Source organism: Oncorhynchus kisutch, linkage group LG27, assembly GCF_002021735.2.
Source record: "Oncorhynchus kisutch isolate 150728-3 linkage group LG27, Okis_V2, whole genome shotgun sequence".
NCBI classification, from domain to species: domain Eukaryota; kingdom Metazoa; phylum Chordata; class Actinopteri; order Salmoniformes; family Salmonidae; genus Oncorhynchus; species Oncorhynchus kisutch.
Genome location: NC_034200.2, coordinates 11371375 through 11493270, shown reverse-complemented (window position 1 = coordinate 11493270; position 121896 = coordinate 11371375). Strand labels below are relative to the sequence as shown.

Below are 121896 nucleotides of genomic sequence, written 5' to 3'. Positions count from 1 at the left end.
AGGGGGGGGGGGGGCTGTTCCTCCTCTCTTATGCCACCTACTTTTAACCTGCCGCACAAACACGCAGATGCAGGCACACGCACGCACGCACACACACACTCATGCACGCATTGCAGGATCGGTCCCTTACTCTCGTCAGCCCTGTCACCTCAGCAGCCGCTCTAATCCCCTCCCACCTTATTTCCCACACACACACACACAGACACACACACACACACAAACACACACACCTACATCCAGAATTAAGCCCACCCCCTCTCGCTCACTCTGCCCTGTCTCCAGCTCCCTGTGTCAGGGGGTTTAATAAGGGGGGCTCAGGAGTTGGTCTTGCTCTGTTCTGGGTGGTGGGGATTGGACGTCCTTCCTCATTTTTATCAATTTATTTATTTATTTATTCTTTTTTTTAACTCATTGAAACTATATTAATTCCCAAATAAGTAAGGAAACATGAATTGGAGCTGGGTGGTTGTGGCAGTCCTTCTGTCTTGTGGGGGACCGTCATGGGGTGAGGAGGGTTTGGACTTCCCTGAGTACGATGGCACGGACCGGGTCATCGAGCTGACTACCAAGAACTACAAGTCTGAGATGAAGAAGTATGATGTGATGGTTCTGTACTACCATGAGCATCCCGGAACAGACACCGTTTCCCAGAAACAGTTTGAGATCGAGGAACTGGCCCTAGAGGTGGGTCAGGGGACTGGGAGAACCTGATCAGGGGGCTGGGAGGGCTTGGTCAGAGGGCTGAGAGGATTTGGTCAGGGGGCTGGGAGGACTTGGTCAGAGGGCTGGGATAACAGGGTCAGGGGACTGGGAGGACTGGATCAGGGGCTGGGAGGACTTGGTCAGAGGGCTGGGAAGACTGGGTCAGAGGGCTGGGAAGACTGGGTCAGGAGACTGGGAAAACACGGTAGGGGAACTGGGAAAACAGGACCAGGGGACTGGGAAAACAGGGTAGGGGAACTGGGAAAACAGGGTCAGGAGGCTGGGAGGATTGGATCAGGGGCTGGGAAGACTGGGTTAGAGGGCTGGGAAGACTGGGTCAGGTGTTTGGGAGGACTCGGGCAACTGGGTGGGGGATGGTGAGGAGAGGGAAGGGAAGGGGTAACTGGGAGTTAGAAGTGGGACACAGTGCCTGGGTAGGGATGCACCATTTCTGCTATAATTGATCAATGCGTTGAGGCATTATGGACTGTGAAAGAAGTGTGTAATAAGGGCTAGGTGGATACAGACAGCATTGACAGGTAACTAAGTGTTGTTGTTAAGGGCATAACAACTCAAATGTGACCTTTGCGACAATTTTCACAACAAAGATGATGATTGAAATTAAGATGTTCAAGGCAAGAGATCAGAAGCAACAGTTGCAAGGGTCAGACTATTAAATTGATTTGGACAAAGTTAATTACATTTTAAAGGCTGTTTAGATGCTGAATTAGTCATCAAGGTAGATGGGTAGAGGCAGACGAGATATAGTCCATGGGCCTGCAGAAACATTCATCCACTTTGGGGTGGCAAAGGTTTGATGGTATTAAATTGTTCTCCACAAGCCCATGATCAAATTTATATATGATAGCCACTCCAAAATAGTATATTTTTTAGTTTTTCATACTTGTATATTGTTGCTGATAAAGGAATGTTCACATGCTTATTGAAAACGACTTTGTCAAACACCAATGACATTCTATCGCGTGGATCTCATCTTAAATAGAATTTGGTTCATTTTTGCTAACAGATCTAATGATTTACCAAGACTGGCACATCATTGAAACAATGTTACAAAGTACGACAGATCAAAATCTAGTAGTGTATTGGTTTTATAGTTGCCACCTGTAATAGTACTCAGCATTACTCAGCTAAAATAAAAGGCGTGCACTGTCATTTGCTGAGTTGTCCCAGCAAGTTAACACAAATATTTAGGTAAACACAATCATCTCTAAAAAAGGAGCATTGGTGATTATAATCTGTTCTGTCCCTGACCATCAAGATTTTAAAATGATGCTCTTTGACCTTCAACTTTACAAGTTATTTAATGAAATACAGTGAGCTCCTTTTTTTGTCTCTGTACTCCAGCACTTTAGATTTGAAATGACACAATGACTATGAGGTTAAAGTGCAGACTGTCAGCTTTATTTTGAGGGTATTTTAATCCATGTCAGGGGAATCGTTTAGAAATTACAGAACTTTCTGTACATTGTCTCTACATTTTAGAGGACCAAAAGTATTGGGACAAATTCCCTTATATATTTTTTTAAAGTAGTAAAAAGTTAAGTATTTGGCCCCATATTCATAACACACAATCATTAAATCAAGCTTACACATTTGTAGGGTGCTTTTGCTGTTTGTTTTAGTTGTGTTTCAGATTATTTTGTGCCCAATAGAAATGAATGGTAAATAATGTATGATATTTGTGCATCTGTAACTTTCTCTCTCATCATTATTCACAATTCATTTACAATTATCCGTAATCAGATTAGCATCCACATGAATGTAGAAGTGTTTACGAACACATTCTATTCTTATTTACAATTAAAGTGATTCCAAAATGGCACAATACCTTATTTACCATTCATTTTTATTGGGCAATTGGTCCATTGCTGATACCCTCGACAACCCTTAGCAGCCACTAATAATGCATATTTCAGTAGACCCTATACTACAATATACATGTTTTGCATAAATAGTGTAACAAGACACCATCTATAAACGGCTGTAAACCGAAGGGTTTAATACTTCACCAGCTATGTAACTTGATGCCCTTATCCGGCAGTTTGTTAGAATGTTATGTTGGAATACAGTGTATATGACAGGATTCAAGACATAGATTTTATATTTAACTATATACAGTACCAGTCAAAAGTTTGGACACACCTACTCATTCAAGGGTTCTTTATTTAGACTATTTTCTACATTGTAGAATAATAGGGAAGACAACTATGAAATAACGTATCATGTAGTATCCAAAAAGTGTTAAACAAATCAAAATATATTTAACATTTTAGATTATTCAAAGTAGCCACCCTTTGCCTTGATGACAGGTATGCACACTCTTGGCATTCTCTCAACCAGCTTCACCTGGAATGCTTTTCCAACAGTCTTGAAGGAGTTCCCACAAATAAGCAAAGAAAAATGACAGTCCATCGTTACTTTAAGACATGAAGGTCAGACAATGTGGAACATTTCTTGAACTTTGAAAGTTTCTTCAATTGCAGTTGCAAAAACCATCAAGCGCTATGATGAAACTGGCTCTCATGAGGACTGCCACAGGACAGGAAGACCCAGAGTTACCTCTGCTGCAGATGATAAGTTCATTAGAGTTACCAGCCTTAGAAATTGCAACCCAAATAAATGCATCACGGAATTCAAGTAACAGACACATCTCAACATCAACTGACATCATCAACAGACTGCATGAATTACTGCAAAGAAACCACTACTAAAAGACACCAATAAGAAGAAGACGAGACTTGCTTGGGCCAAGAAACACGAGCAATGGACATTAGACAGGTGAAAATCTGTCCTTTGGTCTGATGAGTCCAAATTTGAGATTTTTGGTTCAACCCGCCATGTCTTTGTGAGAACCAGAGTAGGTGAACGGATGATCTCCGCATGTGTGGTTTCCACCGTGAAGCATGGAGGAGGTGTGATGGTGTGGAGGTGCTTTGCTGGTGACACTTTCTGTGATTTATTTATCATTTAAAGCACCCTTAACCAGTATGGCTACCACAGCATTTGCGCTTAGTGGGACTATCATTTGTTTTTCAACAAGGCAATGACCCAACACACCTCCAGGCTGTGTAAGGGTTATTTGACCAAGAAGGAGAGTGATGGAGTTGACCTGGCCTCCAAAATCACCTGACCTCAACCCAATTGAGATGGTTTGGGATGAGTTGGACCACAGAGTGAAGGAAAAGCAGCCAACAAGGGCTCAGCATATGTGGGAACTCCTTCAAGACTGTTGGAAAAGCATTCCAGGTGAAGCTGGTTGAGAGAATGCCTAGCGTGTACAAAGCTGTCATCAAGGCAAAGGGGTGGCTACTTTGAAGATTCTCAAATATAAATATATTTTATATTTGGTTACTACATGATTCCATATGTGTTATTTCATAGTTTCAGTGTCTTCACTATTATTCTACAATGTAAAAATAAAGAAAAGGCCTTGAAAGAGTAGGTGTGTCCAAACTTTTGACTGGTACTGTATATGTGTGTGTGTATATATATATATATATATATATATATATTATTTCATACCCTATATATATAATCATTACTACAAACCAGTGAACGATCCTGTTATGAGTAATATAGACAATTTTAAAAAAATATATAAAATATTGATAAATTAGGAAACCAAATACTGACCAAAACGGTCTCGTGAATAGTGTTTTTGGCAAATTTTGAGAAAACGTTTGCTAATATTTTACAAATATCATATATTTTGCAAACCTGGCTAAATTGGTTGTGTTATCTGCATATCTATAATATACTTTTTATTATCATTAACCATATTCCACCTATTATTGAAAGAATTGTGGCAATGACAGACCAATCTAATTTAAACCAATGGAGCTAGTTGGCGGCCATATTGGAAAATGTGTACCCTGTGGTTAAATTAGCAAAAGCTAGGCATCATTGTTTAGACTTTTCCTAGCTTTATGTATTGTTTGGTGCACATTTTGTGAAAATGGGTTAGCTGTATGTCTTTGCTGGACGTGATGCATATCAATGGGATTTAATATAGGGTGCAATGTACGGGGTAGGTTTCACTTCATATTTCTTGATGTTCGCACAATCATATTGCGTATTGTTTTAATTATTAGACATCAGTGAATGCTTCTAGAACATTTTCAAAGTGTTTTAATCTAATGTACTTTAAGAGGATACAAAACTCGGCAATTCTGTTTTTTGGCATGTTTTTACCACTATTCTGGTAATAACTTGCTAAATACATTTAACTGACATACTTGGGACCTCCTCATTGTAACACACATTTTAAGCCATTATCTTATTACATCAATCATTAAGTTATGGCCATGCAAAATGTTACCTTTTATTAACTAGGCAAGTCAGTTCAGAACAAACTCTTATTTTACGATGATGGCCTACCGGGGAACAGTGGGTTAACTGCCTTGTTCAGGGGCAGAACAACATATTTTTACCTTGTCAGCTCGGGGATAAGATTCAGCAACCACTAGGCTACCTGCCACCCCAAAATGCAGTTCCTTTCCATTGAAATGAATGGCGGCCATCTTGAAAATAGGCTCCTGGGACTGATCATTGACAAAATCTATGACGGCTCTATAAACCTAAAAAAAAAAAAAAATGTCTCCTTGTTCTGTGTGGAATTTGGTGTAGTTATCATCTAGGGTACCATGTGATAATAGAGCAAATCCCAATACTGTCCATTCTGGCTCGAAATTCCCCAAAATGAATACATGTATGACATTTGACCCCACCCCCGCACCAGATGGGCCCATAGATATGTCATTACCATTCCAATTGTTTCATACCTTATGAAGGTAATAACATGTCAATTGCCTTGGATTGAGAAGATTGTTCCCTGATAATACAAAATGGCATCAATCCTGTTGGCCCAACTAACCGCATAAGGGTCATAACATATAATGCAGTGATAGCCACATTTAGCTACCTCCAACACATGGCTGTCATACCAAAATATAACCAACAGACATGGACCTTAATAATGAAAATCATCATTAAACTTTGCCCCCGCCAATGTGGACAAATTTGTTACATGTGGCCCTCTAGCCCATGGACTAATAGTAACAGAAATGAATAATCAGCTGATACTATACATTTCCAATTGAGCGCTACTGCCTGATGGGAAATGTTGGGGGTAGCATATTGACCCACCTGCTGATTCAGGAATCTCTTGGGTTGCTGGAAATGTCCCTGAGATGTATTGTTTTAAGACTGACTCATGGTTTTGTGGTCTTAGATGAAATGGGATAATGGTAGGGATGGGCATGTCTTTGAGGAATGGTCAAACTGTCTATGTCTCAAACATGACACGGACAGAAGTAGCAGGACCTCAAGTCATCAGCTGATCTGACATCTATCAGAAATGTGCATTACTGAATATTCTGTACATATTGGTATGTTGAGTTGACCCAGATGTGTGTACATGGGCATATTTCTATGTTGATATGTGTGTGTATGACCGTGTGTGTGCATGTGTGTGTGTGTGTGTGTGTGTGCGTGTGTGTGCGTGTGTGCGTGTGTGTGTGTGTGTGTGTGTGTGTGTGTGTGTGTGTGTGTGTGTGTGTGTGTGTGTGTGTGTGTGTGTGTGTGTGTGTGTGTGTGTGTGTGTGTGTGTGTGTGTGTGTGAGAGTGTCAGTGTGTGTCTCCTTATGTGACCATGTTCTTTGAAGTCCGCCCCTCACTACATATACATATATCATATATCATATACCCTGGAGCGGCAGGGTAGCCTAGTGGTTAGAGCATGGATAAGTAACCAAAAGGTTGCAAGATCGAGTCCCTGAGCTGACAATGTAAAAATCTGTTGTTCTGCCCCTGAACAAGGCAGTTAACCCACTGTTCCTAGGCCGTCATTGAAAATAAGAATTGGTTCTTAACTGACTTGCCTAGTAAAATAAATAAACAATTCCCTCACGTCTGTGGGTGGCAGGTAGTCTAGCGGTTAGAAGTGAACCAGCAACTGAAGGGTTGCCATTACAGATCCCTGGTCCGATGGGAAAAATCTGTCACGAAGTGAGTTGGCAACCTTAGGGTTGCTGGTATCAAAACCTTGATGCCATTGCCTGCTGCAGTGCCCTTAAGCAAGGCACTTAACCACCCACAACAACAGCTCCCTGGAAGCCCAGTGTGGCACCCGCTCCACACCTCTCCAAAACCTGTTTATGTACAGTGTCAATCTAACTATGTATGTATGTATATGTGTGTACAAAACATTAGGAACACTGGCATTTTCCATGACATAGACTGACCAGGTGAACGCAGTCAAGTGTAGTTAAAGGGGACCAGTTAAAGTAGGAATTTTAGGCCTTGAGACATTGATGGTATAAGCTTGCCATTTGCAGGGTGAATGGCAAGACAAAATATTTAAGTGCCTTTGAACGGGGTATGATAGTAGGTGCCAGGCGCACCGGTTTGAGTGTGTCAAGAACTGCAACGCTACTGGGTTTTCTGTGTGTATCAAGAATGGTCCACCACCCAAAGGACATCCAGCCAACTTGACACAACTGTGGGAAGCATTGGAGTCAATATGGGCCCGCATCCCTGTGGAACGCTTTCGGCACCTTGTTGAGTCCATGCCATGACAAGTTGAGGCTGTTCTGAGAGCAAAAGAGGGTGGAACTCAATATTAGGAAGGTGTTCCTAATGTTCTGTCCACTTTCAGAGGGGTTGGGTTAAAAACAAAGTCAAATTTAGGTTGGAGTAATCTTAATCTGAGCAATACGGATGTCAAGAATGTAAGGCATGAAACATTACCTCATTCAGCAGTGAGACCCATAGGCCCCCTGGATGGTGTGAAACTGAGAGGTGTGAAACTGAGAAGAAAAGGCTGTTATGGCGCTCCCGTGTGGCGCAATGGTCTAAGTTACTGCATCGCAATGATAGAGAATTCACTACACCCTGGTTCGATTCCAGGCTGTATCACACCCGGCTGTGATTGAGAGTCCCATAGGGCGGTGTACAATTGGCCCAGCGTCGTCCGGGTTAGGATTTGGCTGGGGTAGGCCGCCATTGTAAATAAGAATTTGTTCTTAACTGACTTGCCTAGTTAAATAAAGACATATAAATAAAATATTGACTGGTGGCAATCAGTACATTTCTTAAAGAAGTGTATCTCTTAGGACTTCTGACATACAGGGCCTACCGTAGAGGCTGCCGTTTTCTTTTGTCATGGACCAGCTTCATAGGACTGCAATTGGACTACTTTGGACTACAACTCCCATCATTCTTGAAAGAGAAACACAACACAGCTCTGATGGTGGAGAATCTATTTTGAGACTGTTGCCTCTTAAGGAGTTGTATGGTTTTGTTTTCCTTGGACTCATTTAATCAACAGGAGATTGAATAGTCAACAAATAGAGCAAAGTCTGATGGAGATATAAAACACCTTTTGGAAATGGTGCCATGACAAGGTGCCACAGTTGGAAACAAACACTTCAGGGAATGAACACGTGCATGTGTGGGTGTGTGTATTTGCATGTAAGCAGGTGCATGTGCGTGTGAGACATATGCCTACTCATCAGGGTGTTTTGATTAATGATATGTTAATCATCATCTGAGAATGCGTGTTCACCCCCCCCCCCCCCCCCCCCCCTTTCCTCTTTATGTTATAGACATTGAGGCCTAGCCCAAGGTTGGGGTCTGTACAGCAGGATTTGGCCTCAGTACTGCGGTGTCGGCTAACTGGGCTGGCTGACTGACAGATGCAATACTGTAACTGTCAGCAGATCCTAGAGACTTGAGCGTCACCAGCACCTTGCCAAAATAGTCCTGGGTCGGTGTGGCTTTGGGTCTATATTTATCCAGTGCTGCTGTTGTGGCTGTTTGTGCGTCCTACAGTGCGTTCTGAGTATTCAGACCCCTTCCCTTTTTGCACATTTTCTTACGTTACAGCCTTATTCTAAAATAGATTAAATACCGCAAATTGACACAGTGAAAACAGGTTTTAACATAAGTATTCAGACCCTTTGCTATGATACTCAAGATTGAGCTCAGGTGCATCCTGTTTCCATTGATCATCCTTGAGATGTTTCTACAACTTGATTGGAGTCCACTAGTGGTAAATTCAATTGCTTGGACATGATTTGGAAAAGCACACACCTCTCTATATTTGGTCCCACAGTTGACAGTGCATGTCAGAGCAAAAACCAAGCCATGAGGTCGAAGGAATTATCCATAGAGCCCGAGACCGGATTGTGTCGAGGCACAGATCTGGAGAAGTGTACCAAAAAATGTCTGCAGCATTGAAGGTCCCCAAGAACACAATTGCCTCCATCATTCTTAAATGGAAGAAGTTTGGAACCACCAAGACTCTTCCTAGAGCTGGCCACCCAGCCAAACTGAGCATTCGGGGGCGAATGGCCTTGGTCAGGGAGGTGACCAAGAACCCGATGGTCACTCTGACAGAGCTCCAGAGTTCCTCTGTGGAGATGGGAGAACCTTCCAGAAAAACCATCTCTGCAGCATTCCACCAATCAGGCCTCTATGTTAGAGTGGCCAGACGGAAGCCACTCCTCAGTAAAAGGCACACGACAGCCCGCTTTGACTTTGCCAAAAGGTACCTAAAGGACTCTCAGACCATGAGAAACAAGATTCTCTTGTCTGATGTAACCAAGATTGATCTCTTTGGCCTGAATGCCAAGTGTCACGTCTGGAGGAAACCTGGCACCATCCCTACGTTGAAGCAGGTGGTGTCAGCATCATGCTGTGGGGATGTTTTTCCGCGGCAGGGACTGGGAGACTATTCAGGATCGAGAGAAAGATGCACGGAGGCAAATACAAAGAGCTCCTTGATGAAAACCTGCTCCAGAGCACTCATGACCTCAAACTGGGGCAAAGGTTCACCTTCAAACAGGACAACTACACCAATCACACAGCCAAGACAACGCAGGACTTTATTTGGGACAAGTCTCTGAATGACTTTGTGTGGCCCAGCCAGAGCCCGGACTTGAACCCGATCGAACATCTCTGTAGAGACTTGAAAATAGTTGTGCAGCCGGGCACCCCATCCAACCTGACTTGAGCTTGAGGAGATCTGCAGATGAATGGGAGAAACTCCCCAAATATAGGTGTACCAAGCTTGTAGCATCATACCCAAGAAGACTCAAAGCTGTAATCGCTGCCAACAAAGTACTGAGTAAAGGGTCTGAATACTTATGTGATATTTCAGTTGTTCTTTAATACATTTGCAAACATTTCTAATCCTGTTTTTGCTTTCCCATTATGGGGTATTGTGTGTAGATTGATGAGGGAAAAAAGCAATTTAATCAATTTTAGAATAAGGCTGTAACGTAACAAAATGTGGAAAAAGTCAAGGGGTTTTTCCAAATGCCCTGTATACTGCTGTGTTGCTTCTTACAGAGTACTTACTCAATCTGGAGCATCTAGAGTCAACTCGGTTTGCTGTTGGTTTGAGCACTAGTATGCTGTGTATCTTTTATATGTATAGGGTAGATAGAACATTGTTAGCTGGGCCTGGGATCTTTTGCCCTGATTCCCCTCTATGGGGAATAGTGTTGTAGGCTAGATAGTAGTGTCATGACATTCTGTGAAACTAATGTGCTGTGCACTCTGTTTTGGTCTATTGCTGAGAGAGAGGGTGTACTCTAGGTCAGTCAACAGGAATAGAAGAGGAGAGAGAGCATGTCAGCTCTTTTAGATCCCTTCCCTGATTTGTCATAAAGCGAACTCTCCCCTTGCAGTCAGGCAAGAAATCTGTCCTCTTGTCAACTCATGGCCCCACACAGCAACCTTATATAGCTGTAGTAATATGTTTGGCTAAAAGCCATTAGCTGAGTTTAGCCCTCAATCTGTTTATCAGGCATATCTAGGCCCTGACCCCCTTAGGACCTCTTCATTTGAATACCCCTCCCCATGACAAATATGGACAGATAACCCACTGGGCAGAGACGTCAGTTCAATGTCTAGTTTTGATTTAATTTTGATTTGAGTGGTCAACTAATGTGAAATCAACAGCAAAAATCGAACCATGTCATTGGATTTAGGTCAACGGTTGGGTGAAAGGTTGATGACTTTTCTACGTTGATTCAACGTCATGAGATATGTTCATGCTGTTGAAATGACATAGGAACAACGTTGATTCAACCAGTTTGTGCCCAGTGGGACGTGTCTACAGGGTAAAAGCTATTAATCTGAGAAGTAAATAGTGTGGATACTGAAAGTCAACTTTCCCGGGACAGTCTGCTATTATACTATTATAACACTGTATAATAATTCAGCTCTGATATTCGGGCCACTGTTTTCTATTTACTCAGAACTAAAGATACATAATATCTTTAATATAATATCAAAACAGGTACATAATATCAAACTGCATAAAAAGACATAAAGCATGAGCAACTATTGCTTGCATCCTGCGGTTACTGGCTAGGATCTATAGGCCTACAGTCAGTGCCAGGCCAGCTATTATCATTGCCATGCTGTGGAACATGACAGGAACAGCCCTGGTTATGGAACTTTGCTATGCAATAAAAGTAACTGCACAGAAGCACTGATAAATTGTCCTTTTCATGCCTGTGTGTGTGTGTGTGTGTGTGTGTGTGTGTGTGTGTGTGTGTGTGTGTGTGTGTGTGTGTGTGTGTGTGTGTGTGTGTGTGTGTGTGTGTGTGTGTGTGTGTGTGTGTGTGTGTGTGTGTGTGTGTGTGTGTGTGTGTGTGTGTGTGTGTTTGGGTGCCTGCACCTCCTTTATGAAGTGTGAGGAGAGATCTGTGAAAGCAGGGTTGCACCTGTTGCTATCCAAACACCAAGTTACCCCGACACAGTCTGCAGGACTGTTATCCCGCCCCCTCTGTATGCATGCCACAGATGTGGCAACATCATTGGTTGAACTGGTTGTCAGACACAACGGTCAAGTTTCACACAGATTTAGAAAGTGCACGGACAGCGCTCTGAGTCCCAGGCTTTTATGGTGGTGGAACTGGAGGGAAATATGTGTGAAATAAGACAAGACATAAGAGAAGACAGCAACATGTTTGTTTACTTTAGTGTGTACACAGTAAACTGAGTACAACACCTATCCCTCCAAACCCACAAAACTGAGGGCGTGGAAGTGAACGCATATATACATGTCCTTACAGAACACTGATAAATAATTTTTGAAAACAAACTCCCCATAAGTCCTTATAAGTTGTCCACACACGACACAGAAGATATTCCTGCTCAGGCTTAAGGGTGCCACTGTATGTCTTCAGTTATATGACATATTATCTTATTTCACAGCTTGCAGCTCAGGTCCTTGACGACCTTGACGATGAGGAAATTGGATTCTGCCTTGTTGATGAAAAGAAGGGCAGTATTGTTGCTAAGAAACTAGGTAAATACACACTGAAATGGACACTATTACATTTATTCAAGATTGGTTTGACCATGTTAAGTTCTGAGGTCAGTTATGATGAAATATTACCATCTTTCAACACGATCCATCTAAGCATCACCACTGACCAGGTGGACAAAACGACCTAATAAACTAAACTACCTGACCTGTCTCACTGGATGCATCTCAATAGTCATAAGTGGATTCCTCTCTGCGTCTTGCCTCCTTCATCTGCACCGATCAGGAAACATACTTTAAGAGAAAGGAATATGGTGGACATCTGTCACCCACCGAGACATCACCTTTTTAATTATGTCATCTCCGTGATGATGAAGGAAAGGAAACAACGAATTTAAGCCACAAGACTATTGAGATGCACCCCTTGAGATGCACCCCTTGTGTCACTGTGCTAAGGCAGCCCATAAGAAAGCCTGACCTCTAGTGGATTTAAGGGTATGTGTAACCCCTGAGTTGAACTTCTGTTTTCTCCTCAGGACTGGAGGAGGTCGACAGCATCTATATCTTCACCGAGGACGAGATCATTGAGTACGATGGGGAGCTTGCTGCAGACACAATTGTGGAGTTCATATTTGATGTACGTGAGAATAATGTCACCCAGGGATGCCCTCTTTTACCTAGCTGCAACTTGTAGAAACAGACTATTTGTCCACTTCTGATATATCCTGTACTGTTTATTTCTCTTTCCCCTCACCATTATCTCCCTCCACCATACATCTCCCTTTTACTCTGTTCTAGGTTCTTGAAGACCCCGTTGAGATCATTGAGAAAGATGGGGAAGTTAAAGGTTTCCACAACAATGAGGAGGACATCAAACTGGTGGGCTACTTTAAGAGTGAAAAGTCCGAACGTAAGAATCTATAATCTATTCCTTTGACATTGTAATTTTGCACACGTTTTTACTGTGCGGTATAAGTCTGCTCATGTGTATAATATTTGATGGATAAAACTATGTATTTATAGTGTATTTGTCAACTAAATATTGGAATTATCAAGATATTTAATAGGGTCTTAACAGGTACCTGTAACATTTCAGATTATTTGGCCTATGTGGACGCGGCTGAGGAGTTCCATCCACACATCAAGTTCTTTGCTACATTCACTCCCAAGGTGAACAACCTTACCCACTAACCACTACATCCTAAAAATTACAACGGAGCTGCACTCCACTCAAAAAGTAGCCCATTGCTCTTTCTGACCAATCCTCTGTGTTCCAGGTTGCCAAAGATCTGGGCCTGAAGGTGAATGAAGTGGACTTCTATGAGCCCTTCATAGATGAACCCATAGTCATCCCTGGAAAACCCTACACAGAGGAGGAACTTGTTGAATACATTGAGGATCACGACAGGTGGGATTCATGAACACGGTGGCCAGAATGGCACAATATACACTACTTGACCAGATGTGTGTGGACACCTGCTCGTCAAACATCTCATTCCAGAATCATGGGCATTCATATGGAGTTGGTCCCCCCCTTTGCTGCTATAACAGCCTCCACTCTTCTGGGAAGGCTTTCCACTAGATGTTGGAACATTGCTGCAGGGACTTGCTTCCATTCTGCCGCAAGAGCATTAGTGAGGTTGGGCACTGATGTTGGTCGATTAGGCCTGGCTCATAGTCGGCTTTCCGATACATCCCAAAGGTGTTGGAAGGAGTTGAGGTCAGGGCTCTGTGCAGGCCAGTCTAGTTCTTCCACACTGATCTTGACAAACCATTTCTGTATGGACCTCGCTTTGTGCATTGGGGCATTGTCATGCTGAAACAGGAAAACGCCTTCCCCAAACTGTTGCCACAAAGTTGGAAACACAGAATTATCTAGAATGTCATTGTATGCTGTATCGTAAAGATTTCCCTTCACTGCAACTAAGGGGCCTAGTCCGAACAATTAAAAACAGCCCCAGACCATTATTCCTCCACCAAATTATACAGTTGGAACTATGCATTGGGGCAGGTAGCGTTCTCCTGGCATCCGCCAAACCCAGATTAGTCCATCAGACATTGCATGGCTGGGTGCTCGATTTTGTTCACCTGTCAGCAACGGGTGTGGCTGAAATTGCCGAATCCACTCATTTGAAGGGGTGTCCACTTCCTTTTGAATATATAGTGTATGATGAGGAGAGCCAAGCATTTTGTCCTGGCTGTGTGATTTGACTTGTAAAAACCCCAGGCCCTATAACTAGGTGTAAAGGGAATTTTTAGGTGAACCAAAAGGCGAGCAGTCGTTGATAATATCAATCAAAATCAACAGTTGCAACTGAGAGACACCTCCAGGAAAAATGACTAACGGGCCTCTTGGAGACAATACTAAATGTTATCTAAACATCAACCCGAGAGGTTTGTACGAAGTCAAAACAAAAGACAGTGACTTTGCCAGCTTCTACAGAATCACAGTGTGTCCTCGGTCCTTGTACCTTCAGTAGCACTGGCGTCAATCATTACCAAACGATAGGAGAATAATCCATAACATTCAGCAACAAGTCTAGCGACCACCAACCCATACACTACTTGTGTGTCACAAATAGAACACTGAAAATCATGTACATTGCAGAAAAGGAAAACTTAGAAAATATGCTAAGTAATAGAATCCCACATTTTAAAAGTGTAAACTTCCTCAATGAACAATAAAAAAATATATTGCGTCCTATTTCTTTGCAGACCAACCATGAGGAAGATGGAACCAGATAACATGTATGAGATCTGGGTAAGCTATACAAACTATTCCCATAAAAATCACCCTACAAAACAAAATGGAAGCATACCTCCCCAATTGTAATTGATAAGCTAAGCTAAGTATTTATGTGGCCTAAATGTGCAGATACTGATGGAAATATACTTGTAGGTACTCACTGGGCACAAACAGGTTGAATCAGTGTTGTTTCCATCTGTGACCAGTGGGTAGTCTATATGCATTTATCATGGATCCCCATTAGCTGCTGCCAAGGCAGTAGCTATTCTTCCTGGGGTCCAAACATATTAAGGTACTTACATTACATATAAAACAGTACATCATATAACATTATTACACCACTACATATCTACAATAAAAATAGTATAATACCACCATACAACAATATTACAATGTACTGTATGTGTGTGTAAAGTGCGTGTGCTAGCGCTTGTGTGCATATGCGTGTGTCTGTACCTTCGTGTTTGTCTCTTCACAGTTCCGGCTGTTCCATAAGGTATATTTTTAATCTTGATTTTTAAATCTGATTATACTGCTTTCCTCAGTAATCTGATGTGGAATAGAGTTCCATGTAGTCATGGCTGTATGTAGTACTGTGCACCTCCCATAGTCTTTTCTGGACTTGGGGATTGTGAAGAGACCTCTGTTTTGTGGGGTATGCATGTCTTGTGGGGTATGCATGGGTGTCCGAGCTGTGTGCTAGTAGTTTAAACAGACAGCTCGGTGGATTCAGCTCGATGCATTCTATATTCCCCATCTCCCTTTGCATACTTTTCTTAGGAGGACGACATCGATGGCGAGCACATCATTGCATTCGCAGAGGAGGATGACCCAGGTACAGAACCAAAGGAGCAACTAATGAGTCAATAGGACTGGGTAGGGGAGGAATGAACCATTTTCAGCAAGAGGGGTTTCACAAGGCTTAATGTGCATTTAACCCTTGACCTTTGACTTCCCAGACGGTTTTGAGTTTCTGGAAATCCTGAAGGAAGTAGCAGAGGAGCACAATGATAATCCCAACCTCAGCATTGTCTGGATTGACCCAGATGATTTCCCCCTGGTAAGATCATGGTCATGGTTGGTCACTTATCAATACAATAAGATCCATCTATCCAAAGATATGAGATTCTAATTGCTGTTGCTTTCTTCCTGAAATATTTTCCTCCCTCTTTAAGCTTGTCCCATACTGGGAGAAGACCTTTGGAATTGACCTGGGCTCTCCCCAGATTGGTGTTGTGGATGTTGAAGATGTGAGTAACGTTCCTGTTATGATCCAAATTGTCATGTACGAGGAGCAATGTGGTTCCACTAGCTTTAAAAAAAATCCAATAGTCTATTTTTGGCACCGATTTACTTTGTGTCTCTCTCTATAGGCTGACAGTGTATGGATGGAAATCGACGATGATGACGACCTGCCAAGCGCAGATGAGCTTGAGGAATGGATCGAAGATGTTCTGTCCGATGAAATTGATCCAGATGATGATGACGATGATGATGATGACGATGATGATGATGATGACGATGATGATGATGACGACGACGATGACGACGACGACGATGATGATGATGATGATGATGATGATGATGATGATGACGACGATGAGGATGATGATGATGATGATGATGATGATGATGATGATGATGATGATGATGATGAGTAAATTGTTGATGTCATCAATGTATAAATCTGGCCAATATAACATAATCTGGCCAATCAACATCATCACCTTCCTCAAATCTCCCTTGTTCTCTGTTGAAATAAGTCATTAGGTTAAATCTGTCAGCTCATATGGACATCTTCATGTTTTCAACATCCTCACTCAGAGCATCTTTCAAAAAGATTGTTCCATTTCCCAAGCTATCCTAAACTCCCTTTGCTTTGAATTCATAAAATACAGTACTTTCTCAAAGTCCCAGTCAATTCTTTATTCACACCTGTAACTTTGCCATCAGTACAATATGAAAAGGGAAAACATAAAACATTGATTTAGAAAATAATATTTTCACAACTGAATTATTGGATATTCACTAGCACTTACCCTAAAAACACCTAATGCTTCTGATTTTATATTTCAGACAAATAGAAGGGTTAACTCTGTTAATGCATTTTAAGTCTAAGGCCATCTGTAAACTTGTTGTTTGGATGTATTTTATTTTTGTTTTATTTTCTCTGGAATAAATGTTCGCCCCTCTCCCAACTTGTAAAATCCAAGGGTGCAAGCCGGCTTTTCCTGCAGGTCAAAGGTCATACCAGCCTACTCAGTTAAATTATTGTAACTTTACTTGAAAAGGGCGGTTAGCTTTTTTTCTTCTTGTGCACTGAAAAGTGCTGTAAATCACATGGATGTTTTCTACTGACAAAGAAATATAACAACAACAGTATTCTATTTTTTTAAACAAGAAAACTTAAACATACTGTAAAGTCTTAAAATAAATGACAGCTTGGAAAAATATACAAAAATGACTGGTGTTCTGGATTCTTGTGCGCATGTGTGCGAGAGAGACAGAGAGAATAAACCGTCATTTCTATTATTTGTCATGCATTGAAACTGTACCATAAAACGATAAAAGATCAAAGCAATATGTCTCACTGTTAGAATTATTTTATTTTATATGACATGATGACATATGACCATATTACGCACCACGCTTTCCCGGAAATAAAGTGAATTTGGCGCGAGACGCTGAGCGAACTTGGTGATGGAACGTCAGAGACACGCCCCCAGCTTCTCCTACCATGTGGTTGATATAAACACAGTTCACTTTCGTGACAAGCTTTTTGGCTTCAACATTTTCTTAACTGTGCGCTCATTAACAGCTGTCAGCATGTCTGTGTCCGTCGACGTGAATTTTCAAACCCAGATTGTGTCTGTTTTGGATTCACTTACAAAGGTGGCCGTCGTGGAAATAACGAAACTGTTCGAGTGTCACTTCCTTGCTAAAGGAACCACCGTTCTCATTGAAGGGCGGACAGAGCAAAATGAAATCCTGCAAACGGTGGACTCTGTCAAAAAGTCAGGCAAGAAATGTCTTCGCAGTATCGGAGTTCAAGTGGATGAGGAGTTAACTGGTATATGGACTTCATCACACTGTAACGTTGTTGCTGTTAAGATCCCAGTGAAACCTAGTTTACAATCTCATCCAACGGATCTTGCTGCTGGATACTTTGTTGCAACTAGCAAGTGGTACAATCATGTTCTCAGGGGAGCCATATGTAAAATTGTGTCACATATGGATAAATAAACACGGTTTAGTTTGCGTGATGACTCAGTCTTATTATTCTCGCTGAATGTGACTGAAATGTAGTTTTCTTATGACATGTTGGAAGGAATTGGGATACTGCAAAATATAGATGACTGACAAATTGTCAACAACCAACATTTGAAGCAAAAAATAACAAAGTTATGCACAATTAGTGATTTATTTAACCTCTACATTGTTATGCATGTCAGTGCTGATCAAACCAATGGAATGTTTGTGTGCTTTTCTCTCCCCCCTCCCACTCCCTCTAGCCCCAAAACAGTGCTCCGTCTCAAAGGTGAGCAGTGAGGAGGGTCCTGCACATCATATCACCATGCTGGAGGCTAATCAGCCTGCTGACCTAAAGTGCTATGTTCTAGAACACAAGGTCAGTGAGTCAGTGTTTGAGGTTAATGTGATTTGTGAACCATAAGATGTATTTGGTGTTTGTTAAAATAACCCATGGCGTTTTGACCTGTAGTGTAGGCTAATTTGAGTTGCTGACACCTGTATTACAAGAGTTAAGTAGTTATATTTTTTGGCTTGTCATCCATCTGCCAGGATGTGGAGATGGTGAAGGGGAGCTGTCTGGAACCAGAATCCCCAACAACCACTGAGCCAGAAGGAGAACAAGTTATCTATTCCAGTAAACACATTAATTCTAGGTGGCGGTGAAGCTATAGATACATAAATATGTTTGTTAGAAAGACTTTGTATATAAAGGGTTGAGGTTACCATCTAACAACTATTTAATTTTCTGTCCTCTAGCCCCTAAGTATCCAAACCACCTCTCTGGTACTGTTCAAAGCTCCCCAACTAAGCAGAAACTCCAGCCCCTCAAGACAGAATCAGAGAATGGAATGAACACAGAATGGGTGACTAAAGTCATCTGCCAAATGGTCCCAAAGGCAGAAGAGCAGTATTCAACACCACAGGCAAATTGTAAAGAAAAGCCTATCCAGGTGGAGCCCCAGCAGGCCAGTGTCAGCACCGCAAAGGAGACAGCCTATAGCCTGTCAACCTCAGATGGGGCTTTGGCTCCTGAACAGGCTAAGAGAAAGTTGACATCTATGGGTGCATTGGACCCTCCCTCTGCAGTGAAGAATAAAAAGGTGGACTTCAAGCTGGACCAGATGATGATGAAGAAGGTGGATTTCAAGCTGGAGCAGACCTCCCTGGAGCACAAATTGACGAGGGCCTGCTCGGTGCTGCTGGTGAACCTGCTTTTGGTGCCTGGAGGGAAGAAGGCTAATGGGAGCTACTGTCACAACAGCAAGAGGTTCCCCATGCCCAAGGACCTCAAGACCCACCAGGGCATCCACACAGGCCGGCGCCTTTGCTGCTTCACTCAGTGTGGGAACGATGTCTGGCGGCTTCAAAGCGTCCTTTCCCCGAGCCACTCCTACGGTTGCAAGATCTGCGGGAAGAGTTTCAAACGCAGGAAGATCTTGAGGAGGCACGAGCGCTTCCACAACGGGGAGAAGCCCTATTCATGCTACCAGTGCTCAAAGATGTTTGCCCTGCGGAAAAGCCTCCGCAGGCATGAGAGGTTCCACACGGGGGACAAGCCTCACAGCTGCCTCCAGTGTGGGAAAAGCTTCCGGCTTAGGGACAATCTGAAGGCTCACCTGCGCTTTCACACAGGTGAGAGACCTTTCACCTGCTCCTTCTGCTCCAAGAGCTTCAGAATCCTCAGGAACCTTGAGGAACACAGCGTTGATCACTTGGGAGTGACAGCGAAGTAGCTCACTTTCCGACAAAGAGAGCTGTTCCTAAGCATTAGCACCTAGCAGCCTTTATCGGCTGGTTGTGTAAGCCGCATTACAAAGCTTATCTACCTCTAACTGAAACTACTAAATGTCCATTCCTCATTTATAACCTATCGTTCAGCATTGGTTGGTTTTGAACGATACTATGATAGTAAATAACCATTATGACGGAAGATGGGGACAGTGGAAAGATCTGAAATGAGGCAGTCAACCATCCTGTGTAGGTTTGGATTGTCCAGACTGATCATCTGAGTAAAGCTTTAGTGGACACTGATGTTATTAATAGCCATAATGTTTTTCCAGGCACCAATTTATGCCTAGTCCTAAACCAAAAAGTTATTGTAATGGAGATTTTCTATTGCGCATGCTGGACTAGGCTTAATCTAGGTCTGGAAAACTGGCCCTAGGTCTTTACACTATTTCTTTGGCCAAAACACTATGGACATGGAACTGTTGCATGTCTCTTTGAAGAATACATAGTGTTGTACATTGGCCAGGGCTGAGATTAGTGTGAGGTCTTTCTCAGACAATCTGTTTTCATGATACATCTTTTCACTTTGTAGTAAATACAAACAGATTGTTCCTTTGTGTATTTTGGTTTGTAAGTAGTTGTAAAGGTAGGCTTAAATAGTTTGTTTTATACTTTTATCTTGAACCATTATGCCAAATACCATAGTAATGCAGCAACTGTCTCTCCTTATCTTTGATCATAGTGCTGTTTTTGTCAGGAAAACACCATCCTTAAACTTCCCTGACGTCTACACAGGAAAAAGTATCTAAAGACACATGACATAGTTTAAAATTAAGAGAATGGGAAGTATGATGCAGCCTTTAATTTTGCAAATACACATTTGAATGTTATCTGTAGAGAGAAGTTATTTCATATTTCATATTTTTTGATTGAAGCTGATGTCTGACTTGTGATTTGCTGAAGATATAACAAATATTACTACATGGCTTTTATTTTTAATCCAAAATAGTTTGGGGGGGGGAAGAGAGAACGTTCATCCATTTTAGAATAAGGCTGTAACATAACATGTGGAAAAAGTCCAGGGGTCTGAACTTTCCTAATGCACTGTAATTCCCTGCGTTTGCGTGAAAATGTCTGTTTTATGGTATGTACTGTGATTGGCCCTTTTTGTCTGGCAATAAAAAAACACCACTTGTATTATTGGTTTCACTAATGCCTTGTAAAAATGGACACATCAGAAGTGTCTGGTTGTGTGAATCTCGTCTCTTTTGTTAAACGTTAATGTATGTTACAGTAGTTTATTTTATAGCTTATTAAAGCTCATTATTAAAAAAGTAGCTCAAAAGATATAACTGCAGACTATTTCCCTGTTGTGAAGTGGCTCCAATGACAGTTGAGTCTAGCCCCGCCTCCAAAGGAAGTATACACAGGGAGCTTTGCTTTCACTTTTGAATGTTTGCACTGTATACAGTGAAGTACACACAGGCAAGGACCGAAAGCTGACTTTACAGGTAAATTATTGCATTTTGTGTGATTTAGCGGCAGTGCACAGACCTTCCCATGTCTAATTGCCTACTACGCTAACATGCCATTCACTTCAGCAGCTGGCTACTATTTGAAACGGACATTTTGGAGCACCACCTACAGCAGTCAGGGGATACTTCGTTTCCTTTTAACCTTATACTCCAATCTTTGAACAGCAGGAAAGGGAGCAAGATGGACGAAGACTGTACCATTCCTCTGTCAAGCAAAACCCAGCTTGAGGTGTTGCTGACATGCCCAGTGTGCCATGACATATTTAAAGACCCGCACCAGCTGTCCTGTGGGCACAGCTACTGTATGGTGTGTCTGGAGGGCATAATAGACTTCGGTTCAAACATGCCCTTCCGCTGCCCAGACTGCAGGGCCTACTTTGGATCCACGATTGACGTCCAGAAGAGCTATACCCTGGCTAACATCGCAGAGGACTTCAGAGAAAACCTAAAGGTGCTCCTCTCAATTTGTTCACAGATCTGGTTTATTACTTTTGCCAAGACTTCTGTTCCATTTATCATAATTTGTGTGTCTATCGATCTGTCAGACACGAGGCCATTATGAATCACTACGCCGGGCAGACATTTGTTTAAATGGGTGTAATAGTAAAGACCATAGGCAGTTCATGTGTTTCAAGTTTTGGGAAGCTTACCATTTATCCTACCATTTCTACTGATATGCACATTTTCGTGGAACAGTTTCCTTTCCTCAAAATCATTGTCACGTGGTGAATCATACAAATGACATCTAAAAGTTCAAATTCAACTATGGTGAGAGCACTAGCCTCTGACACATTGATACACTGTGATCCATTGGCGGCTAAATAAGTGAGAGCATAGAACTCAAGAGAACTTCCATTATCAACTAATTAAAATACATAATAAAAACAGGTGAAAATATCCTGATGAAAATTCCGGTTGTTTCAATCACATTCATCTCTCTTCTCCGCCTGTCTGCCTCACTTTCTATCTGTCTTGACTTGAGTTTTTGCTAGTGAAGTTTTCACATGGTCAGACCGGAAGCTGTAACGAACGAATTTGGAACAGCGGATCAACTCGCCTATTCCGGGAGCTCAAAGTTTCCTTCGCCAGTGAGCTGCTTCTTCTTCGGTGAGGTTTATCGGGGTTGGCATCCAACGTTGTGGTGCATTACCGCCACCTACTGCAATGGAGTGTGGGCCAGCTAGAGAAACTAAATTCAGCCCCGTTGGTCTTAAAAAAAGAACCACATATTTGAGACTTTATCTAATGACGTTCTACTCGGTATTCTCTTTAAACTACTTCCCTGTATACCCTTCTGGTGAGCTTGGGACAGAAAGCTGTTTTTATGGCATTTCCACTGGATATATGGGATCACCAGTTATTTTGCTCTTTCACACACTGGCTTGGTGATTATTGAGGCCGGGAGTGTTGGAATGATTTTCAAATAATGAGGAACAATCATTCCCAATAGCTGTAAAATAAATTAAATAATCAAAAAAAAGCTTTGTTGACTTGTGTGAGGCAAAGAAAACAGTGGTGAGTTAAGACCAGTGGCAATTTTAGCATGTAATTCTTGGTGGGGCAAACTCAACATATATTTTGTTTATATACAGGCCAGCAAAGCCAATAAACAACAGTAAATAATGCATTAATTGCACTATAACGGTGACAAACGGTGCCTACAAACTGTTAGGGCCTACATAAAGCTGTGCCAACAGTAGAGATTTATTTTCAGCATCGTGGAGTGAATCCTTACCCCTTCTACACCTGGCTATCAGCAGAACCTTGTCTGGCAGCGAAACAGTTCATTCAGCCTTGTTTACTGCCTTTAAAATAAACATAGCTGATATGGCTGACTTGCTTAAACAAATGTGGTTTCTACTGACAATTGAGACGTAAAAACTATGGCATAAGGGAATGTTGAGCGTATAAGACGCTATCTGTAACTTCGATTAAGACATTAATGAGCGAGCTAAGACCGGCGTAGTCAATATAACTATGTGTTGAGCACTTTTGAAATGTACAGCGACAGAATTCAGAATCCATGGGCCTTGCTTACAGTATTCTCCCTGTACAAGTCAGAACTGTAGGATAAATAGAGGGGGCATATCTTACAATATCTTACAATATTCAATGATGGCACCAAGTGAGAACAGTAGGCTAAATTATAAGGGGGAAAGTGCCCAAATTATTAGGGTGAGTCACATGGGCTACTAACAGCTTTCTACACAACATACAATTAGTATTACTTTCTTAGCTACAGTATAGATATTTCCCTGGCATATTACATACTTTATGCAGCAGCATATAATATATTATTGGACTCACGGTTGTGCTGTGCTCACTTGAACAGGAAGGCAGGGCGGCTGTCCTTCTTGTGGGCAAATTTTGTCATGGAACTCTGGCATTCTCTGTATTGATGGTGCTTTAAAGGACTGGTAACTCGGATAAAAACAAGGTCGAATCATGACGTCAGTGATCTTCAGGTCAGCGCTTCAAAAAGAGGCCAGAGTTCCCGACTTGGAATTCTGAGTTGGATGACCGTTCAAAATGTATTTTCCTAGACAGAGCTCGTTTTTTTCAGAGTTCTCAGTTGTCTTTAACTCACTGAACTCTGAGATTTCCTAGTTCTGAGGTTCCAGTTATTTTGAACGCGGCAGAAGTCTTGCTGGATTGACAGCATGGCCAATGTATTCATCCTTTTCTAGAAAATAGACCCTTAAACCCAGACTTGGACCACACACCCTCTCCACTGAATAGCAGGCAGAGGAAGCAAAATAGTGATTGCTTTGCAACGCTTGTAGTTAGCCTTCCTTCCAAACCACTCATACCACTACGATTTCAAACTTGTTGTGTAATATTCATGTCCAATGGCCGATGAGCACGGATACCTTTTATCTCTAATTTCTCTACATATGACAAGGACTTAAATGGATTTGCCAGTAGATTGTCGACGTGATTCCTGATGACTGCATGCGAGTTAAGATTTTGAAAGTATGATGTTGACATGATCAGTCAAATCAAAGCTACGTTAGAATATAACTTGATTTGTCATTTTATCTGTGGCTAATGACCTTGAGCCTTCTTGTATGGGCACTTCTAATGTAAATCTATGATAGCACCCAAGTAGGCTTGAACTTTCTAGCTCACCCTGTAGTTTTTGCGGTGACGTATTGTCCCCATGAGTGACAGAACACTGAGCCAATCCCGGACGTAATTAGAGAAGATTACCAACCTCTATGCTCTGTATTTTCCGCTGGCTGCCCCTCCACCACAGACAACACTGAGCTAGGCTGCAACACCTGCAGCTTTATTAACTCAATAAATGTGTTTAGAAACTGATACACATCAGTTACACATTAATGCCAAAATAACATGCAGAACAGGCACAACCTTTTTTGGAATTATTGTATACATTTTTATTTTAGCTAAACCGAAAGGACAAGGTAAAAATGTGTTGTTCTGCCCTTGAGCAAGGCGGTTAACCCACTGTTCCCCGGGCGCCGAAGATGTGGACGTTGATTAAGTCAGCCCCCCGCACCTCTCTGATTCAGGGGTTGGGTTAAATGCGGAAGACACATTTCAGTTGAAGGCATTCAGTTGTACAACTGACTAGGTATCCCCCCTTCCCTTTCCTAAACAGATGGAACTCAAAACCGAGATGCTCATGTCTCCGCCCTAACAATGGGAGTCTTTGTCCCAAAGGCGGGAAGATGGGCAACAAGCTTAGGTCTGCATATTATTCCCGTAGAAACACATTAGGCTTATACTGGACAGATTTTGTGAGCCCTCTCGCTTCGATTCTTCCTCTCTGATGAAACTATATCACCGGAGAAATCATTTGAGCGAGAGAAACAGCGCATCTCTATATATAGCCCAAGTATCTGATGCTGTCTGGACAGAAATCGCATGACGTGCCATACTCTTTTGATCCAGACAGCATCAAATACATGGTCTACACATACTGAGACAGAGGGACGCTGCTTCGCTTGCTTGGATGCTTTAACTGAGATTGATGCGTCTCTCAGTCAAATAATTGATAAATATTTAAATATCTCATTTGGGAGGGCAAGGAAGTACGGTAGGGCGGGCCCATAACTCTAGCCCTGCTACCTGTCACTAGATTGGTTTTGCTGACTTATAAATTAACCATGATTAACTGATTGATTTTCTGATTTAATTGAAGGCTAAGAAGACAGAGAGTGCGTATTGTGACTGCTGTCCAGAGAAACAGAGCCTGGCAGTGAAGACGTGTCTGAAGTGTGAGGTGTCACTGTGTCAGGAGCATGTCCAGGATCACCTGCAACTCCCTGCCTACATGGGACACCCTCTGGTCAAACCCCTGGGGGACCTGAGCAGGAGGAGGTGCCCTGAGCATGACGATGAGGTGCTGAGGTACTACTGCTCCATGTCGAAAACCTACATCTGTAATATCTGTGCCATGGACAAGAAACAGATGAACCTCACCGTTGACACCACCAACGTTCTGGGCAGAAAACTGACTGTGAGTTTTTCACCTCTCTTCTTAAGGATAGCCATAGGAGAAATATATACAATGCTAGTTTTACATTCTTGATTTATTTTCTGTTACCCTCCTTCAACCAGAGTAAATGGGGTGTGGTGTGGCGGGGTAGGATTTGGGGGGCAGAGAGTTTCTCATACACATAGTACACTTCCAGGCAAGTACTGTAGAAATCCCAGGTTTGAGAATGAAGTGAGGTTCTTCCGGTCTTAATCCAAAAAAGGTTGTCTCTCAAACACAAACTATATCGACTTTATTATCCCACCAGGGGGAAATTTGTTTGTTTATGTGCTTAAAAGACACAAATAAATAAACCATAAAACACAGAATGATACACACACCACCCAGAGACACTGCCCATGCAGAATGATTGGCACAATATTGTAATGTATAATATCGCAGACAAACAAACACATCGGTATAATAGCACTATTTAAGCACAAGTACATATACACGGAGTATACCAAACATTAAGAACATTTACCCTCAGAACAGCCTCAATTCGTCGGGGCATGAACTCTAAAAGGTGTTGAAAGCGTTCCACAGGGATGCTGGCCCATGTTGACTCCAATGCTTCCTACAGTTGTGTCAAGTTGGCTGGATATCCTTTGGGTGGTGGACCATTCTTGATGCACACGGGAAATTGTTGTGTGGAAAACCCAGCAGCGTTGCAGTTCTTAATAAAAGCCGGTGCGCCTGGCACCTACTACCATACCCCGTTCAAAGGCACTTCAATTATTTGTCTTGCCACTTCACCCTCTGAATGGCACACATACACAATCCATGTCTCAATTGTCTCCAGGCTTAGAAATCCTTTAACTTTGTCTCCTCCCCTGATTGAAGTGGATTTAACAAATTACATCAATAAGGGATCATAGCTTTCACCCGGTCAGTCTGCCATGGAACAGAGCAGGTGTTCTTAATGTTTTGTATACTCAGTGTACAGCTGTGAGTATGTGTGTAAATGGGTTTCAGGCATTTATGGAGCAGCAGTTCCAGGTGCTAGAGGGAAAGCTACAGGAATGCAAGGACTCTGTCAGCAAGTTGAAAGAAGACTTCCAAAACGAAGTTAGTCTGCGTTTGTGCACTCTACTGTAATGCTTTGATCGTTTTTTGATTTCTTGTGAGATTCATCGTTTTATTTCTCTGTGCACAGAGGCAGAACTCTAATTCCAAAGACTCCCGCATTAACAGTGTAACTGTGGTGTTGCTGTGCCTCTGGTTCATTGTCCTTTATTATGGTGAGTAGATCTGATAATGACGCAGTCAGTCACGACTTGGATTTCTTTTATATAGTATTAAATGAGTCATTTACTCTCTTACTTGCCCCAAATAACATTGTCAACCATTGACCTGCATACACTTGGACTTCAGCAAGGTGTATGTGTGGGTGTATCAAATCAAATTCTATGGGTCACATACATGTAATTAGCAGATGCTATTGCGGGTTATAGCGAAATGCTTGTGCTTCTAGCTCCGACAGTGCAGTAATATCTAACAAGTAATGTCTAACAAAGTACACCACATATACCCAATACACACAAATCTAAGTAGGAATGAATTAAGACTATATGCATGAGCGATGTCAGAATGGAACGGACAAAGATACAGTAGAATAGTACAGAAAAAACAATATATACATATGAGATGAGTAATGTAAGATATGTAAGCATTACTAAAGTGACTAGTGTTCCATACCTTAAAGTGGCCAGTAATTCCTAGTCTATGCCTATATGCAGCAGCCTCTAATGTGCTAGTGATGGATGTTTAACAGTCCGATGGCCTTGAGATAGAAGCTGTTTTTCAGTCTCTCTGTCCCAGCTTTGATGCACCTGTACTGACCTCGCCTTCTGGATGATAGCGGGGTGAACAGGCAGTGGCTCGGGTGGTTGATGTCCTTGTTGATCTTTTTGGCCTTCCTGTGACATCGGGTGCTGTAGGTGTCCTGGAGGTTGGGTAGTTTGACCCTGGTAATGTGTTGAGTAGACCGCACCACCCACTTTCAATTGTGCATCTGTAAAAATGTGTGAGGGTTTTAGGTGACAAGCCACATTTATTTAGCCTCCTGAGGTTGTTGTACCTTCTTCACCACACCATCTGTGTGGGTGATCCATTTCAGTTTGTCAGTGATGTGTGCCTCAAGGAACTTGAAGCTTTCCACCTTCTCCACTGGGGTTCCGTTGATGTAGATAGGGGGGTGCACCCTCTGCTGTTTCTTGAAGTCCACGATCATCTCCTTTTTGTTTTGTTGACGTTGAGCACTACTCTCCCAGAGCTCACACCTCCTCCCTGTAGGTTGTCTCGTCATCGTTGGTAATCAAGCCTACTACTGTTGTGTCGTCTGCAAACTTGATGATTGAGTTGGAGGCGTGCTTGGCCACGTAGTCATGGGTGAATAGGGACTACAGGAGGGGGCTGAGCACGCACCCTTGTGGGGCCCCAGTGTTGAGGATCAGCGGAGTGGGGGTGATGTTTCCTACCTTCACCACCTGGGGGCGGCCCGTCAGGAAGTCCAGGATCCAGTTGCACAGGGCGGGGTTCAGTCCCAGAGTCTTGAGTTTAATGATGAGCTTGGAGGGTACTATGGTGTTGAATGCTGAGATATAGTCAATGAATAGCATTCTTACATGGGTATTCCTCTTGTCCAGATGGGATAGGGCATTGTCTGTGGATCTATTGGGGCGGTAAGCAAACTGAAGCGGGTCTCTTTTATTTTTTAAATCTTTATTTAACTAGGCAAGATCAGTTAAGAACAAATTCTTATTTTCAATGACAGCCTAGGAACATTGGGTTAACTGCCTGTTCAGGGGCAGAACGACAGATGTGTACCTTGTCAGCTCAGGGGTTTGAACTTGCAACCTTCCGGTTACTAGTCCAACGCTCTAACCACTAGGCTACCCTGCTGCCGGGTCTAGGGTGTCAGGTAAGGTAGAGGTGATATGATCATTGACTGGTCTCTCAAAGCACTTCATGATGACAGAGGTGAGTGCTGCGGGGCGATAGTCATTAAGCAGTTACCTTTGCCTTCCTGGGCACAGGCATAATGGTGGCCATCTTGCCTGTGTGTGTGTGTGTGTGTGTGTGTGTGTGTGTGTGTGTGTGTGTGTGTGTGTCTCTGTGTCTGATGAACATTTTGTCTCCATCACAGCATATAGTTCTTCTCTGGAAAATCAAAACCTCACAGACACACTGAAGAAACAGGAGACTCTCTTGCACGATGTCTACTCCTCCGTGGCAGGTGAGAAGCAAATAAATAACTTTTGTTCTTTGTGGATGATCACACTTGAAGATTCCTGTACTGTAGAAATAAGTATAGCTGCACGATGTCTACTCCTCCGTGGCAGGTGAGAAGCAAATAAATAACTTTTGTTCTTTGTGGATGATCAAACTTGAAGATTCCTGTACTGTAGAAATAAGTATGGCAATACATCTTTGTTGCTGTGGTAATAAGCGATGTGATGTATTTGTTTACAGAATTCATAGTTGACAATCCACCAGAGGGCTACAGAAATGCAGACACCAGAGAAGCCCAACGTAAGCAGTGATACAATGGGTCTATAGTGTGTGTGTGCGTCAGTCTATCACTGATCTGATGTGCTTGTTTGTGTGTGTGTGTCACTGATCTGTGTCCCCATTTGTCTTTCTTAGGTGCGCTGACTCTGGACGTAGACTCGGCCAGCCCTTTTCTCAAAGTGTCCCTTGATCTCCAGTCTGTGGAGAGAGTGGAGGACAAACTGTCCCTCCCCAGCCACCCCTCCCGCTTTGACAAAGCCCCCCAGGTTCTCACCACCCAGTGCTACTCCTCTGGGAGACATTACTGGGAGGTGGAGGCCAAGGGCTACTGGGACATCGCTGTGTCCTATCAGAGCATTAAGCGCAAGGGGACCGAGGGCCCTGTTTTTGGCCTCAACAAGGAATCCTGGAGCATCACACACAATGCAAAGGGAAATCTGTTTGCCTACCACAACAAGATGAAGAGGGAAATCGCCAATTCATTGAAAGGCAACAGATTGACAGTGGTGGTAGACTTTGCGAAGGGAACCATCACTTTTTCTGAGGTGAATATCAACCTGACCAAGCTGCACCAGTTCAATGCTCAGCTCAGTCAGCCTGTGTGCCTGGGATTTGGCCTGTACCGCGTAGATCCTCCCAGTAGAGTCGCCATTATAAAGACCCAGTAGTGGCCCTCCACGGCACACTCATCACAAAGCACTGGACTGTAGAGAATAACCAAGTATTGTCTCTGCTGAAACAAATATGTAAATGTTTTACTACAACTCCCGTTGTCTCAGGTTTCTATTATACAAATAATGTTGACATGATTCTATTGTATCTTGATTAAATAAAAGTTTAAATGATTGTTTTACCTGATGTGTCCATCAACGTATTTTTTAAATATATTTTTTTACATTAGTCGTTTAGCAGTTTTACATTACATTAGTCGTTTATCAGACGCTCTTATCCACAGCGACTTACAGTTAGTGTTTCATCTTAGGATAGCTAGGTGGGACTACCACATCAGTCATCAGGTAAATTTTTTCTCTCAAAGTAGCTATCAGCGAAGTCTGTGCTAGTAGTAAAAAAAAAAATGGCTCTTTTCAATCCGCATGGCGGAAGTTCAGCTTTACAGCTTGATTGCAGTTTAAAGGCAAAGATCCGCTTTAGCGGAGACCCCATTCAAGATAAACGTGCCATTTGTCAGTTCAATCTGAAATGACCTTTACATGTCTATCACGGAATCTGTAACTCTTTAGCTTTACAGATTGAAGTCAAGTGAGAGTTACCTTACCTAATGTACTCTTTGAAGAGGTAAGGTTTCAGATGTTTTCGGAACATGGGCAGGGACTCTGTCGTAGCATCATAGGGAAGCTTGTTCCACCATTGGGGTGACAGAACAGAAAAGGGCTTTGACTGGGACAAGAGGGATATGCCCTCCCATAAGGGTGGGAGGGCCAGCAGACCAGAGGTGTCAAAACTAAGTACTCAGGGGTGTAGGGTTTGAGCATAGCCTGAAGGTAGGGAAAGGCAGTTCCCCTTGCTGCTCTTTGTAGTAGATGCATCAACTGGAAGCCAGTGGAGTGTGCAGAGGAGCGGATTGACATGGGAGAATTTAGGAAGGTTGAACACCAGGTGTGCTGGGAATTCTTTAAAAATTGCAGGGATTTGATGGCACAAGTGTGGAGCCCAGACAACAGCGAGTTGCAGTAGTCCAAACAGGAAATGACTAGGACCTGCGCGGTTTCCTGTGTGCATACCCATGGGAAGTAGCAACCCAATTAAAAAAAAATAGGCCTTTAATACTCCTGTATGATTGGAGAATATTTTTGTTTATTGTAAAGGATGTATTAAGTAAATTCAGTGAGAGGCTCATTAATTACTGTTGGTCTGTCACAGCCATCCCTTTTAGCACAAACATTCACCGCTACTCACAGTAAATGAGACACCAGAGTTTGAGCTCTTTATCTTCATTGCTCTTTTATTTAAAAATAATGGAATAACATGAAAGTCAAATTGACCTTGATTTCTAGTCATTTATTCACACTGGACTAGACACAGTGGACTTTTATTTTACAATAATGAAAAGTAAGAAAGTCTCTAGAGCCCACTAAACTATATGTGAACAGAAACCAAGAGTCTAGCATGATACACCACTTTCCTCAATCTGATATTTTCACTATTTCCCAACAGTTACTTAAAGAGACGCTGAGAATTTTTTTCTGAGAACCTAAAGGCAACCAACAAAAGAAAGGTGGGTATCAAATATTTATCCAAATAGATAAGAATAAAGATGGAAAACTTTTTATGAAGCTTTTGGCTGTCAAAACTGACTTCAAAAATAAAAGTATGTGGACACCCCTTCAAATTAGTGTATTCGGCAATTTCAGCCACACCGTTTGCTGACCGGTGTATAAAATCGAGCACACAGTCATGTAATCTTCATAGACAAACATTGGCAGTAGGTTGGCCTTACTGAGCTCAGTGATTTTCAACATGGCACTGTCATAAGATGCCACCTTCCCAACAAGTCAGGTTGTGAAATTTCATCCCTGCTAGAGCTGCCCTGGTCAAATGGAAGTGCTGTTATTGTGAAGTGGAAATGGTCTAGGAGCAACAACGGCTCAGACGTGAAGTGGTAGGCCACATGAGCTCACAGAACGGGACAGACGTATGCTGAAGTGCACAGAGCCCTGATCTCAACTCCATCGAACACCTTTGGGATGAATTGGAACACCGACTGCGAGCCAGGCCTAATCGCCAAACATCAGTGCCCGACCTCACGAATGCTTTTGTGGCTGAATAGAAGCTCGTCCCTGCAACAACGTTCAAACATCTAATGGAAAACATTCCCAGAATAGTGAAGGCTGTTATTGCAGCAAAAGGGAGGACCAACTCCATATAAATGCATATGATTTTGGAATGAGAGGTTCGATGGGCAGGTGTCCACATACACTACATGACCAAAAGTATGTCAACATGTGACAGCACTATGATCCAATGTACCCTCTGGAATAGAGCCCTTTAGAACCCCACTATGATTTCAGGTTCCTTCATATGGTATACATCCTCTCATAACACCATCATTGTGAATGGACCCGTTGAAAAAGTATGCACGTCCAAACAATACAACACACAGAAAAATATATACTTCACGCCCTGTCCTCGCACGTTTTATCTCGGCCACTGTCCATCTCTAAATGAATCCCATGTGTTATGTTGATCATTTCCTTCCACTGGATCGCTTGGTGGTACATGGCATTCTTCTCCAAACGCCATTTCATCCTCTCATCCCACTCAGTCTACCTTAGGCCTGTTATCACCCCTGACCCAACAAGACGCAAATCACAATTCTCCCCTTGTCTGGGTGTGGCCGGTCTTTACTTCACAACCATGGTGTTGTGATTCCTGATGGAGCACCAGGCCATGAAGATATCCCTGAAGGAGAGAAAGGGGAAAACAGACTTGTCTTTTTTATTTTTAAAGTAGACATAATCAATCAATCACGTTCCTTTTTCTATTCCAACAACTTCTACTCAAACTTCCCAAAAAACGACAAACTTTTCTCACAGAGAGAAAGGAACACAAATACGTTGATATCCAAACCCACAAACCTGCAGTGAGTGGCGACACATTCACTGCTGCAGTACTCTTTGTCCCAGTCCGTGCTCTCTATCGCAGGGTTGGTGCATCCTACTCGTACACAGAGAGTCAGGGGGCCAGAAGTAGCGTCAGTGGCACGTGGAGACACATTGAACTCCATTTCCATCTGAAGAAAAAGAGGTGAAAGTTGAGCAAGAAGCCGAGAGGAATATTATATTTAACATTGGGTCAGAAAACAAAGCTAACCTCTCCCGAAGTGAACTCTTCCGTAACCAAATCCTCATCCGCACTCGTTGTCAAGTCAGTGGACTTCGCCAACTGCAGAGCCACTGTAGGGGTAGAGTATGCTGATGCAGGCACAGCGGAAGTGGTGACACCAATTGAGTGGGCGGTTGCTGTTGTCGTAACAATAATAGGCAAGGATGAGTCTGCCTGCAAAGAGGCCGGGACTATCTTGATCTGTAGTGGAGGGGGAGGTGTGGCGGTGATGGACACAGGAAGCCCCGGCCCGGCATTCCCTCCTCGGGGCTTGGCCTGTAGGGGAGGCGGGGCTGGGGAGTGTACCATCTGCTGGAGCCGCGGGGGAGGAGGGGCGTGCTGCATCTGCAGCAGAGGTGGGGGCTGGCGTGGGGCTGAGGGCAGCAGGGTGCGCACACCGCCAGGGAGCACCGTCACCATGGAGTTGGGTATCTGATGGAGCTTAGCCCCGGCCTGGAGCATCTGTTTGGAAATGATGATCTTGGTGATGGTGGGGGTCAGGGTTGGGGTGACTGTGGGGCCCAGGGTGGGGGGCTTGCAAGCGCCTGTGCGGGAACGCGTGGTGACTTGGGGGACGTCCAGAATAATGTTGGAGGCGCAGATGTTGGTGATGGTATTCTGGTCTGCGATGTGTTGGGGGAGACGGGGGGGGCGGGCGGGAGCCAGGGGGGCCAAAGGCACTGGCTCAGGTATTGGAGGAGGTGATGGTGAAGAAGCTGTGTCCATCACGTCAATGGAGGGCTGGGGAAATGAGCACATTTATTGAATAGGTAACAATAGCTTCTAGACATTTACAGTAAAATATTGTCAGCACTACAGTCACGGTTTCCAAGCAAAGACAGGCCAAGAGTTTCTCACCTGTGAGAGCTGGTTGGCTCTGTAAGCTGCTAGTGCCTTCAGGTACTCCTTTTTCGCTGCTTCCGTCTTTCTCTTATACACCTAATAGTGACAGGGTATAATTACATAAATAAAGACGTGAGTCTCCACAAATGTCCTTGAAATTTTATAAATGTACAGTTAACTGACAAAATAAAAGGAAACACCTACATAAAGTATCTTAATAGAGTGTCGGGCCACCACAAGCCACCAAAACAGCTTCAATGCGCCTTGGCATAGATTCTACAAGTGTTTGGAACTCTTTTGGAGGGATGCAACACCATTCTTCCACGAGTAATTCCATCATTTGGTGTTTTGTTGACGCTGGTGGAAAACACTGTCAGGCACCGCTCCAGAATCTCCTATAAGTGGTTCAATTGGTTGAGATCTGGTGACTGACACACACCCTTTAAACCCTCTATGCTTCTTTGAGACCCCTCTTTCAAAGCCACAGATCTCTTTTTCTAGCCATGGTCATCAAAATAAAAGAATAATTAACTCAGGAACCACACCTGTGTGAAAGTACCTGCTTTTTAATCTATTTTGTATCCCTCATTTACGCAAGTGTTTCCTTTATTTTGGCTGTTACCTACATGTGTATTAGTCAAAGTGTATGTACTGTATACCTGTTTCTGCTCTTCCCCAAGACTGTCCCACATGGAGGCTACTATCGTGGACACCTCTCCAAATGTGGCGTTGGGGTTCTGGCCCTTGATGGCAGCCTGAGTGTCCCTGAAGAACAGGGCGTAGGCAGAGACGGGTTTCTGGGGCTCGTTGGGGTCTTTCTTCTTCTTCCCCTTCTTCCCTCCTCCAGGCCCTGCCGTAGCGGCCACCATGGCCGGCTTGCCCCCGCCGCGCCTCACCAAGGCAGGGGAGACTGAGGAGGAGAGCATGGGGGAAGAGGCTGGCATGGTGGAGAGGTGGGAGAGTACCGCAGGGGAGACAGACAGGGACATCGGAGAGTCGACCAGCACACTCTTCAGGGTGACAGCGGGACCAGTGGACAGAGAGAGACGGGGAAAGATACAAGTCTAGATCAGCAGATTTAGTAAGACTTAGCAAGACGCACCTTGCCGAAATTATTCAGACCCCTTGGATTTCTTCCAAAGCGTGTGTTAAACTGGGATTAAAATTGATTTAATTGTAAAAAAGAAAAATGGCAAAAAATACTAATGGTAAAGTGGAAGAAAAATTAAGAAATGAGTGGCCCAATTAGGTACCGTTTAAATGACGCTTAGCTTATAAAGGCTTCATAAAGCCTTCATAAGCGCTACATAAATGTGTTACAAAGAATCTATAACCATATGTCATGCTTTATAAAGGGTTCATAAATGTGGCACAACTGTGAGACATATTGACCCATGTAAATTGTGACATAACCCACGGTCAAATATGATATAAACATGTGCTTCATACAGCGTGACATTTGGTGCTGAAAGATGGCATACGCTCTAAAGTGAAGTCACGTTAGTCACATTACACCTAATTTCATTCCCAGACACTTTCGTCCAAATGTGTAGGCCTGGTGGTCCAATGCATCAAACTTCATTAGTTAGGGTTTGGTTTAAAATACAATTTTATGAAGATAAATTGTGGAAATGGGTAGGGCTTATATATACTTATGACTTTTGACTGTGTAATGTAGTGACGATTACAAAAATGAGCAAAGATTTACAACTCAAATATATAGTCATTGCATAAGTATTCAGCCCCTTTGTTAAGGCAAACCTAAATTAGTTCAGGAGTCCAATTTGACTGTGTGAAATGAATAGGGGTTGATATGTTTAAATAACTAAACCTTCCCTCTGTCCCCCATACATACAAAATCTGCATCCCTCAAGCACAGATTCAACTACAAATACCAGGGAGCTTTTCGAAAAGCCTCAGAAAAAAAGGGCACTGATTGGTAGATAGATATTCAAGGTCTGATTGGTTATTACCCATCTTAAAACATGGTCTAGTTAATAATTATGTTGTGCGCTGTGTATTAAACCACCCAGACACCTCAAAGATACAGTCGTCCTTCTGAACTGAGCTGCAGGACAGGAATGAAACCGCTCAGGGGTGTTACCATGCCATTGGTGATTTCAAAACAGCTACAGAGTTCAATGGCTGTGATGGGAGAGAACTGGAGATGGATCAACAACATTGCAGTGACTCCACAATAATGACCTAAATGACAGAGTGAAAAGAAGAACATGCATCTTGTATGCAACAAGGCCCTAAAGTAATACTGTAAAAGAACATGGCAAAGGAACACACTTTTTGGCCTAAATGCAAAGCTCTAGGTTGGGGGAAATGCAACACAACACACCACTGATTAACTGCCTCCTTATTTTCAAGCTTAGTGGTGGCTGCAGAATGGTATGGGTATGCTTGACATCGGCAAATACTGGGGGAGTTTTTCAGGATAAAAATAAACAGGATAATCCTATGGCAAGACTTGGAAATTGCCATCTAACCATGATCCCTATCATCTTGACAAAGCTTGAAGAATTTTTTAAATAATACATCTGCAAATATTGCACAATGCAGGTGTGCAAAGCTCTTAGAGACTTACCCAAGAAGACTCCCAGCTGTAATGGCTGCCAAAGGTGTTTCTAACATGTATGGACTCAGGGAGCTGAATACTTATGCAACGACTATATTTTACTTGTATTCATCTTTTAATAATGTTAGAATTTTTGTCCCACTTAGAGAGTATTGTGTGTAGATTGTTGACAAACATGACTTTTGTAACACAAAATGTGAAGAAATCCAAGGGGTCTGAATACTTTTGCAAGGCACTGTATAAACAAACATACAAACAGACACTCACCCTGAAGTCATCCATGTCATCATCCTGGAGGGAGCCCGCTGGAGAGGGCGTGGCAGACAGCTGGTCAGGTGATTTGGAACGAGACAGAATGTTCCCGCCATGAAGGCCAAGCCCGAGCTGGGCGCTCAGATCTGATTGGTCAATAGTGGTTAGCTGATTATGTCCCAATAGGCCATGATTCATGTCACCAAGTGGGACATCAATGGTCATTGGAGAGGAGCTGCTGAAATGGGAGCCAATGGAGTGGCCAAGTTCCTAGAGTGACAAGGCCAGGAGTCTTTACTTAGCAATAGCGCTTTACAAAAAGCATCTTAACAAAGCATTAGCATTTGAGAAAAACACGTTCTTGATGCACAAAGCTATTCATAAAGTACACTACTTACCACCCCTAGTGTTGAACTGAGCAGGGCCCCCCCTCCAGGCTGGCTCATCACCCCCAAGCTTAGGTGCTCGAGGCCCTGAGAGGTTGTGTTCACATAGGTGGAGGCAAAGGAGGGGTCATTGCCCCCCACCACAGCATTCCTCACCAGGCTTCCAGCACCCGCGAGGCCCCCTGCTCCACCTGAGAGTTCCCCAAAATGGGAAACCACGTCCCCCACACTGAGTGCTGTGTCCGGGTCCAGGGAGATTGGAGGGATCTCAAACACCTCATCGCCAAGACTGGGGGTATGGAATGTCTGCTAAACAGAGAGAAGGAGAAGGACAACTGTTAATGGGAAAGAAACATTGCATGAACATGTTAAGTGTAAATACACTGCACAATGTCAATAATATGTAGTATGGAAACTGTGCAGGCTTCTAGGATCATGATACCCACCTCAGAGGATAGAAAAGGATGACCTGCCCCAGATATGGTAAGGTAATTATCACTGCCCCCTGGAAACTGCAAAACAGAAATAGGATTCAGTCCTTGTTTTCTCAGTACAGTGGATCACAGCTCCTTTCAGTCCCAACATATCAGGCTCAATTGGGAGAGTCACTTGACTCGCCTGCCGACGCATACACAACATAGGTTATTTTCATTTCGTGTGAATACTCTTTCCCTCCTTGTTTAGAAATAGGCCCCATACCTTGTTAATTGGGTCGTATCCATTATAAGCCTGTGCTTCCAAGAACTCCGTGTCGACATTCTGACCAGTGCCATCAGAAAGTTCAGAGTAAAAGTTAAGATCCATCGTGACAGACCAATCAAAATTGTCGGACTTAACTTCGAATCAACCAAGATTGGCGAGCTCTTTGCAGCTAATGTAGCTAGCTAGAGATCACCATCATGCCAGACAAGACGAATCAATCGACACACGTTTTCAACTGGTGTGCTAGCTATAACCGCTAGCAGTACATAAATAAAGGTAGCACGTCCAACTAATGTTAGCTAAGTAACCTCAGTTCACAAAATTAAATTGTAAATAACTGATTTGTTCAGCATTCTGAGATAGATACTTGTAGCTCATCAAAGGAAACTCAATTCGCTAACGTTAGCTAGCTAGCTAGCAGGCTAGCCAACAATGCTAACGCCAGCTTCCAATGTAGCATTCGGATATAGCTCACGTTTGCTGTTATTTATTTTCTTACAAATAATTGGAAAGATCTTTGTTCCCCATAAGAACCGAAATCTGACCGTAAGATATTTAGCTAGCTATCAGGCAATTTGTCAAAATCACGTTGCTCGTGCTAACTCAGGTCCATATTCAGCCAACTCGACCAGGCTCGACGTTGTGATCTAGTCAATTAATATAGTAGTCGAACAAGTCTGTCTAATCGAGTAAACATAATCGATCGCGTACTCAGGACGAAAGAACATTTCAATGGAAATATCTCTAGAACATCTCCATTTATTTAACCTTACTGGACAACATAGTAATACAACTCTGCTCAGACCTATCCAAAATGTATAGGAAATTGGGATATGGGTCAATTTTGAATTATGCCCAACAACTTCTCGAAGTGTACACTCCCCCTCGTGGAATTTTAAGGAATGGATTGATGTGAGAACGGAGGAAACTTCCTCAATGCCAATCCAACACTCTTTATTGTGATGGACATAAGACTAAATATATGTTTCAAGACGATCTGATCATCCTAACTTGTAACGGTGTCCATTAAAATAGGTCGTTATTACGTGTTCTTCGATCTAAGTGTGTGTCTGTGTGAGATCAGCTCGGGTAGGAGTTGCATGACAAAGCAAAGGAGTTGAGTCCAGCGAGAGAGCCTCTTGTTTACATTGAAAAACTAGCTACTTATACAAGTTAATTAAATATCGTCATAGTAAGAAAGTGGTGTGATATGTAGGGTTTATTAGCTAAACAAATAACAGCCAGTGACGGTCGTGACTGTTGGTGAAGTTAACACAATCGTGGCAATTTTGGGAGAGAAATCCAAAAGCTAGTTCAAGTGGCAAGATGGCAAAAAAGATGAAGGCGTTCAGTAGATCTAGCTAACAATCATACTCGATCTTCAATAACGAAATATTCGTAAACTATATCTTACCTCCATCCTCACTACATCGGTCCGCTGCTTTCCTAATTCTATTTTGTGTTTCCTCTTTTCGATACTTGGCTTCCGGGTTTCCTTGGATTTATTCTGGGGAAATGACGTCACCCTGTAGGGCTTTCTTAGACTTCTTGGTACCGATGATAAACTTAATTAAAACAAGTATGACAAATCGTGCCATAAGAATGGTATTTACAACAGTTTTCACGTACTTATTCAAATGAGTCAAACAGAACAGTGAAAGGTTGTTTAACAAAAACATGATTTATTCCCTCATTCTCAACTTGAAGAAAACAAGTTGCCTATACAGTGCAAATCAAAGTAATACAAAAAGTGATGTCAAATCAGATGACGTTTGATCACATAACCCAATATACCTCAAAGAAATGGATGTGTGTGTACAGTCAGCTAATACTGTTTTTGCTAGACTACTAGAGCACGGGTCTTGGTTGCTGAATGAGAAGGAGCCCGAAGCTTTTCTTCAGTGGCACTCCGTGCGGGGAGAACTTGTCGTCGGGGGAAAACCGAGCCGGATGGGCCGAGCTGGTGGGCTGGCCCAGAAGGTTCACCTTCTAAGATTGAAATAATGGGTTTGTTACAGCCGTATGTAATGAAAAGCGGACAGTACTATGCAATCATAATGGGTTAGTTAGTGCCATTTGGAATGAAAAGCGGACAGAATTACGCAATTAATGGCATTCGAGTGTAATTAAACAGTTCAAATCCAGGGAAAGAAATATTGAAGAAAAAAAACGCAGATACGCAGGAAATGCTTACCTTCAGCGTGTACAGCCTCTCTCCATTTTTGTTAAGGTAAAACTTAAGGAAAATGGTCGCGCGCTCACGCTAAAGATCTCTACAAGTTTGATGGATGCTTCCAAGGTGAGAAAAAACAAACACAAGTGAAGGTACCAAATAAGATGGTAGACCAGATTCTATCCTTCCCAGTAGACTGGTCTCCAGTGACTACATTTAAATTGATAGTTACAACAAACACTCTTATTTATGCGGGAGCAAATTTCCACGTGTAACGAACTTCCAGTATACTTGTACTGTTCGTGTGCCCTCACTGCCATGAACAACCGCGATATTGGACAATGGGGTTCTGCCGTTTACAATGGACTTTCCCAAATCACCTTCTAAATACATACAGTACCAGTCAAAAGTTTGGACACCTACTAATTCAAGGTTTTTATTTTAATTTGAACTGTTTTCTACATTGTAGAATAATAGAATACAAAACTATGAAATCATGTAGTAAACAAAAAGTGTTTAAATCAAAATATTTTTAATATTTAGATTCTTCAAAGTAGCCACCCTTTGCTTTGAGCACTCGTTGGGTCCTTTCCTTCACTCTGCGGTCCAACTCATCTCAATTGGGTTGAGGTCGGGTGTTTGTGGAGGCCAGTCTGATGCAGCACTCCATCACTCTCCTGGGTCAAATAGCCCTTACACAGCCTGGAGGTTTGTTTTGGGTCAATGTCCTGTTGAAAAACAAATGATAGTTCCACTAAAACAGATGGGATGGCATATCACTGCTGTATGCTGTGGTAGCCATGCTGTTTAAGTGGGCCTTGAATTCTAAATAAATCACAGTGTCACCACACACACGCAGGGGTAATCCATTCACCTACTCTGCCTCTCACAAAAGGCATAGTGGTTGGAACCAAAAATCTCAAATTTAGACTCATCAGACCAAAGGACAGATTTCCACTGGTCTAATGTCCACTGCTTGTGTTTCTTGGCCCATGCAAGTCTCTTCTTATTGGTGTCCTTTAGTAGTGGTTTCTTTGCAGCAATTCGACCATTAAGGCCTGTTTCACACAGTCTTCTCTGAACAGTTGATGTTGAGTTGCGTCTGTTACTTGATCTCTGTGAAACATTTATTTGTCCTGCAATCTGAGGTGCAGGTAATTGCTGATTTCTGAAGCTGGTAACTAATGAACTTATCCTCTGCAGCAGAGGTAACTCTGGGTCTTCCTTTCCTGTGGTGGTCCTCAGGAGAGCCCGTTTCATCATAGCGCTTGATGGTTTTTGCTACTGCACTTGAAACTTTGAAAGTTCTTAAATTTTCCACATTGACTGACCTTGCCATGTCTTAAAGTAATGGACTGTCATTTCTCTTTGCTTATTTCAGCTGTTCTTGCCATTATATGGACTTGGTCTTATACCAAATAGGGCCATCTTCTTAACAAGGCACACCTGTTAATTGAAATGCATTCCAGGTGACTACCTCAAAGCTGGTTGAGAGAATGCCAAGCGTGTGCAAAGCTGTCAAGGCAAAAGGGTGGCTACTTTGAAGAATCGCAAATATATTTGGATTTATTTAACACTTTTTTGGTTACTACACAGTTCCATGTTTCATAGTTTAGATGTCTTCACTATTATTCTACAATGTAGAAAATAGTAAATATAAAGAAAAACCCTGTAATGAGTACGCGTGTCCAAACTTTTGACTGGTACTACAAGTGTAAACGGCAGAAGAAGAAAAAAAACTCAAACACATGCGGTCAAGAAAATACACAAGGACCAGAGGACTCAGCTGCTTTCACTGTAGATTGCTGTAATTCATATCACAGATACAGTCAGGTCATAAAACAATAATAATAACTCATTGCAGTCATCTTTGCACCATAGCACACAACTGACCTGCTCTACATTGTACAATACGCCCATCTTTCTAGCACTGGATCAGTAACTAATATACCAGTATCCCCCCCCCCTTAGTTACCACATCCTTTCAGAAAAATGTACATCCACATATTGGACCCCTTCTAGTTCACTGACTCAACAGGGCGCAGAAAGGTCCTATGACATCAGACTCAGGCATCATGGGAGCAAAAGTTCTGGTCTGCTCAGTACGTGTGTCCTCTCATCCAGTTAAACTGGAGGACCAGCTTGGAGGTTCTTGGATAAAAAGGCTCCTAAATACAGCAGGGCTCCCCTTAAAGATGAGGCTGGGAATGGGATGGGTTTGAGGGGTGGTTGAGGGAGAAGGAGAGCAGTGGTTGGGCATGGAGAAACAGTTGGGCATGGAGTCACTTTGTTGGGGTTCAGGCTGCCAAGTGGATGGTCATGGAGGGAGGAGGAATATCATGAATGGAAAGAGTTGGGTGCAAACCTGCTCCTTTCCAAAAATCTACATAAAATAAATGAGTAAAAAGAACCCCAAAAAACAAATGAATCCATAATTCAATATAGATCATGATAAAAAATAAAATGAGGAATAGCATGAAAAGGAAAAAAAATAACATGATTTTTCGGGGACTATATTAGACAAGACGGGCCTGGTCAATCCTCTGAGCTGGAGGAAGAGTCCGAGTCCTTCTGCGGCATAATGACGTCATCCAAAAGGGCCTCCCTGTCAGAACTCTCGTATCCGCCTTGTGACAAGCTGTCGCCGCCTTCCATCTTAACATCAAAGGCTTGAGTCAGGAAAGAAGAATCCTCCAAGTCTTCGTCCTCCATCATGTAGGCCCCGTCTGAGACCAGGGTCTCTTCTTCACCTCCGCCCAGGAGTGGGTCCTCCAGCGGGTCAGGCTGGGGAGCGTGGTGGTGGCTGTGGTGACGGTCTCTCTTGGGAATGACAGAGTGTGCGGAGAGAAGCCGGTGGAAGAGGCTGTCTGGCAGAAAGCCCTGGAAGAAGAAGATCTACAGTTGAAGTCGGAAGTTTACACACCTTAGCCAAATACATTTAAACTCAGTTTCACAATTCCTGACATTTAATCCTTACAAAAAGTCCCTGTCTTAGGTCAGTAAGGATCACCACTTTATATTAAAAATGTGAAATGTCAGAATAGTAGTAGAGAATTATTTCAGCTTTTATTTTTCATCACATACCCAGTGGGTCAGAAGTTTACATACTCAATTAATATTTGGTAGCATAGCCTTTAAATTGTTTAACTTGGGTAGCATTCCACAATAAGGGTAGCATCCACCCAACGTTTTGGGTAGCCTTCCACAATAAGTTGGGTGAATTTTGGCCCATTCCTCCTGACAGAGCTGGTGTAACCGAGTCGGGTTTGTAGGCCTCCTTGTTCGCACACGCTTTTTCAGTTCTGCCCACAAATTCTCTATAGGATTGAGGTCAGGGCTTTGTGATGGTCACTACAGTACCTTGACTTTGTTGTCCTTAAGCCATTTTGCCACAACTTTGGAAGTATACTTGGGGTCATTGTCCATTTGGAAGACCCATTTTCCACCAAGCTTTAACCTGACTGATGTCTTGATGTTGCTTCAATATATCCACATAGTTTTCCTACCTCATGAAGCCATCTATTTTGTGAAGTGCACCAGTCCCTCCTGCAGCAAAGCACCCCCACAACATGATGCTGCCACCCCCGTGCTTCACGGTTAGGATGGGGTTCTTCAGCTTGCAAGCCTCCCCCTTTTCCCTCCAAACATAACAATGGTCATTATGGCCAAACAGTTCTATTTTTGTTTCATCAGACCAGAGGACATTTCTCCAAAAAGTACAATCTTTGTCCCCATGTGCAGTTGCAAACCGTAGTCTGGCTTTTTTATTGCGGTTTTGAAGCAGTGACTTCTTCCTTGCTGTGCGGCCTTTCAGGTTATGTCGATATAGGACTCGTTTTTTGTGTGGATATAGATACTTTTGTACCCGTTTCCTCCAGCATCTTCACAAGGTCATTTGCTGCTGTTCTGGGATTGATTTGCACTTTTCACACAAGTACGTTTATCTCTAGGAGACAGAACGTGTCTCCTTCCTGAGCGTTATGACGGCTGCGCGGTGTTTATACTTGCGTACTATTGTTTGTACAGACAGATGTGGTACCTTCAGGCATTTGGAAATTTATTTTGATTTTCCCATGATGTCAAGCAAAGACACACTGAGTTTGAAGATAAGCCTCGAAATACATCCACAGGTATACCTCCAATTTGCCCTAAATGATGTCTATTAGCCTATCAGAAGCTTCTAGAGCCATGACATAATTCTCTGGAATTATGCTATTTAAAGGCACAGTCAACTTACTGTATGTTAACTTCTAACCCACTAGAATTGTGAAATAATCTGTCTGTAAACAATTGTTGGAAAAATTACTTGTGTCATGCACAAAGTAGATGTTCTAACAGACTTACCAAAACTATAGATTGTCAACAAGAAAATTGTGGAGTGGTTGTAAGACGAGTTTTAATGACTCCAACCTAAGTGTATGTAAACGTGTTGGAGGAAATTAGTTGAAATGATTAATTATGTATACATTTAAATTAGAACCATTTATTTTAATACTATTATGTTATGGTATGAAATGTATGGGTTCTTGGTTAAACTAGGACTGAAAATGTAAGTAAAACAAATTAATTGTCTGTACCTTGCGGGTTTAAGGGAGAGGGATGGCATATCTCTTTAGACAGATAAAAATGTTTGTTTGATGATCCATTAGTGGAGAAGAGTATATCTTTTAGACAGATTGGAATGTTTGTTTTATGAGGGGAGTAGAAGACAATCTCCAGACCTGAAGACACTGCGCTATTGTGTGGATCGGAGAGAGTGTGAGAAACTGATGACGTCATTTTATGTTCTCTCTTTAAAATGTAATGTTCTTTGTATTTTGGGTTAGTACTCTCTTGAATTAAACGCTGTTACCTGACTTTTAAGACTGGTCTCGATCTATTTCATGCAAGAAATTATAAACTTACAACTTATTATGAAATAGATAGTGTGAATTTGGTTTTGGCTACAAAACATGTAGGAATTTAGAATTCCTCTAACAAAACGTCCAACTTCAATTGTATAAAAATATTTTACTATCTGAAATGGAACCTATCCCCCTGTTAATAAAGGGTACTCACAGAGCACCGGGCAGTCTCAGCCCATTCTGGTGCAACTGCAGTGTCAGGATTCTCCTCCAGAAACTCCCTCAGATCCTGCAGCATAGGTCCATGCGCAGCCCCAACCTGAGCAAGAAAATAAAATAAATAAAAATTAACCCTCGGGCAACCAGCATCCACAAATCAATATTTATTTGAGAGAGGAACCCCCTGCACTCAGCCTTTGCCATTTCTCACCTTCTTTCCTGTCCTCATATCAATTATGTTAATCTTCTCACTGCCCGACAGCGCTACTGCCTTCTCGGTCCTCTTCTTCTTCCTCTTGCTTCTGTTCACAAGGAGCTAGGGGTTTGAGGAAGACAGAGTCACTACAGCCGCAGTGGAAAACTCAAATTATTCTGCATTTCTCACAGGGCACTACTTTTATCCAGAGTCTCGTTTGAGCCCCAGCCATAGTCTTCTAGATATAATGTACCTCCAGCATGTCTCCCTCCACCTCATATTCTGGGTTCTCCTTCAGCCAGTTGGGCATGTCCCTGCGTCGAGGGGCCCGCTCCCCACTCAGCACTGTGCCTGTCATGGCATTGACCACCGGGACCGCTCCGTCTGGATCTGACAACTAGGGGGAAGTGAGAGTGAGCGAGGCTTGATGAATGCAGACATTGAATGAACATTTGAGTATGTAGCTGGTTATACTCAGACAAGTATCTGTGTATTATGAGCCGTCTTAACCACTGACTGCATGAGAATGTGGACAAGTATTGTATACACTGAGTATACAAAACACGTGCTCTTTCTTGACAGATTGACCAGGTGAAAGCTATGATCCCTTATTGATGTCACTTGTTAAATACATTTCAAAATCAGTGTAGATGAAGGGGAGGAGACAGGTTAAAGAAGGATTTTTAAAGCCTTGAGACATGGAATGTGCATGTGTGCAGCTCAATATTAGGAAGGTGTTCCTAATGTTTTGTATACTCAGTCTATATGCGTACTTCTTGGTCCCTACGCTTCCTGCGCCCGCTCCCCTCTCCCCCTGACCCGTTGGACATCAAGGCATGCTTAGAGAAGGTCAGCTTCAGCCCCTCCTCCTAAGAGAGTTGGACAGTAAAAGAAAAGGGGGATGGAGAAAGAGGACAGACAACAATTTAGTCATCCCATCTGTACCTCAGTCACCCATGCTTTATCCCAATTTACTTCAATGGCTTAAAAAGCTGAATCAGCTGTTATTACTGGGCTAGAACAAAAGCCCAGGGCCAGAATTGATTCAACCCCTCTTTTCCATGTTCCTCTCATCTCACCTTGAGGAGTTTGACCGTGAACTCAGATTCTTCTCCATCTGCCCCTTCTCCACCGGGTGTGCTGTTGCCTTTCCGCATGAGCCGTGCAAAGCTGAGCTCATCCCCTGCCCCTAGGTCGTCAGAGCCTGGGTTGAGCTGGGCGTCAGAGGCGTAGCGCCGCCCTGTCGGCCACTGCCCAGACAGCACCAGTGTACAGAGGCTGTCCAGACGGTTTATCAACACACGGTCCTGAGGGAGCAACCAGTCAATCACTCCACCGACACAACAAACCAAACCTTTTACTGTACAGTTTATTATTCAACGTCCCGTTTTTCCTGTATTTGAAGTACTAATGTGTAAGCTTTTACACAAACACAATACTGTTTGTTGAACCAGAACATCATCCACATACTGAATCTGGACCCATCCGTACTCTATAGCAGTGGTTGCCAACCTGTTTCGGTTACTGTACCTCCAACTGAATTCTGCTCTGCTAGGAGTACCCCTGAAGTACCCCTACATGTGCATTTTACCAGTAAGCCTATGGTCTTATGAATCTTCTCACGTACCCCCTGTGGAAAGGCCAAGTACTCCCAGGGGTCCTAGTACCCCTGGTTGGGAACCACCACTCTATAGTTGCAGACAGTACACCTCCCCTACATACCTTGGGCCAGTCAACCCTGAAGGGGTCAGTGAGGGACTCCGGTGGCGCGCCATCTTGAGATGGAGTCATTGAGAGCAAGCTGTTCTCTCCATCTTCCTCCATCTTCAGAGCAGCTGAAAACAGGAAATAAATATATTTACAAAAAGTGTGTTCTACCCGTGTTGTCTTAACTCAATCCTCACACTCTTCTAGATTCCTCTTAGCCATTACTCACCTCTCTCCCTCTCTGCGTCGCTGTCCACACTGTCGTCAGAGCTTTCTGATCGCCGGGAAGAGGTAGACGAGCCTGAATCAGAGTCTGAATCCAAATCAGACATCCCTCCTTCTCCACTTTCTCCGCCTTTCCTTCCTCCACTTCTCGGGCCCCTCCCCCTGCTCTTCTTCCAGCCCAAGCCGGTGCGGTCACGTCCCTTCCCATCAGGGCGAGAGAGGGGTGTGGTCTGTGTATCAGAGTGGCCGAGAGCCTCAGAAGCTCCAAGGAGGCCGGACTCCCTGTTCAGTCCCTCCTCCTCCTTGACGGCGGAGCACTCCTCTGCCTGTGGTTGGCGGAGGGGACTGGCAGGGGCGGGCTGGTTCTGCTGGATCTCGAGGTAGTCGTGGCGGGCTTGACTGAAGGAGAACTGCGGGTCGGAGAAGACCGAAAGCTCGGTGCGGCTGACGCCGTGGAGGGCGGCACCCAGCATGAGTTCCCGGTCGTGGGCCGGAGTGCTCCACCAGACAGGAAGCTCGGAGCTGAGTGGGGCCAGCAGCAGGCTCTCCTCCATGGAGGGGTGGGGCAGGACACGCTCACGAAGACGGCGCAGCAGACTGATGCGGTACAGGGTGCGAGAGGCCCGCTCCTCGGTGATGGGGGCCATAGACTGCCCGAAATCTGACGGGTCTGGGGAGGGAGAGAGGGTTAGGGATCGGTGTCTCTCAAAATCAACCCACATATCCAACACCATGCTCTATTATATTTGACCGCGTCAAGGGATTACACTTCTCAATATCCTGTATTTAATAATGCTGTGATGCGGTTCTGACCTTCTCCGCGGGCGGGCCGCAGGTTGCACACCCTCCGGCACATGGCCATGAAACAGCGGAAGTAGCGACTCAGACTCTCGTCCGTCTTCTTGTCCAGACGGGCGAAGGTCCGGAAGCGGGCCCATTCCAGTTTAGCATCCTCCCCCTCTTGGGCATTTGGCTCTTTTATCCTCTCGACACCGAACGTGGACACCACACGGTAGAAATCACACTCCTCTCTACGGGTCCACCTAGGAGAGAAAGTCAAGACACACAAGACAGATGGTTAAAATAGTGGAACACTTAAAACCCACTCAGAGTCTTATACCAGATAATTGTGTAAGGTTACAGCATACGGACACATTAAACAAACACAACAACTGTACCTCAGATTCAGGACACATATGCTTGCAGAGTTAATAGTTGAGGGTAGTAGTTGGTACCTCTGTTGGCGTTCCTGGCGTGCAATCTCCTTCAGCTTACTGGCCTGCTCACACCTCCTGCGCTTGCGGTCGCCCTTCTCTGCTGCCTCCACCTTCAGCTGCTCTCTCTTGTAGCTGCGCTGGTATGCGGTGATCAGACGCCGGAGCCGCGCAGTAAGTGACGAGCTGGTCGGCCACTCACAGGCTCCTGACAGGCCAGAAGGCGGTCCCTTGGTTTTAACAGGCCCCGGCTTGTCATCGACACAGATATCGTCACCCATGTTCATGGAGTCAGCCTGGGGGAGAGGGATTAACATGAACATAAAAGCAATATTTTCTAACCAAAATCAATCTACGAGAATATTAAGTACGGATTCACACCTCCTCGTACAGGTCTTTGGTGTGCCTTGACGCAGGCTTGAACTCTGGGTCTTCAGAATACTTGTCATCGTCTCCTCTGGGAGGGGGGGGGGCAAAAACAAAGTCTCAGCCACCAATTTGTCAAGTTAATGGGGGTGAGGCCAGCTCTAAAGAGTTTAGTGATATAAAGTTAGCGGGTTGTTCAGCAAAGTGCTAATAAGGTTAGCTTGCGTAGCTCACCCGTCTCCCAGCTCTGCGTCTGCAGAGTGCTGCTCCGCATCAATGGCCTGGTCGTCAGGGCGACCAGCTCTCTCCAGGAAACAGAGACAATCGTCGGCGCGCATGGTGGTGTACATCTCATACCCTGGAGCAACAAGACAGGAGTTACTACAAACACTCTCACTAAAAACACCCAGCACCACATTCCTACTGATAAACAAAGGTATTCTGACAAGTAAACAAAACACCTAAAGACTTTGAAAATGCAGACCGTGTTTGAAGACACCGACGAGGAGGGAGCGGTCTGCCTCTGTATCCCACCAGCCTGATGGCACCTCCTGCTGCTCCATCTCAGGCATCCAGATGTCAATATCCCTACGAGGACACAGACAGATTCAGTATGTGTGTGTGTGTGTGTGTGTGTGTAGATATGCATGTAGCAAGTAATGAGTCATTTTAATAGGGTGATACCTGGCATCGGCTCCTCTCAGCACAGAATCAGCGTGTTCTCCAATGACTTCCTGTCTCAGGTAGTACAGCATACGCACTCTCAGCAACACCCTGAAGACAAGGAAAGGGTTAATGCTCTGATACTGTGCACAAACACTTCAGTCCTCTCTAGGGTGAAAACACACGGACTTGTTGCACTGGTGCTTGAGATGTTTGCGGTAGCTGTCGTCCAGAAGCAGGGAGTCGGGGTTGTACTTGCGGATCCATTCCACCTTCTGAACGTCAAATGAGCTCTGGGCCTTCACCCTCTTCCCCTTCCTGCCCCGAGGAACAGGGATGGACAGACCTAGAAACACATTGGCACATTTAACTCAAAACCCTGGAAGGCAACGCTAAAGACAGAGAAAATACATCAACACAAACATGTAAACAGTTACCCAAAACAGAGCAAGAAACATTTCGACAATGGGTGGATGGAGGTTGTAAGACACATTCACAGAGTGGTCGAAGAGTGTGTGGTTCTATAACGGTCATACATACCAGAGTGGTTGAGGAGTGTGTGTGGTTCCCGGCCATTCTCTGGGGGGGTGATGAGCTCCCAGATGAAACTCTTGATGTTCTCGTCGCCACGGTAATGCAGCAGGCAGAAGACAAGGATGACCCTGCAGATGGTCTCCACGTCACGCTCCCCGAGGCGCCGCTTACAGCGTGCATGAGACAGGATGTCCCGCCAGCGCCCCCACCTGGACAAGCACAGGAGGTGGCAGAGTGAGAAAGGAGACCTCGGCACAATAGCGTGGAGCTTGCTTTGGTAGAAAATCCGGTCATAACTTTACTCTCACATGTGTATTGTAACTACACCTGTCCAGAAAAAAACCTCTAGGCCCTAGTCAGGTCCACCTACCCGTAAACAAGAAGGTGTTTCTCCACACGGAAGCAATCGGTGCGGCCATAGCCATTTCCGGTGTGGCGCTCGGAGCGCCTTGAGGACCGGGACTGCCGGGAATTGGCGGGCGGGTACTCTTCGTCGCTGTCGGGGTCAGAGATCTCCCCGCCCTCGCCCCTCAGGGTAGCGAACTGACGGGTCTGCTTCCTTACTCTGGGTGTGTCAATCACCAGAGTGTTCTACAGGGAGGATGGGAGAAAAATGAGCTTTTCACAAAACACATTGAGAAAGGTAGTGCGCACACAGAATGGAGCCCTTCACATTACCTTCCTATTCATGGAATCAAAGTCTATGTCTGCCCTCTTGGCCCATTTCTGCCAGAACTCGGGGTCGTCCAGGGCGATGTCGGTCCTGTTTTCGGTGGCCACGAAGCTGGCCTTGGAGAAGGTGGAGCCCTTGCCCTCGCTCTCGATGGTGATGGTGGTTGCTCTCCTCTGGAGAATCTGGTCAATGTCCTCCTCGCAGAACTTGGAGCCCTCGTCCTCCTCGTCCATGATGGCAGCATATGCCCCCTTCCTCAAGAGGTCCTCGATCTCCTTCTTAGAGAACTGCTGGATTTGCTGAGAAGCGGTTGGAAGAAGAGATATTAACCAGATGGTTGGCATCCAAACAAACCGCAGGCTTAAAAATAATATAGTACGTAAGTAAATAATATTTTGGGCCTCCTTACTCCGTTGACGTTGCTCTCCTTGTTGCCACTCATGCTCTGCAGTACAGCCCGGTCCAGACCCAGTTTGAGGCTAGCCTTGTCCAACATCTCCCTCTCATAGGAGTTCCTGGTGATCAGACGGTACACCTTCACCGCCTTGGACTGGCCGATACGGTGACACCGCGCCTGAGCCTGTTGAGAGAAGGCAGGGTTAGTACAATCAGATGCTATTTGTACAGCGTGGTAAGGGAATTAGGATGAAACAATAGAAGAACCCAGACAAAAGAGGGAGCCTGAGGTCAAAGGTCAGACATCACCTGCAAATCATTCTGAGGGTTCCAGTCTGAGTCAAAGATGACGCAGGTGTCAGCAGCAGTCAGGTTGATGCCCAGGCCTCCAGCCCGGGTACACAACAGGAAGACGAAACGGTCCGAGTCTGGTTTGCTGAAGCGATCAATGGCTGCCTGACGCAGGTTCCCTCTCACTCTGCCATCAATACGCTCGTACAGGTATCTGGGCAGAACAATGATAAAGGCAACCACTTACTCATCACAACAAAATCTAGTTTTTAAATCAACATGCCCATCTCTCTTGTTGATGAGGTAGTCTATCTACAGCTCCATAGAGGGGTTGGTTGTTAAGCAACAAAACTGACATGCACAACTATGGGGAAAAACAGACAGGGTTGGCTTAGATTGTTGTCAACATGAAAAATTGTTTACATCTCCAATATTTATTGAAAACATAAATACAGGACTAAGATCGAATCCTACTACACCGACTCGGAGGCTCGTCGGATGTGCCAGGGCTTGCAAACTATCACGGATTACAAAGGGAAGCCCAGCCACAAACTGCACAGTGACGTGAGCCTACCAGATGAGCTAAATGCCTTCTATGTTCACTTCAAGAGTAGCAACACTGAACCATGCATAAGAGCACCAGCTGTTGCGGACGACTGTGATCCCGCTCTCCGTAGCCGATATGAGTAAGACCTTTAAAACCGGTTAACATTCAAGTCTGCAGGGCCAGATGGATAAACAGGATGCCTACTCAGAGCATGTGCTGACCAGCTGGCAAGTGTCTTCACTGACATTTTCAACCGCTCCCTGACCCATTCTGTGATACCTACATGTTTCAAGCAGACCACAAGGGTTGGACGATATAGTAGTAAATCAACTATGTCTGACAGACATCGTTGATGGCAACAATGTGGTGAGGTGACAGACGATAGTTGGTATACATTTTTTTTTTATAGACGATATAACCTATTTGAACATGACTTGCACCGCCGGAGTCAGGAAGCTCACAACATTGCAGCTCACAGCCAGGTGTCACACCAAATGACCTACCTATTCCTATTTGCCTAAGCAGATCTTTCATGATCAACTTTCAAATTAATCCAGGCCAGTAACAGAGTTCTCTCTCAGAAACTTGTTTGTGAATAGCCTAAATAAAATCATGATATTATAATAATAAAGAGAACCAACAAATGCAAGATAGAATAATTTAATGGGAAGTTTAAACAAACCTTAAGTTTCTGGCCTCCACCTAACCAAAGTTTTAGAAGAAATCAAGTGTGCTGCCAGAAAATCCCTGTAAACCAGAGACCATAATATAGTCCTACACTAGGCTACAGTCAATCAAATTTGCAGTAAACGTTACTTGTACAAGTTTAACTTCTAAACAGACATTTATATTATCGTGGAAGTGTATATTCATATCCTTGAATTGCACAACGGGCATAACATAAGCTCCCACAGCAGCACTTTCGATAAGCGGGAAATTTTTAAAAAAATAAACAAGAAATTAACCAAATAAATTACAGTGCAAATAAATGTAAGGAACACCACTGAATATTCTAGCCTACATTTATTTCAAATTAAGACGCATCTGTGAATACAGGCTTTGAAAATTAAACAACTAAAATGTGCGATGAAAAAACAAATTTGGACTATTTTTTTTTTCATTATATGAACCTCCCTAAGGTAACAATATTGCCTGCTATAGGCCTACTGAAAACACGTACAGACGGAACGCCTTTTGCACCGCTGCATCGGAGGGCGACGTTGGCCAAGAGCAGAAAGCAACCCTCATTCCCTCTCCACCATGCCAGTGGGTCATCATCTCCTCCGATAACATCTTAAGGTAGGTTGGATGTGAGCTCTGCGCTCGCCTAGTGTTGTGCACTGATAATGACCGTTTGCTTAACTCTCCCAAGAAGACTGCCCAGTGAAATTGTCTGAAAATCACCTTTGAAAAGGGTCTCGTATCACACTGTAGGCCTACAACGTTTGGTTCCAAGTCACCATTCAAAGTTATCGGTGCCACATATCATCATATAAATTGGCTTATATTTATTTATACTGAACAAAAAATGTATTAGGCCCTAATCTATGCATTTCACATGACTAGGCAGGGGCATGGCCATAAGCCCACCGACTTGGGAGCTAGTCCCACCCCCTGGGGAGTTTGGCTGGGCCTATCAGAATACATTTCTTTCCCCACAAAAGGGCTTAATTACAGACAGAAATACTCTTCAGTTTCATCAGCTGTCCGTCCGGGTGGCTCATCTCAGATGATCTCTCAGGTTTAGAAGCTGGATGGGGAGGTCCTGGGCTGGCGTGGTTGCACGTGGTCTGCGGTTGTTAGGCTGGTTGGAGGTGCTGCCAAATTCTAACAACGTTGGAGGCGGCAGATGGTATAGAAATTAACATTAAATTATCTGGAAACGGCTCTGGTGGACATACCTGCATTCAGCAGGCCAATTGCATGCGCTCTCAAAACGTGAGGCATCTGTGGCATTGTGTTGTGTGACCTTTCATTGTCCCCAGCACAAGGTGCATCTGTGTAATGATTATGCCATTTAATCAGATTCTTGATATGTCACACCTGGCAGGTGGAAGGATTATCTTGGCATAGGAGAAATAAGCTTTTTGTGCATATGGAAAACTTTTTAGGTCCTTTATTTCAGCTCAGGAAACACTTTACATGTTGAATTTATATTTTTGTTCAGTATAGTTATTTATTTGCACACAAGAAAATACACTATTGGTATGATGATTTCCACATCGTAGTCTAATGATTAGACTTTATTTTAATTTTTTTAAATCTACATTTTTTTGGGTGGTTTGTATGACAGGCTGCATTACAGCTTGCTTAATGTGTTGCTAGGCAACGGAACGAGCGCTTCCCCCTGCCCCGGATAAATAAAGACGATACAATAGTATATCAACAATGTTGGGACAGGTCGATGGGACGATGTGTCATTCCAGACATCGCTCAACCCTACAGACAACCATAGTCCCTGTTCCCAAGAATGTCAAGGTAACCTGGCTAAATGACGTAGTACATTAGTAGTACATACACATCTGCAGCCATGAAATGCTTTGAAAAGGCTAGTCATGGCTCACATCAACATCATCCCAGATACCCTGGACCCACTCAATCTACAGATGACACACACTATTGCACTCCACACGGCCCTTTCCCACCTAGAGAAAAGGAACACCTACGTGAGAATGCTGTTCATTGACGACAGCTCAGCGTTCAACACCATAGCGGCCCTCCAAGGTCATCACTAAGCTAAGGACCCTGGGACAGAACACCTCCCTCTGCAACTGGATCCTGGACTTCCTGACAGGCAGCCCCCAGGTGGAGGGTAGATAACACCACATCAGTCACGCTGACCCTCAACACGGGGTCCCCTCAGGGGTGTGTGCTTAGTCCCCTCCTGTACTCCCTGTACACCCACGACTGCGTGGCCACGCACGACTCCAACACCCTCATTAAGTTTGTTGACGACAAGACCGTGGTAGGCCTGATCACCAACGATGATGAGACAGCCTATAGGGAAGAGGTCAGAGACCTGGCCGTGTGGTGCCAGGACAATAACCTCTCCCTCAACAAGACAAAGGAACGGATCGTAGACTAGAGGAAAATGAGGGCTGAGCACACACCCCATTCACATCAACAGGGCTGTAGTGGAGCGGGTCGAGAGCGTCAAGTTCGTTGGAATCCACATCACTAATAACCTTTCAGGGTCCAAACACACCAACACAGTTGTGAAGAGGGTACGACAATGCTTCTTCCTCCTCAGGCGGCTGAAAAGATTTAGCATGGGACCTCATTTCCTCAAAAAGTTCAACAGCTGCATAATCGAGAGCAATAATCTGGTTGTGTCACAGCCTGGTATGGCAACTGCCCGGCATCTGACCGCAAGGCGCTAGAGGGTAGTGCGTACGGCCCAGTACATCACTGAGGCCAAGCTTCCTTCCATCCAGGACCTCTATACCAGGCGGTGTCAGAGGAAGGCCATAAAAATGGTCAAAGACTCCAGCCACCCAAGTCATACTGTTCTCTCTGCTACCGCATGGCAAGTAGTACCGGAGCGCCAAGTCTGGGACCAAAAGGCTCCTAAACAGCTTCCACCCCCAAGCCATGACTGCTGAACAGTTACCCAAATGACTACCCACACTACTTGTATTCTATTTTATTTTATTTTTTGCACTGACTCGATGTACACACACAACATTGACACCACACACACACACACAATCCTTCACACACACTGCTGCTACTCTGTTTATTATCACTTTACCCCTACCTACGTGTACATATTACCCCATTCCCTGCATATTGACTCTGTACCAGTACCCCTTGTATATAGCCTCGTTATGTCTTACCATTTTTCCTTTCATTTATTTAGTACATTTTACTTAATTATATATATATTTTTTTACTGGATTGTTGTTTAAGGCCTCATAAGTAAGCATTTCCCAGTTGTCCCACCTAACCATCTTAAGATGAATGCACTAACTAAGTCGCTCTGGATAAGAGCGTCTGCTAAATTACTCAAATGTAAATGTCTACACCTGTTGTATTCAACGCATGTGATGAATACAATTTGATATTAAATACATTTGCATATTTGTCTCAAACACATCATTACAGTTGGTTAGCTAGCTAGTGAATTCTAGCCCTATTAGCATAAACATCAGTCAAAACAAGACAAGGTATCAAGAACAACCTAAACTAGCTGAAATGAGCCACTTATGATTCACAACATGGCAGCTCCTCTTCATTGTTGCTAGCTATCTGGCTAGCCAGAATCACAACACATCTGCCCCATTGAATTGCGGGCATCGTTTTCTTGACGTTGTCAGCTAACCCGACTATACCTCTTCTTGATGAGGCAGTCAATCTAGACCTTCATACCTCTTGTTGATGAGGTAGTCCTCCAGGATGTCCAGGCAGCGCACCATCTGGGAGAAGATGAGCACCTTGTGTCCCCCGGCCTTCAGGCGAGGCAGCAGTTTGTCCAGCAGGACCAGCTTGCCTGCAGATCTCACCAGGGCCTGCAGGTGGAAGTCTGGCACCATGGGGTCGTACACCTCCCTCAGCTCAGCCACAATAGACTCCTCCGCCCCTGGACAGAAAGGAGGACGGGGGTTATTATATTAACATCCAGGGAATGGTATGAAGACAGGAGTTTTCCATGATGGGTTGTACTGATGTTAGTTCAACAGAACCTGTGGTAAGTCGCAGGTGATAGCAGGCTAGCTGCATTAAGAGGATATGCTATTGGGGTTGTGTTTTTGAAGGAGGAAGGGTATTGACGTGTAGTGTAGTGTTGGGTTTGAGGTACCTGTGATGAGGTAGGGGTGGTTGCAGCACTTGCGCAGCTCCATCATGGTGTTGAGCAGATTGGGGACGTTGCTGTTGCTGGTTGCCCCCATGCTGAGGAAACTAAAGTTCCTCTCTAGGATGGCCCGGTAGTATTTCTTCTGCACATCTGTCAGCTCCACCTGTGTATTGATCTTGATGGTTATGGTCCATTCCGAAAAAAAATAATATAATGCTCATATACAAGGTCACCTTGGTTATATGGTGCAACATTATGCATAAAATCTTACCTCAATGATGGTCTCCTGTTTTGGCGCCAAGTTCTTCTCCACATCCTCTTTGAGTCTGCGCAGCATCATAGGCTTCAGAATAGCTTGGAGCTTCTGGACCTGCTCCTCTGTTTTGAGGTCTCCAAAGTCACGTAAGAACTCGGACTCCGAGGAGAACTGAGCTGGCTCAAGAAAGTGCAGCAGACTGAAGAGCTCCTCCACTGTGTTCTGGAGGGGAGTGCCTGTCAGAAGCACCTTATGCTCCTGAGAACCAGGGAGGACAGGAACAGAGTGGAGCGGAAGAGAGAGAATGAAGAAGGGGTGAGTGGCAAAACAGGAGAGGGAGTCATTCTGTCGCTTCCACAAAAGACCAACGTTGTCACATCACAAGTAATACATTTGTCCCCCTGTCCCTTAGGCCTCAATTTAAAATCAGATCGAGCGTTAACCCGCATTGGAGGAAATCTTGCATAGTGGCCGTTTTGGTGGTGCAACTGCGGTAAGAGCTGACAAATCGGTAAGCGGCTGCTCGTGTGTCACCAACCACTCCCTTCCTTATTATCCCTACTGCGCTAAAAGTTTAATACGCCGATAGTTGACACTTTCTATCGTTGGCGGAAATAACCACAAGTTCACGCATGTTGTCAAGTTAATTTGAATGATGGGGGGGTTAAAGCCTATCAGTCTAATCGAGGTGTAGTAGGCAATAGAACATCACACATTTGGGTGTTTGAACTTGTAACACGGCTGTATTAACTTCTGCACGGGATTTGTCAGATATTAAGTCGGGGGTGGTTTGGTTGCATCCAATAGCAGTGTTCGCAATAAGGTAACGCAAGGAGCTGCTTGTGGATTTGACAGATCTATCGCAGTTCCACCTCCGACACGCCAAAACAACCGCTACGGAGATGTCGGCTAGCATGGATCTGACAGAATCTAGCCCTTAGAATATCTCATGAACACTCACCAGGTCCAGCATCTTGAGGCTGTCCAGCAGCTTGCAGTTGCGGTTCTTGAGGCGGTGGGCTTCGTCAATGATCACACAGCGCCAGGAGATCTCCCTCAGCTCAGGGCAGTCGGACAGAATCATCTCAAACGTCGTGATCAGGGCTTCAAATTTATATGCCCCTGGGATCAGATGGTCCTACAGAGAAAATGTAATACAACACTAGTTAGAGGAGCTAGATGACGATGTACCAAGAATCGTATAATCTGAACACGAGAGAATCAATGTCTTCCAACAGGTCCTACTGCAGAATAACACTAGTACTCAACCACTGTAATCCATTCTTCTGTTCCATAAACAGAATGCAAGACAGACACACACCTTGTCGTCCTTGCAGTACATCTCGTACTGCTGGATCATCTGCCTGCTGGCCAGGCTGCCGTGGTAGACGATGGCATTCATGTCAGTCCAGGTGGCGAACTCCCTCTCCCAGTTGGTGATGGTGGAGAGGGGAGCGATGACCAGGAAGGGGCCTTGGACCCCGGCACCAAGCACCTCAGACAGCAGAGATATGGACTGGATGGTCTTCCCTAGACCCATCTCATCGGCCAGGATACAGTTCTGCCTGTAGGGCGAGAAGATGTGTCAATACATTGGCAATACAAGTGCGCACGCACACACAGCAAAAAAATACACGTCCTCTGTCAACTGCATTCATTTTCAGCAAACTTAACATGTGTAAATATTTGTATGAACATAAGATTCAACAACTGAGACAAACTGAACAGGTAACACAGATATGTGACGCGCAGTAATGGAATAATGTGTCCCTAAACAAAGGGGGGGGGGGGTCAAAAATCAAAATTAACAGTCAGTATCTGGTGTGGCCACCAGCTGCATTAAGTACTGCAGTGCATCTCCTCCTCATGGACTGCACCAGTTCTTGCTGTGAGATGTTCTCACTCTTCCACCAAGGCACCTGCAAGTTCCCGGACATTTCTGGGGGGGAGGGGGAATGGCCCTAGCCCTCACCCGCCGATCCAACAGGTCCCAGACGTGCTCAATGGGATTGAGATCCGGGCTCTTCGCTGGCCATGGAAGAACACTGACATTTCTGTCTTGCAGGAAATCACACACAGAACGAGCAGTATGGCTGGTGGCATTGTCATGCTGGAGTGTCATGTCAAGATGAGCCTGCAGGAAGGGTACCACATGAGGGAGGAGGATGTCTTCCCTGTAACGCACAGCATTGAGATTGACTGCAATGGCAACAAGCGCAGTCCGGTGATGCTGTGAAACACCGCCTCAGACCATGACAGACCCTCCACCTCCAAATTGATCCCACTCCAGAATACAGGACTCTGTGTAATGCTCATTCCTTTGACGATAATCACGAATCCGACCATCACCCCCGGTGAGACAAAACCGCGACTCGCCGTTAAAGAGCACTTTTTGCCAGTCCCGTCTGGTCCAGCGACGTTCGGGTTTGTGCCCATAGGCGATATGGTTGCCGGTGATGTCTGGTGAGGACCTGCCTTACAAGACCTCAGTCCAGCCTCTCTCAGCCTATTGCGGACAGTCTGAGCACAGATAAAGGGATTGTGCGTTCCTGGTGTACCTCGGGCAGTTAATGTTGCCAGCCTGTAGTTGTCCCACAGGTGTGATGTTCAGATCTACCGATCCTGTGCAGGTGTTGTTACATGTGGTCTGCCACTGCGAGGATGATCAGCTGTCCATCCTGTCTCCCTGTAGCACTGTCTTAGGCGTCTCACAGTACGGACATTGCAATTTATTGCCCTCGCCACATCTGCAGTCCTCATGCCTCCTTGCAGCATGCCTAAGGCAAGTTCACACAGATGAGCAGGGACCCTGGGCATCTTTCTTTTGGTGTTTTTTTTAGAGTCAGTAGAAAGGCCTCTTTAGTGTCCTACATTTTCATAACTGTGACCTTAATTGCCTACCATCTATAAGCTGTTAGTGTCTTAAAACCTTTTAGGGCTAGGCGTCCCGCAAACTTCCGGTGATACTGGAGGGAGAACAATTCAAATAAATAATCATAAAAATTATGGATATGAAACATTTAGGTACATACGAGTGTCATATCGGTTGAAAGCATAAATTCTTGTTAACCTAACCGCACTGTCCGATTTACAGTAGCTAATACAGCGAAAACATGCCATGCGATTGTTTGAGGACGGTGCCCCACAAAATATTTTTCCACTGACACAGGTTTCATAAATAGCGATTTAAATATTCACTTTTTGAAAATCTTCCTCTGATTTGTCATCCAAAGGGTCCCAGCTATAACAACATAGTGACTTTTTCCCAAAAGTCAGTTTAGTTGGCGCCATGAGTAATCCACTCGTTCAACATGCAGAGAAAGGATTCTGAAAATCTACCCCTAAACTGTTTCAACAAGTCAAAATAAATTTCTATTTACTCTTCAGATACCCTAAATGTAATCAAACAATCATATTACTTACAGAAAGTATGAAACCGATTTTAGCAGGTGCGTCCTATCTTCATGGTGCACGCAAACACGAATTTCCAAGACTGTCCTTCTACTTAAATTGTTATTTATTTTTCTTTTTTTTACTTTACAAGCCTGAAACCTTGAACATAGACTGCTGACACCCTATTGAAGTCATAGGAATTGCATACAGGGAGCTAATTTTCAGTATGACCTTATACTTGCCATTTTAAGAGGATGGTCCATCAAAAAAAAAAAAAAAAAAAATAAATAAAAAAATTCGGGTTGGTTTTTCTTTGGATTTTCTCCTACCATATGTATTGTTATATTCTCCTACATTATTTTAACATTTCTACAAACTTCAAAAAGTGTTTTCTTTCCAATGGTACCAATTACATGCATATCCTGGCTTCAGGGCCTGAGCAAAAGGCAGTTTACTTTGGGCTCATCATTCAGGCGGAAAATTTGGGGAAAAAGGGGCCTAGCCCTATTTATTAAAACGACTGTTCCACAGGTGCATGTTCATTAATTGTTTATGGTTTATTTAACAAGCATGGGAAATCTTTGAAAGAAAGGGTCCTGAGAAAGGGACATTTCTTTTTTTGCTGAGTAGACAGACCAGTAAAAAGTTTGGACATTACTCATTCATGGGTTTTTCTTAATTTTTACATTGTAGAATATTAGTGAAGACATGAAAACTATGAAATAACACATATGGAATCATGTAATAACCAAGTGTTACATCAAAATATATTTGAGATTTGATGATCTTCAAAGTAGTAACCCTTTGCCTTGATGACAGCTTTACACACTCTTGGCATTCTCTCAACAGTCCTGAAGGAGTTCCCACATATGCTTAGCGCTTGTTGGCTGCTTTTCCTTCACTGCGGTCCAACTCATCCCAAATTGGGTTGAGGTTGGGTGATTGTGGAGGCCAGGTCATCTGATGCAACACTCCATCACTCTCCTTCTTGGTCAAATAGCCGTTACACAGCCAGGAAGTGTGTTGGGTCATTGTCCTGTTGAAAAACAAATGATAGCGCAAACCAGATGGGATGGTGTATAGCTGCAGAATGCTGTGGTAGCCATGCTGGTTAAATGTGCCTTGAATTTTAAATACGGTAGAATCCACACATGCAGAGATCATCCGTTCACCTACTCTGCATCTCATGAGTAGCTTGACAGTCAGAACAACAACAAACAAAAAAAAAAAAATATATATATATATATATATATATATATATATATATTTGGACACAGACAAATTTCCACCGGTCTAATGTCCATTGCTCGTGTTTCTTGGCCCAAGCAAGTCTCTTCTTCTTATTGGTGTCCTTTAGTAGTGGTTTCTTTGCAGCAATTCGACCATGAAGGCCTGATTCACGCAGTCTTCTCTGAACAGTTGATGATGATGTGTCTGTTACTTGCACTTATTTGGGCTGCAATTTCTGAGGCTTGTAACTAATGAACATATCCTCTGCAGCAGAGGTAACTCTGGGTCTTCCATTCCTGTGGCAGTCCTCATGAGAGCCAGTTTCATCATAGCGCCCGATGGTTTATGCAACTGCACTTGAAGAAATGTTCAAAGTTCTTGAAATTTTCCACATTGACTGACCTTCGTGTCTTAACGTAATGACGGACTGTCATTTCTCTGTTATTTGAGCTGTTCTTGCCATAATATGGACTTGGTCTTATACCAAATAGGGCTATCTTCTGTATACCAACCCTACCTTGTCACAACACAACTGATTGTCTCGAACACATTAAAGAAAGAAATTCCACAAATTAACTTTTAACAAGGCACACATGTTAATTGAAATGCATTCCAGGTGACTACCTCATGAAGCTGGTTGAGAGAATGCCAAGAGTGTGCAAAGGGCGGCTATTTTGATGAATCTCAAATATATTTTGATTTGCCTGACACTTTTTTGGTTACTACATGATTCCACGCGTTATTTTATAGTTGATTTCTTTACTATTATTCTACAATGTAGAAAATAGTAAAAATAAAGAAAAACTCTGGAATAAGTAGGTGTGTCCAAACTTTTGACTGGTACTGAATGCATGTGTGTATGCATGCATGCATGTAAATAATGGGATATGAAATGCATTCAAAAGCACATAAAGAAATGTCAGTCAGTACCGGTTGTACCAGTTGAAGAGCAGCCAGTTGACTCCCTCTAGCTGGTATTCTCGAAGTACGTTCCCACTCTTGTACTCTCTGAATTCCTCCAGCTTCTTCCATGCAGCCGCTTGGGGTCGGGGCTAATGAGATGAGTGAATGGTTTAGACTGAGGACATAGGAGACTAGAGCAGTGGCACTCACATGGAACGTGGCAAACACACACAACTAGTGAATACCCACACACAGCATCTGACACTCACCGTTCTCTTGAGCTGAGGTTGGCGGTCCTGGATCTTCCTAAACTCCACCACCTTGTCCTCATCCACATCCTCCCTCAGCTCCCAGGTGGCGTCTTCATAGGGCAGAGAGCACCACTTCACCAAGTAATACACCACCGGCTAAGGAGACACAATACACTTTAAGAGACATTTTTTTATTTTATTTTACCTTTATTTAACCAGGCAAGTCAGTTAAGAACAAATTCTTATCTTCAATGACGGCCTAGGAACAGTGGGTTAACTGCCTATTCAGGGGCAGAACGACAGATTTGTACCTTGTCATCTCGGGGGTTTGAACTTGCAACCTTCCGGTTACTAGTCCAACGCTCTAACCACTAGGCTACCCTGCCGCCCCAACCCAGAAGTCATCCTGACTCTGAATTTTCACAATGAGATCAATTCGTGGTTTAAATTCATGGTGACAGATTTCAAGATTTGTCCTTGAGAAATCAGAATTTAGTCCGGCAGGAGTGCTGCATCCTCACAGATTTCAGAGGCATGGTGTGGGACTTCTCTCACCTCTCCATTGTCCTTGTCCACACTGTTGGATTCATCCAGGATCCGATCCACCTCCACATAGTCTGGGTTGAAGGGCTCCTCCTCCTGGGGACAGGGGCACAGAAAGGAGAAGAAACAAAAGAGACACCGACTATGATCCCTGTAGTTCATCTCTATACACATTCCAATCTACTTGTCAAATCGGAGGGCTACCACTTTTCTGTGAAAGAGGCCATAGCATTCCCTTACCTCCTGTAAGAGGAGTCTCATCTGTGCGTGTTTGATCTTGAATCTCTTCAGCTTCTGGTGGATCCTCTTGTCTCTCTCCAGCTGCTCCAGAGTGGCCCACTCACAGTGCATATAGGAGCTGAGAGCGGGAACAGGAGGGTTGAGGGGTTAGCTATGGATACTCCAAACAATTTAATGGATCCCACATCAGTATTTTGGTCAATAGACCGTAATAAGGGATTAGCACACCAAAGTGTAATGAACATAAGGAAAGAGAGTGACACTTACTAGTTCTTATATTTGACAAAGAATTCCTCAGCATTAATATAATGTCCTGGAGACACCTTTAAAATAGGGAGAGAGGTACAAAGATACATAATGATTTGCAACTTCTTAAAATCATCAAAGTCGATAAATACTAACAATTAAAAGAAGAAATAAATAGCACAGTAAGCACACTCACCTCCTTCTTAGTTAGCCTCATGGACAAGACTTTGTCGACAATTGCTGCATCTTCCTCGTTGGGGTTTTCCTGTGACACATATACATGTGTGTTATACAGCTGTCATTTGCATGTGATAAACAAAACAGCCAAAAACTTGATTAGATCTCCCACTCACCACAAAGAACTGCATGCTGGAAAGGCCATCCCCGTCCAACTGCAGCTCCTGTTTGAGCTGTTCTCCCATCAGCTGCCCCGCGGCCCCTCCGGTAATGGACGCCACCGCTGCCGTCGTGGTTACGTCCACGTCCTCCTCCGGCTCATCCTCGTCGTCAGTGATTTTGATGTCCAAGTCCTCCGTGTACTTCTTCCTCTTCACCTGACGGTTAGAGCGCCTCTTCTGGTGGGGGTGGGGGGGGGATGACATGCAAACAAGTAAGACATCAGTCAGGAAGTTTAAGACAAACAGCCAGTACAACACTGAACATATTATGTTCCTAAAATGTCAAATCAGGGATGTGCGTTTATTGAATTGGCATTTACGAAGTGGTGATAGATTTAGAGATCATAAATAAAAGTGGTTGTGTTGTGTGTAGGTGTGTGTCAGTAGGAGGGATGTGTCTCACTGCTAACATGTCCTCCTCCAGGGCCTTAGAGGGAGAGGCAGGGCTCAAGTCCCCATCAGAGTGGTCTGAGGATGCATTCCTCTTCCTCTTCTTACCCCCCACTAGAGTGATCGTACTGGGGCGAGAGAGAGAGGATGAGAAAGATGATCAGTTTCGAAAAATAGATATAACACTCAAAGTTAAATGACAAAACTGCTCCTAACAAACTCACTTGATCTTTGCCTTGCTTTTGCTTTTGCTGCCGCTGGTTCCAGCCACCCCTACAGGTGTCCCTACAGCAGCTCCACCTGCTGCCTTGGCCTTGCCTTTCTTCTCAGCACAAGCCATGCCCTTCCCCCCCACCCCTGGTGGGCTTTTCTTCTTACTACCGCCTCCTCCCCCCTTCTTCTTGGCTCCAGGTGTGCCAGTGGTCGTTGCAGCAGCCCCTTTGTCAGCAGCCTTCTGTCCAGGAGGCAGTTCGTCCTGGTTGAGGACTCGTGGAATGTTCCTCTCTCCCCGGGCCTTTGCTCTGGCAATGGCCTCGGCCACAATGCGGTTGGCCTTCTCCTGCTTGCCCAGGGTCTCCACACGCCGTACAGGCTCCTGGGCCTTAGCTAGCCGTATCCCTGTTGATGCCATGGTGGTGGTGGTGGAAGGGGCAGAGCCAGCAGCCGAGGTGTTGATGACCTTCACTACGGAGACGGTACCGCCTGCTGTGGAGGTGGTGCTCATCTGGGGAAAGAAATGGATGAGTTAAGAGTGAGAGAGAAAAAAAAGGAAAAATACTGACTAGTGAGATGTGCAATTCAGGACTACATATATTGAGACATGAGGCATGTGTGTGTGTACCTGTGGTTGCAGCAGCAGTTTGAGGGGCATGGCCAGTCTCTGTCCACCTTGCCCCTGGGAGATCTGAACCACCTGTGGGCTGCTACCTTGCCCTCCAGACACCAGCTGAAACTGCAGGACAGAGACAGTTCAAGTTACAGATCAAAGTCTTCATAGAACAGGTCAGCATTTCTGATTAGTTAAATGAGGATCATTTTGTAATGACTAATTCAGGCCACTCCTCCTTACCTTGGGTCCCCCCTGTTGGTTGGGTTGCTGCTGCACTTGCAGCTGGATGGTAAGTACTTTAGGCTGCGCCCCCGTCTGCCCTGCCCTGGCCTGGGTGAGAGCAGCCAGCTGACCCCCTTGGAGGACCAGCTTCCCTGGGAGGTTACCCAACACCAGCCTCTGCTGCTGGCCCTGCTGCAGCTGACCCGATCCACCCACCGTCACAGCACTCCCCTGGGTCGTGCCACCATGGGGCTGTTGCAGCACCAGGGTAATCCTCTTAGCTTCACCCTGAGGTGAGAGCAATTATCAATTAGAAATGAGAAGATGTTGATTAAATTACAAATGTACGATCTTGAGACCTGAGGTGGAGACCAGGTCACTGTATTCCTGACGAGAGGTCGACCGATTAATTGGAATGGCCGATTAATTAGGGCCGAATTCAAGTTTTCATAACAATCGGATATCTGTATTTTTGGACACAGATTTGGCCGATTTGGCTTTATTTAATCTATATTTATCTAGGCCAGTCCGTTAAGAACACATTCTTACTTTCAATGACGGCCTAGGAACGGTGGGTTAACTGCCTCGTTCAGGGGCAGAACGACAGATTTTTACCTTGTCAGCTCAGGGGATTCAATCTTGCAACCTTACAGTTAACTAGTCCAACGCTCTAACCACCTGCCTCTCATTGCACTCCACGAGGAGCCTGCCTGTTACACAAATGCAGTAGAAGCCAAAATAAGTTGCTAGCTAGCATTAAACTTATCTTATAAAAAAACAATCAAGCAATCAAAATCACTAGTTAACTACACATGGCTGATGATATTACTAGTTTATCTAGCGTGTCCTGCGTTGCATATAATGGATGCGGTGCATATCGTTGCTCCAATGTGTACCTAACCCTAAACATCAATGCCTTCATTAAAATCAATACACAGAAGTATATATTTTTAAACCTGCATATTCAGCTAAAAGAAATCCAGGTTATCAGGCAATATTAACCAGGTGAAATTGTCACTTCTCTTGCGTTCATTGCACGCAGAGTCAGTGTATATGCAACAGTTTGGGCTGCCTAATTAGCCAGAATTTTACGTAATTATGACATAACATTGAAGGTTGTGCAATGTAACAGGAATATTTAGACTGATGGATGCCACCTGTTAGATAAAACACGTAACGGTTCCGTATTTCACTGAAAGAATAAACGTCTTGTTTTCGAGATGATCGTTTCCAGAATCAGCCATATTAAATTACCTAAGGCTCGTATTTCTGTGTGTTATCATGTTATAACTAAGTCTATGATTAGATAGAGCAGTCTGACTGAGCGGTGGTAGGCACCAGCAGGCTCGTAAGCATTCATTCAAACAGCACTTTTGTGGTTCTGCCAGCAGCTGTTTATGACTTCATGCCTATCAACTCCCGATATTAGGCTCGTGTAACCAATGTGAAATGGCTAGCTAGTTAGCAGGGTGCGCGCTAATAGCGTTTCAATCGTCACTCGCTCTGAGACTTGGAGTAGTTGTTTCCCTTGCTCTGCATGGGTAACGCTGCTTTGAGGGTGGCTGTTGTCGTTGTGTTCCTGGTTCGAGCCCAGGGAGGAGTGAGGAGAGGGACGGGAGCTATACTGTTACACTGGCAATACTAAAGTGCCTATAAGAACATCCAATAGTCAAAGGTTAATGAAATACAAATGGTATAGAGAGAAATAGTCCTATAATTCCTATAATAACTACAACCTAAAACTTCTTACCTGGGAATATTGAAGACTCATGTTAAAAGGAACCACCAGCTTTCATATGTACTCATGTTCTGAGCAAGGAACTTAAATGTTAGCTTTCTTACATGGCACATATTGCACTTTTTACTTCTCCCACACTTTGTTTTTGCATTATTTAAACCAAAATGAACATGTTTCATTATTTATTTGAGGATAAATTGATTTTATTGATGTATTATATTAAGTTAAAATAAGTGTTCATTCAGTATTGTTGTAATTGTCATTATTACAAATAAAAAAATGTTACAAAAATCGACCGATTAATCGGCAGCGGCTTTTTTTGGTCCTCCAATAATCGGTATCGGCGTTGACAAATCATAATCGGCCGACCTCTATTCCGGACTACTCAAAACATAGCATTTGATCATTCTGATGGTAAGGTCAAAAGGCAGTCTTACCTGCTGTGGTACTGTAGTGAGGGTAACCCCTTGTGGTCGTACTGAAGTGGTGCCTGTAGCAGTGGCGGTAACCTGTGTTTGCATGGTAGACTGCAGCTGCACCTGTGTCTGGGGTTGTAGCTGGATTTGCTGCGATTGGGCAAGCTGGGCCTGCGGTATTTGCATCTGGACAGTTTGCGTCTGGCCCTGGGGCATGGAGATCAACTGCACCTGTTTCAGGGGTCCGTTGGGCGACTGAACTAGTCTCTGTATCCCAGTCCCCACCTTCACCGGTCCCTGCCCAGGAGACGCTTGGTTCAGGACCGTTCCCCCAGACAGTATCTGCATGCCAGGCCTAAGTTGGGTTCCAGACAGTACCCTGGCAAAAGTGACCTTCCCCGCTTGAGAGCCTGTCCCAGGAACAGTCTGCAGCACCTGTGCATGCCCCCCAGGTCCTTTCAGGATGACGATCTTGGAGCCTCCCTGCCCCCCGGCCTGCTGGGTGATGGCAGCTAGCTGCTGAGGAGTAAGCTGCTGTGCGATCTGTGTGAGCTGCTGTGTGGTGAATTGTTGTGTTGTGATCTGTTGTGTGGTGCCAGCAGAGCTATTGACAGTCAGAGGTGAGCCCAGCAGGACTGTGGCTGCCCGACTAGTGTTACTGGCTACAGAGAGTGTTGTCTGAGGTACTGTTGAAGCGATTGAAACAGTCTGAGGGAGGGCAAATGGGACGGAGGCCTGCTGCTGCACAGGGACTGGGTCTGGGATTATTGGAGCTGCGACTGGTGTGCAGAGAGCTGGGGTGGGTTCATAGGGGGGGTCAATCTGCCCCAGAGCCAGTTTCAGAGCCTCCTCCACAGGGTCTGAGGAACCCTGGGTGAAGGCATCGCCTGGCAGAGCATCCAGGTTGAACAGCGGCGTATCATCAAAGAGGTCCATGATGGGGTCTGCCATGTTGCCCAGTCCACAGAAGATATAGAGAACAAAACAGCCTTGCTCTCAGTCAGAAAAGACAGGGAATCCAGAAAACTGCCCAGAATGTGCACTTTAAAAAACTATTGGAAAAACAAAAAATTATTTTAAATTAATCCAAGATCATCAATATTATTCTGAGTACACATATCAATAACATATAATTCACTTACTAAAATTGGTTTCAGTCCAGTGCAGAGAATTGACTTGGCCTTCGTCTGTGTATCCTCCAATGACAAATATTGGAGTGGTGGTGTAGATGGTGGGGAAAATGAGCTAGATACAAGAGAAAGACGCTCAGGGAAGAGGAGAGTCCCCCTGTTTCTCCACTTCTTCCTCACCCCTTTCCTCTTCCTTGTTTTCAGTGCCTATTTCTCTCCTCTGCGCTGTGTGTAATGATGGGATGGATGCCCATCTGCGAGATCATTTGCTGATGTCTCTTTGCTAAAGCAGAAAAGGAGAAGATAAAGACTTAGCTTAACCAGGAAAAAGTGGTTAAGCTAAAACTGCTCTCTTGGTGAGGTGAAATGGTCTGAATTGTCATGTGGTAGCTAGCTAGTAACGTTAGCTAGCTAGTTAGTTGGTTAACTAGTTAGCCATCTAGCTACCTATAACAACAAACACTTGTGGCTTCTGTTTTTTCTTGAATCAAACATGCCTTCATTATTATCATAGACCATTTTAAAAGCAGTATTTGTATGGAAATTAATAGTTTAAATGGCAAGTGGGAGAAACCCATCTGTCTATACATGATCAGGCGTTTCTGACAGTGTTGTTCTCGGCAAAACGGTTACAGAGATAACGTTAGCATTGAATGGCTATTGGCATTGCATAACCCACATAAGGCGGTTTTGGGATTAAAATCTATTTCAAAAGGTATATAAATAACTACTGCAATATGTCAGTCAATAACTAACATCTTCATAATTTACTGCATACCATCCACTCTTTCAATCTCATCAACAAACCGGACCAAACCAAAGCAACGTGCCACAATAACCATACCAGCCTGTCTACGATCAGACACGGGTAAGGCCGCAATGGCATTTGGGATGGACTTCGTCTGTTATTCATTTAAAAAAATACCGCCTAATAACCATCCACTGCCTCGACTCTCTGAGTTATCATTTCGGGGTGCTACATTTACCTTTGCATCGACACACATGGCTTTCTCCGTCTCACAACACTGTACGATTACAGGAAACGGCCAGGAAAGAGCAGGAACTAACGTTCTTGCCAGCGAAAACGTTGAAACTGTACCCCTCGAATACCATCCGCTTGACTATCATTGGTCTGAATGTACACTAGTCGGCAGCCTTCCTACAAGGCATTGGTTAAAATGGATTGTCCATCATCCAATGAAAGAAATCCTGGGCGGAAGACAGTAATGGACGTAGTTAGGTTGAGAAAACAATAAATGCGGCCTAGTTGGGACAATTTGGCTCAGCAGTCCTACGCGTTGGATTTTGCTGTCAAACCAGCAGCTGAGTTTACTGCATGTTAAACTTGAAAACGATTTTAAGATATGTCGTATATTCCATAAATCATTTCTCTATCTATGGTGTTTTTTTGCAAACCATCAAACAATGTGCCCTCATAGTCTTACATTTTCAGACTCTACAAAAAGGAGACCATGTTTGCTCACTCACACATTGTTGAACCCATATTTAAAAGTGTAGCTATGCCCAGACCAGAGATGCTATACTTATTTTAAAAAACGTTTCATTTTATTTTCATAGGCATTTTTACAGGCTAAATAAAAACTGAAATGCACCATGGCTTATGGGGCTCCCGAGTGGCGCCGCATTCTAAGGTACTGCTTCTCAGTGCTAGAGGTGACACTACAGACCCTGGTTTGATCCCGGGCTGTATCACAACCGGCCGTGATTGGGAGTCCCATAGGGCGCAGCGTCGTCCAGGCTAGGATTTGGTCGAGGTAGGCCGTCATTGTAAAATAAGAATTTGTTCTTAACTTGCCTAGTTAAATAAAGATCAAATATATGTTTATCATGGATACAGTGTTTTAATAACATTGTATCATTTTCACCTCTATAAGGTACCTTCATCCTATCATATCTTTGATTAGCACTGGATTCACTAACAAAATCACAGGCAGCATAGGAGAAAATGACACCTCACAATTACCTTTCAAATGCCATGTTGTCCAGTAACTGCCTCCTGAGGAGATGATGTCGATACCAGAAAGACTCAGGCCTTCGTCTCACTTTAGCCCAATTAGAAGAGTTTGTGTATGGCGCTCTCTTTTTAACTTTACACTGGGTATTGTCGTGTGTGTTTATTTTTAGGGTACACACAAACTGAACTGGCACACTACCTACTAAAAGAGGCCTCCTACTTTAAAGATAGTTGGACAACAGAGTAAATATAATCACACACACACACACACACACACACACACACACACACACACACACAGACTAGATTTAACAACTCAACATTGCCGCCTAGAGGTGATTGTGTGGGTGAACTGTGAGTGTGAGCCCGTCTCTCTGTTTTGGAGGTCTCCAATGTCATGTATTGTACAGTAGGAACACACAAAATCCGTTACTGGATACACATTACTTGACTTCTTTTAAAATAAAAACTTGAACCTCATTTTTAATAAAAGCACAAAGAAGCAGATTTAGAATTATTTTAATCTGTTCCATTTTATTTACGTTAGAAAATGAGTCTGTTATCACGTGTAAAAGGTAGGCTAGCAGCATTATGTAAAAAAAATAAAAGTAGACATTTGCATTTAACTAGTACATAAATATATACTTATTCAAAATATTGAGTTAAGCAATGCCCAAGGGAGTGTAGTATATGGCCAATATACCACAGCTATGGGCTGTTTTTATGCAAGACGCAACGCAGAGTGCCTGAATACAGCCATATACGACAAACCCCCGAGGTGCCTTATTGCTATTATAAACTGGTTACCAACGTAACTAGAAGAGTAAAAAGTAATCTTTTGTCATACCCGTGGTATAATATATTTATAAACTGGGTGATTTGAGTCCTGATTATAAACTGGGTGGTTAGAGCCCTGAATGCTAGGCTACCCTGGTGCGGGAGGGTAGCCTAGTGGTTAGAGCGTTGGACTAGTAACCGGAAGGTTACAAATCTGTCGTTCTGCCCCTGAACAGGCAGTTAACCCACTGTTCCTAGGCCGTCATTGAAAATAAGAATTTGTTCTTAACTGACTTGCCTAGTTAAATAAAGCTTTTCTTTTTTTAAATGGTGATTGGCTGGTATATCAGAATGTATAGCACAGGTATTTTTACTGTTCTTACTACATTGGTAACCAGTTTATAATAGCAATAAGGCACCTCAGGGTTTGTGGTATATGGCCTCTGACCACTACATCACCGGGCCAAGCTTCCTGCCATCCAGGACCTCTATACCAGGCAGTGTCAGAGGAAAGCCCTAAAAAAAAAGACTCTAGCCACCCTAGTAATAGACTGTTCTCTCTGCTACTGCACGGCAAGAGGTACTGGAGCGCCAAGTCTAGGTCCAAAAGGCTTCTCAACAGCTTCTACCCCCAAGCCATAAGACTCTTGAACATCTAATCAAATGGCATTGTTGGTTAAGGGCTTGTAAGTAAGCATTTCAATGTAAGGTCTACCTGTTGTATTCGGCGCATGTGACAAATACAATTTTATTTGGTAACCAGCTTATAATAGCAATAAGGCACCTCAGGGGTTTGTGGTATATAGTCAATATACCACGGCTAAGGGCTGTACGCAGGCACTCTGTGTTGCGTCGTGCCCTAAGAACAGCCCTTAGCTGTGGTATATTGGCCATAAACCGCACCCCCCCAGGCCTTATTGCTTAAATTTAGTCACGCCGACTAACATAAATATCTGTTTTAACCTCTGCACACACAGACTTTGATGACTTTTAAACAACATGTTCAATGTGAGCTTAACAAACACAAAGAATACACCCCCGATACCAGTGGAGGCTGGTGGGAGGAGCTATAAGAGGACAGGCTCATTGTAATGGCTGGATTTAAATAGATGGAGCCGGAGTCAAACGTCGTTTGTGCATGTTTGATACAGTTCCATTAAATCCATTCAAGCCATTACAATGAGCCCGTCCTCCTATAGCTCCCCCCACCAATCCTCCTTTGCCTGATACATGATCTGTGAAAAAAATCCCTTTACATTTTTACTCAGGGAATATTTTGTCCAGAGTGTATATTTTGCTGTTGTACCGCAAAAGGAGAACTTGCTCAAACTGATCATCAGTCAAACCATTCCTTTTAGGGGTGAGAATGTTCCCGTTATGACTGAAGAGGCGCTCCACAAGAACACTTGAGGGTAGGATGGCATTGAATTTGAGGAACAGCTTTCTCACTCTCTGGAAGTATTTCAGGCAACTGAGACTTTTGCTAGTTCCCTCGAGGTACCTCCGGACTTCCTCTTCTGTGTCACTGTTGCCAGTCCCAGGTCCGAAACTAAAGAATTCGTCTTCTGACTGCACGTTGTCGCTGCTGATTGGCGCACCACCAGTCGGCTCCAATCGGGTTGCCTCAGCCACCAGCATCAAATGCATGTCTTCTCTCTCAGCTTCTGGTAGCCACCACAAACGGAATTGTGGTGTAGTTGCTGTCGCCATTTTTGCATCCAGACTGGCAAAGAGCTGTTTGAAACGGGAATCTATTGCGTCTAGAACAGGGTTGATGACGTCCAAGAGATAGAGCGCAAGAGTTTTCTTCTCACATAGCTTTTTCTTCAATGTGAGTACCGTAGGTATGACCAGTCCAAGAAAACATTGCTCTCCTTGGAAGAGTTCCAGTGCAAAAGCAAGTGGCTTGAAGACATTTATGTATTCTTTTAAAAATGCTATCTCATAAGATAGCAGTCTTGGGACCCCAAAGCTGTCGCAAACATCCATTAGTTTTGTTTCAGGGAGAGAGACCATCTTTTCCACTGCAGAGTATTCAGAAATCCAGCGACTCACACAAGGAGCAGTCAATTTCATTTTCTCTATGTCTTCCACTGCTGCTATAGCCAATGGGGATTGGTGGACGCTGTTCCATATGGCAAAACATTTGGCCATTGCGCTGCAGTACACTTGGGCAGTTTCTCCCCGTGATAGAACTTGCACTAGATCGTGGGAGGCAATCAGATTCATTGCGTGCGATGCACATCTCTGGTGCGGCAGCAGAAAGAGGTGCATGGCCTCATCTGCTCCGTCAAGTATGGTGCCCACGTCCTGAAATTCAACAATGTCATAGTTTTCATTGTCCCCCTTTGAAAACTCTTTGAAGACTTTGACAAAGTTGCTGCCACTATCAGTGACTGTAGCCTGAAGTTTGTTTTCAATATTGTAAGCCAAATGAATCTCGTGTATTTTGGCTGCAATTGTTTCAAATGTGTGCGAGCCCCGTATTCTGGCACAGGCAAGTGCAGCAGACTTCCTCTCCAGCTCATTCTTCTCAATCCAATGACATGTCATCCCAATGTAGCTTCTGTTGTGAGCTGACCAGATATCAGCTGTAGTGCACACAGATTGTACACTGTCCAGCTTTTCCTTTAGTTCCTCCTTCATTTTGGAGTATGCCATCATAATTCCATTGATAAAAGTATTTCGGGTCATGGACATCTTCCCTCCACTTAAGCCCTCAATCAACTTCCTGAAAGCAGGCTGCTCCAAGACAGACAGCGACTGGACATTTTCCACCATAAAGTTGAAGACCAGGGTGTTCACTTTTGGCTGTGACGTCATTTGATTGACAAGGTTTTCCAACTTGGATTTCTTGTAGCGTGGCCCCTTAGGAGACTCTGTGGGTGATCCATTGGGTCCATCCATCTCACCTTTAGCCGACTTCAGATACATGATTGCATGCTTTCTCTGAAATACAATCAAAAAGAAAATGTATTAATACACCTTCATTTACAGCATATCAGAACATCCCTGTTGTATTTTTTTAACAGACAGGTAAATCCCCAAAGCATTTACCCAACCTATTTATTATCAGATGTAGCAGAGCCAGATACTATCGCATAATCTTTTGAATGCGCTTCAAGATTATATCATCAAATTTAATTTAAAGCGGCAATCAGCAGTTGAAACTACAACAAAGCAAACTCCCCACCTGTTTCGGTAAAAAGCTGAGAGACAGGGCTGGAGAAATGTAACCACTCAAATTCATAGACAGAGCTATGAATGTGAAGACTGGTCATCCATTGTAGTTAAGGCTATGTAGTGTTTGTTTACATTTAATTTGATTACAAGCATTGGTGTAAAACAAGTTTATATTTCAGCTTCTGAAGGAGTATTTCATTTGAACTAAGCTCATGAGGCATTTATAAGTTATATTCTTTAAGAACCAAGAATCAATATCATTAATTTAACAAATCTAAAAAATTATGTGGCAACTGCTCGTTTAAGATATATTTGTGGATTAATTTACTTCAAATCAAATTTTATTTGTCACATACACATGGTTAGCAGATGTTAATGCGAGTGTAGCGAAATGCTTGTGCTTCTAGTTCCGCCAATGCAGTAATAACCAACGAGAAATCTAACTAACAATTCCAAAACTACTACCTTATACACACAAGTGTAAAGGGATAAAGAATATGTACATAAAGATATATGAATGAGTGATGGTACAGAACGGCATAGGCAAGATGCAGTAGATGGTATCGAGTACAGTATATACATATGAGATGAGTATGTAAACAAAGTGGCATAGTTTAAAGTGGCTAGTGATACATGTATTACATAAAGATGCAGTAGATGATATAGAGCACAGTATATACATAGACATATGAGATGAATAATGTAGGGTATGTAAACATTATATTAAGTAGCATTGTTTAAAGTGGCTAGTGATATATTTTACATCAATTCCCATTATTAAAGTGGCTGGAGTTGAGTCAGTGTGTTGGCAGCAGCCACTCAATGTTAGTGGTGGCTGTTTAACAGTCTGATGGCCTTGAGATAGAAGCTGTTTTTCAGTCTCTCGGTCCCAGCTTTGATGCACCTGTACTGACCTCGCCTTCTGGATGATAGCGGGGTGAACAGGCAGTGGCTCGGGTGGTTGTTGTCCTTGATGATCTTTATGGCCTTCCTGTGACATCGGGTGGTGTAGGTGTCCTGGAGGGCAGGTAGTTTGCCCCCCGGTGATGCGTTGTGCAGACCTCACTACCCTCTGGAGAGCCTTACGGTTGTGGGCGGAGCAGTTGCCGTACCAGGCGGTGATACAGCCCGACAGGATGCTCTCGATTGTGCATCTGTAGAAGTTTGTGAGTGCTTTTGGTGACAAGCCTAATTTCTTCAGCCTCCTGAGGTTGAAGAGGCGCTGCTGCGCCTTCTTCATGATGCTGTCTGTGTGGGTGGACCAATTCAGTTTGTCTGTGATGTGTACGCCGAGGAACTTAAAACTTACTACCCTCTCCACTACTGTTCCATCGATGTGGATAGGGGGGTGTTCCCTCTGCTGTTTCCTGAAGTCCACAATCATCTCCTTAGTTTTGTTGACGTTGAGTGTGAGGTTATTTTATTGGGGGGTACTATGGTGTTAAATGCTGAGCTGTAGTCGATGAACAGCATTCTCACATAGGTATTCCTCTTGTCCAGATGGGTTAGGGCAGTGTGCAGTGTGGTTGAGATTGCATCGTCTGTGGACCTATTTGGGCGGTAAGTAAATTGGAGTGGGTCTAGGGTGTCAGGTAGGGTGGAGGTGATATGGTCCTTGACTAGTCTCTCAAAGCACTTCATGATGACGGAAGTGAGTGCTACGGGGCGGTAGTCGTTTAGCTCAGTTACCTTAGCTTTCTTGGGAACAGGAACAATGGTGTCCCTCTTGAAGCATGTGGGAACAGCAGACTGGGATAGGGATTGATTGAATATGTCCGTAAACACACCAGCCAGCTGGTCTGCGCATGCTCTGAGGGCGTGGCTGGGAATGCCGTCTGGGCCTGCAGCCTTGCGAGGGTTAACACGTTTAAATGTTTTACTCACCTCGGCTGCAGTGAAGGAGAGTCTGCATGTTTTGGTTGCGGGCCGTGTCAGTGGCACTGTATTGTCCTCAAAGCGGGCCAAAAAGTGATTTAGTCTGCCTGGGAGCAAGGCATCCTGGTCCGTGACTGGGCTGGTTTTCTTTTTGTAATCCGTGATTGGCTGTAGACCCTGCCACATACCTCTTGTGTCTGAGCCGTTGAATTGCGATTCTACTTTGTCTCTATATTGACGCTTAGCTTGTTTGATTGCCTTGCGGGGGGAATAGCTACACTGTTTGTATTCGGTCATGTTTCCGGTCACCTTGCCCTGATTGTACCTTTTATGGAGATAATTTTTATGAAGAACATTTTCGTAATTTGTTGGCACATGAAGCCCATTCAAAAAACTACAAGGCTGAGAGGGCAGTTACACTGACCACCAGTAGTAGTACCCCATATATCCATGATATACATTTCAGGGCGCACCCCCCCCCTTTTCGAGTAGGTGAAAATTACGATGCATTGCAATGTTTGAATATAATGTCTATTAAAATGTTAGAATTTCATTTAGCCTGATTGTGTGATTGGTCCATGCTATACATTATTCTTTGGACTCCATTGACGTTGAACTGTAAAATGGTTATGGCAAGGTCTAGTGTGGTAAGAATATGGCGACGCATGAGGGAACCAATGAAATGTCCGTATAGGCTCGATGAAATGTACCGGCACCCAATCAAAACACAGTAAAACCGTCATTATTTTATTGTGAAAGAACGTTAGTAGCTAGGCCGGAGGTGGTTTATAAAGTTGGTACGGGACACATGTTTTACATCCGACCTGCTTTTTTAATCCACCATAGAACATGTTCATTGAAAGCATTCAACTCACCTCTAAATGTTTCTTCAGATTTGATGTCGAGTTCTTGGAGGTAGACAATATGCGGATTTTGGGTTTGCATAGAACACACTGGACGGTCATATTTTTCTCTCTTAATTCCTTGAAAATGAAATGTTGTCTATATTGCCAGACATGGAAAGATGTGGCATGAGCACCGGTATCCATTTTTAAGAAATGATCCGCGCAATGTGTCGTATTTAGTGCGAGACTGCAAGCGTTTAAACAGGGGTGTATTCATTTCGGCAATTCTGTTGCAAAACTTTTCGTCTGTTACAACAGAAACAGTTTACTCCAAACTGAAAATGATTATTTTTTACGAAAACAAGACTTTCTATTGGACAGATTCAGGTTGGTCCTTCCCCGTTTGTTCCGCTTGCTCTGTTTGCACCTGATGTAGTCTAGTCTGGTGCTGTTAAATTATTTTAAACTGTAAACATTTTCCGTTACAAGACGTAATGAATACACCCCAGACAAAGCGCACTGCAATGGCCTGATTACGTAACGACGTAATCTGGATTACTTGTAATGCGTTACTACGATTGGTTGCTTTTTAACCAAGTAACCCAGCCCCCTGTGTGTTTGTGGACATGTTCCAGGTTGTCTTTATTGCAGTCGGTATGATCACATCTCAAGAGATATTGATGTGGCTCCTTTATTATTCCCCCAATAGAGTGTGTCCCTAATTATATTTTAAAAGGAACTGAATGGCAATCATTTGACCAAATGTCACCATATAAAGATGATATTTTGATCTTGAGGCATATATCATAGAGCTTTGGTTTAGTTTCATTGAAACTTTTTTTTAAAGTAACTGAAGAGCATTATTTTTTTTATTTGTCACATGCGCCAAATACAACTTGTGTACAGTTGTGGCCAAAAGTTTTGAGAATGACACAAATTTTCACAAAGTCTGCTGCCTCAGTTTGTATGATGGCAATTTGCATATACTTCAGAATGTTATGAAGAGTGGTCAGATGAATTGCAATTAATTGCAAAGTCCCTATTTGCCATGCAAATGAACTGAATCCCCAAAAACCTTTCCACTGCATTTCAGCCCTGCCACAAAAGGACCAGCTGACACCATGTCAGTGATTCTCTAGTTAGCAGAGGTGTGTGTGTTGATGAGGACAAGGCTGGAGATCATTCTGTCATGCTGATTGAGTTCGAATAACAGACTGGAACCTTCAAAAGGAGGGTGGTGCTTGGAATTGTTGTTCTTCCTCTGTCAACCATGGTTACCTGCAAGGAAGCATGTGCCGTCATCATTGCTTTGCGCAAAAAGGGCTTCACTGGCAAGGATATTGTTGCCAGTAAGATTGCACCTAAATCAACCATTTATCGGATCATCAAGAACTTCAAGGAGAGCGGTTCAATTGTTGTGAAGAAGGCTTCAGTGCACCCCAAAAAAGTCCAGCAAGCGCCAGGACCGTCTCCTAAAGTTGATTGAGCTGCGGGATCGGGGCACCACCAGTACAGAGCTTGCTCAGGAATGGCAGCAGGCAGGTGTGAGTGCATCTGCACGCACAGTGAGGCGAAGACTTTTGGAGGATGGCCTGGTGTCAAGAAGGGCAGCAAAGAAGCCACTTCTCTCCAGGAAAAACATCAGGGGACAGACTGATATTCTGCAAAAGGTACAGGATTTGGATTGCTGAGGACTTGGGTAAAGTCATTTTCTCTGATCAATCCCCTTTTCGATTGTTTGGGGCATCCGGAAAAAAGCTTGTCCGGAGAAGACAAGGTGAGCACTACCATCAGTCCTGTGTCATGCCAACAATAAAGCATCCTGAGACCATTCATGTGTGGGGTTGCTTTTCAGCCAAGGGAGTGGGCTCACTCACAATTTTGCCTAAGAACACAGCCATGAATAAACAATGGTACCAACACATCCTCCGAGAGCAACTTCTCCCAACCATCCAGGAACAGTTTGGTGACGAACAATGCCTTTTCCAGCATGATGGAGCACCTTGATATAAGGCAAAAGTGATAACTAAGTGGCTCAGGGAACAAAACATCGATATTTTGGATCCATGGCCAGGAAACTCCCCAGACCGTAATCCCATTGAGAACTTGTGGTCAATCCTCAAGAGGTGGGTGGACAAACAAAAACCCACAAATTCTGACAAACTCCAAGCATTGATTATGCAAGAATGGGCTGCCATCAGTCAGGGTGTGGCTCAGAAGTTAATTGACAGCATGCCAGGGCGGATTGCAGAGGTCTTGAAAAAGGGTCAACACTGCAAATATTGACTCTTTGCATCAACTTCATGTAGTTGTCATTAAAATACTTTGACACGTATGAAATGCTTGTAATTATACTTCAGTATTCCATAGTAACATCTGACAAAAATATTCTAAGACACTGAAGCGGCAACATTTGTGGAAATTAATATTTGTGTCATTCTCAAAACTTTTGGCCACGACTGTACACCTTACCGTGAACTGCTTACTTATGAGCCCTTAACCAACAATGCAGAGTTTATAACAAGTAATAAAAATGTGCTAAATAAAGTAAAGGAAAAATATTAAAATAGCAACAACAAAAAAGCAGCATATGTCTAGTGTGAAGGAATGTGAATGTACAGTGCATTCAGAAAGTATGCAGGCCCCTTCACCTTTTCCTCATTTTATGTTACAGCCTTAATCTAAAAATGCATTTAAAAAACAACAACTCATCAATCTACACACAATACCCCATACTAAGACAGCGAAAACAGGTTGGCCAATACCATCACCTGGCCAATACCATCCCTACGGTGAAGCATGGTAGTGGCGGCATCATGCTGTGGGGATGTTTTTCAGCGGCAGGGACTGGGAGACTAGTCAGGATCGAGGGGAAATGAATGGAGCAAAGTACAGAGAGATCCTTGATGACAACCTGCTCCAGAGCGCTCAGGACCTCAGATTGGGGCGAAGGTTCACCTTCCAACAGGACAACGACCCTAAGCACGCAGCCAAGACAATGCAGGAGTGGCTTATGGAAAAGTCTTGAGTAGCCCAGCCAGAGCCCTGAACATCTCTGGAGAGACCTGAAAATAGCTGTGCAGCGACTCTCCCCTTGCAACCTGACAGAGCTTGAGAGGATCTGCAGAGAAGAATGGGAGAAACTCCCGAAATGCAGCTGTGCCAAGCTTGTAGTGTCATACCCAAGACGATTTGAGGCTGTAATCACTGCCAAAGGTGCTTCAACAAAGTTATGAGGAAACAGTCTGAATACTTAAATGTAAATGTGATATTTCAGGTTTTTATTTTTAATACATTTGCTAAAATGTCTAAAAACCTGTTTTTGCTTTGTCATTATCAGGTATTTTGTGTAGATTGATGAGGGGAAAAACAAATTAATCAATTTTAGGATTAGGCTGTAACGTAACAGGATGTGGAAAAAGTCAAGGGGTCTGAATACTTTCCGAATGTACTATGTGTGTGTGTGTGTGTGTCGCCAATATGCGTGTGTGTCCGTCCGTCTGTCTGTGTGTTTGGAGTGTCAGTGTAGTATGTGTGAGTGTGTGTGGTTAGAGTCCAGTAAGTGTACATCGAGCTTGTGCAAGAGAGTCAGTGGAAAAAAAGAAGGGGGTCAATACAAATAGTCCTGGTAGCCATTTGATGAACTTTTCAGCAGTCGTATGGCTTGGGGGTGGAAGCTGTTAAGAAGCCTTTTGGTCCCAGACTTGGTGCTCCGGCATCGCTTACCGTGCAGTAGCAGAGAGAACCGTCTATGACTTGGTTGTTTGGACTCTTTAACAATTTTTAGGGCTTTCCTCTGACACCGCCTGGTATAGAGGTCCTGGATGGCAGGACGCTCAGCCCGAGGGATGTACTGGGCCATATGCACTACCCTCTGTAGCCAAATGTCACCATTTAAAGATGATATTTGATTTTAGGGAAATATAATGTAGGCCTAGTATCAGTACAATGTCATTGATCATTTTCATCCCGAAAGCGCCACTGCTCTACAAACAATTTCTCGTTGGGAATGGCAAAGCATAAGCTGTAATGCAAATTTTTGCTACCTATAGAGGCGGTGACATAATGACAATGTTTCACTACCTACAGGGGAGGTGATAGGCCTACTTCGCAAGACTCTTCCACATTGTCTTGAAAAAGGTCAGTCCCACCCAATTGACTTTATATGCACGCTAATCAGTTTTTTTATTTTTCAAGTGCGCCCTCTAGCTTTTCTAACGCTGTGTCTTACTGTCTGTCATGAATTAAGGAAGCGTGACTGACTGGTTGTGACAGCACACCACACTTGATCCACAGGAGTCCGGCAGAGATGTGCCTGTGTGCTCGCCAAAGCTTCCATCTGTTTGTGCGCGACTGGTGAGGAGTGTCCATTATTCACTATCCTTATGCTCTCCCCCCTTGCCAATGCCCTGCCACCATGCCAACTATGGTGGTGAGAGCTATATTTACAATCAGTTGTCATGATACTGGTTCAATGAAAAGCAAGAGTAAAATATTGATACCTTGTAGCCTAATGTAATTGTCGAAATATGAAACTACCAACAATGAGAAAACAAATCTAATTTTACATTGTACCACTATAGACTTCGAAAATACTCATCAAAAAGAGACAAAGGGTTCATGTATATATTCATTTTAATATGACCTGTTTATATAAATCTTCCTAAGAGGTGTGCACACTGCAAAACACATACTGGCAAATAGGGAATATAATTAGTTATGGGACAAGCAGGTTGAACAATGCAGTAAGCCAGGGTGGCTAGCCAGAATGGTAGGCAAAAATGCCAGAGATTCAAAAGTCAATGAAATGTTGTAATCGGGTCTTGCCATATTTTAAGGGGCTACAGGATTTACTTTTCTTGTTATGTTTAAAAGTGTAAATGAAAAAGATACTACAAATTGATTGCACATTGCCATTTTTGTGCCATAGTGCGCATCAACTCTGGTGTCTGAACAAAAATAGTCTCTCCTCTACCCTGAAGGACAAGTTACACACAAGCTGAACACATGAGACAATTCACATATCTACCATGCAAATTCTGTCTTTGTGTTTCCCTCCACCCCTCATCTTTTATTGTTTCTCTCAGACATTAAATTATATTAATTTTTCAGTCTCACCCTTGTCCCTCCCCATTCCTCTTTCTCTCCATCTTTTCCCTCTGTCCTCTCCATCATGCAGGCTGTCTCCCTATAGGGGGAAAACCAAGAACCCGGAGAAGGTGGAATACTTCCAGCCACCCATCAGGTTTCCCCTCTCTAGTTTGAGGTAGGCCTTGTCTCCTCTCTCCATGATCACTAGGCCTGCGTTGGTGGCTGCCTCCCGCGTCACATCCATGTCCCCAGCGAAGGCTGAGATCATTGGCCACCCATTCAACATCAGACTAACCTAGAAACAACCACACGGTTAGTCTCAATGTCAAACAACTAACTATTTGTGGGACATGCATGGTGCTATGCTACATGCTCTATGTTTACTGCATGTACAGTATGTCTCTCTCACCTGGATAGTTTGTCTGTTGTAGGCCTTCACTACATGGAAGTTGAAGCTGTAGACTCCCCTCCTGGGGGCTAGGAAGACACTGCTCTCCTGGTCAAAGTGATTGCCCACATTCACCAGGATCTGAGGTAAGAAGAGAAAGGGAGAGAATGAACACAGGAGGATAAGAGAGATAGGGAGTGATGGGGTATAGAAATCAATCATTCATCAATGATCAATCAAAGAGAAACAAATCAGTCAAAGATAATTAATGAATAAGAAATCATTGGTCAACTTCACCTGTTGATGTACTACTTTATATGGTCAATATTAATTTCGAATTTGCTCACCTGGTCGAAATAGATGATCATGGTGCGGTTGCTCATGTCTGTGGGCTCGTGGTTTGTCTGGCGGGTGGCAGAGAAGGCCACCCGGCCAGTGCCTGAGCGTACTGACATGCCCAGGGCATTTCCCGCTGGCTCAGAGTTGGGAGTGGAGTCACAGATCACCAAACACTTTCCTTCCAGGACTATAGGCTCAGTGTCATTCTGGGCCTGGGCCCCTAGAGGCCCCCATAGGAGCAGCAGCCCCAACAACACTGTGGGCTCTAAGGTGGATGAACGAACCACCCTGGGATACATGCTTTAAACTGTCTTTGTTTTGATTGTATATCTGTTATTAATTCTAGTATGGAGGAGAGTCACTTTGAAAGATTACAGACATAGATAAATATGCCCAGGCTAAATAGATTTAAAACGCTAAATATTATCTCGGGACTCACAGACTGACAACCAGGAGGGTTTTGAGTTATCAGTGTTCAGCAGAAGTCGACGAAGTCAACATACAGTTACCCCACACTATCTGTCTGTCCTTCCCTCCCTCTATCTCTCTCACTCTGTTCTCATGGATATCTCTCCTGTGATTCTGTGCTGGTTTGCAACAGTGGCAGTAGGTGGCAGGATAGCATGGGCAAATAGACGTTTGTGTGCGTTCCAATCTACTGCATCATCACACAGGACCTGAGAGAAGGAAGGAGAAATAGTGGGAGGGATAGATGAAGAAAGGTAGAGTGAGGAATCTCGGCTACCATAGAAGAGGATGAAGAGGATGATGAAGAGGAGGATATTGTTAGGGGGAGGGAGAGGGAATGAGGTAACGTTCTGGACCGGTGTCAGGGGAGGATGTAGAATCCAGGAGGGAGTGAGAAAGAAAGAGGGAGTGGGGGAACAACTCCGCTGAGAGACCATCTGTCTTTCACACGCACTCTCTACCTCCTGACGTTCCATAACATGCCCCCCACCCCTCCTCGTACCCACCATGTTCACATGTAGTTTCTCCATCATCCTCTTGTATTTTCATACAAATTCCTTAGGTGTTTATCGTTTCACAATTACATAAATGGTTACTGTATATCACACGGAGAAGAAAGCACTTCGTCCTCAATTGATATTATAGATAGAACAACATTTTAGACTGTACCCCCTCTTTATTATGGGATTTTCTCACTTTCCTTCTAAAATAATCTCGACATGTCGTCAATTCAAGTGCAAAAAATGTACTCTGACACACCTCTGATGATCACACTCTCTATGACACTAGTGATTAACACTGTTTTATCAACCACCTTATAAAACCACCACACACTCTTTCTTCGAACACACACAGACGCACTCTCTCACACCAACCCAAAATTGTTTTTTTTTAGAGAGTTGGTCCCCAATATTCAACAGTCAGAAGATTAGCAGTTTTCCTGAACAATTCAAGATGTTAACACAAGGAAATTGCAGGACTATGCATTTATTCACTGAGTACTGTCAGGCAATCCTGGAGTCTAAGTTTAAGTTCATAAAGAAATAGTTGAGGGTATCACCTGTTTCAGTTTGAAAGGTGTCGTCCTTATTTTCCATATCGGGTGAAGTACAATTTTGCTCCTTGGAGATGGAGTGATAGTCACATATTCCTCATAACCACTTTCTACTCTGTTCTCTCACATTCTACAGGATCACAGAGACCTCCCTTTGAAACAGGCATCTAAATGGCCATGCCAGAGGACCCACTGTGTTATAATCTCTCTCCCTCTCTCTCTCTCTCTCTCTCTCTCTCTCTCTCTCTCTCACTCTTTAATTCTCTGTCACTCACCCACCTACTCATTTTCTCTCTAACAATGAAAAGTGGCAGTGCAAGTATTGCATCTGAGATGTTTTAATGTTGAAGGTAATTTTGTGACATTGTTTAGTCTGACACGAACTATGACATTGATTTAAAGCATGTGAATCTACCTTGAGCATCTTCCAGCGAATCCCTTTCAATATAATGGCCTACATAATTTCACTTTTGTGAAAGATTCTAATGCCTGATGATTCTGTTATCTATACTACAATATGGTTCAGTCCACACACCTTCCATCTCTTTTTTCTCAACACTATTTGGGTTATTTAGCTTGGTACATGAGTGCCCCAAAGAACCCATTTTGATTATTATATGCATAACAAATAGTCTAAACAAACTCAGAAAAGGAAAAGGGACCCCATAGCTATGTTACATCACAAGAATCTAGAACTATCCACTGAATGTTACATTTTCTTTAGAATATTGTCCTGTAGTTTGGATGTATTTTATTAAAACTCTCTCTTGGGTCCAAGTTGCTTGGGTCTTTCAAATTCCCCCAAACTGTGACAAAAGTGGGACATACACATCCATTCCTTACTGATTCAAAGTCATAGTTCATAGTACTTTGAGTCCTGAGCTCTGTAAGAATGTAGTCTTACCATTTGTCATGCTCACACAAGCTCTATTGTTCATCGTTCAATCCCTCATGAGGTCCCGGGAGATGTTCCAGAAGGAAACCTCCCACAATGTATCTATCCTTGAGCTCCCACCCCATTCTAATTCTCTGGTTCCTGATGATCTCTCACACCCTCACTATGGAGATTCTGCTATGGAGTTCAGCTTTGTAGAGGCCAAAGCCCAGGCACACGGGCTGGCTGAAGGAGGTGGTGAAGTTGTGCAGGTGGGTCAGGGTGTTGGATGGCCCCACCTCGGAGAAGGTGATGGTGCCTGCGCCATAGTCCAGGGCCACGCCAACACGGTTGCCCGACATTCGACTGGAGATGCGTGTCTTCCTGCGGTTGTGCCAGGCGGCTAGCTTTCTATCATGCTGCTGTGTCAAGCTCCAAGACATCTGCAAGTCAAAACATCATCCATCATCTAGCAGTCAATATAGAAAACCAACCATTTCATTTTTTTAAATCACCATTTGTTTCTCGTGATAAAAGTTCAAAGAGACCAATTAAAGTAATTAACGATGTCTCTATCCACAGTTTTTATGCGACTAAAGAAGTGGCATCGCCAAAAATTTGTTGGTGGGAGGGCCTGCAGAAATGTGGGTGATTTTATTTATTTTTTGATTTGCCGTCACCTTTGACCTTTTTAAACATGTTGGCTGGAGTTTTACTGTTCTCTGTGTCCGTGGAAGGAGAGTTGTGACAGGTCGAGTGGGACTCTGGCAAATAGTATATTTATATAGTATATATATAGTATATATATAGTATATATTTGCCATGGGGCAAGGAGAAAAATGTGCAGTTTTATAGCTAGTCTCATGCTATTCTACACATTTTACTATGGGGTAGAGAGACATTTAATTATTATTTTTTAAAGCTAATTAAAACTAAAATATGGGTATGATGACTGTGATGAGCTGTGTTGTTTGCTAAATTAACAAATGGAATAGGAATTTGCATGGTGCATATAGCCATAGAAGCACAGTGACATATGCCTCAATGCAGTCATATTCCTGACTTATTGGGTGGTGTGGCTTTCAGTTAGATATTTTTGGCAACCCATCCCGTGAAAGTGAATGTCATTCCAGGTAATCTGTTCTGTTACATTTAATCAAATCTGGCTAAACCAGTGCACTGCTTCCTATGAAATCTATCTGACGGTATTTAGGTAAACGACAAATAATGTCCCGTTTGGAACACAAGTAAAAGAGCAGATATTGCACAATCTGATTGGGTGGACCTGGCTCCCCAGGGGGTGCCTACGCCCCTGGAGTAAAGTCATACCATATAAAAAATATATATATATATATACACTACCGTTCAAAAGTTTGGGGTAGAAATTTAGAAATGTCCTTGTTTTTGAAAGAAAAGCAAAAAATGTTGTCCATTCAAATAACATCAAATTGATCAGAAATACAGTGTAGACATTGTTAATGTTGTAAATGACCATTGTAGCTGGAAACGTTTTATTTTTTTAATGGAATATCTACACAGGCGTACAGAGGCCCATTATTATCAGCAATCATCACTCCTGTGTTCCAATGGCACGTTGTGTTAGCTAATCCAAGTTTATAATTTTAAAAGGCTAATTGATCATTAGAAAACCCTTTTGCAATTATGTTAGCACAGATGAAAACTGTTGTTCTGATTAAAGAATAAATAAATCTGTCCGCCTTTAGACCCGTTTGAGTATCTGGAGCATCAGCATTTGTGGATTTGATTACAGGCTCAAAATGACCAGAAACAAAAGACTTTCTTCTGAAATTCATCAGTCTATTCTTGTTCTGAGAAATGAAGGCTATTCCATGCGGGAAATTGGCAAGAAACTGAAGAGCTCGTACAACGCTGTGTACTACTCCTTTCACAGAACAGCGCAAACTGGCCCTAACCAGAATAGAAAGAGGAGTGGGAGGCCCCGGTGCACAACTGAGCAAGAGGACAAAAACATTAGTGTCTAGTTTGAGAAACAGATGCCTCATAAGTCCTCAACTGGCAGCTTCATTAAATAGTACCCGCAAAACATCAGTCTCAACGTCAACAGTGAAGAGGTGACTCCTCCGGGAAGAGGTGACTCCGGGATGAGTTCCTCTGTCCAGTGTCTGTGTTCTTTTGCCCATATTAATCTTTTCTTTTTATAGGCCAGTCTGAGATATGTCTTTTTCTTTGCAACTCTGCCCAAAAGGCCAGCATCTCGGAGTCGCCTCTTCACTGTTGACGTTGAGACTGGTGTTTTGCGAGTACTATTTAATGAAGCATAAAATTCAAGCATCAATAAATGACAGCATAGGTTTCAAGTTTCATGCTGGCTAGCCGTGGGTGTTATCCTGGGAGAAAGTTAGAGGAGAGACAGTTGTCAAGCCATGGAAAGGTGATAAGCATGATGAGTTTGCTATTTGTGAAGAGAATAAAAACAGTTATTCTATCAAGACACACGGAACGTGCATGACAAGGACATCTGATTGGTAGGGCTAAGTAGGAATTATCATTTGAAATTGTGAGAAAAAAAGTTCATCCCGGTTCTCCCCTAACCATCATATATGGAAGTAAACATAGAGTCACACTATGATCATGTGGTGGTCCTCCCACTACGACTCGGGAAACCATGCAGTTTATTAGGCTACACATTAAATACATTATGATGAACTTCACAGGGTGGTGAAAGTGCATGGGGATGAGGTTGATGCTCCTTTCCAATAAATATTGAGGGTCTTATTCTGGCAACATGAAAAAAATATTCTCACTCTTATCCATAATGATCTCATGATGTAAACTAGCCTACTCGCACACCACTGCAAGCGGTTTTTTTAAATATTTTTTTTTAACTAGGCAAGTCGGTCAAGAACAAATTCTTATTTTCCAATGACAGCCTACACCGGCCAAACACGGACGACGCTGGGCCAATTGTGCGCCGCCCTATGGGACTCCCAATCACGTCCGGTTGTGATGCAGCCTGGATTCGAACCATGGTGTCTGTGTAGTGACGTCTCTAGCACTGAGATGCAATGCCTTGCGCCACTCGGGAGCCGACGTGCCAGCGTAGGCACATTTAAAGCAACAGTTTTTGTGACAAGTTTAAAAAAGATTTTTAATCTGTACATGAAATCATAAACGTAAAAGTACATTTTCTGTGCACTACATCATCACGCACTGATTTTTATCCCCAACAAGTCTGTTTGGTGGAAACACACCACTGGTGGGAAAATGCATATTTTATTTATGCATATCTTTATATATTTGCTATAACGACACATGGCGAGACCCACATGCAGCCACAGGAGGCCGGATGGCCGTCGATGAGACAGGGAGGAGGGGTGGACCTGGAAACAGTAGACAAAGGACAGTGAAAGTGGGATGCATACGGAGGGTATGGGGCAACCAAAGACGAACAGCAGTGGGACTAAGGACTTCAGAGATGGGGAAAGGACCAATAAAACGTCGGGAAAGTTTACGCGACTCCACCTGGAGGGGCAGGTCCCGCATAGACAACCATACCCTCTGCCCAAGACGATAGCGGGGAGCCGGAGTCTAGTGGTGGCCGGCATGTCGATGATACCTGGAGGTGGCCTTGTGAAGAGCAGACCGAGCTCTCTTCCAGGTATGCCAACAGCGGCGGACGAACATCTGGGCTGAGGGTATGTTGACCTCTTCTTCTTGCTCTGGGAAGAGCGGGGCCTGATATCCCAAAGGGCGAAAGACCAGTGGCTGAGCAGGGAAGAGTGTTCCGGGCATACTCCAGCCATAAAAGTTGCCGGCTCCAGGTGGTGGGGTTGGTTGAGACGAGGCACCTAAGCGCAGTTTCCAGGTCTTGATTGGTACGCTCCGATTGGCCGTTGGACTGGGGATGAAACCCGCAGGACAGGCTGGCCGACGACCCAATAAGGGTGCAGAACGCCTTCCAGAATCGGGATGAGAATTGAGGATCACGATCAGAGACAATGTCAGCAGGGAGCCCATGGATTCGGAAGACGTGCTGCACCATGAGCTGGGCCGTTTACTTGGCTGGAGATAACTTGGGGAGAGGGATGAAATTTGCGGCTTTAGAGAACCTATCCACTACTATCAGGATAGTGGTGTTGCCATCAGACAGCAGAATCCCAGTGACAAAATCCAAGGATATATGGGACCAGGGGCGATGAGGAACAGGGAGTGGCTGAAGGAGGCCAGCAAGAGCTACCCGCGCAGTCTTATTCTGAGCACACACCTTGCATGCGGCGACGAAGGTTGAGACGTCAGGAACCATAGTGGGCCACCAGAAGTGTTGGGGGAGGAAGGCCAGGGTTCGATGGGAGCCGGGATGGCAGGTGGGCTTGGAGGAATGAGCCCATTCCAGGACCTGAGCTTGGGCTGAATCAGGGACAAACATTTGGTTAGCCCCCCCCCCCCCCCCCCCCCCCACGGATGGTGTGGCAGTGGAACTATACAGGCGAGAGAGAGCATCCGGCTTCACATTCTTGGACCCTGCGCGGTGGGCAATGGTGAAGTTGAACCTGGTGAATAACAGGGCCCAAGGGGCCTGCCTAGAATTAAGGCTCTTGGCGGTGCGGAGATGTTCTAAATTCTTATGATCGGTCAACACCAAAAATGGCTGTTCTGCCCCTTCCAGCCAGTGCCTCCACTCCTCTAATGCCATCTTGACTGCCAGAAGTTCTCCATTTCCTACGTCGTGGTTTCTCTCAGCGGGGTTGAGACGATGGGACAGGAAGGCACAGGGATGCAGCTTTTGGTCCTGGGCAGACCGCTGGGACAGGACAGCCCCCACACCAATGTCAGAAGTGTCGACCTCAAGCACAAACTGACGGGACGGATCTGGATGGATGAAGAAGGGTGCTTTAGTAAAACGACTCTTGAGGTCCAGAAACTCCATGTCAACAGCTGGAGACCATGTGAACAGCACCTTGGGAGAAGCAAGTGCTGAGAGGGGAGCCGCCAGGCTGCTGTAGCCCCGAATGAAGGGGGGGTAGAAATGAGCAAATCCCAGGAAACGTTGCAGCTGCACTCTGGATGTGGGTTGGGGCCAATCCACCACCGCTCTCACCTTTTCAGGATCCATCTGAACACTCCCTACAGCGATGATGTATCCCAGAAAGGAGATAGTTGAGCGGTTGAATTCGTACTTCTTCAGCTTTCATGAACAACTGGTTCTCTAGGAGGCGATGAAGGACTTGTCTGACATGGAGGACATGTTCTTAAGCAGAACGGAAGAAAACAAGGCTGTCGTCGAGGTAGACAAACACATCTATTAAACATGTCACGGAGCACATCATTGACCAGGGCCTGGAACACTGTGGGAGCATTGGTGAGTCCAAATGGCATGACCAGGTACTCATAGTGTCCACTAGCTGTGTTGAAGGCCTTCTTCCACTTGTCTCCTTCGCGTAGTCAAACTAGGTGGTAGGCATTCCGAAGGTCCAACTTGAAAAAGATGGTTTCCCCCTGGAGAGGTTCGAAAGACAGGGAGAGGAGTGGTAGAGGGTAACAAATCTTCCCCTTGATGTCATTAAGGTCCCGGTAGTTGATACATGGACGCAGGGTCTTGTCCTTTTTTTCCACAAAGAAGAACCCTGCGCCAGCAGGGGAGGCAGAAGGACAAATGCTCCCAGCAGCCAGAGAGTCTGCCTCTGGAGCCATGAAAATCCCGAAACAACAGGAACATTGAGAGATTCAATGAGAAGAAGTTGTATGGACACACGCAGGTTAACAGGCACCGTACTATGAGTGACCCTGCCTATGGTGCTTCCGTCCAGTGCTCTGGCGTCCATGGGAACGGAGAAGGGTTGTGTGGAGATACCCAGCTCCGATACCAGAGTAGCGTTCATAAAACTTTCATCAGCTCCAGAGTCAATGAGCACCCGGAGAGATTTAGACCAGTCACCCCACAGCAGGACAGAAGAGAGTACGAGTATTGTGAGTTAGAAACCTCCCCGTATGTCCTACCATGGTACTCTTACCTAGCTGATGAGTCCGGTCTTTTATTGGTACTGTAATGCCCTGTAGCACCATAATACAGGCAACTGTTGGAGTTAAGCCTCTGTAGTCATTTCTGAGGTCACAATCTAGATCTGCCTCGTTGCGTAAGCACTGTAGAAAATGAGTCGCTCGTTCTCAATGATCTCGGGGGGACTCGGGTGACTTCAGATCCTCTCGAAAATGCAGGTGTCGCCGACTCCCTGGGTTCTTCGGGGGCGAGCAGGCAGCCGTGGACGAACGAGTGGGGCTGAAAACAGACCTCTCCTTCCTGCGCTCCCATAGACGTCCATCAATCCTTATTGTTAAGGCTATGAGGGAGTCGAGGGCCAGGAGTAACTCCCGAGCTGCGAGGTTGTCTTTAATGTCCTTGGATAGTCCATGAAGAAAGGTATCAAACAGAGACTCCGGGTTGCAGGCACTCTCGGCGGCTAACGTGTGAAAGTCTACTGTGTAGTCTGCCACACTACGGGGTTCTTGACGTAATCGGGGTTCTCGGGAAGGCGGGGTAGGCTGTACAAAATCATCACTGGCAGGGGAATTACTGAGCGTCCGGGAGGTCTCCGTTGTGGAATGCTGCCTGATAGATGGTCCACGGAATTGCTCTAGTAACATTTTGAAACCCTGGTCATGGCATCCCGACAGAGTATGGAGACCTTCCATAAGGCTCTGAAGTAGCTCCTCATGTTTTTCAATGGTGCCTCCCTGCAGGGAGACAGCGTTACAGAGCCGGTCCGAGTCTGCTGGGTCAGTCATGGCCAGTTCGTACTATAACGACACAGGGCGAGACCCAGATGCAGACACAGGAGGCAGATGGTTCGAGTCTCTGATATTTATTAAAATACAAGGGGCAGGAAATAGGCTGGTCGAGGACAGGCAGACGTTCATTAACCAGGACAGAGTCCGAAGGGTACAGGGGGGCAGGCAGGCTCGAGGTCAGGGCAGGCTGAATGGTCAGACAGGCGGGCTCAGTGTCAGGGAAGGTAGAACAGGTCGGAACCGGGAGGGCTACAAAACAGGGACTAAGAAAACAGGAGCACGGAAAACACACTGGTAAGCTTGACAAGACGAACTGGCAACAGACAAACAGAGAACACAGGTATAAATACACTGAGGATTATGGGGAAGATGAGTGACACCTGGAGGGGTTTGAGACAAGCACAAAGACAAGTGAAACAGATCAGCATGTGACAATTTGCATGAAAATCGGTTGCCAATTGGATGGAAAGCTAGTTATTGATCAACTTCCAGATCAGATTACAAAGATGACAACTAACATATCATGTTAGTCGTATTACCACAGTTCTTGCTATTATTAAATACCACATGAAGAAGAGCAAGGGGAAGAAGAGTGATGACAATGTACCTTGTTATTTCCAAAGGCATTGCCCACCTTCCCCTTCCGCCCGATGCTCCGGTAGGACACCGCAATGTCCCAGAAGCCTTCTGCCTCCAGCTCCCAGTAATGGGTTCCAGAGGAGAATGTCTGGACAGTCAGGACTTGAGCCCAGTGATCGAAGCGGTCGGGGTGAGTGGCACACGGAAGGCGGTGTTTGACCCGCATAGCTGACCGCAGGCCATCAGAAATGCTCAAGAGAGGATGGGCGGAGTTAGTGTCCAGAGTCAACGGACTTGTCACTATAGAAATAGAGAAAGAGACAGAAAGCACAGAGAGAAAGAGAATATGAATGAATAACCCTGAATTCATCCCATCTCAGATTTCAGGGTTGAAGATTCAGCTTGTGCACTCACAGAGCTCTCTCTTGAGTTCGGTGAGACAGTGCATCGTCTCGGTGATGAACTGTCGGTGCTTGCTCTCAATGTTCTCCACAATGTACTTCCTGTCCAGGTTGACAGGGTCAGGGGTGAACAAGGGGCAGTTCAGGTCCACAAGCAGCCTGTTATAGAGCACAGCAGGTTAGACACAAATCATGTTCTACTCAAACATACGTACATACACAAACAGAAACAAACAATATCATACTAATGAATACCTATTCCTTATTTACCTTGAGTCATCAGAATGAAATGCCTGTGCACAGAACAAAGAAAAGGAGCCAAGGACTGTTATAAGACTGTAATAATAATTATACAGTGCATTCGGAAAGTATTCAGACCCCTTGACTTTTTCCACATTTTGTTACGTTATAGCCTTATTCTAAAATTGATTTAAAAAAAAAAAAATTGAATCTACAGACAATACCCCATAATGACAAAGCAAAAACAGGTTGTTAGACATTTCTGCCAATTTATAAAAAAGAAAAAACTGAAATACCATATTTACATAAGTATTCAGACCCTTTGCTATGAGACTTGAAATTGAGCTCAGGTTCACCCTGTTTCCATTGATCATCCTTGAGATGTTTCTACAACTTGAGTGGAGTCCATCTGTGGTAAATTCAATTGATTGGACATGATTTGGAAAGGCACACACCTGTCTATATAAGGTCCCACAGTTGACAGAGCATGTCAGAGCAAAAACCAAGACATGAGGTTGAAGGAATTGTCCGTAGAGCTCCGAGACAGGATTGTGTCAGGGCACAGATCTGGGGAAGGGTACCAAAACATTTCTGCAGCATTGAAGGTCCCCAAGAATACAGTGGCCTCCATCATTCTTAAATGGAAGAAGTTTGGAACCACCAAGACTCTTCCTAGAGCTGGTCACCCGACCAAGAACCCAATGGTCACGATGGTTCCTCTCTGGAGAACCTTCCAGAAGGACAACCATCTCTTCAGCACTCCACCAATCAGGCCTTATGGTAGTGGCCAGACGGAAGCCACTTCTCAGTAAAAGGCACATGACAGCCCGCTTGGAGTTTGTCAAAAGGCACCTAAAGGACTCTCAGACCATGAGAAACAAGATACTCTGGTCTGATGAAACCAAGATTGAACTCTTTGGACTGAATACCAAGCATCACGTCTGGAGGAAACCTCCAGAGAAAAAAAAGAGCTGTGCATCGATGTTCCCCATCCAACCTGACAGAACGTGAGAGGATCTGTAGAGAAGAATGGGAGAAACTCCCCAAATACTGTTGTGCCAAACTTGTAGCGTCATACCCAAGAATACTCAAGGCTGTAATCGCTGCTAAAGGCGCTTCAACATAGTTCTGAGGAAACGGTCCTGAATAGTAAATGTTATATTTCTGTTTAAAAATGTTCCCTGATTTCTACCTAAATGTATATTTGCTAAAAATTCTAAAAACCTGTTTTTGCTTGTCATTATGGGGTATTGTGTGTAGATTGATGAAGGGGAAAAAACAATTTAATCCATTTTAGAATAAGGCTGTAACATAACAAAATGTGGAAAAAGTCAAGGGGTCTGAATACTTTCCGATGCACAGTAATTCACCGTTATTCATGGTTGTAAGACAATAACACCAAACTGTTAATAAAGTTATTCAAATGTACTATCTTTAAAAAAAAAAGAGGTATTGATTGACGGCTAATCAATAAAAGCAGAAAGCCTTCATTGCCACAGTACAAATCGTGCATGAATGGCACCGTGAATCACCCCCAGATGGACAAGGAGGTAAACAGATTAGTTGAAATCCTCCGCTATGCAGTGTACAACATATGCTGCCTTGTAAGTAAATAGGTGGTTAAAACATTGCAGTACAGTACAGAAGTGAATGTTCAGATTCAGAATGATTACCAGAATTGTGACCTATGCCATCAAATGATTTGAGAGGATGGCTTTGATCAATTCTGTTTGTTTGAGGATACTCAAAGGTTGTGTCTAACGCACAGACATTAACTGCCTGAAATGGTTACTGTGAAGTTGGATATCTATTGTTTTATTGCAAAACTATGGTCCTAACTCTTGCGTGGTCACTAATGACACAATGGCACTTGTCCCAAAAGTAGGCTGTAAACTCCACTACCCTGGCGGAATATCCAACCTGTTTGCTCTTACTTCCATGGTATCCAAATCATCCCCAGATTCCAATTGGCTCCTTCAAACCCTCTCCTCTCTCTAGTCATCTTGGTACCCGGTAAAAGGGTTCATAATAAACATCTCACCCAGATGAGCAGGAAGGGGTCTGACTCCTCCAGCAAGGATGCCAGGTAGTGGTGAATGTCCTGGGTCTTACTCAGTTCCACCCTCACCCTGCTGCAGTCGTTCTGCAGGCGCTCCATGACCTTCTGCCTCTCCCTCAAGGTGCTCTCCCTCAGGGCCAGCACTAGCCTCTCCACCTGCAGCTGCAGATCTACACCCATACGTTCCACCTGGGAGTCATTTGCCACAGACATGTCCTGCAGGGGGACAACAGATTTTTAAGGTCAGGACAGGACTCAGCTTTCAGGCAGAATAGAAGCTTGGACCGATTAATATAAGCATGAACAGGTAATTGATGGACCTGCTATAAGAATGTGTGTGTGGTCACTCACTGTTATAGTGAGGTCAGTGTTCTGGTACTCTTGGAGGATCCGTTCACCTTCATTCAGCTTTTCATCTGCTTTCTGGAGAAGGCCCTTGAGGAGGACCTGTGGAAACACGGATTTAGAACTGTTATAGTCACACTATAACACCAGCTTTAGGGAACGACAGGTTGTTTACTGACCTTGACGTCCTCCTCCACCTTCCTCAGTCCTTTAATGCGGTGCTGTGCATGGCCACCTTCCAATAGGCACTCTGAACACACGTACACCCGCTCGTCTGCACAGTAGTAGAGGAACATCTCCTTGTGGGCGGGACACCTGCGGTGAGACAGATCTCCCAGGGGTTCCACCAGCAGGTGTGTCTTAAAGGCGGGCCGCTCCAGGTGGGGCCGCAGGTGCTCTGCACACAGAGACACCTCACAGCGCAGGCAGGTCTTCACCGCCACGGTGGTCTCCGCCTCGTCCTTGTCCCCCACAGGTGGGCAGCAGTCACACGCCACTGCCCCTTGTTCCTCCTGGCACTGTGCGCAGGTGAAGCGACCCCTGACCCCAGCCTTCCTGTGCCCCCAGGTGTCCCGTACGCAGGCCGGGCAGAAACTGTGGCCACACAGCAGGGACTGGGCCTGGCTGAAGACGTCACGGCACAACGAACAGGTCAACTCTTCCTCCAGGGACGCCATGGCAACCGATTTTTTCACCTCGAACACAAAAAGGGAAAAGGCACCTTTGCACAAAAAAAAATCAAAATAATGTCAAAATCATTGTCAATTTGTCCAAATAATGAGCAGTTGAAATCATCTTAATTCCCAACGTCTTATTTTCTAGCCACTTCATGTGTAAGTATTGCCTAGATAACCATATTTTATTTTTTGCCAACATAGCGTGTTGTTCCAGCAGCTAGATACATCACTAGATGGCAAAGAAGGTAAATAACTAATGAAAACACTCCCTGAATCTGAATTTAGTTCAACAATCACCAAGCTACTGCAAAATGTAGTTAAATTATTAGTTGAACTACATGTAGTTCACTACTCCCCAACACTGGATAGTGACACTGTTTACTCATAGTTCACACCAAAGTCACTTGTGTAAAAACTAACACTAGGAATTAGGTTTTAGGAACAGGGCTAGGTCAGTCCACTTCACCGGCGCCAACTCCTCTATTTATCTTCCTACTTATCAACCATTAAGCCTGTTTATAAGGTTTTTGGCCATTGTCCAATATTATTAGAACACCTCAAGATCTTCCCATTGTCTTAAGTGTCAGACATGACTACCTCTTCTCTAGTTAACTGGTATAACCTGCATCACTGAGTTTATTCTCATGCTACGGAGGAGTTACAACACTGCTTGACCTGAACCTTGTACCTATGGCGCATCCCAATCCCTGCCTGTTGCTATGGCGGGATCAAGACATCATCCTCCCCGCCTGCCTGTCTACATGTGCTCTTCCAATCTTGTTTACAACTGTCCTATATACATTCTGATATGTCTTTCTTGTGTGTTTTTTCAAATTGTTCAAAGGTCCACAATACAGTATAGATTCCCCTTACCTGATTGTGTCCCAGGTCTGTCACAGTGTGGCCTTCGTTGGGTGTAGTGCTGTCAGTGTGTGTAGAAACCGGCTAATCCCATAAAAATGTCTGCTTTAAGCAGAGGGACTGACCTCTCATAGCACATAGTCACATGACCTACTCAGAGAGCGAGGGTGCATCTCAAGACTCTAAGGAGGCTTCCTCTCCTTATCTCCTTTCCTTCACCTGCACTGCTATGAAGAAAGCGTAGGAGTGAAAGCAACTCTCCAGTAGGCAAATACCATATTACCTATCTTGGGTAACTTTTCGGGTGAGAGCTGAAACACACACACTCAGAGAGAGAGAGAGAGAAAGATTATATTCTACAACCACCTAAAAGCAATTCCCAAACCTTCCATGACAAAGCCATCACCTACAGAGAAATAAACCTGGAGAAGAGCCCCCTAAGCAAGCTGGTCCTGGGGCTCTGTTCACAAACAGACACAATTTAGACCCAACCAAATCATGAGAAAAAAGAGAGAATTACTTGACACATTGGAAAGAATTTACAAAAAATCTGAGCAAACTAGAATGCTATTTGGCCCTAAACAAAGAGTACACAGTGGCAGAATACCTGACCACTGTGACTGACCAAAAATGAAGGAAATCTTTGACTATGTACAGACTCAGTGAGCATAGCCTTGCTATTGAGAAAGGCTGCCGACAGCAGACCTGGCTCTCAAGAGAAGACAGGCTATGTGCACACTGCCCACAAAATGAGGTGGAAACTGAGCTGCACTTCCTAACCTTCTGCCAAATGTATGACCATATTATGACCAAATTTAGATAAACTCCCATATCTATTGGTTGAAATACCACAGTGTGCCATCACAGCAGCAAGATGTGTGACCTGTTGCCACGAGAAAATGGCAACCAGTGAATAACAAACACCATTGTAAATACAACCTGTATTTATGTTGATTTATTTTCCCTTTTGTACAAAACTATTTGCACATCATTACAACACTGTATATAAACATAATATGACATTTGAAATGTCTTTATTATTTTGGAACTTTTGTAAGTGTAATGTTGACTGTACATTTCTTTTTCTTTATTTCACTAAGTGTATATTGTCTATTTCACTTGCTTTGGCAATGCAAACATATGTTTCCCATGCCAATAAAGCCCTTAAATTGTATAGAAATTGAAATTGAGTGGGTGTGTCCGTGACGGCTGCCCTAAATCACGGCATTTGTGGTGCTTTACAACTGCAGCCTGAGACTCCCTGCTGTTTTCAAAGCTCACCATTCAGCTTAGCTCTGCCTTGTGGCCATGGTGTGACATGTTTAACAGTAGGGGTGAGCATGTGGTCATTATATAGGCTTTGTTTGGTTTTTTTCATTTCCATATGCTCATCATCCCTTTTATGGCTCCTGCTTTATGGCATCATTATGCACGTTATCATTTTGTTAGGCTGACAGGAGTGAATTGTTGTCAATGTTTTACAGTACACACAAATTGAATATGAAAAACTAAATCTAACCTGGTAGCCTATTGGCTGAGAGAGATGAATAGGAAGGAAGTGCAGCAGACAGAGTGATGTCAGACGCCCAGGCATACACTACATGACCAAAAGTAAGTGGACACCTGCTCGTCGAAAATCTCATTCCAAAATCAAGGGCTGAAATGTGGAGTTGTTCCCCCCCCCCCTTTGCTGCTATAACAGCCTCCACTCCTCTGGGAAGGCTTTCCACTAGATCTTGGAACATTTGCTGCAGGAACTTGCTTACATTCAGCCGAAAGAACATTAGTAAGGTCGGGCACTGATGTTGGGTGATTAGGCCTGGCTCGCAGTTCCAATTCATCCCAAAGGTGTTCGATGGGTTTGAGGTCAGGGCTCTGTGCAGGCCAGTCAAGTTCTTCCATACTGATCTTGACAAACCATTTCTGCATGAACCTCGCTTTGTGCACAGGAACATTGTCATGCTGAAGCAGGAAAGGGCATTCCCCAAACTGTTGCCACAAAGTTGGAAGCACAGAATTTTCTAGAATGCCATTTTATGCTGTAGCATTAAGATTTCCCTTCACTGGAACTAAAGGGCCTAGTCCAAACCAGGAAAAACAGCCCCAGACCATTATTCATTCTCTACCAAACTTTACAGTACACTATGCATTCGGGCAGGTAGCGTTCTCCAGGCATCCGCCAAATCCAGATTAATCCATCGGACTGCTAGATGGTGAAGCGTGATTCATCACTCCAGAGAACGTGTTTCCACTGTTCCAGAGTCTAATGGCGGCGAGTTTACACCACTCCAGCCGACACTTGGCATTGCGCATGGTGATCTTAGGCTTGTGTGCGGCTGCTCTGCCATGGAAACCCATTTAATGAACTTCCTGACAAACAGTTATTGTGCTGATGTTGCTTCCAGAGGCAGTTTGGAACTCGGTAAGGAGTGTTGCAACCGAGGACAGACGATTTTTACTCTCTAAGTGTTTCAGCACTCAGTGGTCCAATTCTTTGAGCTTGTGTGGCCTACCACTTCGCGGCTGAACCGCTATTGCTCCTGGACGTTTCCACACAATAACCGCACTTACAGTTGACCGGGGCAGCTCTAGCAGGGCACAAATTTGACGAACTGACTTGTTGTAAAGGTGGCATCCTATGACGGTGCCATGTTGAAAGTCACTGAGCTCTTCAGTAAGGTCATTCTACTGCCAATGTTTGTCTATAGAGATGGCATGGCTGTGTGCTAGATTTTATACACCTGTCAGCAACGGTTTTGGCTGAAATAGCCAAATCCACTCATTTGAAGGGGTGTCCACATACTTTTGTATATATAGTGTATTTCCCTAACACTGAACCTTGCATGAATGCATCGGTTCTGGCCAGGATGTGGATACAAATCTTCAGAACTAAATGTTGTCTAAAGAGAGAGGAGACTGCGTGACTAGTATTGATAGACGCAGGGAGGTAAGGTAAGCACATAACTATGTAAGTCAGAGTGAAACTTCAAGGGGATATGTAGGTATCACGACTCAGTATATGACCCAGAGGCAGATTGTACAATTCTCAATCATTTACTATAACAAAGGACAGGTCGAGGACAGGCAGAGGTTCGAAATCAGGTCAGAGTCAGGCAGGTACAGGACGGCAGGCAGGCTCCGGGTCAGGGCAGGCAGAATGGTCAAAACCAGGAAAACTAGGCAACAAACACTTGAGAAACAGGAAAATGGGACCACATGCTGGTAAGACCTTACAAGACAAGACGAACTGGCAACAGACAAACAGAGAACACAGGTTTAAATGCTCAGGGGATAATGGGGAAGATGGGCGACACCTGGAGGGGGGTGGAGACAAGCACAAAGACAGTTGAAACCCATCAGGGTGTGACAATAAGGAAGTAGTTCTACCTTCTTAGATGGGAGATAGTTTGCAGTAAAGGAACAGCTGAGCAAAAACTGGATCACTAAATAGTGTTGGAGAATTTAGTTTTGTTTAAAATTAAATTTCACTTCTTACAGGGAATGGTAGAGGGGTTGGGTAAGACAGTTGCTCCTTAGCACTCATTGTTGAATTTGCGATTTCCAACATATCCAATGGCCGATGAGCACCGATAATTTCTCTTCATATGACAAGGATTGAAAAGGATTTGCCAGTAGATTGCAGATTTGATGCTTGATGATGACTGCTTGTCTAGCTTGCTAGCTAAGATTTCGAAAGTATGATGTTGACATGATCAGTCCAATCAAAGCTACGGTAGATATAACGTTTATTTGACATTTTATTAGTGGTCAATAAACTTGAGCCTTCTTGGATGGGCACACCTTATGTAAGTCTGTGGCAGCACCCAAGGGGTTTGAATTTACGAGCTCTACCCGTAGATTTTGCAGTGACGTAGTGTCCCCATGAGTGACAGAACACTGAGCCAATCACTGCGCAACTAGAGAAAATTACCAGCCCCTGCGCGCCGTATTTTCTGCTGGCTGCTCCACCATCACAGAAAGCACTGAACTCGGCTGAAACACCTGCATTTGGCACGAATAAATGCCAAAATAACATGCAAAAAAACTACAACAAAAAAAACGGGTAACTCTGCCCCACCTGTCCTGAATGAGGCGACACCACTGATGACAATTATATTGTCTGTCTGACTCACCTACTACCATGTAGTTTGGACAACACACACACTTCGCTTGCTACATGTGGCAATTAAAAAGGAGGGATACTGTAAAAATAACTCAGGTGTGAGACGATGGGCGCACCTGTGTAATGCTGTCCTTATTCTGGGGTTCAGATTGAGTGCAGTAGTAAATGTGCTGCTCACAATGAATGAAAAGTATATTACAGAAAAAAGACCTTACAATTTACATACATTTAAAACATTAACATGTAGTTAGTGTGTGTGTGTGTGTTTGTGAATCTATCAGTTACGCATACTGCACATGCCAGTACATACACACAAAAAAAGCGTGGTTTAGGCGTGGTTTCCTTGTTTTAATTCTGTTAAGTGTGCATTTCTGTTTCTCATTCTGCCGGAGTTGACCTTGTATTTTATATTAAAACTACTGTACGCATCCAGTTGTTTCTCCGTTTGTAACTCACCCACCAAAAATCACAATATGCTGTTTTACATTTTAGGTTATTTTTGCTGGTCTAATTCCTAAAATGAAAAGGTAGAAGAATCTGTGCGCTCTTGGATAATAATAATAATAGTTCATATGGTGTAATTCGATGTTCCAGGTTTGTGGAATTGATGAATATGGAATTGAATCTTTACTTCAAGTCAGATGTTTATTCACCATATATACAAATTTATGTGGACACCTCTTCAAATTAGTGGATTCAGCTATTTCAGCCACACCCGTTGCTGACAGGTGTGTAAAATCGAGCACACGGCCATGCAATCTCCATAGACAAACATTGGCAGTAGAATGGCCTTATGGAAGTGACTTTCAACGTGGCAACGTCATAGGATGCCACCTTTCCAACAAGTCAGTTTGTCAAATTTGTACCCTGCTACATCTGCCACGGTTAACTGTAAGTGTGGTTATAGTTAAGTGGAAATGTCTAGGAGCAACAACAGTTCAGCTGTGAAGTGGAAGACCACACAAGCTCACAGAACGGGACCGCCGAGTGCTGAAGCGCATAGAGCATAAAAATCGTCTGTCCTTGGTTGCAACACTCACTACCGAGTTCCAAACTGCCTCTGGAAACAAAGTCAGCACAAGAACTGTTCATAGGGAGCTTCATGAAATGGGTTTCCATGGCCGAGCAGAAGCACACAAGCCTAAGCACACCATGCGTAATGCCAAGCTTCGGCTGGAGTGATGTAATTTTCGCCGCCATTGGACTCTGGAGCAGTGGAAACGGATGCCAGGAGAACGCTACCTGCCCGAATGCAAACTGTAAAGTTTGGTGGAGGAGGAATAATGGTCTGGGGCTGTTTTTCATGGTTTGGGCTAGACCCCTTATAGTTCCAGTGAAGGGAAATCTTAATGCTACAGCATACAATGACATTCTAGAAGATTCTGTGCTTCCAACTTTCTGGCAATAGTTTGAGGAAGGCCCTTTCCTGTACACAGCAGGATCCATACAGAAATGGTTTGTCGAGATTGGTGTGGAAGAACTTAAATGGCCTTCCCAGAGCCCTGACCTCAAGCCAATCGAACACCTTTGGGATGAATTGGAATGCTGACTGTGAGCCAGGCCTAATCGCCCAACATCAGTGCCCGTCCTCACTAATGCTCTTGGAGCTGAATGGAAGCAAGTCCCAGCAGCAATGTTCCAACATCTAGTGGAAAGCCTTCCCAGAAGAGTGGAGGCTGTTATAGCAGTTGGGGGACCAACTCCATATTAATGCCCATGATTTTGGAATGAGGTGTTTGACGAGCATACTTTTGGACATATAAAATATAAACGCAACATCTAAAGTCTTGGTCCCATGTTTCAAGAGCTGAAATAGAAGATCCCAGAAATGTTCCATATTCACCTAAAGCTTATTTCTCTCCTATTTTGTACACACATTTGTTTACATCCTTATTAGTGAGCATTTCTCCTTTGCCAAGATAATCCATCCACCTGACAGGTGTGGCATATCAAGAAGCTGAATAAACAGCATGATCATTACACAGGTTCACCTTGTGCTGGGAACAATAAATGTGCAGTTTTGTCACACAGCACAATGCCACAGATGTCTCATATTTTGAGGGAGAATGCAATTGGCATGCTGACTGCAGGAAGGTCCACCAGAGTTGTTGCCAGAGAATTGAATGTTCATAAGCTGCCTCAAACGTAATTTTTGAGAATTTGGCAGTATGTCCAATGTGTAACCACGGCAGCCCTCCACATCTGGCTTCTTCACCTGCGGGATTGTCTGAGACAACCAAAGTATAAAGTATTTCTGCATAAACTGTCAGAAACCGTCTCAGGGAAGCTCATCTGCTTGCTCATCGTCCTCACCAGGGTCTTGACCTGACTTCAGTTTGGCTTGTCACCAAAAGCACTCACAAACTTCTACAGATGCACAATCGAGAGTATCTTGTTGGGCTGTATCACTGCTTGGTACGGCAACTTCTCCGCCCACAAGGCTCTCCAGAGGGTAGTTAGGTCTGCACAACGCATCACCGGGGGCAAACTACCTGCACTCCAGGACACCTACACCACCCGATGTCACAGGAAGGCCATAAAGATCATCAAGGACAACAACCACCCGAGCCACTGCCTGTTCACCCCGTTATTATCCAGAAGGCGAGGTCAGTACAGGTGCATCAAAGCAGGGACCGAGAGACTGAAAAACAGCTTCTATCTCAAGGTCATCAGACTGTTAAACAGCCACCACTAACACTGAGTCAACTCCAGCCACTTTAATAATGGGAATTGATGGAAATTGATGTAAAATATATCACTAGCCACTTTAAACAATGCTACTTAATATAATGTTTACATACCCTACATTATTCATGTCATATGTATATCCTGTACTCTATATCATCTACTGCATCTTTGTGTAATACATGTATCACTAGCCATGTTAAACTATGCCAGTTTGTTTACATACCCTACATTACTCATCTCATATGTATATACTGTACTCGATACCATCTACTGCATCTTGCCTATGCCGTTCTGTACCATCACTCATTTATATATCTTTATGTACATATTCTTTATCCCTTTACACCTGTGTGTATAAGGTAGTTGTTTTGGAATTGTTAGGTTAGATTACTCGTTGGTTATTACTGCATTGTTGGAACTAGAAGTACAAGCATTTCGCTACACTCGCATTAACATCTGCTAACCATGTGTATGTGACAAATACATTTGATTTGATTTGACTTCAGTGGGCAAATGCTCACTTTCGATGCCCACTTGTACACTGGAGAAGTGTGCTCTTCACAAATTAATCCTGATTTCAACTGTACCGGGCAGATGGCAGACAGCGTGTATGGCATTGTGTGGGCGAGCAGTTTGCTAATGTTAACGTTGTGAACAGCGTGCCCCATGGTGGTTGTGGGGTTATGGTATGGGCAGGCATAAGCTACGGACGACGAACACAATTGCATTTTATCGATGGCAATTTAAATGCGATGACGAGATCCTGAGGAGGTAGGTCTCCAGTCCGGAGCCTCCAGCTACCTCCTTCAGTCCAGAGCCTCCAGCGACGTCCTTCAGTCCGGAGCCTCCAGAGACGGTCTCCAGTCCGGAGCCTCCAGAGACGGTCTCCAGTCCGGAGCCTCCAGAGACGGTCTCCAGTCCGGAGCCTCCAGAGAGGGTCTCCAGTCCGGGACCCGCAACGAAGATGCCCAGTCCGGGGCCCGCAACGAGGATGCCCAGTCCGGGGCCCGCAACGAGGGTGCCCAGTCCGGGGCCCGCAGCGAGGGTGCCCAGTACGGGGCCCGCAACGGGGGTGCCCAGTCCGGGGCCCGCTACGAGGGTCCCCAGTTCGGGTCCCACAATGAGGGTCCGCAGTCCGGGATCGGCGACGAGGGTCCCACACCTGAGCCGCCACAGTGGATAGATGCCCACCCAGACCCTCCCCTATAGGTTTAGGTTTTGCGGCTGGAGTCCGCACCTTTGGTGGGGGGGTACTGTCACGCCCTGACCTTAGAGATCCTGTTTATGTCTCTATTTTGATTTGGTCAGGGTGTGAGTTGGGGTGGGTATTCTATACTATATTATTTGTATTTCTATATTTTGGCCGGGTAGGGTTCTCAATCAGGGACAGCTGTCTATCGTTGTCTCTGATTGAGAAGCATACTTAGGTAGCCCTTTTTTCCACTTGTCTTTGTGGGAAGTTAACTTTGTTTGATGGCACATAGCCTTAAGCTTCACGGTTCGTTTTGGTATTTTTATTGTTTTGTTGGTGACATCTACTATTAAAAGTATGTACCCTCACATCGCTGCACCTTGGTCCTCTTCTTTTAACGGCTGTGACACAAGGATCTGTACACAATTCCTGGAAGCTGAAAATGTCCCAGTTCTTCCACGGCCTGCATACACATCAGACATGTCCCCCATTGAGCGCGTTTGGGATGCTCTGGATTGACATGTACGTAAGCGTGTTCCAGTTCCCACCAATATCCAGCAACTTCGCACAGCCATTGAAGAGGAGTGGGACAACATTCCACAGGCCACAATCAACAGCCTGATCAACTCTATGTGAAGGAGATGTGTCGAGCTGCATGAGGCAAATGGTGGTCACACCAGATACTAACTGGTTTTCTGATCCACGCCCCTATCTTTTTAAAGGTATCTGTGACCAACAGATGCATATCTGTATTCCCAGTCATGTGAAATCCATAGATTAGGGCCTAATGACTTTATTTCAATTGACTGATTTCCTTATGAACTTTAACTTAGTAAAACCTTTGAAATTCTTTCATCTTGCGTTTATATTTTGGTTCATTGTATAAAAAGCATCTGTATGCATTGTTTGCTACTAGATTTCTTTTAAAAAAATTTATTGTTGTAGTTCTGGTGTTTGACTTGATTGATGGATGACTGGGTGCATTCTTAAATATATACAGAGTGTAAAAAAAACATTAGAAACACCTTCCTAATATTAAGTTGCACCCCCTTTAGCCCTCAGAACAGCCTCAGTCCTTTGGACTCTACAAGGTGTTGAAAGCATTCCACAGGGATGCTGGCCCATGTTGACTCCAATGCTTCCCACAGCTGTGTCAAGTTGGCTGAATGTCCTTTGGATGGTGGACCATTCTTGATACACACGGGAAACTGTTGAGAGTGAAAAACCCAGTAGGGTTGCAGTTCTTGACACACTAAAACCGGTGCGCCTGTCACAATCTGTCAATCCTTTCCGTGTCCGGGCCGGGTGAGGTTTCCCGTGTTGAGTCAAATTAAGCCGCAGGCTCCACTCCTGGTGGTGCCCATACCTTGTTTTAAGGCACTTGAAACTTTTTTCTTGCCTATTTACCCTCTGAATGGCACACATACACAATCCATGTTTCAAGGCTTAAAAGTCCTTCTTTAACTTGTCTCCTCTCCTTCATCTACACTGATTGAAGTGGTGACATCAATAAGTGATCAGGGGTGTGAAGGTGAACGAAAGGCACTGGAGCAACGACCCGCCCTTACTGTCTCTGCCTGGTCGGTTCCCCTCTCTCCAATGGGATTCTCTGCCTCTAACCCTATTACGGGGGTGTGTCACTGGCTTACTAGTGCTCTTCCATGCCGTCCCTAGGAGGAGTGCGTCACTTGAGTGGGTTCAGTCACTGATGTGATCGTCCTATCCAAGTTGGCGCGGGTTCGTGCCGTGGGGGAGATCTTCGTGGGCTTTACTCAGCCTTGTCTCGGGGTAGTAAGTTGATGGTTTGACGTTATCCCCCTAGTGGTGTGAGGGCTGTGCTTTGGCAAAGTGGGTGGGGTTGTAATCATGCCTGGTTGGCCCTGTCCGGGTGTATCGTCGGTCACGGTGTCCCCCGACCCCTCCTCTCTCAGCCTCCAGTATTTATGCTGCAATAGTTTGTGTCGGAGGGCTAGGGTCAGTCAGTTATAACTGTAGTATTTCTCCTGTCTTATCCTGTGTCCCACTAATTCTCTCCCTCTCCCTCCCCTACCGGAGGACCTAAGCTCTGGGACCGTGCCTCAGGACTACCTGGCCTGATGACTTACTCCTTGCTGTCCCCTGTCTACCGGGTCTAGCTGCTGCTCCAGTTAACAACTGTTCTGCCTGCGTCTATGGAACCCTGACCTGTTCACCGGGCCTGCTACCTTGTACTGGACCTGCTGTTTGCGACTCTCTCTCTCTACCGCACCTGCTGTCTCTAATTCTTGAATGCTCGGCTATGAAAGGCCAACTGACATTTACTCCTGAAGTGCTGACCTGTTGCAACCACTGTGATGATTATTATTTGACCCTGCTGGTCATCTATGAACATTTGAACATCTTTGCAATGTACTGTTATAATCTCCATCCGGCGCAGCCAGAAGAGGACTGGCCACCCCTCAGAGCCTGGTTCCTCTCTAGGTTTCTATCTAGGTTCCTGCCTCTCTAGGGAGTTTTTCCTAGCCACTGTGCTACATCTGCATTGCTTGCTGTTTGGGGTTTTAGGCTGGGTTTCTGTATAGGAGTTTGTGACATCGGCAGATGTAAAAAGGGCTTTATAAATACATTTGATTGATTGATAGCTTTCACCTGGATTCACCTGGTCAGTCTATGTCATGGAAATGTTTTGTACACTCAGTGTATATGTTTATTCATGAATGATTATGGATACATTCTGCAATGAGTTAATCTGGCTTTGAATCCGCAACAGAACAGAATTGCTTTAATACAGCAGGGCATTCTGACACCTCAAATTGAAATAGATTTCACCTCGTTCATATAGTTGGCAGAAATGATAAGCGATTAAATATAGACTTCCAATGGGTGAAGGAGAAGAAGTTCTGTCAAAATAAGGCTATGTTGCTAATATCTTCTATTGTATGTAGGGAGCCAGCTAGATAGTTTCTTTACAAAAAACTAGCCTAGTATTCATGGCACGTTGTAAATAGCTCTGTGCTTTCTGGGATCCTTGGGACGTCCTTACACAATTGAAGTTGGAATTTAAAATAGTTAAGCTTAGGGTTAGGGTTAGGTAAGGGTTATGGTTAGGGTAAGGGTAGGGGTTAAGGTTAGGGTTTAGAGTTGGGACGTCCCAAGGATCGCGGATAGCACAGACCATTGTAAATATCTGACCGCTATTAGAATTCAGTACAAGACACAAGATCAAATGCACAAATATTATTTCAATAAAATATGGAACAGTAAATTCAAATGTTCAATATATATTTTGTTTTGGATCAAGGTAGCTAGCAACCCACTGGGCACACACTGGTTGAATCAATGTCATTTTCACTTCATTTCAACGGAATAAAATTGAACCGAAGTGGAAAAGACATTGAATTGATGTCTGTGCCCAGTGGGAAATGTGTCAGCTAGAGATGACGTGTAGGAGCTTACAGGGATTTGTAGTCTTGCATGATGTCTACTTTGATGCTAATTAGAATGTTAGATCCATATATATGCAGTACCAGTCCAAAGTTTAGAACACCTACTCATTCAAGAGTTTTTCTTTATTTGGACTATTTTCTACATTGTAGAATAATAGGGAAGACATCAAAACTATGAAATAACACATATGGAATCATGTAGTAACAAAAAAGAGTGTTAAACAAATCAACATTTATTTTATATTTGAGATTCTTCAAAGTAGCCATCCTTTGCCTTGATGACTGTCACGCCTGCTCCTGCTCTCCCCCCCTGGTGCTCGAGGGTGCCAGGCTCCCCAGCAATGCGCACTCCTGCCGTCATCACTACGCACACCTCCCTTCCCCCCCGTCACGCGCATCAGCGATTATTAGACTCACCTAAACTCAATCACCTCTGTCATTACCTTCCCTATATCTGTCTGGTTACCAGCTCTGTTCCCTGCTTCTGTATTAATGTTCATATGTCCTTGTATACCCATGTGCTGAGGCTGTTTCTGTCCTGTTACCTGTCTGTTCCCATTAAATGTTTGACTCCCCGTACCTGCTTTTCATCCCCGGCATCATTCCTTATAATGACAACTTTGCCCACTTTTGCCATTCTCAGCTTCATGCGGTAGTCACCTGGAATGCATTTCAATTAACAGGTGTGCCTTGTTAAAAGTACATTTGTGGATTTGTTTTCCTTCTTAATGCGTTTAAGCCAATCAGTTGTGTTGTGCAATTGGCTGTCATTAGGACCACCACAGGAAAAGAAGACCCAGAGTGTCACGTTCTGACCATAGGTCTTGTGTGTTTTCCTTGTTTTAGTGTTGTTCAGGATGTGAGCTGGGTGGGCATTCTATGTTGTGTGTCTAGTTGGTCGGTTTCTGTGTTTGGCCTGATATGGTTCTCAATCAGAGGCAGGTGTTAGTCATTGTCTCTGATTGGGAACCATATTTAGGTAGCCTGTTTTGTGTTGGGTTTTGTGGGTGATTATTTCCATGTCTGTGTTTGTTTCACCACACAGGACTGTTTCTGTTTTCACATTTATTGTTTTGTATATTTGTAGTGTTTTCTCTGTATTCGTCTTTATTAAATATGTTTAACCCTAACCACGCTGCGTTTTGGTCCGCCTCTCCTTCCTAGGAAGAAAGCCGTTACAGAATCATCCACCAACCAAGGACCAAGCGGCATGGTAAACAGAGGCAGCAGCAAAAGCAACAGGTGCAGCAGGAGAAGCAGCAACAGCAGGAGCAACAGCAGCAGCAGCAAAAGCAGCAGCAGGAGAAGCAACAGAGGCAGCAGCAGCAGCAGCAGTAGCAGTGGGAGAGGCTGCATTATTTGGAAGAATGGACTTGGGTGGAGATCCTAGACGGGAAAGGACCCTGGGCAGAGCCAGGGGAATATTGCCGCCCCAAAGCCCGAGCTGGAGGCAGCGAAAGCAGAAATGCGGCATTATGAGGCGCTAGCACGGCAGAGCGGCTGGAAGCCAGAGAGGCAGCCCCAAAAATGTATTGGGGGGGTGGCACAAGCAGAGTCAGGAGCCAGACCTGAGCCAACTCCCCCTGTTTACCGTAAGGAGCCATGGATGTTATCGGAGCTATCGGCGAAGCTGAGGGCTGAGTCTGAGAGGGTCGAGGAGTTATTGGACAGAATGGAGGAGAGTGAACGGATGGGAGATGAGGAGACACTTGAGGAGGTGTTAATAGAATTGGGGGAGTGTGAAGAGAGAGAGCAGTTGAGCAGTTGTCCCCAGCCCGGTACCACCAGTGCCGGCACCTCGCACCAGGCTGTCTCTCCGTCCCATCAATACAGGTGCTCCCGCCTGTCCGCCTGTGCTACCAGAGTTTCCGCCCCTCAGTCCAGAGGCGCCAGAGCCCCTCAGTCCAGAGGCGCCAGAGCTTCTCTGTCCAGCTCTGCCAGAGCCTTCCTCCTCTCCAGCGCAGCCGGAGTCTCCCGCCTGTCCGGCGCTGCCAGAGCTTTCCTCCTCTCCAGCGTTGCCGGAGCTGCCCTTCTGCCCAGCGCCGCCTGAGCTGCCCGTCTGTCCAGAGCTGCTAGAGTCTCCGGTCTGTCCAGAGCTGCTAGAGTCTCCCGTCTGTCCAGAGCTGCTAGAGTCTCCCATCTGTCCAGAGCCGCTAGAGTCTCCCGTCTGCCCAGAGCAGCTAGAGTCTCCCGTCTGTCCAGAGCCGCTAGAGTCTCCCGTCTGTCATGAGCCGCCAGAGCCGCCAGTCAGCATGGAGCCGCCAGAGCCGCCAGTCAGCATGGAGCCGCCAGAGCCGGCACTCAGCCAGGATCTGCCAGAGCTGCCATTCAGCCAGGATCCGCCAGAGCCGCCAGTCAGCCAGGATCTGCCAGAGCCGCCATTCAGCCAGGATCTGCCAGAGCCGCCATTCAGCCAGGATCTGCCAGAGCCGCCAGTCAGCCAGGATCCGCCAGAGCCTCCAGTCAGCCAGGATCCGCCAGAGCCGCCAGTCAGCCAGGATCCGCCAGAGCCGCCAGTCAGCCAGGATCCGCCAGAGCTGCCATTCAGCCAGGATCTGCCAGAGCAGCCATTCAGCCAGGATCTGCCAGAGCTGCCATTCAGCCAGGATCTGCCAGAGCCGCCAGTCAGCCAGGATCTGCCAGAGCCGCCATTCGGCCAGGATCTGCCAGAGCTGCCATTCGGCCAGGATCTGCCAGAGCTGCCAGTCAGCCAGGATCTGCCAGAGCCGCCATTCAGCCAGAAGCTGCCAGAGCCGTCAACCAGCCTGAGCTATCTCTCAGTCCTGAGCTACCCCTCAGTCCTGAGCTACCCCTCAGTCCTGAGCCACCTCAGTCCGGAGCTACCCCTCAGTCCGGAGCTGCCCCTCAGTCCAGTGGGGCCCTTTGTTAGGGTTACTGGGCCAAGGTCGGCGGCGAGGGTCGCCACTCAAAGGACGCTAAGGAGGTGGACTAAGACAACTATGGATTGGGGTCCACGTCCAGCGCCAGAGCCGCCACCGCGGACAGATGCCCACCCAGACCCTCCCCTATAGGTTTAGGTTGTGCGGTCAGAGTCCGCACCTTGAGGGTACTGTCACGTTCTGACCATAGGTCTTGTGTGTTTTCCTTGTTTTAGTGTTGGTCAGGATGTGAGCTGGGTGGGCATTCTATGTTGTGTGTCTGTCACGGACGTCCTCCTCTTCATCTGAAGAGGAGAGGCAAGAAGGATCGGAGGACCAAAATGCGGCGTGGTATGTGTTCATCATGAATTTTAATAAAGAAAACACTGAACACTGAAACACTATACTATACAAAAAACAATAAACCAAATAACAACCGTGAAGCTAATGAGAACTGTGCTGACACCAGCAATCAACATAGACAATCACCCACAAACAAACAGTGAAACCCAGGCTACCTAAGTATGATTCTCAATCAGAGACAACTAATGACACCTGCCTCTGATTGAGAACCATACTAGGCCGAAACATAGACATCCCAAAATCATAGAAAAACAAACATAGACTGCCCACCCCAACTCACGCCCTGACCATACTAAATAATGAAAAAAACAACAGAAATAAAGGTCAGAACGTGACAGTGTCTAGTTGGTCTGTTTCTGTGTTTGGCCTGATATGGTTCTCAATCAGAGGCAGGTGTTAGTCATTGTCTCTGATTGGGAACCATATTTAGGTAGCCTGTTTTGTGTTGGGTTTTGTGGGTGATTATTTCCATGTCTGTGTTTGTTTCACCACACAGGACTGTTTCTGTTTTCACATTTGTTGTTTTGTATATTTGTAGTGTTTTCTCTGTATTCGTCTTTATTAAAGATGTTTAACCCTAACCACGCTGCGTTTTGGTCCGCCTCTCCTTCCCAGGAAGAAAGCCGTTACACAGAGTTACCTCTGCTGCAGAGGATAAGTTAATTAGAGTTAATTGCACCTCAGATTACAGCCCAAATAAATGCTTCACAGAGTTCAGGTAATCGACACAACTCAACATCATCTGTTCAGATGAGCCTGTGTGAACCAGGGCTTCATGGTCGAATTTCTGCAAAGAAACCACTACTAAAGGACACCAATAATAAGAAGAGACTTGCTTGGGCCAAGAAACACGAGCAATGGACATTAGACCAGTGGAAATCTGTCCTTTGGACTGATGAGTCCAAATCTGAGATTTTTGTCTTTGTGAGACGCAGAGTAGGTGAACGGGTGATCTCTGCATGTGTGGTTCCCACCGTGAAGGATGGAGGAGGAGGTGTGATGGTGTGGGGGTGCTATGCAGGTGACACTGTCAGTGATGTATTTAGAATTCAAGACACACTTAACCAGCATGGCTACCTCAGCATTCTGCAGCGACACGCCATCCCATTTGGTTTGCACTTAGTTGGACTATCATTTGTTTTTCACCAGGACAATGACCCACAACACACCTCCAGGCTGTGTAAGGGCTATTTGACCATGAAGGAGAGTGATGGAGTGCCACATCAAATGACCTGGCCTCCACAGTCACCCGACTTCAACCCAATTGAGATGAGTTGGACCGCAGATTGAAGGTAAAGCAGCAGCAAGTGCTCAGCATGTGGGAACTCCTTCAAAACTATTGGTAAAGCATTCCAGGTGAAGCTGGTTGAGAGAATGCTAAGACTGTGCAAAGCTGTCAACACTTTCAGTTAGGCTTTTTTTTCTTTTCTTTTCTGATGTGTTCATCAGAGACAGCAAGTCTTACAAAAGTGCCTTTGGTCTGCCCCTGCCAGACCGCAGAACTGAGATACCCTCCAGCAACAAGTTATGAAATCTGAGATCCATTCATGAACATGTAAAGGAATGAGTCCACTAGGGGGCTCACTAAGGGTGGCTACTTTGAAGAATCTCAAATATAAAATATATTTTGATTTGTTTAACACTTTTTTGGTTACTACATGATTCCATATGTGTTATTGCATAGTTTTGATGTCTTCACTACTATCCTACAATGTAGAAAATAATTCAAATAAAGAAAAGCCCTTGAATGAGTAGGTGTGACCAAACTTTTGACTGGTACTGTAAGTCACCTTGTCCGAGAGAGATTTACACAGTTATCGAAACATCATACCAGGGAAAGCCTACATGAAAGAGACATACCTTGTTTGAAGTGGTTCTAAAATCCCCTATGGGAAAAATGCATGTTGAAAAAACGGTTGGAACCATTACCATGTTTGACTTCTAGATTTGACGGGTATTATGACTCGTCCACTGTGGGGCTCTATCGGTCTACTGCAACACAACCTTGTTTTAGGTGTTAGTGAGCCCCCTAGTGGACTCATTCCTTTACATGTTCATGAATGGATCTCAGATTTCATAACTTGTTGCTGGAGGGTATCTCAGTTCTGCGGTCTGGCAGGGGCAGACCAAAGGCACTTTTGTAAGACTTGCTGTCTCTGATGAACACATCAGAAAAGAAAAGAAAAAAAAGCCTAACTGAAAGTGTAAGTGAAGAACTGACAGTCGTCATTGCCGCGCCGCAGACACATAAGATACAGGCCGAGAAGCAGGTCACCCTTGCAAAGTAGACAACAATGAGTTGAACAGGGAAGGGGAGAGGGATGGCAGGAACTGTTAAAAAGGCCTTTAGAGACCACGATTGACGTGCCAACGAACCAATTGTTACACGGTGTGTCCTCCAATGACCTTGTTGGCACCCGCCTACTGGGCGTGGCTAATCTGATAAAGAGGGGGGAATTGACACATGGGAGCAGAGCTAGCTACAAAGAACTGTTTGCTATGGTACTGTGTGTGTCGATACAACATAAACCACACACCCTTACCCAAAGTTAACTGGAGTGCATTGTTGTGTGGTGACAATAAAAACTATTTGGCCTGACATCCTTTGGCTCTGTTCTTGTCATACATCTCTGTGGTCCTTCACACATCCCTGAATCAGTGCATTGTGTTTATTAGAGGTCATACAGACCTTTTCAGTTGTGCAATTCCCTTTCGTTAACACATAGTAGTTTATCTTCAACCTCATATAGATTTGCAACTTTGCAACAATATTGACAGTAGCTGTGTTTGAATACTCATACTAACCGCACTAACTGTACTATTTGTGACGTAAATTGAGTATATAGTATGCTTATTGGTCATAGTATGGCTATAGTTAGTATGCCAAAAGTTCCCGGATGTCGAACTACTTTCATCAAAATTCGAAGTATACATGCAGTGGACACTATTTACGTGCTTTTAGGGCCATAATGCAATTCTTCAGAAATGGCCGTGGCTTCACAACGTTTTCAGATTTGAAGAAAATGGCGAAATATATGCAGTCCGACGAGAGCGGATACAAAACAATTAATTGCAAAAACAAGTGCAAAAACAAAACAATTAATTGCTTTAACTAATTATGACAAATGTTAAGAAAATAAAAAGTCATGACTTTTCAAATAAGTTACGTTACATGTAATGTTGGCTGACAATTTATTAGCTACGCTAGCCTTACTAACTGCATAGCATATCATAACAGCAGTTGCTTTTATGTACCGGTATGTTAGCTAGCTGCCTAACATTGAACTTGCCAGTATATTAACTATATTCTAACTAACCAAAGTTTATTGACTTGATTATTCACGTAATTGGTTATGCATTCTCAATCAACATTGTTAATGAAGTCGCAAGATGTCTAGCTAGTCATTTGTTATGCTAACAAGAAGTTGCATAATAACAGCATCAACTTCCGGTAGACAGGCGAAGCGCTAGTACACTCAACTGAAAGGATTTGTTTACAATATACTAAAATTAAATAGTAGTATATAGTATGTAGTATATAATTATTAAGTATCTATTAAGTATGTAGTATACAGCATGGGTATTCGAACACAGCTATTTTCTTCTAGTTATTTTACAGAAAATCTAGTATAAAATAGGCTATGTCACATGTAACCTACAGTGTATACCATTGTGGTATCCAATAACTACAGCTTGGGACAGCTTGGGAAACAAGATGCCAGCCACTGTTTTGATGACACAGTGTACCTGCATGCATCTGAGTCTTGACACAGAAACATCTGAGGGAGGAATCTGTTATTCACCCTGTGCTGTACACTCTTCACTTTTCAGTTTTTGTGAACAGACTGCATTATGCCTTATACATTATACCAGGAATTGTGGTAACAGGCAGGCAGTGGTCAAACACAGGTAGACAGTCAAAAACAAGGTCAGGGCACTGTCACGCCCTGACCTTAGAGAGACTTTTTATTTCTCTATTTGGTTAGGTCATACTTAGGCAGCCTTTTTTCCATCTTTAGTTGGGGGATCTTGATTTTGTTAGTTGCTGTATAGCCTGCAGAATTTTATGTTTGTTTTTGTATTTTGGTGGTTTTTTGGTGTTCATTTTAAATAAAAGTAAGATGTTCGCCTACCACGCTGCACCTTGGTCTAATTCATGTAATGTAGGCCTATTGTTGTGTGTGAAATTGCCCAATGTTGTTCCTATATGTACGGAGATGACATGGCTTGCTTGTGTCGTGTCGTGGAAATTCTTACACAGGGACACTTGAAGTCAATCTTGAATGAATCATCCTTTATTTGTCAGAGTGCTGGAGAGGTTCCAACCAAATCAATGCACCATAGTACACATGTCAATCAGGAGCTCTCCCTGGGCAGTCCCAGCAGTTGTATTATATACGGCTATACACAGACAAGTTATATTTGCATGATTTAGCATAATTAATGAATCATTACCGTTTTGTTTCATTCATTTTGACTGACCAATACTGGTTCATAACATGTGACAGACCAATGAGGGTTCTTCTCTCTAAGCTGAGACCTTGAAACTGAGATATCTTTCGTTCTCAAAACAAGGTCTGGGTGGACTGCCAAATTTCAGCCACTGATAGTGAGGATTCGTTCAGTCAGCCACTTGCATAAACACAGAAATTGGTTTATTAGAACAGCACATGAATTGAACACAGAAATTAGTAATAAGAAAAGCACAAACATGAAAATTCCCATTATACTTGTTTCAAGTTTCAAAGTGTACTGTGCCTTTATAATGTATTCACACCCTTTGACCATTTTTCAACTTTTTTTGTGTGTTACAGCCTGAATTTAAAATGGATTAAATATAGAATTGTGTCACTGGCCTACACAAAAGACCCCTTAATGTCAAAGTGGAATTATCTTTATTGAAATGTTCACACATTTATTACAAATGAAATGCTGAAATGTCTTAAGTATTCAACCCCTTTGTTATGGTAAGCCTATTTAAATTCGGGAGTAAAACTGTCACATAATAAGTTGCATGTACTTATTAATAGTGTTTAACATACATTTTGAATGACTACCTCATCTTTGTACCTCACACATACAATTCTCTGTAAGGTCCCTCAGTCGAGAAGTGAATTTCAAACACAGATTAAACCACAAAGACCAGGGAGGTTTTCTAATGCCTTGCAAAGAAGGGCACCTATTTGTAGATGGGTAAAACAAAGCAGACATTGAATATCATTTTGAGCATGGTGAAGTTATTAATTACACTTTGGATGGTGTATTAATACACCCAGTCACTCCAAAGATACAGGTGTCCTTCCTAACTCAGTTGCCAGAGAGGAAGGAAACGGCTCAGCGATTTCCAATGGTGACTTTAAAATGGCTGTGATAAGAGAAAACTGAGGATGGATCAACAACAGTGTAGTTACTCCACAAAACTTACCGAATTGACAGAGGGAAAAGAAGGAAGCCTGTACAAAATACAAATATACCAAAACATGCATTCTGTTTGCAAAACAAGGCACTAAAGAAATACTGCAAAAAAATGTGTCAAAGCAATTCACTTTTTGTCTTGAATACAAATTGTTATGTTTGGGACTAATTCAATACAACCCATTACTGAGTACCACCCCTTATTTTCAAGCATAGTGGTGGCTGCATCGTGTTATTGGTATGCTTGTAATCATTTAAGACGGGGGAGATTTTCAGGATAAAAAATAAACGGAATGGCACAGGCAAAATCCTAGAGGAAAACCTGGTTCAGCAGGCTTTCCACAAGACACTGTGAGATTAATTCACCTTTCAGCAAGGACAATAACCTAAATCACAAGGCCAAATATACACTGGAGGTGCTTACAAGAAGACAGTGAATGTTCCTAAGTAGCCGAATTACAGTTTTGACTTAAATCTGCTTGAAAATAATATAATGTAAATAAACACACGAGAAAGGAGATAAACATGAGATTGTGAGCCATATAACAGGGTCAGTGCCATGAATAATTTACAACAATTTCATGTGGGAAGATGCACATAATTTGTTGAGCATTGTAGAGATATTGATATTTATAACATAGACTCAGTTGAAACAGAAAGTATTGGCATACTCAAGTACTGTATAGTAGGCTATAGATAAATAAAACTGTTATTGCAAAGTGTCTGTATGCTTCTCCATCACTGCATTGTGTATTTTTTTCTTTATTTTTTTCTCCCTTTTTCTTCACACCAAATACAAACATAAACATACTAACAACAACTTACAGATGCACACAAACAATGACTACATCTCCTTTGCCCAGAACCGCATGCGCACACCCCCATCCCTAGTGTCTGCATTATAAATAGCCACATGGCATTACATTTTGCACATTTGTTTTTCTCAGTCACCCATGCTATTTCAATAATAAATCATTACATTTTCCATTGTGTTAGTGATGGTGGATGAACTGATTTCCAAATGTTTTGAAAATGTATACACTGAGTGTGCAAAACATTAAGAACATCTGCTCTTTCCATGACATAGCCTGACCAGGTGATGTCATGGAAAGATCCCTTATTGATTTCACTTGTTAAATACACTTCAATCCATGTAGATGAAGGGAGAAGATAGGATAAAGAAGGACTTTTAAGTCTTGAGACAATTGAGACATGGATTGTGTATGTATGCCATTCACAAGGTGCTTTTGAACAAGGTATGGTAGTAGCTGCCAGGCGTACCGGTTTGTGTCAAGAACTGAAACGCTGCTGGGTCTTTCACACTCAACAGTTTCCCATGCGTATCAATAATGGTCCACCACCCAAAGGACCTCCAGCCAACTTGACACAACTGGGAAGCATTGGAGTCAACATGGGCCAGCATTCCCGTGGAACGCATTCGACACCTTGTAGAGTCCATGCCCAGACTAATTGAGGCTGTTCTGAGTGCAACTCAATATTAGGAAGGTGTTCTTAATGTTTTGTATACTCATTGTATATGCCTAACTAGAGTCGGCAACCTGGCGAGCTAATGCAAATGCATTCTCTGGCCTGCCACACAACCTTGTTTTTGGTATTAGTGAGCCCCCTAGTGGACGCATTCCTCTACACCTTCGCGAAGGTACAGTATGTCAGATTTTATAACTTGTTGCACGAGGCTCTTGGCTGTCATCAGTGCTGGCTGGGTCAGACCAAAATACACTCACCTAAAACATACCCTTGCTATCTCTTATGTGCCTTGAAGTGTGACTACTGTCTAAAACACAATGAGAGACTATATACGCTGGGTCTGATAAGAACACATACACCGCCTGATAACAACTGTTGCGTTGGTGGGGAGTTCAGTAGGTCGACACGTCTGACAGAAGAGTGATGATGAGCATGATCATTTTCATAGACCTGTGTGTGTGAGATGTGGGGTGACATTTTGACTGCTAAAATGTGTCACTGACTGTTGTAAACATTCTTCATGTCATGTGCCATTTATGTGCCGTATATTTTGCTAAAGGCCTATGCATTATGTCCATGGTCCATAATCCTCTTTGAATAGGAATAGAATGGGGTCTGTTCCAAGAGACATATAGGACCATTATTATGTTATAGTCTAGTAGTTGACAAAAATGATAGCCAGGTGGAAAAATAACAGTCCTGCATTGGAACTTCTAGGTTAGGACCTATTCAAATAGTTCCTAGGTGTTAGGCCTACACGAGATTTGCACAATGCCCCCGTGGATTTAATACGGGGTAGATATGCGAGTCGGTAAAAAAAAATGTTCAGTCGGTAGGCAAGTCTAGTCGTGGTCAGTCTGTGTCCTATATAGTACAAGTCATGGTGGCGATGAATGTCATTAATTACAGTGGGACAGGGTCCGGATAGGACGAACAGACAGCCGCCACTGCCGCAGAAACCAGACACAGACCGAGATGCAGGCCGCCCTCGCCAAATAGCCTACAAAGAGGATTGAAAAGGGAAGGGGAGGAGGATGACAGGAATACTAATCCAATTCCCTTTCATTACCGCATAGTAGGCTAGCCTATCTTCACCCTCCCCCGCCTCTTTCTCTGGGTCAGTAAAAACAATGAATTGATACATTTAAGATACCAAATAGTCCCTCTACACTGCGACGATATAAATAAATAATTTGCCAATGCGGTGTTCCGCCCGTCTGTCTCAGGGACGACTGCGCATCTTTGTGGCTGAATGCCGGAAAAGGCTATGTCGATGTCCCGACTGGGAGACTTAGCCTATTGCCCAACATATTTTATCATTTTGTAAACCACAGTCAAATATCATCGATTCTAACATGGTGAGTAAATTCCGTTATTTTATTTATGTCGACGACGCAAACGAGGGACATGAGCAATTTGTAGCGATATTTTAGGGCAGTCATAATAATTTATGAAATCATAACTTGTTATGATCAGTGCGCGCGCACGCATGCAACAGGTCGCCGGTACAGTAGCGGGACAGCAGAAGTTATAGCGCTGTTCTCAAGCGTTTTTAAAATGTTAGATCGTCGATTTAAATGTCATGGTGGGATGCTACGAAAAACACAAATGCTTTGTTGGCACAATAGGCTATGCTTAAATATAATTAAATAGTTTGCGAGACACGAACAGCGGTTTTGATTTATTCTTCGTTTTTTAAAAAAACTATAAAACACTGTTTCTAGTGATGAAAGGTTGTATAAATATATCGTACGTCTCTGAAAAGCGAATTCTAAAATGTATACGTGTAGGCCACATCAAACAGCCAAATCAGGATAGGCCTATACATCACTGTCTGGCAGCAGACACGTTGATCCCAACACATTAAGCTATACATTCAATGTCCAAATTATGGGAGGCAAGGATGACAACTGTATTATGAGAAATACATTGTTATTGACTCAAAGCATAGCCCCAAATAGAATAGTCCTACCCATGGTGCCAACTGTGAATGGGAAACCTATTTTAGAGGTAACCCAAAATAGGCTTGGTGAATAACTGTCTTTTTTATTTTAATGTTCAGATATTTGTAGGCCTATAATCCACAATACCAAATTATATTTAAATATCTTGATATTTACAAGATGTATGTTTATATCAGTCGATTTTGAATGGTTCTTTAAAACTGGTTTGGGGAAACAGCAGAGGGTGTGTGTGTCTGTGTGTGTGTTTGGGGTGGTGATGTGCGTACCAGATGTGCGGGCCTATGTAGAACAGGAGGACACGGTCAAAATCAGGGCAAAGAAATGTGCATTTTGGGCAAAAAAATACACAATTGTGCACAATCATGTTCACACATGATATGATGCAATATAGCATACTGTACATTTCTGAAAGGGTTTCATATGTTGGCCATAATGTGATGTAAGTGCAAGTGCAACACAGGTAACTAAGTATCCTATAAAAGAAATGAAGAGCAAGCTGCCCAGCTTTGTGGGCACTACAGCTATATAGTAGGCTAAACGTGCCTATATAAGGCCTTTCATTTCTTTAAGCCTTCTGTAGCGTTTTCTGTTTGTTTTGTGTTAACTTGTCATGCAAATCGATTGTGTGGCAGGCCTGCAATGT

The 121896-nt window shown here is 44.1% G+C and overlaps 9 protein-coding genes across 16 annotated transcripts; 3 read left to right on the top strand and 6 right to left on the bottom strand.

Moving 5' to 3' along the window:
- The first annotated feature begins 211 nt into the window (after positions 1–211).
- On the top strand, positions 212–17211 carry LOC109871801 (calsequestrin-1-like). Its single transcript, XM_020462817.2, has 11 exons — positions 212–684; positions 11953–12046; positions 12541–12641; positions 12803–12914; positions 13101–13174; positions 13282–13412; positions 14720–14765; positions 15531–15585; positions 15710–15810; positions 15926–16000; positions 16124–17211. Exons 1-11 carry the CDS (start codon positions 448–450, stop codon positions 16409–16411), a joined length of 1314 nt encoding a protein of 437 aa, XP_020318406.1. The 5' UTR covers positions 212–447; the 3' UTR covers positions 16412–17211.
- Positions 17212–17411: 200 nt separating this feature from the next.
- LOC109872302 (zinc finger protein 773-like) lies at positions 17412–20979 on the top strand. The gene is made up of 4 exons (XM_020463491.2): positions 17412–17820; positions 18263–18378; positions 18552–18636; positions 18759–20979. The coding sequence occupies exons 1-4, from the start codon at positions 17451–17453 to the stop codon at positions 19733–19735; spliced, it is 1548 nt and encodes a 515-aa protein (XP_020319080.2). The 5' UTR covers positions 17412–17450; the 3' UTR covers positions 19736–20979.
- Positions 20980–21109: 130 nt separating this feature from the next.
- LOC109872238 (E3 ubiquitin/ISG15 ligase TRIM25) lies at positions 21110–30132 on the top strand. 3 transcript variants are annotated; one of them, XM_020463405.2, is made up of 8 exons: positions 21110–21241; positions 21434–21716; positions 25431–25748; positions 26742–26834; positions 26923–27007; positions 28915–29004; positions 29241–29300; positions 29415–30132. In XM_020463405.2, exons 2-8 carry the CDS (start codon positions 21447–21449, stop codon positions 29945–29947), a joined length of 1449 nt encoding a protein of 482 aa, XP_020318994.1. In that variant the 5' UTR covers positions 21110–21241; positions 21434–21446; the 3' UTR covers positions 29948–30132. The 3 variants fall into 3 exon arrangements, with proteins under 3 accessions (XP_020318994.1, XP_020318993.1, XP_031663240.1); XM_020463404.2 differs by having other exon boundaries at positions 21128–21241; positions 21431–21716; XM_031807380.1 differs by having other exon boundaries at positions 21186–21241; positions 21335–21716.
- Positions 30133–31222: 1090 nt separating this feature from the next.
- tox4a (TOX high mobility group box family member 4 a) lies at positions 31223–39403 on the bottom strand. Of its 4 annotated transcripts, none has more exons than XM_020462797.2 (9): positions 39304–39403; positions 37634–37699; positions 37200–37496; positions 36817–37071; positions 34625–34975; positions 33981–34061; positions 33111–33863; positions 32876–33030; positions 31223–32699 (listed from the first exon to the last, which is right to left on the bottom strand). In XM_020462797.2, the coding sequence occupies exons 1-9, from the start codon at positions 39307–39309 to the stop codon at positions 32642–32644; spliced, it is 2022 nt and encodes a 673-aa protein (XP_020318386.1). In that variant the 5' UTR covers positions 39310–39403; the 3' UTR covers positions 31223–32641. The 4 variants fall into 4 exon arrangements, with proteins under 4 accessions (XP_020318386.1, XP_020318387.1, XP_020318384.1 ...); XM_020462798.2 differs by having other exon boundaries at positions 37200–37493; XM_020462795.2 differs by lacking the exon at positions 39304–39403 and adding an exon at positions 37887–38693.
- A 146-nt stretch (positions 39404–39549) lies between these two features.
- Positions 39550–41982, bottom strand: LOC109871504 (H/ACA ribonucleoprotein complex subunit 3-like). Its single transcript, XM_020462399.2, has 3 exons — positions 41956–41982; positions 40084–40152; positions 39550–39878 (listed from the first exon to the last, which is right to left on the bottom strand). Exons 1-3 carry the CDS (start codon positions 41980–41982, stop codon positions 39738–39740), a joined length of 237 nt encoding a protein of 78 aa, XP_020317988.1. The 3' UTR covers positions 39550–39737.
- On the bottom strand, positions 41845–70036 carry chd8 (chromodomain helicase DNA binding protein 8). The gene is made up of 39 exons (XM_020462491.2): positions 69904–70036; positions 68930–69200; positions 67809–68839; positions 65652–65921; positions 65424–65534; positions 64807–65306; positions 64596–64710; positions 64148–64369; positions 63991–64059; positions 63816–63871; positions 63549–63666; positions 63321–63404; positions 62784–62921; positions 62542–62663; positions 58310–58553; positions 57950–58126; positions 57004–57246; positions 56736–56895; positions 56306–56516; positions 51409–51604; positions 51113–51283; positions 50709–51002; positions 50401–50621; positions 50037–50239; positions 49686–49842; positions 49518–49607; positions 49318–49421; positions 49068–49191; positions 48849–48924; positions 48489–48763; positions 48067–48296; positions 47258–47923; positions 47044–47156; positions 46401–46628; positions 46095–46190; positions 45575–45718; positions 45337–45441; positions 45121–45225; positions 41845–42942 (listed from the first exon to the last, which is right to left on the bottom strand). Exons 3-39 carry the CDS (start codon positions 68736–68738, stop codon positions 42598–42600), a joined length of 7713 nt encoding a protein of 2570 aa, XP_020318080.1. The 5' UTR covers positions 68739–68839; positions 68930–69200; positions 69904–70036; the 3' UTR covers positions 41845–42597.
- Positions 70037–72529: 2493 nt separating this feature from the next.
- LOC109871583 (uncharacterized) lies at positions 72530–77844 on the bottom strand. Its single transcript, XM_020462485.2, has 2 exons — positions 77603–77844; positions 72530–74618 (listed from the first exon to the last, which is right to left on the bottom strand). The coding sequence occupies exons 1-2, from the start codon at positions 77774–77776 to the stop codon at positions 72930–72932; spliced, it is 1863 nt and encodes a 620-aa protein (XP_020318074.1). The 5' UTR covers positions 77777–77844; the 3' UTR covers positions 72530–72929.
- A 4345-nt stretch (positions 77845–82189) lies between these two features.
- cbln12 (cerebellin 12) lies at positions 82190–93792 on the bottom strand. Of its 3 annotated transcripts, XR_004205882.1 has the most exons (5): positions 93548–93792; positions 93162–93433; positions 84919–86229; positions 83073–84067; positions 82190–82958 (listed from the first exon to the last, which is right to left on the bottom strand). XR_004205882.1 is itself a non-coding variant. In XM_020463390.2 (4 exons), the coding sequence occupies exons 2-4, from the start codon at positions 83687–83689 to the stop codon at positions 82761–82763; spliced, it is 609 nt and encodes a 202-aa protein (XP_020318979.1). In that variant the 5' UTR covers positions 83690–84067; positions 84919–85134; the 3' UTR covers positions 82190–82760. The 3 variants fall into 3 exon arrangements, 2 of the variants coding, with proteins under 2 accessions (XP_020318979.1, XP_031663238.1); XM_020463390.2 differs by lacking the exons at positions 93162–93433; positions 93548–93792 and having other exon boundaries at positions 83073–83192; positions 83399–84067; positions 84919–85134; XM_031807378.1 differs by lacking the exons at positions 93162–93433; positions 93548–93792 and having other exon boundaries at positions 83073–83192; positions 83399–84131; positions 84919–85098.
- A 1339-nt stretch (positions 93793–95131) lies between these two features.
- Positions 95132–97808, bottom strand: LOC109871503 (E3 ubiquitin/ISG15 ligase TRIM25-like). The gene is made up of 4 exons (XM_031807377.1): positions 97729–97808; positions 96358–96899; positions 96185–96280; positions 95132–96049 (listed from the first exon to the last, which is right to left on the bottom strand). The coding sequence occupies exons 2-4, from the start codon at positions 96853–96855 to the stop codon at positions 95798–95800; spliced, it is 846 nt and encodes a 281-aa protein (XP_031663237.1). The 5' UTR covers positions 96856–96899; positions 97729–97808; the 3' UTR covers positions 95132–95797.
- Between the last annotated feature and the right edge of the window lie 24088 nt (positions 97809–121896).

Bases quoted from the DNA above. Each gene is read 5' to 3' on its own strand.
- LOC109871801 (XM_020462817.2), top strand. From the start codon at position 448: ATGAATTGGAGCTGGGTGGTTGTGGCAGTCCTTCTGTCTTGTGGGGGA. The intron at 685-11,952 runs GTGGGTCAGGGG...CTTATTTCACAG, and splicing joins TCGAGGAACTGGCCCTAGAG to CTTGCAGCTCAGGTCCTTGA. The intron at 15,586-15,709 runs GTACAGAACCAA...TTGACTTCCCAG, and splicing joins CGCAGAGGAGGATGACCCAG to ACGGTTTTGAGTTTCTGGAA.
- LOC109872302 (XM_020463491.2), top strand. From the start codon at position 17,451: ATGGAACGTCAGAGACACGCCCCCAGCTTCTCCTACCATGTGGTTGAT. The intron at 18,379-18,551 runs GTCAGTGAGTCA...TCCATCTGCCAG, and splicing joins GCTATGTTCTAGAACACAAG to GATGTGGAGATGGTGAAGGG. The intron at 18,637-18,758 runs GTAAACACATTA...TCTGTCCTCTAG, and splicing joins AGAACAAGTTATCTATTCCA to CCCCTAAGTATCCAAACCAC.
- LOC109872238 (XM_020463405.2), top strand. From the start codon at position 21,447: ATGGACGAAGACTGTACCATTCCTCTGTCAAGCAAAACCCAGCTTGAG. The intron at 21,717-25,430 runs GTGCTCCTCTCA...ATTTAATTGAAG, and splicing joins ACTTCAGAGAAAACCTAAAG to GCTAAGAAGACAGAGAGTGC. The intron at 27,008-28,914 runs GTGAGTAGATCT...TCTCCATCACAG, and splicing joins GTTCATTGTCCTTTATTATG to CATATAGTTCTTCTCTGGAA.
- tox4a (XM_020462795.2), bottom strand. From the start codon at position 37,991: ATGGATCTTAACTTTTACTCTGAACTTTCTGATGGCACTGGTCAGAAT. The intron at 37,497-37,633 runs GTGGGTATCATG...CTCTCTGTTTAG, and splicing joins ATCCTTTTCTATCCTCTGAG to CAGACATTCCATACCCCCAG. The intron at 33,031-33,110 runs GTTAGCTTTGTT...CTTTTTCTTCAG, and splicing joins AAGAGTTCACTTCGGGAGAG to ATGGAAATGGAGTTCAATGT.
- LOC109871504 (XM_020462399.2), bottom strand. From the start codon at position 41,982: ATGGGCGTATTGTACAATGTAGAGCAG. The intron at 40,153-41,955 runs GTCAGTTGTGTG...AGAGATCTTTAG, and splicing joins TATTGTACAATGTAGAGCAG to CGTGAGCGCGCGACCATTTT. The intron at 39,879-40,083 runs GTAAGCATTTCC...TTTCAATCTTAG, and splicing joins AGAGGCTGTACACGCTGAAG to AAGGTGAACCTTCTGGGCCA.
- chd8 (XM_020462491.2), bottom strand. From the start codon at position 68,738: ATGGCAGACCCCATCATGGACCTCTTTGATGATACGCCGCTGTTCAAC. The intron at 58,127-58,309 runs GTGTGTGTCTGT...TTTTCTCTGTAG, and splicing joins TGTACTGCAAGGACGACAAG to GACCATCTGATCCCAGGGGC. The intron at 50,622-50,708 runs GTAATGTGAAGG...TCCTCCCTGTAG, and splicing joins TTGATTCCATGAATAGGAAG to AACACTCTGGTGATTGACAC.
- LOC109871583 (XM_020462485.2), bottom strand. From the start codon at position 77,776: ATGGATACCGGTGCTCATGCCACATCTTTCCATGTCTGGCAATATAGA. The intron at 74,619-77,602 runs GTGAGTTGAATG...ATTGTATTTCAG, and splicing joins ATCTGAAGAAACATTTAGAG to AGAAAGCATGCAATCATGTA.
- cbln12 (XM_020463390.2), bottom strand. From the start codon at position 83,689: ATGTATCCCAGGGTGGTTCGTTCATCCACCTTAGAGCCCACAGTGTTG. The intron at 83,193-83,398 runs GTGAGCAAATTC...TTCTTACCTCAG, and splicing joins TGATCATCTATTTCGACCAG to ATCCTGGTGAATGTGGGCAA. The intron at 82,959-83,072 runs GTGAGAGAGACA...GGTTGTTTCTAG, and splicing joins ACAACAGACAAACTATCCAG to GTTAGTCTGATGTTGAATGG.
- LOC109871503 (XM_031807377.1), bottom strand. From the start codon at position 96,855: ATGGCGTCCCTGGAGGAAGAGTTGACCTGTTCGTTGTGCCGTGACGTC. The intron at 96,281-96,357 runs GTCAGTAAACAA...GTGTTTCCACAG, and splicing joins AGGTGGAGGAGGACGTCAAG to GTCCTCCTCAAGGGCCTTCT. The intron at 96,050-96,184 runs GTGAGTGACCAC...GTCCCCCTGCAG, and splicing joins ACACTGACCTCACTATAACA to GACATGTCTGTGGCAAATGA.